We start from the raw sequence: 121,896 nt of genomic DNA, 5'->3' as shown, positions 1-121,896 counted from the left end.
ACTAAATACACAGCTGACAACACAAACTGCTTGTTAATTCTCTTGAATTCTTAGATTGCAGCTTGTTTTTCTTCTTTGATGCTCTCTGCACCCAATGTTTCATTGCTGATTGGTTAAAAATAGAAGATCCATTCAGTCATCTGTTTGTGAAAGCACCTGCCCTTTGTCAAATAGTTTCCAAAGACAATTTCTGACACGGTTCATGTAACAAGCAATCAAATATGACAGATTAATCGTTGCATGAACATCAGCCAAATGTAATGGCAATGATTTATGGGGAGTACAAAGCACAAATGTTAAGGTGCTGATACTTAAACCCATACTGTGAGGACATAGTATAAAACTCCAAATGAGCTCTGGTTACTTCTCTTGTGCTGTTGTATCCTAAATTGATGCAATCCAGGTGTTGAGTGGCAAACTGTTTGCAAAACCTTGTGAAACCCCACGCTCTGCTTGCAAGATGTATGTAACATCTTCCAAGGACTAATAACAAAACAGTGCTTCACCACTGAAGCAGATGTTGGAAGTGGACCAAAGTTATTTTGGAACAAGCCTGTAAAGATTTAAGGTAAATCTAGAAGGTTCTTTCTTCCTTGAGTAGCACAACAGAAAAAAGAAAGAGACAGACAGGCTGGCACACTGGTGTTTGCATTGGTGGGCGAGTGCATGACTTCACAGGCTCTCTCTTACTCAGAGTACTCTCTATCAGGCCAGTTAGCAGCACATCTTGGGGGTAAGTCCACTGCTTCAAGACGGAATCAGTGCAGGGTTGGAGCCCTCCCACACATGTCTGTGTGTGTGTGCATACTGCTAAACCAGACAAAGCCTTGTAGCTCCTTCGAGAATCAGTTTTACATTGCTTGCAGTCTCTCTCTGTCTCTCTCTTCACACTTTCAGTACAGTCTAGCTGAGTGGGTGAAAAGCAAGGAGTTCATGAGAGAGAGAAGGAGAGAGAGATAGAGGGAAGGTGAGAGAGAGAGAGAGAGAGAGAGAGAGAGAGCAAGCGCAGCCACTCATTCGTCCCTCACTCCAGGCTCTAAGTTTACAGGCAGCCAGGCAGATTTTCTTGGCTTGGATGCAGCGCACATGACAGGATTAGGAGCCTGGGATACAGGATCAACCGGAGATCTGCAGGTCCTAGTGGATGAGCCCAGGTCAGATTTTCACCCTGCACAGGTAGGAAAAAAAACCCAGTGCATCAGACCTTTCTGCCTGCATATATAAAAATTTGCAACCTTGGGATTGTTCAAAGTATATTTCTTTAACAAAATCTGATTCTCCAAGTGTTAACAAAAGGCCACAGTGAACCAGTTAAATCATAAAGTAAAGGGTGCAAAGTTGCAGAGTATGTAGCAATAAAATGTACCAAAGTGTTGACTTTTAATTTTAACAGACATATATTACTTCCCCTTTGTTTTAACCCCTTTGTTCTTTAGAAATTACAGGGAGTTTAGAGGCGTGCACTAACAATGAATGAAAAAACTCTGTCAGTTTTCATTACTTACTAAAGGATTGATAGTAAGAGAGTCAAAGACAAGTTTTGGCAAATGCAGAAGCAAAATTGAAATTCTGGATTGAGTGTCAGACACTAACTCAATAACAACTCATCACAAATGTGAAGCTTTGAAAGGGGAGAAATGAGCAACACACAAGTGTGTAGAACATGCAAAATGCAATTAAAACTCATAAACAGGGAGGAGATTAGAAAATCTTTTAAAAAATAATTTCAGCAAAGCTCTCTCGTTTCTTGCTCTGCATTCGTTGATTTGTTGAATTGCTGAAGTAAGCATTCTTTCCACTATGAAATTTTTAGCTGGAAGTGCTGAAGAGGTGCCAAGTTTATTTTAAAATGTGCGTGTGGGCGGATGGGGATCATTGTCGCCAGAGATTAATTTTGAAATCTCAGCAAAAGAGAAAAAAAAAAACCAGGAATGAAACATCCAAGTTCTTGTTTCAGATGCTTCCTTCTTATGTTATGTAACTGGCTGGTGGTCCCGCTCACACTGCTGCGACAGATTGAGCCGAGCACCACTTCTGCCAGGGAGAGAGGTGAATTTCTTTTCTTGGATCCTCTTTGCACTGTAAGGAAGAAATTATAGAAGCCACGCCCTTAGAACCCTCCTGTTGTGTGCTACTTCATGTTCATTGAATGCAGCCGGTTCTCTATCTCGTTGAAAATGAAGAAGGACTGCAAGAGAGTTCAAGGAAATGGCAAAAAACATTCACATTTTCAAAAAGCTTGATGTTAGAATATTCTAAAGGATCCACACACTGCTGCACAGATTGTGCTGTTTTCTCGCAGGTTGCTTATATTTGATTATATTTGCGCATGTCCTTGCAGCAATATGCACACACAGATTTACGTGCCCTCTTTCAACTGAAATTCCAAACGTACGCTTGGGAGGTGGGAGCAGCGTGTGGTTTCACCCTGAAATTCTTCAGGGAGAAAAGGAGAGAAGAGAAACTTGGTAAAGTTGCAGGTTTACTCTGATTACAAAGTGCATCAGTGCCTTTTAGTAAAACTTCCTTCTCCTCAGTCTTGTTGCAGTTACATTTAAATAGAGCACGCTGGGGTAAGAACACGAGTGGGAGAACTATGTTTGTCTTTACCGCTCAGATGTGTCTGGCACCAAACCAAAGCTGGGTGGTGGGGGAAGGCATTGTGCATGCAGCATTTGAACTCTGTTAAACATCTTGTGTCAGCTTTTGAACTCCCTTTTAAAAAAAGTAGACACTGAAGTTTGAGGACATACTATGTTACCAAACACCGCAAAATATTGCATAATAATAAGATAAAGCACCTCCCCTGCTCTTTGTTTTTTAGGATGGGTGGTGGTGGTAGGGTAATGACTCCATAATCTTTACTTAAAGCTGGCCATTTTTCCCGTACAGGAGTTGCACAGATGCAGCTGGACGCTGGCCACTCTCAAAGGGGACCAACTGCTGATTTTGGACATGCTTTTGCACGTGTTTGGATTTCAAAGTGTTCTAGAAAGCTGTTCCTCGTGGGTCTTGCAGGGGGAAGACACAAAGACAGGCAAAATAGCTCGTTTCTGTCAGAAAAGTCCTCCTTCTGCTGTTTGCTTTTGTGAGTGGGGGCACCTCTGACCCTCTCCGAAACACTCAAGCGTTCACTTTCTGTCTCCAAACATTTCTTTCACAGCACTCTCAGTTTTCCTCCACTGCAGAAATGAACTTGTATGGTTTCAATTAGGCTCTCAGGGACGTGTGAGGGTTCTCTCTTGAATGCTTTCTACATGCGCAGCATGTCTGTCTCTGTTACTGTCTCATCCTCTCCTTTAGCATTATGGGTTTATTATTAGACTTCCCTCCCACTTCTGTTTTCTATACATTCCCACTGTCTGCACTTTTATTCTTTCCCTGTCTTCATCTCTCTCTGTTTGGAGTAGCTTGTCGGTAGGTCTGTTAAACAGTTGCACTTGGTCACACATGCAGGAGAGTTAACCCAAAGGAAACAAAGCAAGGTCAAAGCAAGGGAGGCTTTCCAGTGTATTAAAGAAGAAAAGTCACCTATCACATATAAGCTCACTCCTTGTCCATGCTCTCCAATTTTCTGTCTTTTTTTCTTCTCTTATTAACTGCCTGACTTACCAATTGATGGCTTCCGTGTGCATGCGACTTGGATGGAATTTTTACATTTCGTATTAGTAGCTAAGCAGGAAAACCTCATTCTTGTTTTTACAGCCTCCCCTTCTTGTTCTCACTTCTCTCTCTAACACAGTGGCCCTTGTGTTTCTGAACTGTTTCCCCTGGCAGTCTGAACTCTTTCCATACCAAGTGGCCTGTCCACTGTTACTGGAGCACCAAGATCCTCTGTGGTCGACCAGTGCAGGTAGCCACTGTGCAGTCTCAAGGCTTTGCTGGCGATATACTGTTACACTAATCACTACAATTTTCAGGGTTTTTTTTTTTTTTTAGCTTTTTAGGTACGCCCTGCTTCATCATCAGTCTGGAAGTCATTGCCGTGGTTTTGACTTGTCTTTTCGTCATTTGTAAACCAGCAACAGTGCTCTATCCTGATTATGTAACATCCCTGCAGTCATCGAGAGGTCACCGGTGGTCTGTACTTTGACCCACAGATATAATCTGACTAGATCTATTACACGGGCACCTTTTGCTGTTGCAGTTTTCCCCCAGCTGGCCAGGGTTTAACCAAAAGGCTTTCTTCTTTGTTCTTGGCTTAACAAAAACAGTGACACTTAAAACCAAACAAAAAATATCTCCTCTTTGCCAGCAGGAATTTCCCTTTAGCTGATGTCAGTTTTTTTGGTAACTTAAATTTTGCCTTTGGGACTTGTACTTTCTTCCTGCGGTTTCTATTTAGTCTGAAACATCTTTTGCATCTGGTTTTCGAATAAACGAGCAGCCACCATCTGTATTTGTCCAAACTGCAGTCAGTGCTTCTTCCTGATGTAGGTGGTATGCGATGGTGTTAGAGGCCAACCTGTCTGCTCTGGTCTACTGAGCCCAAATGGCCCATTTGAGCCCACACAGACAATTCAGGAAACATACACAGACACTCAAAGACAGAGCATGCTCAGGCATATGTCTGCGGGTGCCTGTTGTATGCATACTTTGCTATCTGCTTTATTATCCAGTACTGACAGCCCTAAATTACGTGTATATTTTGTGCAGTATGGGTACTACTGTACATATAGTCAGTGAATCACTTGTATCTTTTCGTTTTTGCACAATATCCATTTTTATTGCAATGTAGTAAACTTTTATTACGTTACTATTACACTACTAGAGATTCCTTGAGAGTAATCATACAAATACTCGCATATGAACACAAATCCCTAATACCTTATTTTGTCTGGATACAGAAGATGTTGCATTTAAAGATATACTCACAAGACACTCAATTTGCTAGTATCCTTTAGTCATTGGACGCACTTCAACTCTTCATGGCATTAATTCAACAAGGTGCTGAAAACATTCTGCAGAGATTTTGGTCCATGTTGACATGTTAGTATCACATAGTTTTTGCAGATTTGTCAGCTGCACACCTGTTATTCAAATCTTCCGGCGCATCCCAATGGTACTCTATTGGATTGAGACCTTATAACTGTGTCAGACCATCTGAGTACAGTGAACCCAATGTCATGGTCAACAAACCAGTTTGAGATTAAATGTACACATAGTACATTTTTTGAGTTACTGTTAACTTCCTATAAGAGTGATAGTTCTCTGAAATCAACAAGGCACTTTTTCTGCCACTTATTGCATACTTTCCCTGTTTTTCAGGCCATTTTCTGTAAACTCTAGAGAAGATTGTGTGGGAATATCCACAAATCAGCAGTTTCTGACATGCTCAGACCAGCCTGTCTGGCGCTAACAAGCATGCCACGTTCAAAGCCACTTAAATCTCCTTTTTTCCCCCCATTCTCATCCTTGGTTTGAATGTCGGCAGGCCAGCAAGAGAGATTACTGTAGAAATGGATGACTTTTTCTGCCTTAATCCCTGTCTAAAAAATCAAGCTACTTTTAATTGGTGCTTAGTTGGGGTCAGTATACACTCAGCTTGGGTCTGGAGATCTTTCACTTATTGCTTTATTATAACACGTTACTTTGGTAGGTGCTTGAAGGCATTTGATGTTGTGTTCTCAACAGAGCAGAGGTGTCTCTGGGCAGGGTCCAGTTTGCGCTTCACTGTCACTTTGTTGTTGTTATGTGAAATATTTTATGATTCATATGTGCAAATCTCCACACCCTCTAACAACATCCTATCTCATGCGTGAACTAAAATTGGGCAATTGTTGCAATGCAAATTAAAATCCAATTTGATTTTGATCATATGCTTTTTGTATATAATCAGAGAATGCTTAAAAACTAAGACTACAACAAAAGTAATCTCACTGTTTGATTAGTAACTCTAATTCCAATACTGAAGGTAGGAATGGTTGTGCGTTCACAGCATTACAGATGTATGAATGTAATATGAATGTTATAATCTGTTAATTTTTTTATGTGTTACACCGAGCGCTGCTCATAAGATGACATAAGGTAAAAAATAATAGCACTTTGGATAAGGCACATTAAAGCTGGTTCAGCAGGGAGACAATATATTCAGTTAGATCAACACTCCCTGCAAACTGTCCCCAAAACAAATTCCTCAGACTTGGGTATTTATTCAGCGGTTTGTTTTCATTTGTGTCGACAACTTCAAGCTCTTTTGCTCATCTAAAGACTGCATGCATCAATTGTCTTGTTAAAAAGTTATTGGTTTCTTTGAAAAATAAATTCCTAACAACTGAGCCAGAAATGCAAAAAAGTAATTAGCAACAAGAAGAAAAAAACCCTCAAAGAACATGCTGTATCTTTATCGTTGTAAAGTAACCCGGAGACAATTAAATGTCACTCTTGCTAGCAGGCAGGACTTTTGCTGAACTTGTGGATAAACTGTGTTCCAGACTGGGCACAGACATGACACTATCCACACAAAAATTATGAACAAAAAAATGAACTATGATTAAGGTCTCTGAGGCAAAAGAAAGGACTCGAATTCTTTGCAGAGGTTTATTTTCACGTAGTCAAAACGCAGGGACATGTTGCTACCACATTTTACGTCTAGACCAAACTCTATTCTTGTTCAGGACAGATGTTATAGTGGCAGGAAAACAGTCTGTGTGGTATTTAGAGACGCCCCTGAGGATAAATGGGCCTTCTGTAGATGTTCTAAGATGGAGGGAGATAGTTTTTTTTTTCTTTTTCTTTGACCACTTTGGGTTGGCATACACTGACCAGTGGTAGCTGGAGTAGGAAATAATACCAGAGTGGAAGGACTAAACTAGTCTGCTGTGGCCATGGGGCTAACCAAAGGGACGTGTTTAGCCTGAGTGGGTTTATTATGGTCACAGCTGGAATGTGTGCTGGATAATGTAGAGTGACTATGCCAATAGTTGTCTAGAAGCTTGATAACCACCTAGCTAGCTAGCTAGCTAGATAAAAAGAGAGATAGACCAGCACCACAGTTACATATATAAATGGGTAGGTATACATCACTAGTGGGTTTGACCCCCTTTTCTTCATGGCATAGATTCAAAAGCTTCTGGAAATACTCTTTATAGATTTTGGTCCATATTGACATGATAGCATCTGCAGTTCCTGCAGATTTGTCAACTTCACATCTGTTATGCAAATCTTCCATTCCACCACAGCCCAAAGGTGCTCTATTGTGACATGGCTTGTTATCCTGGTCAAAGTATCCATCACAAGATCAGTACACTGTGGACATAAAGGGTCATGGTCAGCAAAAATACTCAGGCTGTGGTGTTTGAATCATTTGAATCATTCTCAGTATTTTATGGGGCTCAAATATTTTCACCAAGAAAATATCTTCCACACCATTACCCCACCAGCAGCCTGAACTATTGATTCAAGGCAGGGTGGATCCATGCTTTCATGTTTTTTATGCCAAATTTTAACTCAGCCAACAATGTCACAGCAGAAATTGATACTCATGAGACAAGCCAACATTTTTCCAATTATCTGTTGTCTAATTTTGAGCGAGTCAGTAGGAACTGTAGCCTCAGTTTTCTGTTCTTAGTGGACATGAACGGCACCCAGTGTGATCTTCTGCTGCTGTAGCATGTTTGCTTCTAGTTTCAGTGATGCTCTTCTGCATAGCTTGGTTGTAAGAGGAGGTCATTTATATAATATAATATAATTATTATTATTATGCCAGTTTAAATGGCTTAAACTGAAAGCACTTACATTGGCAAATACTTAAATAGTGATACACAGGGGATGTGTCTGGATCTCCTCAACAAGTCTCTCTGTGCTTTCAACCTGAGTCTAGTCTAGTCTGGACTTTATACGTGGCACAAGTCTCTCATTGTGTTAAAACATGCCACTCATCAGCTTCATAAACATTTAACACAGGATCTATAACATGTTCTCTTGCTTGCACACCGGCACATAAATACAGAGAAAGAAGAAAGACAGGCACAGTTAGGCAGATAATGATAGGTAGTGACTTAGAAGACCAATTCATTAAGTTCTTCTTGGGTTTGGAGAGACAGCTCGCTGGAAGGGAATTGCTGCATATAATGGCTTCAGTGAAAGAAACTGAAGGTTTATGTTTGCTTCATTGATTGATTGATTGATTGGTAATTTATTTCAACATGTGAACAATATACAAGTACATTTAAAAAAGAAAATAAGAGAGAAAAAAAATACTATACAAATTACATACAAAAAAACATTCTGATTAATTTACATGTTGAAAGGGAGTGGGAAGAAGTATACACTTATTTAATCCCACCCCTTTGCCATAAATTATCAGTTAATATTTAGTCAGCTTCCTTACTGATATAATTTGTAATAAAATAGTGAACAGATTTCTGATATACTATATACTATAATATCACATCATGAGTTTTTTGTTTGTTTGTTTGTTTTTAAATAGAGACATTCACTTAATTTAAATATTTTCCTTTTCTTTATAGTTCGAGAAGATCATATTTTTATAACTCTTTTTGAACAGTTTTATGTTTGGACATTGCTTTAATTCCATATTCAGACTGTTCCATAGTTTCACTCCATGAACAGAAACACAAAAGCCTTTTCTTGTAGTACGTACCTTCATTGTTTTGAAGTTACAAAAACCCCTTAAATTATAACTTCCTTCTTTCAAAAAAAACATACTCATTTGATTAGAGATCATTTGTAGATGGACAGAAGAGTTCTCAGTGAAGTGCAAAGTATTTCCCCAGATACATTCTCAGCTGTTTTTGCTTGTAGCTAGCTACATGCCCTGTCTGTTCTTCACAATGGAACGACACCATCTGCATTGACAGGCTTGTTCCACTGTATGAGTCTGAAAGACGGTAAGAGAGCTGCGGTTTGGTACAGTTGGCCTTAGTCAGCACACACGTGTGTCTGTATGTGTGCGCGGGGTGCACGTTGGCAGACCTGTCGGCCTCCCCCTCTTTTTTTCTTTTTGGCTCTGATAACACAAGGGATTCATGACTCATATATTTTGGCATGAAATGTGCACACCCATACACATGCGCATATTAACATAGCCAGCAGGCTGTGAGAACAACCGACTGTAGAGTAAAAAAAAGACAATTACCATCATTATTAGGCAATAAATAATAATATTTACAGTCTTGACATATTCATATTTGCACCTGATGACAATGTTGGAGTTTGACAGTGCAAATGGCAAGAACAGCAGACCAAGAAACAGACATACAGGCTCTATGTGGTTTTAAAAGAAATGGTTTATTTGGGAAATTTGGTAGGCTGCTGTAAATATGAAACTACAATCAGCCTTGTTTGCTTAGCAAAATGACTGGAAACCAGTAGAAACAGCTTGCCTGCATTTGCCCTGATATTTAAAAAAACAAAACTGCTTACATTACCTTTTAAGTTCACTAATTAACACGCCACATTTTGGTGGTTTGACCTATATAGTAAATGGTGTGTAAACAAACCACAAACTTGTGGCTTTACATGGCTTTTTATGTGCAGTACTACATCCAGGCCAGGTTTCTGTGGTTCTGAATGATCTTCACTGATTGTCTGGGAACCTGACAGATAATGAAACATATATTGCATTGTCAAACTGTCCAACTAACACGTACATGTGGCAGATATTTATACACATAACACACTTGTTACTGTATCGAGCACTCTTGGTGTTTTAGATAAAGGAAAATGGCTCTAAACACATGAAACTACATGATTTCAAATGCAATACACACACCCCATCACCCTCTACTTTACAACACAAACAATTCCTATATTATAAGGAGAAAAACTATGTTTAGAAGATCTTGAACATACAGCTTTGTTTGGCTGGAGGCAGAAAACAAAGAAAACTGAAAGAAAAAAGAAAAGAAAACTGTTATGAACACACATCAACCTCGAGAAATGTCTTTTCGTTTTTTCTCAAAACCCCTTTTCCACCCCCACACCCCATTTCTGCCCACTCCACAATCACTCAGCTTTCCCACTAATTCTTTCAACATGTTCAGCATTACTGCTTTAGTTGTTGCCAGATATTGACAGATTGCCAGATGTTGACAGATATGCTGTAATAAAGCAGATACTCTTTATCTGTGTCAACTTCTCCTTTATGTTGCACATAAATGCACACAGTAATGTGATGTCAAACACTGACATTTTCATGTTTTCTATTCTATAAAAGCATTCAATGCAAAGTGCTCATGAAGATTTAAAAAAAAAAAAAATAAGTGTGATACTCAGCAAATGGGTTCAGGTAATCCTCAAATCCCTGGTATAAAGAGTACTGAGGAAAACCTGCACATGGACCAGGAGAACATCCAAACTCTACACAGTAAGGCCCAAGATGCAGGGTCTTATTAAGGACTCTCTTGCAAATCTTTTAGGATTTTGTGAGAAGTTTCCACTGAAGACCTTTGAAAATTCATTTTCTTCTCTCCCTCTCTTCCTCTGTTTGTGCCACCAGCAGTGACTGACCTGTATCCCTTCCTCATCCAACTTCCGAAACTGACCTGATTGCCAGGCTCCATCCTCTCCTCTCCTGTCATGCGTCTCCTTGTTTCCCTCCTGCTCTTGCTACTCCTTGGATCAGCGGAACCCCGGAGAGGCCCTCGGTCAAAGGCTGTGGAGAGGGGCGCAAGGGGCCATGTACGGGGTAGAGGCAGGCCCGGCGTCATGAGGCGTCAAGCTGAGGTGTGCTTGGAATACATGGAGTCAGGAGAAAAATACCTTGACTGCCAGGATAGGCAGCTGACCACTGTGATGCAGGACTGGCCCAAAGATATCCACCACCTACTGCTGGCGAGAAATAGGATTCAGGTATTTACAGGCAGATTTCTGTTCACCTGGTGCAAAAATAACAACTGATGTTAATTACAGCGGACTGCAGATCTTTTTTTTTTTTTGCAAGAAATTGGGTTCTTTGCAGCAATTAAGCCTGAGTTAAGTATCCATAATCTCTTACTCTCTATGCTTCAGATGGCTTGTTGATGCCATGAGCATCTGTGCACCAGTTATTTGGGAGCAAGATCAAAGACAGACTTTTCTTCCTTATGTGTGCAGTTTTTTGCATGTCTGAGCAAGTACAGGATGTTTATGTCGCAGGTGCTGAGAGAACTGAAACAAAATGTTAGCCTGCAGGTTAATAAGTGGAAATGACTGAGCAATAGACACTGATGAAAGCAATGAAAACAGGTATAACTTATGCGGGAAGGAAACCGGATCTTGTTTTATTTTTATTTGTGTCTTCGGCACTTTGTTTTGGATTTAAACAGGATATATTTTATCATTTAAAACATCTTTAACATGTATTTTTTACACTAAAAATACGTAATTTGAAAAGTTAGATACTTGGAATTACAGATAGAGAAAACTGACCCATGCTGTGTCTTTCACCACTTGCAGCACTTTGGGTTTACTGTTGCTGTTCAGAAATGGTAATCTTAACATAGTGCACCACTGTATTTTCCAAATGTCTGACATCTGGCTCCAGCAATATGGGAATTTTAAACTTCAGGCTCTGAAACAGTTGCCTATACACCAGTGGGTAATGCCACAGTAGTTATGGCCATTTTTTTTATATAGAATCTGTGGTATAACATGGGGTCAAATGGCTGTAGGAGGCTAAATTCCTACAAGCTGCAAACTGCAGACAATTGAAGTTTTTTAGTACAGTAAAGATAAGAATAATGCACAAGTAAGCTGATGGTAAATGCTACCATATTGTCCAGAAATGCAAATAAAACAACTTGAGTACATCTCTCCTTTCAGGTTTTGAGGGACAACATGTTTGCTCAGTTCACCCAGCTGAAGAGCTTGGATCTCCAGCAGAACCGCATTTCCAGGGTGGAGGATGATGCGTTCAGTGGCCTCTCCCAGCTCAAAACCCTGCTCCTCCAGCACAACCAAATGACAACAGCCTCCGAGGAGGTCCTGCTCCCCCTACCCCGCCTTACTTATCTCCGTCTCTATGACAACCCGTGGAGCTGCCTGTGTCCCTTGGAAAGCTTGATCAGAAAACTGCAGCTGCCAGGCAACCGCAACCTGGGCAATTACGCCATATGTGCAGAGCCTCTTTCACTGAAGGGTCAGAAACTAAAAAAGTTGACTGTAGACCTGCTGTGTGAGGAAGACAAGAGGCCAGAACCTGGAGTTGTAGAACGGCCAAAGCCTCCGCCAAAAATAAGGAAGCCAGATGCCACCTCCATGTGCCGCACGTACATGTTTCCCAAACCGCTGCTGGACTGCAGCAACAAAGGTGAGAGATTGTCAAGTTCTGTATCTCTATATCTTTATCTATACATTGTGACCTATTCTTTAAATCTGTGTCTTCTTGCCTTGAAATCTGAGGCAAGAAGACACAACTTGGATGCCACTATAATGTAAGTTGACGTATGTAGGTCTTGGTTGGGGCAGCAGAGGTTACCTATTAGCAGCATTGCTATGAGGATGCTGGTTTGTCCAGATGTTTTAGAAGGACTGGTGTGAAGGTTTGTGCAGAAAAACTTGGACTAAAAGAACCTTATTAAAAAACTCATTTACAGAGTTTGTTATGTTCAAATGGTTTTTTATTAACTGTGAAATGGGGGAAAATACTTTTTTGGACGGTGAGCATTATGTACTGGATGCGGAAGTTGTGGTTAGTAAAACCACACAAAAATCATCTTATATCCAAACTTTATTCTTGGAAATGTGGTGAAAATAAGAAAATATTACCATGTACTAAACTGAGCTGGTGAAACATAGTAATCTTTATACTACATGTTTGTTTGCCTGTTAGAAAAGTTGCATTTCAAATTAACTACAAAGTACTCCGTTCACATTCACTCCTCTTTTATAACACTAACTAGATGCTGAGTAGCCCAACTTTGCATTTACGCCATAAACACAACACAAAGAAGAAGCCATGTGGGGAGTAGGATGTGATTATTTTCTTATCACTGACAAAGTATCTCGAGGACATCACTGAAAGAAAAGCCAGGGTGCAGTACATAGAAAATTATGGCATTTAACAATTGTTTTCACTAACCTGTCAATCCGATTTAATTAATTTTCTCTAATTGAAGGAATGTTGTTCTGGAATGTGACTTTGACCCCGTATATCATTCTAGCTTTAGTATATTGATATAACTTTTAGTCAAAGTTAAAAAGACATTATAGAAAAACACTGAGATGTTTATTATTAGTGCAATAGCAGAAAAATGATCAGCTTTAATCAAACTAAATGTAGGAATGAAATAAACGAAATAAATATAAAACTATTTATATAAACTAATAAACTAAATAAAAGAACAATTTCATTGTTTCTGAATCAGACAGTATTTGTCTGAATCCAACCAATTTCAGGTGCTTTGCTAAACTTGGCCGCTTCTTTGTTGCAAACAGATAAACTGCTGTGAGAGGAGTACTTCATATGAAAAGGCACATTTATTAGCTTTGCTCAGTGCTCTTCGGGACACAGTCATGCTTATTTGTTCATTGAAATTAGGCGCAAGAGTTTTTTTGTTGAATTATTTTTGGATTATAAGCAGGCAGCAAGCAGAGATGTGTTTGTTTTATTAGCAATTTCTACACTGGCTGTCTGAGCCTCGCTGGGTGGAAAGGCGTACAAACTCTTGCTCAGTAGTGGAAAAGTTAGGATTAAAAAGTAAGGTTTCATATATATCATAGGTTTTTGTGTGAAGGCAGATTTCTTTATCTGATCAGCCAGTATTTTAGGCTTGTTCTTGTTATTACCCATCATGTAATGTGACATTTGATGAGTTAAACTTTTGCAGTACTATGAAAAAGTATTTGCCCCTTCCTGACTTCTTCTTCGTTTCTTTTCTTTTTTCTTTTTCTGTGAATTTTGTAGGATTTTTCACATCATCAAATAAATATTAATATTAGACAGACCACCTGAATAAAAGAAAAAAAATTGCAATGAAGCCACTGAGTCTTTGACATCGCTGTAGAGGAATTTTGGCCCACTCGTTTTTGCAGAATTGTTTTAATTCAGCCACATTGGAGGGTTTTTGAGGCTTTGCAGCGTTTAACATGTGGCTCATGTTAAAGGCTTTCTTTGTTTTTCTGAGCCACCTTTTCTGACCCCAAAACAAAATGAACATTTTGGATTGGCTGAGTCAAAGTGCAAACTTAAATGCATTTGAGATGCTGTTGCGCAACCAGTTTTTAGGTTTAGGGGCAATTACTTTATCACAGCACTACACATGCGCTCTAAACTTTGCAAATATAGTCCAAGTTCTCACCCAGGTTTTCACATCTGGTTCTATCTTTGCATTAAGCTGTCACTATGAGACTGTTGTCATAGTGACCCCAATGTTGTCTTCAAAAAGACAGAGATGGCAATTTCTGAATTTGTGCAGATCCCTCGTGGTTACTTTCATGTGGCCTCTCCAGTTCCTCTTCTATCTTCTTTTTGTTGTCCTCTCACCATCCATTTAATTTAACACACTGTTTAACACACACTGAAACTCTGACACTTTCTGGGTCCATTATTCTGACCAAGTCCCACATGAGGATTTGAATACATCTATCAATGGCAAGCTTGTATCCTCCTGAGAAAGCAGTCTTTCATAGAGAATCGACAAGCCAAAACCACACAATGCAGCTTCTGTGTCGTAAGGGCCTGAAGAAGCTTTTGCATATTTTCCTAATTATTTTTTTTCTACAGTAAGACATTTGAATATGTTCTTTATCTGAAGCATCATAAGGTTTCTCTGTTTCACTCACAGGGTGAACATCCCATCCATCTCTCCACAACTTTCCTTTTTTATGCCCAGCAATGATTCTCCCCATCCTGCCTTTTTCTAAACCACACCGCAGCATAAAAGCTGTATGTGTTGTGTGAATATTGCTTAATATAGTGCAGCTGTTGTGCATGACAGTTAATTCATGGTTTTGTGCTTTTGATTTGAAAGGATGCCCATGCTGCATATTTACTTCTCATTTTGTTCTTTTCCAGCACTTGTGTTTTCATTTAATAGTTGCTGTGTGAAATCTAATCTGAGCATTACACTTACATGATTTCCCCCTAATCTTTTGTCTATTTGACAATCTAAGTGCTTAGAGTTTTCTTTGCTGTAATTCAGCCCAAATGAACTACTGTTGAAAGCCACAGAGACACAGTGTCTCTGTGGTTTAAAAACTAACAAATCTTAAATACTGATCTGTATGCGTTGGTTTATGTTACACATCAACTTTTGAATCTCACAGTCTAAGAAGGCTAACTTGACATTTCGGTTAACTTGATGTGTTGGTCCACTGAGTTAATGTGACCAGTGAACCGTGGTATATCGTCAGATTTGATTTTCACCCAGGTGTCATCCACATACCTGAACCAATGACTTGGTGGTGTTCCAGGGTAAGACAACAGAGCCCTCTTTTCCACTTCTTCCATGAACAAGTTGGCCACAGTGGGTGAAACTGGGGAACCCATGGCGCACCCATGTTTTTTGCCCATGTTTTTTTCTGTTTTTTGTACTGACCCGTTTTTGTAAAAAATGTGGAAAGAAGACAGTTCCAAAAGCAAACACACTTGGTCAGTGCTGAGAGTGGTCCTGTTGTTGAAGTTGAGGTCATTCTGTAATTTCTTATGAGCTGCGTCCACTGCTTCAGTGACTGGAACACAAGTAATGAAAGATGTAATAACATCCCTTTGTCAGCAAAATCGAATGTCTTCTGGATGTGGTGTTTAGAGCTGCCTACCAACGTGTTGAGGATTGAAGACAGAAACTTTGAGATGTTATAGGTGAGGATGATGGGGAAGGCATACTGTAATAAAAGGATAGAGTACAAATAGCACAATGTATCTCCAACTGCCACATCTGTAAGAAAAATAGACATACAACACCTGGAACACAAACTTTTGAAAATGCACAGGTACATAAATCAACAATATACCTGTGTGTGTGTGTGTGTGTGTGTGTGTGTGTGTGTGTGTGTGTGTGTGTGTGAGTGTGAGAGAGAGAGAAAGAGAGAGAGAGTGTCGAGTGTGAGTGTGTGTGTATGTGTCTTTGTCACAAATGTACTTGAAAATGATGGTTAGAAGCCACAAAAACAAAGCCCGGGAGCCAGAAGCAGACAGAGATGGATCGGGGAAAACCGGGCCACCCGCAGCCCCCAAGAGTACTGAAGACCTAAGGCCAAACATCTTCACCCAGCAGGAGAAGGAGGGATAAGTAGACCCCCCCCCCCCCCCTCAGATTATACAGAGCACTGTGATTATATTGGTTTTAGGGCCGTGGTGTGACGTTAATGCCCATTTATCTACAGTGTCTTAGTAAAGTCCTTGGCCACTGTTATAAGAACAGTCTGAGTTCTTTATAGTTTGCTTCCAAGGACCCAGACTATCTTTTAGTTGTTAAAGTGCTCTTGAGCAATAGCTCTTCTGTGTTTTTCACGGGCTTTCAAGGTTTTCCTTTGGACATTGGCTGCTTTTTCGCTCATTTTTAGTCCAGTCTTGGTACGTGACCGTTTTCAGAATGTCTGTCAGGCTACTCAACTCATAAAAAAAGCACCCAACTTGATGGATGAACCAGTGTTGTGTCTACGCATAACGGAAAACTTAACTACACCAGAGTATATAAAATATTCTAGTAAGCCCCATCACTTCTGATATTGTAAGATGTTATACATAAGCCAGACGTGTTAAATGAGAGCAAAAATCTTCCATCTTTTAACAGTCCCCACCCGCCCAACATTATAAATCTCATGATGCTGCTCAGAAACCCAGTTTTATGTTCCTAGACATTGTTTTCAAAGCTGCTGTTACAGCCGGTAAATCATAGATTTCAGTGGTAACAAGTGCTGTGTAAAAACTTGGGACATTTGACATCTGAGTAGGCAGCACAAAAATGAGTCATTTGTATATGGTGACTCAGCTGCACATACACCCACACTCATAGCACTGTTATAGCTCTCTATGGATCTCGTGGATCACAGACAGCGGGCAGATCGTTAGCAGAAAAAAAAAAAGACCATATTTTAGGTTGAGGAAAAGTTGCTGTGGTTTCAAGGGTCCTGACTGCAATGTTAACAGTTTACCTTTTGGGAAACTTTTTTACTTTTTCACACTGGGGTGAAACGGTCACAGAAGCAATCAATTTAGCATGGGAGGAGCACTGATTTGGTCACCGTCATAAATATAAAGTAAACAGAGTTACTAATAGGTTTTACACTTAATAATAATCTCAACTCTGTTGCTAAGGGTTCTGAATAGACTAACATTCATTGCACTGCATATCTGTGTTTCTTTCTCTGCCATGAAAGCATTTACATTTACAATTTAACAAGTAAGGTGCATTTGATCTCACATGACATGTGGAACTGAGAACGGCCCATCCTAATATATAAACTACTTTATTGCATCCTAGTGCTACTATGCAACACATAATACTGCCTAACGTAAACATGTGAAGTAACCTTTTCCCCCGTCAAAAGTGGGGCGTGCTTCCAAAAAAAGCCAAAAATGGCTGCTTACTATTCACTATGCACAGTGGACCCCCTGTAATCACGTCAGCACTGTAAAAAATTAATGGCTTCACTTTCTGCTGTCTAAACAGTAAAAAAAAGTTTTGCAACACATGCTCTGAGTGAGTTCAGTGTTTTTGCACAAATTGAATATTTGCTTTGCAGGAATGACTGTGGAAGCGCTTCATGATATTTTATGGAATCTGAAGCCAAGAAAGAAAAGAAAAAGACTCTGGCTACGGTCCTGTACTTCACTCCACATATCTATTTAAATCATCCTTAGTGCTAGCACATAAATAGTAGAGTGGGCTACACAGATAAATTTCTAGATTGATGCTCTGCACTCCTACTAAATAATGTAAATAGCTTCGTTCTTTGTATTGAGACTGTGTAAATACTGCATTTACTCCCTGTGTTCCTGTGTTTAACTACTATTAGTTGTACTAATACAGGAACCTCTATGCACTGCATTGGTGAGTGGCCACGTATATTACTGCTAAAAAGTTATTTAAAGTTGGCCTGTTGAAGTGAACCAGGTGGTTCAACTTTGACTACAAATAATAGATTATGACATCTGTGAGAATTTAAAAATATATATATATTTATAATGGATTTTTTAAATAGATTGGGTTTCCAAAAAGGAAACATTTTCTCATGCAGCTATAAAGCATGAAGTCCTTTTTAAAAAAAGAAAAGTCCAAGAGGTACAGCTGTTCACCGAACTAATGACTTCAGCAGATTCAGCGAGAGCCCAGTGCAGTGATAAATGATTTTCACACTTCCTGACCCAGGTCCTTCCTCAGTATCTTCCTTCATTCATCTGTCTCATCAGAAGAGACATGTTAACAGATGTTAAAGCAGGAAAGTGCTTAACACTTTATCTGCCATATCTGTGCCATGAAAAAAGTGACTCCTGATAAAAGCTTCCTGAAACTTCCTGAAAACACAATTATCTCCAAAAAAGAAGAACAAGCAAATCGGTCTCTGCTCACCCAACACCGTAGCTCAGCTTTTTGTTGAACTTTTATTACCCAGAGGGAAACAACAACAACTTTCCTAAAAAGCTGCTTTGACAACATTTCAGACACATTTATACCTATTGGCAGGTTGGTATTCCCTTTAGGTTTTCCAGAAGAAAATTTCTCGCCACATTGGACTGATAACATGTGCTGGAATGCTCTCTGAAGACAATTTTTGCTTCCCTGCATCACATCACAAAACAATAATCATTACACTTCCTGAGTCTGTTGGCTACATCTGTGTGTGTGCTGCATGTGTGTGTCTTTTCTTGGAGTCTGTAATGATTAATGGCACCATGCCTCCATAATAAAACCAGCTATAACAACTGTGGCAGTAAAGAGTACAACATCTGCGCTATAAATGTGTCCATAAGCATACTTCTGATGCAGCCTGTGTAAATAAATACATTCAGGAAACATCTTTGTATGCTTTGCCACACACATTTCATTCATGATCTTACTTACAAATCTACAAAAAGTTAGCATTCAATACCAAAACAAAGCATTGTTTAATTATGTCTTAGGCCGCGCTTGCTGCCTATGCACACTTATGTTTCCTCCAGTCTGCAACTATTTTGCTTCAGAAACAATCAGCTATGATCCTTTTGATGATACAGGTTGCATGGGCCACCTAGTCTGTTTTAAACAGCGCTACAATGTGATTGGCACGGCAGATGGGACTTCCAATTTAAAAGATATTCATGATATTGCCCACCATGACAGGTTCAACAAATCTAATGACTCAGGAAACCACAAAGCCACAAAGTCTAATCTGTGAAGGCTTTGATCCAAAACCTCCAAAAGGTAAACTGTGATCAGAGAAACCTGCATCTATTCATTGTTAGTGCCGAACATACAGGTTTCAGCCTTTTATTTTCAGTGGTTTTGTAGTGACAGCGTCAAATCTTTATTTCAAGGCAAGGCAAGGCAAGTTTATTTGTATAGCACAATTCAACAACAAGGTGATTCAAAGTGCTTTACAGAGACATTAGAAACAAAAACAAATAAAAAGCACGATTTAAAATTGATTAAAACAAGCAGACAAACAAACTAACTAATTAACAAACAAACAAACAAAACAGTATATAAAATCAAAACAGATAAAATCAGAACAATAGATAAAATCAGTAGTTAAAATGTTAGTTTTGAAATTTAAGCTTAAGTGTGGATTTGGTGCTTTATTCAAATGCAGCTGAGAACAGGTGAGTCTTCAACCTGGATTTAAATAAACTGAGTGTTTCAGCTGATCTGAGGCTTTCTGGGAGTTTGTTCCAGATATATGGAGCATAAAAGCTGAATGCAGCTTCTCCGTGTCTGGTTCTGACTCTGGGAACTGATAAAAGACCGGATCCAGATGACCTGAGGGATCTGGAAGGTTCATACTGGGTCAGGAGGTCACTGATGTATTTTGGTCCTAAACCATTCAGAGCTTTATAGACCAGCATCAGAACTTTAAAGTCTATCCTCTGACGGACAGGCAGCCAGTGTAAAGACCTCAGAGCTGGACTGATGTGGTCCACTTTTTTGGTCTTAGTGAGGACTCGAGCAGCAGAGTTCTGAATGAGCTGTAGTTGTCTGACTGATTTTTTAGGTAGACCTGTAAAGATGCTGTTACAGTAATCAAGCCTGCTAAAGATAAATGCATGGACTAGTTTTTCCAGGTCCTGTTGAGACATCAGATCTTTTATCCTTGATATATTCTTGAGGTGATAGTAAGCTGATTTTGTTATTGTCTTAATGTGTTTTTCTAAGTTTAGGTCTGCATCCATCACTACACCCAAATTTCTCGCCTGGTTTGTGGTTTTTAGATATATAGATTGAAGTTCTCTGGTGACCTGTAATCGTTTTTCTTTGGCGCCAAAGACTATTACTTCAGTTTTGTTTTTGTTTAGCTGGAGAAAATTGTGGCACAACCAGTCATTAATTTCCTCAATGCATTTACCAAGAGCCTGTACAGGGCCTCGGTCTCCTGGTGACATTGTGATATATATTTGTGTGTCATCTGCATAGCTATGATAGTTTATTTTGTTGTTCTTTATAATCTGTGCCAGTGGGAGCATGTAAATGTTAAACAGAGGGGGTCCCAAGATGGAACCTTGGGGAACTCCACATGTGATACTTGTCTGCTCAGATGTGAAGTTACCTATTGATACAAAGTATTTCCTGTTTTCTAAGTATGTTTTGAACCAGTTTAGTACAGTTCCTGAGGTTTCACCTCCCCCATCACGGCAGGAGGAACATTTATAAAATCTACCTCCGGTGTGGGACTTTAATTCAAAACTCCAGAGAGGCTCTGTTATAGAGATTGCGATACGTAGGACGCTTTGACTGTTTAGTGCATTACTGACTTCAAAGACAAGTATGAGTGTGTGTGAGTGATGCTTCCAGTGTAAGCAGAAAAGAGATCCCTCTGGCAAATAAGTGAAATGTTGTCATACATGATGTCCCCTTTGACTCCATCTTGAAAATGTAAAAAGTTGCACATAACCTGCAAACCATCTTGAAGCCATAAAGATGCAGACACATTTCTGTCTGAGTTGAAGAGCCAGAAATGTTCACACCCTCTGTTCACATATCTTTTTTTGTGTGCACTGATGATAGTAAAAACTTTTGTCTTTCAGGTATCATGAAAGTTGAAGGCCTAATGTTTCTGAACTTTTTCTGTCTGCAGATTTGATTAACATCCCACCTGACCTGCCATCTGACATAGTGAGGATGGATCTGTCCAACAATAAAATAAAACATCTCAAGCCAAAACATTTTGTGCTGTCCAAAGACCTCAAACTTCTCAACCTCAGCAGTAACAACCTGCACCATATAGACACAGGTAACAGAAGCACCGCTCACATATTCTCTCTCTCCCACACACACATGTGAATCTGAGCATTCGTATCTGGATATCCAAGTATTTTGTGTTGTCACAGCACAGAAAACAGACCCAACTGCACAACTCAGAGATAAGATAAATTCCATTTTTAAGGGTGGTTCAATTCAACTGTATTTATATAGCAGCCAATCACAACAATCTCCTTAAGGTGTTTTATGCCAGGGATTAATAATAAAAACAATTAAATACAGAGTGGTGTATAAACAAAGAGATTGAAAAGTGGTGAGTGAAGAAGAAATGCTCAGTACATCATGGGAAGCCTCAGCCGCTTAGGCTATTGCAGCTTTTCACAGGAGATTTTGCAGGATTCGGGGTCATCTGATGCCCTAACTACACTACCTAGCTTGGATTTAACTAAGCAAATAGGTACAAGCCTCCTATTGGACAATTACTGCATGGGGGATTATCTTTCAGCTGGCAACAACTTATTTAACCCCAACTGGTGGTTAAATAATCTCATGATCGTGGAAAAGATGTTAGTGTGTTTGAGAAGGGTTAAATCATTGGCACCCATCAAGCTGAGAAAACATCTAAGGAGATTGCAGAAACTACTAACACTGGGTTAAGAACTGTCTAGTGCATTATTAAAAAGTGGAAGGATACAGGGGACCCATCATCAGAAAAAAAAAAAAAAGTAGAACTCAGAGCTATGTTTAATAGTAAACATGCACAAAGCGAAGGGAACTCAAGGGATTGGGACTGAACAGCTGTGTAGCCATAAGAAAACCACTAATCAGTTTGGCAAACCAGGAAAAAAGTCTTCAATTTACTTGGGAGCATAACAATTGGACTCTGGAGCAATGGAAGAAGGTCATGTGGTCTGATGAGTCTAGATTTACCCTGTTCCAGAGTGATGGGCGCATCAGGATAAGAAGAGAGGCAGATGAAGTGATGTACCCATCGTGCCTAGTGCCTACTGTACAAGCCTGTGGGGAACGTGCTATGATCTGGGGTTGCTGCAGTTGGTCAGGTCTAGGTTCAGCAACAGTATGTGCTCCAAGAAGGAGGTCTGACTATAGTGAATGACAAGGTTATTCCATCAATGGGTTTTTTCTTCCCTGATGGCATGGACATGTTCCAAGATGACAATGCCAGGATTCATGAGGCTCAAACTGTGAAAGAGAGTTTTTGGGAGCATGAGACATCATTTTCACACATGGATTAGCCACCACAGAGTCCAGACCTTAACCCCATTGAGAGTCTTTGGGATGTGCTGGAGAAGGCTTTGCGCAGCGGTCAGTCTCTACCATCAGTGCAAGTTCTAGGTGAAAAATTAATGCACTGGATGGAAATAAATCTTGTGACATTGCAGAAGCTTACCGAAACAATGCCACAGCGAATGCGTGCCGTAATCAAAGCTAAAGGCGGTCCAATGAGTGCGTGACCTTTTTTATGGTGGCCAGACAGTGTATATGCTTTATCAAGAATGAAAGTTTTAAGCTTAATCTTAAAAGTAACCAAGAAAGTTGCCAGTGATACAGTGATAACAGGATGTATCGACGTTTCAACACATCCCCATTTTGCTGTACTAATGACTAAGAGTAAGACCCTGTGACGCAATTTGTTAGAAATCATAGTCGATTGAGAACCGGATGATCTGAAAGTTGTTAAAGACGGGGATAATTGTGAAACAGTTAACCAAAACAGAGGGTAATCCTAGATTAAAAAACATTTTACCATACCCATGATATCATATAGATGCTTCTAGCTCTTGAGAAAGTGTTTTTATAAATCAAAAGTTTGAACTTTTACTTCTGCTATTTGCCAGACAGACGTACTTGTGGAATGGTTGCATTCACTATCAATAACTTGATAGCATTCTTAGCAATATTTTGAGTCCTGCATCAAAAGATTTTTTTAAATAACTCAAACAATATTTGTAGGCTTTTCCTAAAATAAGATTCAAAAAGCTTTTTCCTCTAACTTGCATTTACTATGCATCATTAATGACTAAGACCATGCCATTTCATGTTTTAGTTACAATTAGCCAAGAAAAACAATAATTATACTTGACTACATTTTTGTAAAGATAACAAGCAGAAATTCTGGCTACTCCTTGAGGGCAGGGGCAGGACAACCTTCCTCTTTGCCTACAGATTCTCCCACAGTGCTCTATTCAGGAATGTCTTATAATGTCCCACTAGAGGATTCAACTCCTTGAACACATTGTGATATTTCACTTTTTTTTCCCTCAAGAAATACTGCACAATTTTTTTTTTTTAATTTAAAATTTATTGAGATGAACCTGAGAAAGAAGCACGTGTGCCACTCACAGGGAAAACAGATATTTGTGATTTATTAGAAAGATGTTGTTTATCACCTCATCTCTAAGCCTCACTGGCTTGTGCTCGAGGTTCATTTTGAGGACATCCAAGTCAATCAAGATGTGACATATTTAAAATTGTGAACAGGTTCATGCTACACACTGGGGAAAATGTGGCTAGAAACTGCAGTGCAAGCAAAATGATTGAATATGCAATGAACTTGCAATCTCATTACCTTTGAAATGGCTGTTTTGAAGACAGGGACCAGGTCTGTGACCACTCGCAGTTAGCTGTTATCTTCAAAGCAACTGAAGCAAGTCAAGGCAGCAATAAAATGGCAATAAGACGGAAAAAGTCTGCTGTCAGTTTCTGATTAAATTAAGTCAAGTTGCCATTTACATATAATAGTTGCTGCAGGACAGCAATTTAACTGCAAAATGACATAGCTGCTTGTCAACCTTGACCTATAATGGCTATCAATACATTGATAGTTGGGCAACCAACCACTACAACTACTCGCAACTGGCCTCAAGAGGCAAAAAATTGCAATGTAGTTTACTTAACTGCATTATGACTGATTTATTAGAAAGTTCCCAAATCCTTTCCTTACTTCAGAGGCATATAAGTGCTTCTTTCCTTGTTTATTTCAGCAGTTCCCAAAGTAATGTAAAATTACCCAATAGTTCATGAGAAAAAAAGCAATTTTTATGGAAATATGTAACATTGGACATGGACATGGACTAGATGAGAAGGTATTCGGAATACAAATTCGACCTCAGAAATAGAGGAGTACCATTAAAAAGTGCAAGTTCATTAATCTCACCGAGCTAATTATGTGCGAGTCCATCCCTTTCCTGGCCAAGAGGGAAATTCAAAAAGCTTCATTATCCTGCAACAGCACATGCAAACAATCTACTGTAGCTCACCCCACTGTGTCTAACATTCTCTGGAAACTCAAACAGAAATTCAGTATAATTGTGAGAGCTTGTGATTGCCAGTGGCATGTGGTTTAAATCCCCAAACCCTCTTTTTAATCATGTCCACATTCAGAGTATATTAAAAAGAAAATGTTGTTTATTTATGCTTTTCATGGGAAGGGTGGCCAGAGAGAAAAGAAACATGAATGAAAATGCAACATAAAAAAATCTGGCACATTGCATCAGTGTTCTCTTATTTGTGTTATTTTTTTCATGGAAGGCTTTGGCAGATTGTTTTGGTTTTCTAGGCCAGGAAAAAAAACCCCAGAATAGACAAAGCAGTAATTTGATGGTCACAGGATAATGCAGTGTACTTAAAGCCTAATTTTCCTAATTTTCCTCAGACTAATAACTTTATATCTTAGAAAAATGTAAAAGGAAAGGGTCCCACCCAAGGTAAAATAAATAAATAAATAAATAAATAAATAAAAGTTCGTAATAGTCTTTAACTAAGTCAGTTTATCCAGCTGGCATTATTTCTGTGTTATTGCAAGTGAAGTTTCAGTGACCGGATCGCGACTCTAAGTTTAGATGCTTAGATTAAGATCTCTTGAAGAGCATGGAAGAAAAGGTAAGTGTCCCTAATAAACAGTTTAGCCTTTAGGAAATGTGCTTCAGACTTTCTGGCAAAGTTGGATGAAAGGATTCATGTATTTCAGTTCCTGGGAAAGCATGAATGTGGTCATTGTGGCTCCAACAAGCACATGAATAGTATCCAATTTGGGAGAGCCTCAAGCCTCATGAGTCCAGAGATAAGACATGGGAGGAGGAGGTGAAACGAGCATCCCTGCCCCCTTTATTACACTTCCTTCCTCTGCTATAGTTTCCTCTGTCTGTGTTGTTCTTGGAGATGAATGTTCATAAAGCTAATATAGACACTAAAAGAATCTCAACACCCAACCAAACCAAAAAAAACCTTTTTCAGTCTTCCTTTTCAAGTTCCCAATGTCATCAATTCCCTCCTTCTTAGTTCTCTACCTCCATACGTTCCTCCTCCTGTTTTCTCTGCCCCCCCCCCCCCCCCCCCCCCCCCCCTTTCCGCTCTGTAAAGATCAAAGCCTGGCCAAAGGCTGGGGAGCGTGAAATGGTCTTTGCTGTCCCATTACTCCCACTCAGAATGCATCCATGGGCATGCACGTGCACACATTAGAAAATCAGAGAGCTAACAGTGACTGGAAACATTTGAGAATATCAGCAGTCACCTTTTAAATCAAAATGTTTGATTTTGCGTGTCATGAAGCCCAGCTGAAACCCAGTGTCTATACAGGGAAACTGGCCTCGGCAGCTTGCACATCTGGAAAAGCACCGTCAATACTGAAAGGTTTTAGAGCAACGAAAGCTCCTATTCAGATGGCATCTTTTTCAGGTCTTGCATATTTTAAGTAAGACAAGGCTAAACTTCATACGTCATGAATGGAATCAGCCTTTCACCAATTGAAAAAATTTGGCACAGCATGAAACCAAAAGTGTGACCTAGAAGACCCAGGTTTGTTGATAAGCTAGAAAAAAAGCTAGAAAAAAATTAGTTTATTAGGTTTGCAAAGCAAATCATTGCGTTGTTTTGCAACTTTTGTGGAACTGGGTTATAAAAAGACTTGATTACTTGATTATTCTTAAAGATAATCAATTAGTCAACAATGAACTAAAACGGTCCAAAAGCCAAAAAATATGTCAAAGACTGTGAGAAACTGTGGTAGAGTTTAAACTGTGGCAATTTCTTTGTGTGTATTTTTGTTCCTTTTTAGTCATTTTATTCTCTGTTGAGTCTTAAATGGCTCTTTAAACCTCATGAGTGCCAACAGAATGCTAACTAATTTAGTTTGCACTTTCCCTGCTCCCAGCTGCATTTGCAGGCCTGCTGTACCTCCGTGAGCTTGACCTCTCCAACAACAGTCTCCAATACTTCCAGTACAGTGTACTAGAGGACCTCTACTTCCTACGGAAGCTCTCACTGGACAACAACCCGTGGTTCTGCGACTACAACATCCACTACCTAAATTACTGGCTCAAGCACCATCCTGGCGTCCATCACACTGGCTTGATCTGCTCAGGGCCGCCTGAGTTCAAGGGCTGGCGTGTCGCGGATTACGTCAAGACCTACAACGGGGAATGTCCTGTAGATAAACAAACAGAAGGGACAGATACAGGACAGGGGGCACAAGAACAGTCAGAAAATGACGCACAGAAGCCAGGGATGGACAATAGTGATGGACAGGGTGCAAATCTTCCACAACACCTGAAAAAGGCGGCACCAAACAAATTTAAAATCATCAGGCTGAGCTAAAATGCAGACGGCTCAGAGGACTGGTAGAAATGTATAAGATTGAAATGGATGTCTGAGAACAAGCTGAACGATGGCTTAATAAAAGGAGGAACTCTGTTTTGTGGTAAAATCCATTACGTAGGCTTTTAGGGATAAAGCTTCCCTGTTCTGTATGGGTTGCAGAAACACCTAACTCTATCACTTTTCTCTCTTACAGTAATTTTAATTTTGACTTCAGGATATACTTTTTTTTTCTTCTAAAAAGTAGTTTTTGGTCTTTTGGTATTAAGGTATGCTTTTGTCTACTTGTTTTCAGGAAATAAAATTTGTTGTTTTTTGTATTGTTTTTTTCTGAAAATGTGTTTTACTATGTGATCGAAAATTTCCAGATACATTGCAGGTAATGTGTCAAGGATCACAAATGATTATTGCTAAAGTGTTCCATATTCCATATCATTAGCTGCTTATGGTGGGGGGGGCGCTGGAGCCCATTTCAGGCACAGGCACAGAGAGGGTATCTAAACACCACATAGAAACTCCCAACACGATAAGAAGGTTCTTGCTGTTTACTGATCATCACCGGAGACTCCCAAGCAATGAAAAGTTATCCATACAATGTAATACTGATCAATTTAAAAGGTACCCAAGAAGCTTAAATTTATAATGTATTTTTTTTTCTTAAATACATAACATAATGAGTCCCAAGACGAACCTAATACAATTTAATGTTTTGTTTTTTTTTTCAAGGACAAGGCACATTAATCACCATTAGTATAAATGTGCTATTTTTTGCCAAATGGCTCATTTTGAATTGCTGTTCCTGGGCCAGATGTTAAATTATCCATTAAAGGGCTGTAAAACATAAAAAAACACAATTAAAGGCCATTAGAAAATAGAGGAAGGAAAAAAATAAAATAACAAATAGGGTCAAAACTTGAGAGAATGGAGCAGGTAGCATGGAAACAATGCTGTGCAAAAGTCCAGGAAAATGGGAAATGTGTGTTTGCAGACGTCTAGCAAGCTTTAAAGTCAGTATTTGGTGTGACCACTGTTATTCTTCAACACACCCTGAACTCTTATAGGAAAAATTCTTAAACTCATAATTCCATCAATTTAGGCAAGATCTCCTATACCACTGAAATGCAGCCCCAAACCATCACAGAGCCTCCAGAGTGTTTTATAGATGGCTGTAGACACCTCTTTCCTGAATTTCTCTGTGTATAGTGATTATTTCAGGCAGAAATTTCAAATTTGGATTTATCCCTCCATAAGATCTGTTTCCAGTGATCTTCAGTTAAGTGCTTGTGTAATTTGGCATACCTCAGCTTTTTCTTCCTGTTTCCCTTTCCTAAGAAAGGATTCTTGACAGCCATCCTTCCACCTAGACTATGTCAAATGTGGCTTCAGTGAAAAGCAGATGGATCATCTGAAGGTCCAGATCCATCTCTCAGGTCCCTTGTTAGGTCTTTACTGGACTCTTTTTTTATTTCTTAAGGGCATGGCTGTCATATACTGTTCATCTGCTGTGGATAGTTGTATACACCTACCACTTCTTTTCTCCTCCAGTTGTCTAATTTCATGGTTTTTGGCTTATTATTGCAAAATTACAATTTTATGACTGTTGATCTGTGTTATTGTTGGATTTTTTTCCTGGATTCACCCAAAGAAATGGGAACAAATGTGTTTGTGATAAAGCCTGCTAGTAACAAAGTGAAGTAAAGATATATAATTTAAAAAGTTGTTCTTTGCTAAGTTGTCTGTTGCACATAGACACAACACTGGTTTGCCCTTAAACCTAGATGCATTTTTAAGCTTGAATGATTCATAGGTCTGTGTTAAATGGTTTGACATAAAAAACAAACAAACACTTTTCTGGTGAGAAACAAAGACTGGATTGAAAATGAGTGAAAAAGTACCACTTTAAAATATAGCTTTTAAAAGTCTGGTTCCTTTGAGACAAAATATAAGGAATTGATGAGTGGCTCAAGACTTTTGCTCAGTACTGTGTATAACATAAAAAGGAGTCTGGAACAAACAGCACAGTCAGTTAAACCATAATGACATAACAGTCCATTACATTACAGATGACAAAGATTAAGCTAACTAATCAGACAAAACTGACTAAAAGGAAAGGAAGTGAGTACCGATGATGGCAATCTAACTGCTTTTAAACCAGGCTGCGTGTAAAGAAATGATAATCCAAGCAATAATTAATTCTTAAGGAATAACTCACAGACTGGATCAAGGAGAAAAAAATACAAAACTCACATGTATTTATAATTTGTTGCTTGTCAGATGCAGCACAATGTTACTGATAAGGGACCAGGCTACACCTGGATGGTCTTTTTAAGCACTGGATAACCAAAACAACAAACACTGATGATCAGCACAGCATTTGTTACATTGCTTCAAGGCTGGTGTTTCAGTGAGGTCTGCCAACTTTGCATCCTGGTTTTGACCCTGTCAGCTATGTTTAGAGGAAGTAGTCTTGGCGTGGTTCTGCCTTTAGGCTAATGAGACTTTTTCCTGCCTCCCGGTTTTCATATAAACTTGGTTAATTGTTTTTTAGTGCCCTGACAGATGTTCCAAATAACCTTAGTCTTAAGTCAATAAACAATCAGCCTACCTCATGCACAATGTGTAACAGCACAGTGCCATCTTGTGTTAACTCATAAGGAAGGCACCCATTCAGTACTCATCAGCCCAGCCCTTCTCAGGAAAGTTCCCCTATAATCGGCTGGCAACTTAAAAGCAAGTATGAATTACTGTATGAACTGTGAACTATATTAATTTCTGGTGAATGTGGCCTTCATAGTCTCAGGATCCCCCTCATTAACACACTAAAAATAAGGACATATGTTGGGAAAAAAAACCCAACCTTCAGAAAATTTCACAAGCGCAGACCATGGTGCATTAAAGGCAGTTTCATTTTTTTCACAAGCATTAAAGCACAACAAAGTGCAACCTCTCACAGACATTTTTAAGCATGTAAGATATCATTATCCATGTATCTTAGAAAAAAAACAAGGGCTTAAAAATGACATTATTCACAGTGATTTGGCTCATAGCAGACCCCCCTCTGGACTTTTTCAAACACACTGCAGCAGCAGAGGATCACAGCTCATTACAGAGACAACACAAGAGGTCACTTGGGTGAAATACTCAGTCCTCTGAAAGCATTTAGTAACAACATCTAATTGTCTTTCACTGGCTTTTCAAAAACTCTTTAAAGGCACAAAGAAAAAACTTCAACAACAAAAAAAAGAAAGAAAGAAAGAAAATTGGGACTTTTTTGTGTTTAACTGATTGCACATTTGTTCCCAGTAGGTGTGATTGTAACTTGTAAAAAACAGCCATAATAGCTCTTCAGTTTATAAATGAATTGCTGGATTCATTTTAAGTAGCCTCATGACATCTTGTGGAAATAAAATGGCATTAAATGGGAGACAAAAGCAGTCCAAGTAATGGTTGACATGAATGAGAAAAGTTTACTGGAACTTTCCCACAACACTGATTACTCCCATCACCACTCTGTTATTCTCTAAATGAAAAGACTGGTCAACTATTTTTCAGGTCAGGTAAGTCACAAAAAAAGTACACTGGTTGTTTTCTTGCTTGTCTTTTTAAGGCAATTATTTTCTGATAATTGCCTGAATCCCCTCGATGCATATATTGTTGAATGTTCTTGAGCCTGTGCTCGCCCTTATTCCCACAGTGATGTATCTCCTTCAGTTCTTCAGCTCCATCTTTCTCTTGCTGCCAACATCCAATGTCGGTCCCTTTTCTTGTCCTGTCTGCATTTGTATCAGCAACACGATTTTTTTTCTGGTGTGTGTGTGTTGGCACTTATGGTGCCGTTGATTGGCCGAGAGTTGGCTTGCAGCAGAACTTGAGGCGTGTCCTTGCTCTCGAAGTCTTCGGGCTGCACGTTAAGGCCGTTACGAGACAGCAGCTCTCTGGCCATCAGCATGAAGGCTTCGTCCACATGCTGACTATCCTAGAAAAATATAAAAAAGCTCTATATAACAAGTATCATCAGCATTAAATGGTCACATCTATTTATTATATGCGTGTATTACCTTTGCAGATGTTTCTAGTGCAGCCAAAATGCCTTTTTGTTTTGCCAGATTGCAGGCTTCTTGAAACTGAACCTCCCGTTCCTGCTCCAGGTCACATTTATTACCTAAATGGAGAGAATAAAGAAGCTAAGTGATGTACACACAGTGACACGGGTTCTGTTAATATTACCTTGCACCTAATTTACATAATAAAGTCAAACTCTACTCGTGTCCATAAGGTACTGTGAGCAGTAACACATGTTAATTTTAAAATGTAGTAAGCAGCAGCAAGACTCCCACGACACAAATCAAGCTTAATTGACTAAAGATAGGGCATTGAGTTATAAAGAACAAAAACAGAGGTGGCTGGGTTGCAAAGTGGCTTGCAGATCGCAGGAATAGACTAAAGTTGTTGTTGAAAATGATACAATTGTATATTTTGCATAAGCAGGCCATGCTAACTACAATATTCTTTTATTTAGTTGAGCTTGGTATCATTTTCACTTAAAAACAAAAGTGCATTTCTTCAGTCAAAGCATACTACTCACCAAGCAGCATTCACTTATTTACACAACGACTGATGCATCCCACCAGTTTTTTGGGGGGAATTGGGAAAGACATTCATGATTCAGCCACTGAACATCTGTGTGAACAAGCCTTTCGAACTCCTTAGCCACATCACAGGAGAACGTTTTCACAGTAATCTGTGTAAAAACTGCCAGGAGAAGAGGCTTTTTCTCATTTAAAGGCTATTGTAATCAAATTCCCAGTATTCTTTAGGGCTAACGGCATACCAAGAAATCTTCATTTCCTAAATGCTTTCAGTCGTTATCAGTCCTGTCAGCACTCACCTATGAGGACGAGAACCACATTGGCTGGTCCATATAGCTCCACCTCTTCTATCCAGTGCTTCACTGAGTCAAAAGTTGAACGCCGTGTGATGTCATAGGCAATCACCGCGCCGTGAGCGCTGCGGTAGTAGCTCTGGGTGATCGTACGAAATCTTTCCTGACCTGCTGTGTCCCATACTTGCATCTGCAACAATAAATCATATTTAAGAAATTACAGGAGGATGGTATCATAGTAAAGAGTATTATTACTATATCGAGACAATCATTTCTGGATTAAGGTTTTTGTTCTCAGTGCTCTGTATCAGTGAAGTACTTACTCCAAATAACGGTATCAGGATTTTGGAACATGAAAATTTCCACCTAGTGCAAGGCAGCTCAGTGGATACAGATGTTAATCTTTCAAAATGTGATATGGAGTGCCCCACAACACGAGTGCTATCTGGACCACCCACCTACACACATAAATGCTCACACAGTTGAGCACTCATTAGTCTTCCCCTGAAGAACAGTCCCCGAGGACCAGACAGACCTTGTTAGTGTGGTAACAACTGTCATAGTAACAAACGAGACTCACCAACCCCACCCCATTTGTTTTAATGCTATGTGATGGTTACACCTAATGCAGATTATAGACATATGCTCAGATCTTTTTTGAGCATAAACTTTTACATGCATATGATGCTGATCAATATAAATCTGCAATGCCTTTAAAACAGGCTAATGACTCTTTTATTTAGATGTGAACGGCCTCGTTTTGTGACTAAGTAACTCTTTGTAGGGGCTTTCAAATACATGCTTTTCTGCCTTAATGAACATCATATGAAAAGTCTACCATTTCAATAACAGAAGAACCCAACAAAATAATTTATAAGAAAATAATTATAAGTTCCTATTGGTCCATACGACTGTGATATAACTTCTGATCACCAAGATATCCAGATATTTTTAATAATAACGGATTGGATTTATATAGCGCTTTTCAAGGCACCCAAAGTGCTTTACAATGCCACTATTCATTCACTCTCACATTCACACACTGGTGGAGGCAAGCTACGGTTGTAGCCACAGCTGCCCTGGGGCAGACTGACAGAAGCGAGGCTGCCATATCGCGTCATCGGCCCCTCTGGCCAACACCAGTAGGCGGTAGGGTAAAGTGTTTTGCCCAAGGACACAACGACCAGGACAGAGAGCCCGGGGATCGAACCGGCGACAGATACGCTTCCCAACCCTCAGAGCCACGGTCGCCCCAGTAAATACCAATAGTCTGAATTATGAGGTCTCAGGCTTGCAAAATTAGATGGTGCTGTAAGACAACTTATGAATTGATTGAATCTTTAAGATGATCCTACACTGTGATTTGCAGATGCTTAAAAACAAACAGGCTAAAGTGAAAAATAGAAAGTTTTCAGAAGATTCAATGCAGCTGAAATGATACCAGTTAACACAGAATCATTAAACATCCACAGTTAAAACTCACCATTTGAAGTTGAACTACTTCCCTTTGCGTGCTTTTTTTTTTTTTAGAAATAGTTCACATCATTGCTCTGGTAATACTTCAGTATTTGTAGCGCGGATAGTTGTAATATTTCCCCTCGCTTTAAAAAGATGATCTATTAGTTAAGGAGAGAATGCATGCCATGGCTTTATATCATGCAACCATCTGTTTGCCCACCAAACACTGCAGTTACTGTATTTGTGTGTTTGTCTTGAATGACATACTGTTTCTTCCTCTGTGATTGATGAAGTTAGCAATTAGGGGAACAAAAGGGAGGCATTAAAAAGCCACACTACCATGTCTGTGTTTACTGATCAGTGCAGATAGTGAATGAACATGTATTATACATAAGCCACAACTTAACTGTATGAATAAGGAGCTAGATGTATTTATCCAAGTAGGCATTCAGACCAGAAGTATATCACAGCAATCATGATCCACCCAAACAATTAGTTCCTTTTTTTGTGTGTAACGACAGCACAGAGAAGTTTCTTTTTACTCATACAAAAGGTCAAGCAGAGAAACCTGAACTACAGGTCCTTCGTGTGAGTGGCTGGCGTGACCCGTTTACAACTCAGCATACAGTAACTCGCACTGTAACCGAACGAAGTTCATCACATCTGCACATTTAAAAGAACTATTGTTCCATTCATCCAGGTTCCTCACTCCTCATGACATGAGCAGACCTGTCCTAAATGATATATTTAATCTAATCAACAGCATATGGACCGGGTAAAGTGACTTAAAATAGATGTATTAACTAGTACATTAACTAGTAAGCCAGAAACTTAACTTGGATTTTTTTTAGCCTAACTCAATCCTCAGAAAAGGAAAAACCCAAACTCTCTCCCACAAACGCTACCAACTGCCTTTCACACACACACACACACACACACACACACACACACACACACGCACAGACACGCACATTACGGGGAACTCACCTTCACCTTCTTCCCCTCAATGTTCAGTGTCCGTACAGTGAAATCTACTCCGATGGTGTTCTGCTGTTTCTCTGAGAAAATCCCAGACTTGAAATTCTGAATCACGCAGGTCTTCCCCACGTTTGAGTCTCCAATAAGGATTAACTTAAACAGGAAGTCAAAAGTATCATCATGTTCAGGTGCTGGCATCTCCATGATGAAGTCACAGCAGAGTGTGTGTCTTTTCCTGGGAATAAATGGAAGGAAATGATCCCTCCAGTACTGTAGATCGCTAGGAATGGGTTTTCTTTGAGGGTAAGAGACGCTGGGTTATCTTTGAATTTGAATCAAGACTCAGTCACAAGAAGGAATATGGATGTCAAACTTGTGGTGTGTTCAAAGTTTCAACAGGGAACAATTGAAAAAATGCCCTGGCTCCTTCTTCTTCTAACAAAATCTACAGTTGGTAAGCAGGCTAGATTTCCATCAGCAGAGTGGGTTTAGGTAAATATGGCCTGCAAAACCAGTTTAAGGCTGGTGGAAGGTTTGTCAAGATAGAGAGCAGTTCAAAGGTTAAAAAAGCTTCAGACAATCCATCCAGTTATTCAAAAAAAATTTCCTAATAAGTCTGCATGTCTTCTGTTTTTAGTTCAGTCTGCCCCTCTTGTGTTCTTTCAAACAAAACCGTCTGAGTTCTGCTTTTCTTTTCAGCTCCTTCTCAGGTGTTGACCCACTTTTTAGCCCCCAGCAAAAAACAGCACACGGCCTGTTGCCCCTTTGCACAGGTTCTGGCTGTCGCAGCAAAGGAGAGATTCCTCAAAATAAGAATTTTTAAAGATGTGTGTCCGTAATCCAGGTTGTCTAATCCACCTGCTGCTCTTTCACACACGTGTCACTGTGTTTCCTCCACCTGACTCTCTCCCTCCCTTTTATTTTCTTCCCTCACCAGTTCTTCCTGTTTTCTTTTTCGCTGTTTAGAGCACCTGTCGTAACAATAGAAACCTGCTCTACCTGCTTTTCGCAAGTAACCCAGCCCAGCATCATTGTTGGATCCTGGGAAATGGAGTCTGTTGACCACCTACACACACAATATGTCTGCTGAAAATCAGAGAATATTACATTATTGAAACTAAGCATATTTGTTTAAGTATTATACTTGAACTCAAAGCTATTTACATTTTAGGTGCATATGGTGATGGGAAAGAGAAAGTGCACTCTGTCACTTTTAAGATTTTGCATATTAGGACATAGTAAAAATTTCGGCCTTACTAGTTTCTAAAAAATTTTTAGGAAAAACTAAACAAAAATCAAAGAAATGTGTGAAAAACTGAGAATATTCAATTATTCAGTAGCTTGAAGCACCAACTTTAGTAGCTATTACTGTGACATCGTCAGCCTTTGTCCCAATTCTTTTTACTATATAAGTTTCAGTTCGCTAATTTATGCACAGTTCTCTTAAGGTCTTGCCTTAAAAGAGGTTGAGGTAGAAGTTTTGACTTCGACTGGGACATTGCAGCACCCTTTTCAGCCTTTCTGTTGTAGATTTGATGCTGTGCTTGGAATCATCAAATCAAATCAATTTATTTATATAGCACTTTTCACAGGATAAAAACCACAAAGTGCTTCGCAGTAATATAAAACAGAAATACATAAAATACATTAATAAACAAACATACAGCACAAATCTAATTAAAAGCCAATCTAAATAAATGAGTCTTGAGCTGCTTTTTAAAAGAATAAATACAATCAAGGCAACGTAATGATGGAGGGAGAGCATTCCACAACCTGGGGGCCACCGCTCTAAAAGATCTATCACCTCATGGTCATGATGCCTTTTCAGCCAAGCTTTAGCCATCAGATGGATGTCCTCACATCTGACTGTAGAACACTTAGATGCACAGAGGAGTTCACATTCAGCTCAGTGGCTGCAAAATAAGCCCACAGGTGTACTCAAAATGTGTACTTTCAAAAACTGCATCTGCAATTTACTTTCATTTTTGTTCAATAAATAATGACATGGTGTAATGCCATGTCTCACAGTTAATCTCAGACTGTATTTTCATAATTAAAGACCACAAAAAACGACCATTTAAGGACCACATAACTTTGAATTGTATCCTAACACATAAAACCTTAGAAGTGATAGAGGGTGTACTTTCGTTTTGTCATTTTTTAGGTGAAATACAGCATTTTTGTTTTACATTTTGCTGTTGCATGTGAATACACATAGTGGGAAACATTCTGTTCTCTTCAACAGCTCAATCTAAAAGCATGTAAGAAGCTTTTTATATGATTATCGCTGCGAAGTCTTGATTTAAAAAAGCTATAGCTAAAACTAAACTGTATTTTACATTTTTAATAAATACATCTTACAATGCATAATGTTCTCTGCGTGCATAATCCAAAACTACCTGTAAGCTATGTTAGCCCATTAGAATGGCTCATTGCAGGTTAACAAAGCAGCAAATAAAGCAAATACACAATTGCAAGCGCACATTATGAATCATGTGTATGCAAATATTAGTTATGATTAAGATAAGAAGGTGTTTAAACCCTAAACCATCCCTTTTAAAAAATATATATATATACACATTTGTATGCCTAAATGGAGTCAGCAAACCTGGCACATTGTAGTTAGACATGCACAGATTAGCATTTGACGGCTCGAATAAATTAGCCTGTCTTACTGAGTTTTGTTCAGAGGATATGAGCGCTTCCTTGATGCTAGCTGTGGCCATGTGGCAAGAGCCACTCTGCCTTTAACCGCGGTTAAGCTAAGCATTACTCCCGGATTCCAATATTTCCGAATGCACCTGAAAGCGACACAGACCCCTCATCCAGCACATCACAGTGACGTCCTGTGCGGATACAGCAGACAGATGCCCTGACTGCTACGGTCCCAGGTCTACATCCGTAACGTCTTCTCCATGTAAAAGGGCGTTTTAAAGCCCGGGGGAGCAGCGGCAGAATGCAGCGGAGCGCGGTGGTCGTGGTGGCGGATAAAACGAGCTTGAAAAGGCCGTTTATTTTTGCAAATTCAGTCCATATGGTAGGAATTTTAAATCAATGCATTTAAAGCCCAGGGGCCTGTTTGATATCTTTTTATAAGGTTAAGTAGTTCATTTGTTGTCGTGTTCCCACTCAGATCAATTAATCTAAACCAAACAATGCTGTTTTGTCTATGTACCACGCGTATCGCGTGTAGTGTACTGCAGTGTTTGCTGTATGGTTCTTCCAATGTGTTTTTAAGGTTATACACTAAGAAGTCATCAGAAATGGGGGTGAAATGGCCAATGTGATGAATTTCTGCCTTAATATAAGGACACCCATCCTTTTCCGTCCATCTTCACCCCAGCATCTTCCCTTCAAATCACATATGCAGTATTCTCACATTGGTAATGTTTACAGTGTTCTGTGTTTTCCCAGCTGAGTCACATGTAAAGGCCTTCTGTTTTGCTGTGCTGTTACCTTGCTGTTCAGTACTTCTGCCTTCCATCTGCACTCAAAGGAGCTGCTGCCCCTTTAAGAAGTGACACCCATGATTTAAGCCCTAAACTGAGAATCTTTGCAGTTCCACATTCCCCGAGCTGCAAAACAAGCAGACCTATTATTAACCTCAAATATTTATTTCATTGTGACATCCTCTTAACTCAAAGCTGTTTGCACACTTAACAAATGTTTGCGTTCTTCCTCTCCAAAGGCGCTGTGCTTCTTCTTGCTGACAATGACAGTGGCTTATCATCGAGATATCTTACAAACTGGAAAAGTAAGACCGACTTCTCATGGTTTTGGGGTTTGGAAAAAATAGTTTCAGATGTGTGCATTTATTGAAGGTGGCAATAATGCTTGTCAGGCTTCAGTGGAGACAACTGGGGATTTATACAAGGGGTCTCATCAGTGTCCTTGAGGAAGACAGTGAATAATCCTCGTGCTCAGTGCACATCTTCTGAATGCAAGCATGACTGTTAACCTCAAACAAACCTTAAAAGTGAATGTTAAGTGTAAGCGAAATTCAGGTCGGGTGAAATCTTTCACAAATGTTTGATTCAAGGCTTATTCATTACATAAAACTGACAAGTCCAGTCGGTGTATCATTTTAACACCATTGTGGTTTTTCCTCTTCAGATGGTGTCTACTGTTTCCGTAGTGATGTTGTACGTGATAGAGATTGGCTGCCTGCTGCTCTCAGTGCTCGGCGTGTTCGGAGCCTTCAAAGAAAAGAGATGGTGTTTTATTCTGGTAAAAGTGTGTTTGTGTTGCTGCTGCGCATGTGGGTCAAATCTATGTCAAATAACAAAGCTCGACTCATTCATTATTCTTGTTTTAGATTTCGTTCATTCGATTTCTTTGTCACTAAAACTTTCACTGATTTTGTTTGTGTGCAGTATGCAGCTGGGATGGCAGCAGCCAGTCAAACAATAATTGTTAAAGCAGCACTAAGTTACCAAGATATTTATGAGGTATGGCATTACGTGAAGGCCCTGCAGTAAAATGTCACCTAAAGCTGCTAAAAAAAGCTTTTGCTGTGGTCTTAATATGCTAAGAGAAGATTTTAATGTTGATTTCTTTCTCCTCAGAAACGTGTGGTCAATGAAGAGTCCAAGCTGCTGTCCATGATGCCACTCACTACAACAAGCCAAGCCAACAAGACATGGCTGTATCATATTCAGCAAGAAGTAAGCAGAAGTTACTTATACAGTGGGGGAAATGATTATTTGATCCCCTGCTGAATTTGTAAGTTTGTCCATACAAATGGACAGCCTTCTAATTAGTACCTTGAGGCAACTGTTGTTGTTGTTGTTGGCACTATATAAATAAAATCGAATTGGACTGATTTTGATGATAGTTTCATTTTAAATAAAAGTGATAACTTGATTTGCATGTCATTGACTTGGCGGTGAAACCCTTGTTGGCAAGCACAGTAATACGATGTTTCTTGTAGTTGGTCACCAGGTGTGCACACATCTAAGGAGGGGGTTTGACCCACTTCTCTTTACAGAAACTCTCTAAATCCTTCAAGTTCCTGCTTCAGCTCCTTTGACATTTTTTCTATAGGACTGAGATTTGGAGACTGGGTAGGCATTAATGAGCTTCTTCTTTATGCACTCCTTTGATTCGTCTTAGCATGTTTTGGGTCATTGTCATGCTGGAAGATCCATCCATGACGCATCTACTGTGTTCTGTCTGTCTAACGGAAGACGTACATTCAACGGTACACTGCCCCATCTGTTGACCCCTCAGTGCGGTGAAGCCATCCTGTACCCTTAGCAGAAAAACACCCACAAAGCATAATGTTCCCAACTCTGTGCCTAACTTTGGGAAGGTGTTCGTTGAGTCTGTGCAGGTCTACAATCTTGTCTCTGACATCCTTTGGAACCTCTTTGGTGTTTCCCATGGTAGTGGAGAGGTTGGAATGCAAGAAATGGATTCTGTGGACAGCTGGGATTTACACACATAACTTTAGGATCAGGAGCATCTGCAATTGATTGACCGATTGTGAAACAGCAAGTCTGTGCGAACCAGAATTCTGGCTTGGTTAGAGGCGATCAAATACTTACTTCACTCATTTACATGCAAATCATTTAAAAACTTTTATGCAATGTGTTTTTTTCTGGCTTTCTGGTCTGTCACCAATAAAATGAAACAGTATATTAAACAGTTTATTTCTTTGTAAGTGAGCAAACCTATCATTTCAGCAGGGAATCAAATAACTTTTTCCCCCATGTTAGGGCCAAGTTTTTAATACTATGTGTTTAAGTTCTCCAGTACAAACATCTCAAACACCTTGGCGATACAACCTTGGTTCTCTGTGGTAACTGTTACACAGACCATTATATACTTGCTTATTCCCTTTAGAAACAAACTGAAGTTCAGGCTCCCTGCTAGCTCCCAAACCAGGTATATTCCGCTGTAATATAAAATAAAATTTGATTGGCCATTTATCCATTTTCTTACACTTATCCTTATATCAGCGGGCGGTGTGCAGCCTATTCCAGCTACCATAGAGCAAGAGGCGTGGTTCACCCTGGTAGACTTTTTGTTGTATTTCATTCCAATTTGGCTGATAAGTGTTGCTAGTTATGGAACTGTAAATAGAAACTATAATGTAACATTATGATAACGGTCATGACTTATTTTTGCCCTGTTTGTTTCAGCCAGCTTTTAGCAACTTTTAAATCTACAGTATGTTAGGATACTCTGACATAAAAGTATGTTTTATGTTAAAAACACTAACCTCTTTTTGAGTATTAAAAAGATCCAAAGTGTGCCTGCCTCTGCTAACTGCTGACTTTTGCCTTTTTTGTATACAGCTAGCATAGTGCAGCTGTGCTAGCTACACTTTGCTAGTGTGAAAGTGCTTTGTTGTCAATCATGCACGCCAGAAACATCTGCTTTTACTTGTTTTCTGGTCACCACTGACCACTCGTGAGTGTTGTTTGGTTTTGTTTTTTTTTAATTTGGCTACCTCAGGAAGGAAATGTTGGGTTGCATGCATTATGCTTAAACAAAAGAATAGGCCCATTACAGTAGCGATGTTCAGGCCCGTTGCTTTAATGACAATACTCTCCCTCTGACGCCAAGAGCCTTCCTGAAACTCGTATCTTTGAAATAAACACAAGTCTGTAGTGAAGGTTTCCAAATCCAAACCGAACTAAAGGTCAGAAATCAGTGCTACACCTTGTGTTGATGAAACTTTAAAGAACTGTTGCAACTTTTTACTAAATGATACAAAAAATAATTACTGCTGGACCTGTTTTAAACCTTTGTGTTTCACCTCCAGCTGGAATGCTGCGGTCTCGTTGAAGGTTACAAAGACTGGGGCTCTTCCATCCCTTCATCCTGTAACTGCCAATATCCAGGAAAATGCGTGAGTGTCTTTCTTTTATAAGAACAGTGGTCATTATGTTCATCTCTGGTCCTGTAACCACACATTGTCCTCTAGAAACTGAGGAACTAATGACATATTTAAATTAGCAGTTTCACTGGTGAAACTTGAAGACACAATTGGTTTTCCCCATAGCAAGTGCCAGTGTAATTTGAGTCCAAGTAAAGCAGTTTTTTCATTTAAATATCCTCCCGTAACTAGCAATACGATGAATGTAGTTATTTATTCCTCTTTGACTCTGTGTATAGCTTAAGTTGTCTTGGATTGAGGTTAACTAGTTGTTGTTTATCCACAGACCAAAGTAGAACTCATACAGTTTTAATGGAATACTGCATTTGAGATATTTCTGAAAAAGATTCAGGCATACCTAAATAAAAAATCTAAATGGAAACTAAAGTTGAATGTAATCTACACTGTAAACCCAAATGTAAAAGGAATATAGTTAATAGTAAAAAAATAAGTGCTATTTAGTCCTCTCAGCACATCATGCAAGTACGTACACATTTGGGTTATTTATTTCAACCATTTTTTGTCAAAGTCAGACATTTATGTTTATGATTTCGTTAACCTTTCTGTAATTTGTAGCATGAATTTGACTCTGAAACGCTGCAAATCTGTTGGCTCACTTTAAAAAATATCCCGATTGCCCGCATGCGTGTTGTGGCTCCCCTGCGGCACTCTGAAAGGAAATCTAAATACATATTTAATGAGATCAGCTGCAAAAATAACTGTGTCCATGGGCCAGATTCACTAACACAGCACCACAGTGAAACCCTCTTTAGGCTTTAAAAAGCTGTTGTCAGGATTTAACAAAGGGGTGCAGTGTCAGTTTTCTGACTGAAACGCAGAAAAAGATGTTTTGGTGGTTGGCCTTACTGTATATGTGTTAGTAGGAATTTCCCTATCACTGCACAAAGTTATGGAAGGAGAATATGAATCTTGCAAATTGTATTTATTAACTTTTGTAGCATGCAGTGCAATGTTAAATTTAATGCTGAAAAAAGCGTTTGTTATTTTGGGCGTGTGAGTTGTGATAGTTGGGAATGAGAAGGGGAAATGTTATCAGAAAGAGCGTGTAACGGTGATGTGTGGACGACTTAAAGCCATGAGAGCAGTACTATATGTTCTGTCACTTTTCACAGAGAATGTTTATAGCCATTTCTTTTTGCCGCTCACTATTAATGCTAGTATTTTATATTTAAAAAGTCTCTGGATGTCTTTTCTCAGCAGTGCGCACACAGAGTGGCTTTTGGGTATTTTCTCTCTTTTAAAAAAAGTCTCTACATTGGAGCCATATTGAAATGTCTGCCAACATACAGCGATTAACTTAACTGTGCTAGTGTGTCAGACTTACACTATTAGTGCGTGCAGCCTCACACAGACTCCAGAAAAAAACAAGAAGAATGTGCATATTTGTGCATGTGGAACAAATTTTAATTAATGCAGGGACGACTCATGATCTGATGGTTAAATAATGTTTGGTGTTCTGTGCATCACACAGGGCAGCTGTCATAGATTTCAGGTAACTGCGTCTTTGTGGACAAATGAGTGCATTAATAGATCACCCATCAGACTTTCAATTCTCATAGGGGCATTGTTTTTGCAAATGCATCATCATGTTAATGTGCCCTGTGGCTTTATTTCACAAAAGTGTTTTTTTGGTAAACCTCACAGTAGCTTTTTGATGCCAAAAAAGAGTTTTTCACTGGCGCAGTTACTTAATCTGGCCCTAAATGACAACACAATTTCTAACAATTAAGCTGTGCATATTTTATTTTTTTACTTGGTAAAAAAAAAATGGCAAGGGCTATAGCTCTGAATCTAACTGTGGCATTTCCATCTTTTTTAATAAATATAATTAATCATTTTGTATTAATGTGACATTTTTATCTATACATTCATACGCCACGTCATCCTATACAGTTAAAGCACTTTATCTAACTCGCATATATGCACAATAAACCTACATGTCGTATGCATGTCTTTGGACCGTGGGAGGAAGTACCATTAGTGTTTGGAGGACGTGGCTCAAAGCAGAAGCCTGATTGCTGTGAAGCAATAACGCTACCCACTGCACCACCATGCCACCCTGTTTTTAAATAAGGAGTTACAGTACTTGTTAGTTACTAAAGAAAAATCAGGCTTTGGGTACTTGGTAGGGGTTCGCATACACTTTAACCTCATTCTGGGTTCTTCTAGTTAGATAATCTTTTAGCGAACCTAGTTTTTGGGGAAATTCTAAACTTAAATCATCTTATGTTTTTTTTTTTTTTTTTTCTAGTTCTGGGTTTCAGTGTAGCTTCATCAGCATGAGAGTGTGTTGTGCTGATCAGCAAGCAATAGCAAGAAAATCTAAAAGGAACAATCAACGCCGGGCACAGCTTAAACCAAAACTGGTGAAATTGTCCTCAATTTGTTGCATTGTACAGTGAGATTTTGTACTCTTTGACAGATTCGACTACGAGGCAGCGCCACACTCGGGGCTCCAAAGAACCACTATGTTTATCAAGAGGTAAAAAAGAAAATTCTTAAAAACAAAAAAAATATTGATTTCTTGTAGACTTTCTTTCTGATTTTTAAATTCAGGCAAAGTTTTTTAACCCCTGCACAGTGAATCATCACCACTTTGCTGGAGGTGTCCTTCCTGCACAGTATACTTAAAGTATAATGATATAATCTTGTTATCTGACACAGATGAAGTCAAAACTAACTATGCTCCCCTACCCGCCTGTACTTTCACTTTTTCATTCACAGCCTTGCCTTCCAATTTACGTTTCCGAGCTGAAGCTTGCATTCTCGTTGTCGATGGGTATACAGTTTGGAAGCGGAGTGTTTTGGGTATGTGTATGTGGTTTTTATATATATATTGTTATATGTTGGTGAAAAGCATCTTGAAATATTTTCCTTGTGCTAACTTTTCTTTTCTATTCCAGGTTATTTTACTTGTTATGAGCATCAAGTTGATGGACCAGATCAGAAGGAAACAGGACTTTATGGCTCTTCTCGAATCAAACAGATACGTTCCCGGTGCTTTCTAGCCCCCTGCTGTTTTAATACACGCATCCTAATTTCCATAACCTGGCTGTCTTATCATTTTTCTGTGTTGATGTTTAAATGCATGTCTAAAAGTAATCTACTTGCGCACAGTAGATAAGATTTAAATGACTCGTCTGCCTTACTGCTGTAAAAAAATAAAAAAAGAGAGAGAGAGAGAAAAAAGTGCAATTTAATGACATTAATCAATCTGAACTATTTATCACATTTTCTTATGCTTTTTTTTTTCTGGCTTTTTGTTCTGTACATTAAGACTTTGGATATATATCAGTGAGGCTTTCAAAAGGCAGATATTAATCTAATAATAATTAATCTGCTTCGATGTTTTATTGAAAGCTTGCCTCACTGAAGCCAACTGTCAAGTTCTGAGTTTTGACGTATGTACCTCAAGTCAAGATGGCGTAATGAAATACGAATACTTGTCTTAAGCACACATTGACTTTTAAGCATTAGAGCAACTAATAATCTTTGCAAAATAATATTAATAAGCTTTATGTAGCAGCTTTTTTAAACACTGTTTACAAAGTGCTTTGATTCAGTTATTCGTTTAGCCATGCATATTACTGCATAATCAGGTGAGACAAGGGAATGATTCACATGTCTCTGGGACGGCAGAATGTTTTGATGCCTTGTTATGCACACTGAATATCTGAAACCTTGTCACTGATTTCAGTTTTTCTTAAAGCACATCTAAAAATTCGACCTTGTGTGATCATACCCAGCAGAGAGGAGCTGGTGAGGAGGAGGAGGAGAGGGGATTCTATTTTGTTGCACATACAGTAGACACACAGTAAAATCCTCTTTGATTTGAAGGTTTTGCACAGATGTTGGCAAGGCCGCTGCAAAGAGGTTGTGAGAGGCTCTCGTAGGAAAATGTGCCACCCAATTTCTTGCAGAGACTGTAACGCCCCAACTGATGCAACTCTCACCAAAGAAGCCTTTATGCCACGCCGCGTCTACTTTAACTTGCTGCATGAGCTGCCTGCTGTTGAAACATCTACTCGACTCATATATTGTCAAATTAATTTAATCTGAAGCAGCAGATCCAGTGTCTACCTGTGCACTTTAACCATTGTTGCCTAATATACACGTTCTGGCAACGTATGGTGTCTTTGTTTCTGTCACACACTGTTTTTGTTTTTGTTTTTTATTTGCATGACATGATGTAATATTTTGTAAATAGAATGAATAAAACAAGTTTTGTCTTTTTTTTTTTTACGTCTTCATTTTATTTTGTTTTCTTACCAAACTGAAACTGCCCGTCCTCTTAATGACGCTAACAGCTCGGTTAACCCAGCAGCAGATGTTGAGGAATGTAAATGATAGTTGTATGCATTTTAAATGTCATAGATTTTGGCAGCTGGCCTAAATGATACAGCACAGTGGAAAAAAAGGCACCTCATACTAAACACCAGTATATAACAAACACATCGTATTAAAAAATGAACACAAAGTAGAAATGTAAAACTTGAAATACAAAAAAACAAAACAAAAAACATCGCCAAACCAAATTTTACACAGTATAAAAAAATTAAAAGCTACCGAATCATCAAATATTAAAACAATTCACACATGATATTCAGTTTGTTTTCGATATATGTTTAGTTATATTAGCTTTAAACAGTGCATTTTCACTCCGTGTTGATATCCCAGATCAATAATCTCAATCAACTGAGTTGAAATTCAGAAAGTCATAATAAAGCAGTCCACAATGCAGTTGTAGGATATGATATATTCAATATAACCAATTATCATAAATATATTTATTATTTAGCATGCTTAAATAATGGCCATCACTGCTGGAAGCATCAGAACTAGCAAAGACATCGGAAGTGGTCTGGAGGCTCTGAGGGTGGTGTAGTTGCCTGCTTTTGCCTCTGCACCTTAGTTCACTACCGAGGTGTCTCTGTTTCGATTCAGCTGGCACAAGATGGCTCTACACAACACGAGGGACTACATCTACAGGAAAGTGAAAGAAAGATTGTTTATTTTACTTCCTGTTCATCTTCTGTTGTTTCTTGAGTTGCTTTGAGTCCTCTTGCAATTTTAGAAAGAGACTGAGGAGGGCAGAAAAGCCAAAGAAAACAGACACTTGCTCGCCTCTGGTTTCTTTAAACTCCATTTTTCTGGTCTTTTATGCTAAATTAGTAGATTGCGACTGTACTTACCCACAATAATAAAAATCCCAGTAACGTGCCCAAAAAAATCTTAAATCCATGCATGAGGATTTCAACAAGGTACGTAAGGCATCCCTGAAACAGGAAAGGATTAATACGATACATATTTTCTAAAGAGGAAACAAACAATTTGCATCTCAGTTGCATCAGATGACACCATAACAGCTTATAGAGTTTACAAAGGTTCCTGGAAAAACTGATGAGAATGTCTTTAATACCTGTTCATAAATCATAACAGTCTGATTTTCCTCCCAGCTGCCTACAAGAGTTTCCACCTAGAAAACATAATCATTTTAAGAAAAAAAAGAATGACAACCAGGGATAACAGAGACCAGAGTAATGTTTAAAAAATTATTTGTAATTTAAAAAAAATCTGAATAATTTTGGTGTATGTGGAGAGCAAATTTGCAAATTTATCCCAGTTAACTGCCATATTATCAAAAACAGATTGCATGTAATTGCCAACTTGATGCCATTCAATCACAAAGTGATGCCAGGCCGACTCTGCCTTGTTTCGACTCATTAAAATTGTTTTGAAGTTGGCAGCTGATACAGGAGGTCACTGAACTAGTCCCCATCTTCGAAGCAACATTTCAACATTCAAGTGTTTTTAAATCAATTGGTCCTCCATAATGAATAAACACTACTAATAATGACAGCCTTATATCAACAGGTTCTATTACAGAAGAACACAGTGTAGGCATGTTAGCTTTCACACTTACACACGGATTAGTGGACTCTTTGGCGCAAAGGCAGGATTTTGGGATGTTGGACTTCCAGTCCTGGTAGCCCTGAAGTCCACAACACTCCAACTGAGGTGGAAGTCAAAGGAGAACATAAGAATAGTTAGAGAAAACTGCAAAACAACCACTTCCTAATTACCTCAAATTGGCTACAGGTATTAACAGAGGTATGTTTCAGTGTAATTGCAAAAACATGGACATCCTGACTCGCAACCTCAAACTACGAGGTTTCTTACATCTGTCTGTAAATCGTCGAGCAACTCTTTGCTGCTTTCCGTCAGCGGCAAAAGCCTCAGGTATTCCTTCTTCAGCTCTTCAACTAGCTGCACAACAAAAACAAAGTAATATTAAAAATATTATTACAAACAATACTGTATCTTCTAAAACACATTTTGGATTAAACTAAACAAACACACACACACACAAAAAAAAACACAGAAACTCCACATTTTAAAGTCAACTCGGTGATACCTCAGGGTGGGAAGCCAGTCCTACGAATAATAGAATGATAACCATCAACAAGACGATGCTCTCTAAAATCACTCCAACTGCATACTGTCACACACACACACACGCACACACACACACACACACACAGAAATACAGAAAGAAAGATCTATTTGTTTTTAAAATCACTCCAACTACATACTGTCACACACGCGCACACACACACACACACACACACACACACACAGAAATACAGAAAGAAAGATCTATTTGTTTTTGTCATAAATTGTATCTTAAACAAAATATGAAGTGTCTTGAGTTTTTTTTCTTTGCCGACCACTTTTAGAGCCCACTTCTTCTCTTTCCAGACACCAATGGCACCAAAGATGGTCAAGACAAAAATTAAAAGAATTATAAAATAAAAAGACAACATGACTGCTGTCCTGAGTCCTTCCTGTGGAGAAAAAACACAAAACCAGAAAAGATAAGTTCATGTATACTGCTGATTAACATGGCCTACAAAATTGCCATTGTTGGCTATGTGTGATGTAGTAAAGTAGTAGTAACACCATAATGCAATATAATAATGATCAACATCTATTGCTGTTGTAGACTACTCCAGTATCCCTGTTACCTCTTTCAGTTTGTGGTCAGAAAACATAAACAAAGTGAATACCAGAACCACCAAACTGATCACCTGTAAAAACCGTAGCACACAGTTCATTAATTTCAAGGCTTTAACACATTTCCTAAAGGTTTATGAGTCACAAATAATTTCTTCAAACACCTTAACCTAATTATAATATTTTTTTAAAAATGCATATATTCAGTTACAATTGCAATGATTAATTCTGCTTAATAGAATTAACTGAAAGGGTCTAAAAACAAAAACTTACTGCAATCAGACTTATCACAACAATGTAACTCCGTTTCAAGTAGACGTTCACTTTTCCCATTTTTGCTTCTCCTGAACTCACGGCACAAACGAATGCTTCTTCCGTTTGCTGTAAAGAACAGAAAGTTCACTGGTCACAGAGTGAGAAGAAGCCCCCAATATTCTTAGCTCCCCATCTGAAAACTATAGTAAGAATATGGTTTGGTGGAATTGAAGAGATGATGTGATGACGAGAGATTTGTTCATTTATTTATTCTTTTAATGAATGGCTCTGGCCTGGTGTCTGGTGTTCTTCTACCTCAGGCATACAAAGTCTCTTCTCAACAGTAACTGCTCTCTAAGATGCATAAATAAAACACACAGGGGGTATGGCCCTGTTAACACTAGGGCTGGGTTTATACTGCTGACAATTTAGATCTAGTCAGCTGTGAGATTATTAATGATGTTAGAAAAAAAAGAAAAAAGAAAAACAAATAAAGCATATACAGATCTGTATTCTGTTTTTGAAACATTTAACAGTGGATATTTTTACATTTTTGGTACATAAACATTCTGAATAAAAGGTGTTGGAGCTATTTATTTTTAATTTCTATTATTTTGAAATTTGTTAAAAAATTTTCTTGGTTCACCTATTTTGGGATATTTACACGTTTTATTTGTAGGTTAATAATTGCTTAATTCTTTGTTTTGTTATTTATCTTTGTAAGTCAGCCAGGAAGAACTGCAGGGCCATTAACTATAAGTAAAGGGACTGGTATAGGACAGCACTGGGGTGGGCTTATGGTTTTTGCTTTTGTTTTTTTACCAGATTTGCAAGAATCCCTTTTAAGTTTGCAACTGCCAGAAGAACAACTGAAAATGCAAACTGCATATTTTCAGTCCAAGGTGACAGCATTCTGTTTTTATAGACAATCCCACGTAACAGACAGGTCTGGCCCAGCTCTAGTGTGAAGCCAGACACTGTTGGCTGACTGGCAAGTGGTAAGTGGTAAGTGGTATGTCAACCAGATGTGGGCCAGATCTGGCAATGATGGCACTGTTTATGTGATGGCATGCCACATCTGGCCCGATTGTGGTTTCGCTTATGTGTCCCAGATCTGTCGCCTAACCGGCATGAATGTGTTTCCTAGCAGTATCAAGTTACTAAAGTTACTATTTGTACTGGATGTCACAAATCCTCACATCCCGTGAGGTCGGATACAGATTCAATACGATTTTTTATTTTATTCTCAGTTTTCAGGAATTTCAATTTGTTGTTAAAAAAAAGTTTGTTGGTTTTGTCTCCATATGACTCATTTATTTCACATGAAATATGTTAAAATGGTATTAAACCACTGTCATCATGTCAGTTTGCTGATAAATGCAAAGATTAATAAGCCATCAGAAACTCAGGGCATGCATTTGAGTATTGATATGTCACATATTTAGACTGCTGGGGTTGAAACATCTGTGTAGATGTGATTTTAGCGACATGACTCGGAGGTGTTTTACTCTATAATCTGCTATTAAAGAAGTAACTAATATTAACCGTGTTTTGTAGAATGATTTCTAACATTTAATGTTGTTAAGGCATTTTGCTAGAGTTGTAATTTTTCAGTCATGAGTTAAACGCTTAAGTTATCTTCAAACAATGTATTTAGCCTTTTATCTTGAAAATGTATTTCCACCTCCATAGAACAGCATATTACATTTGAACGTTCCCTAAAGTAACATGCTGGGACTGTAAGGGGGGATTTAGCTTTCATAGCAGGCTTCATGATCATGCAATTGCACCCAAAAAATTATTTCATTCCAGGATCAATACAGTTAGAAGAGACCTGATCAGAAAATTTTAATTAAGAAAAGGTAATGCCACTTCCATAAAGAATATATTTTCATGGATTAACTCTAATCAATACTACCTGCTTATTCTGTGTTTACTTCATGTTCTGCTAGGTCTGGGCTTCCCGGTGATCGTCATCCCCTGGGTGGGGCTTCAGGAGATGGACCCCCTTAAAAGAAGGAGAAGCCTGTCGGGTTCTGTGGCCCACCTGGCAACTCCAGCCATCTCCTACATCTACAACTGCTTGAGGAGCCAGGAACCTCGCCTGTGGGGCCAGTCCATGCAGCAGGACGCAGAGAGCATCAGTGAGTGGAAACTTATGACGGCAGAAACAAATTAAAGACAGTTAATGTCTCCATTATGCTCCTGTTTCTCTGGTTCGCTCTTGTTTTTATCACTTGAGAAATATTGCTAAACTGAGTCCCATTGTATTATGCTCTGAATTGGAAATTGTTACACATGCATTTGTTTCATCTCATTTGCACTATTGTAATTGTTTGTTCACTTGTTTATGTAAGGCCCCCTTGGAACATCTGTGGGGTTGTTCAGAATGCTGCTGCAAGGTCTCTGACCAAGTCTTCTAAGTACTCGCATGTCACGCACCTGCTGATCCAGCTGTACTAGCTCCCCATTAAATTCAGAGTCCACTTTACGATTATGACTTTGACATTCGGGGCTCTGCATGGACAAGCACCAAAATCACCATCAGAGATCGTTTACATCCGTACATCCCCAGCAGGTCCCTGGGGTCATGTGATCAGTTCTTGCTGGTTGTCCATAAAACTAAGCTGAAAACGAAAGGTGACAGAGCTTTTGTAACTGTGGCCCCAGACCCTGACACTCTCCCTCTTTGAGTTTGAGATCTGTGGACTCAGTGGTCTCTTTTATAAAACAGCTAAAAACTCATTTTTTTAAAACTTGCTTTTGGTTCAGTTTTGTTTTATCTTTTATCTTTTCTAAAGCACTTTGTGATTTTTATCTTGAAAGGTTCTATACAAATATAATTTCACTTACTTACTTAAATCTCCATTAGCTGATATAAGAGCTGACTGACAGGCTGTTGGGCAAATTGTTGACTTGATAAATAAATGTCACCCTTATAAACAACAGCAACAGGTAAACCTTTCTATCCATTACAACAGAATTGTCTTCTTTTCAGTTTGTCAATTAAAGGAAGTATTTTGTCATTACTTGACTTCATTGCACAGACACTAGGTGGCACTAACACCTAACACTTTCTCAAGAAATTAAAGTCACCATAATATACATTGTAAACATGTCAAGGGCACGTTGTATCCGTGCATTCACTGCTGTGTCAATATTATGTTATAATGTAAGCAGTAGGCGTAGGACCTTTGTCACTTTGTGCTCATATTCTATTTTCAAATTCACACCAGTTCTTTTTCCTGTTTATATGTATGTTTATGGACAGTTTCAAGTTTATAAGGCACGCCTGACTGTAACAGTAATACAGCAGCCCTGCAACAGAGCTCACTTTCATAATAGTTCAGTTTTTGTTAGGTGATGTAAAACAGGGAGAATTTAGCTTCATTTAATTTAGCACATTTTTGTTAGGTGAGGATTAACATTTATGTGCAATCAGCTGATGGGCGTGTGTGTGTGTGTGTGTGTGTGTGTGTGTGTGTGTGTGTGTGTGTGTGTGTGTGTGTGTGTGTGTGTGTGTGTTTTCTCAGGTAAAACAGTGGACCGTGGAGCTGTCTCAGTGGCCGTTGAAGAAGTCTTAGAGCTTCTGGAGGCTTTTAATATAAGATCAACACAGGTTCCAAAAGCCATCTCTGCACTGAACGCCATTTTGATGAGCCTGCAATGTCAAGTGAGCACATTTGAAGACCTAATTCAATTGATTTATGTTTACGTTATGACTGTTTGCAGCCACATGAATAGTTAATGATGTACTATGGTTGTTGTGTCTCTTTGTGTCATGTATATTGTGCCTGTACTCAGGAAGGTATGTATTTTTATGGTGTCTTAAAAAGTCTGATAATGAGCTAAACATTACCCAGAGACAAGTATGTATTTTCTAATTAGATAGCAATTTTTTTTTTTAAATGTATTTTTCAAATTGTTTAACAGGCAAATCTTCCTACGGAGGGAGAATCCACCTGTGATGTCGTCATGAGTGATGACGACAAGAACGAAGACTCTCACCAGGAAACATGGACTGTGTCTGAGAGGATGTTTTCTCATTTGTATCATCTAAGGTGGTTGTTTTTGTTATTGGAGTGTTGTGATTCCACTGGTGATTATACTACAGATACCAAATTAGGATTACTTACCAGCACATATGCTGTGATTTAGTTAAATAACTATGTCGCCATCAATTCAAAAGTTGTTGTAATTTGCTGTAACACTGTAGTACTGGGAAAAAAACTTAAAGTGAGTAAAGTCTCTAACATAATTTCCCTGGGGATTAATAAATTACGTTGATTCTAATAATGATGATGGCTGTAAAAAAAAAAAAAGAAAAAGAAAAAACAAACAACAACAAAAAACAAAAATGCAAATAACAGCCAAATCTTTCTAATTGTGGAGGAAGAAATTGACAAATTACAAAATAATCCAGCCCAGTTATTAAAAAGTCCATGCTTGGTGACATGAACTAATTTGCCAGGACAAAAACCACACTTTGGTGAAGTGTAGCTTGTTTTTTGTTCATTCTGCTGACCCCCTGAAATCTTTTGGTTTCTGTTATGTTGTAGCTCGGAAGTGTTCAAAGCTCTGGGCTTTGACCCTCACACCAGTCACTGCGTTCAGCCAGAGGGAGGTCCTCCATCACCACAGGAAGTCTTGGCCTGTTTGCAAAATCTGTCCATCATGCCAGTTAAAAAAATACCACAGGACATTTCACTCATCTTTCATTTCAGGTTTGCATAAGGCCCCTTCCTGATCATTCTTTGGATTATAGCTGTGCCTCTTATAGAGAAATGTATGCATCACAGTCACCATTTCACAAATCTTATTTGTACATCTGGATCTGTGTCCTTCAGTAAACTCCACAGAGGAGTTTGATCTTGCTTACCTTTGCCTCAACAAGTAGCTTGTTGAAGGAGTCCTTTAAACCACCACCCGTCTCCTTCTTGTGTGCAGGTGTTTTATGTTCTCATTGCTCTCAGGCTCCAGAGGTGAACCTCTGCCTGCATTTGTCAGAACTATGTTCCAAAGTACTATGGTGCCTGAGAGCAATGAAAGCATAAAGGACTAGTTTAAAGGACTCCTACAAATTGCCTAATAGCAATCACCTGCTGAGGCGTGGGTGTGTCCTGAGGTGGCCTATCAGCTGGTCACAGGACCTATTTAAAGGGAAGCTGCAGAGCAATGGAGGAGGCCCCAGACATGATGAGAAGGAATGTGTAGAAGCTAGGCATCTGAAAGGTTGTGTAATGTGGCGACAGTAGGAGACAATGCATGTGATCATAAGGACAGAGGTGCACCTCTGCCTAATTTTGGAGTAGTGTATCTCCACTGTTGTTTACTGGGTGCAGCCGTGTTGGGGGAGGGCTATTAGCCAGGACAGCTCCCCGGATGATGGTCTTGGCCCATATCGGTCTGCTTACAGGGTGATGGGAGGCTTCTCCTTGTCCACCCGGGACAAGGCTGCTGTGGTCCCGCTCTGAAGAGAAAGTGCTTCCCGGTTGTCAAACATTATCTAGTCTTGTAGATGGTCTGACAGCTGAGAATAATGATGATAAAGTGCTGCTGCAGTACCAGAGTCAATACCAACAGTGTGCTCTCATCTTATGCATGTGAGTTTGTCATTATAGTTTTATTTGTAAGAAAATGATGAACTTCACATTGTGTACCTAATCAAAGAACATTTCATAAGTCCGTTTAATTTCATTGCCCTATGAGAGCTGGAATAAACATATCCTGATAGTTACAGTTGAGCACACTTTAGTTAAATCTTGAAACAGTAGAGACAGATAGAAATAGATTCATCTTTGCATAGACAAAAGCATATACCGCCTGTGTTCAGTCCATCATATTAAAAAGGAAACTATAACATGCTCCATGTCCTCTTGCATCCACGTCTAAATTGTTGTCAAGCAGCCCGGTAACAGAAATGTCTCTAATGTAGACATGTACAGTGTAGTGTACGCATTAAATGACCATAAAGGAAACACTAACATCTATGTAAAACTTATTTGAATAAAAAATGAACAGGCACTTGATAGATTGTAAAAGAAAGTGGGGAGCAATTCCACAGGTGCGAAGCCTTTTGTTCTGTTTGTTCTGACTGTATTTAAAACAGGGTTGTGCTGTCCATCTTCAAAAGCTGGTATCTCTTGGTGGCGGTATTGGCTATATTAATTATTGTTAATTATAATTATTATATTCTTAGAGTTTTCTCTTTCTCTTATATTTAAAATAACCACACTACGGATGGTCAGAAGGAACATTTATGTGGATGACTGTTTAAAATCTGTTGCTTCACAATAAGAGGCAGTGCGCATGCTGCAGAGGCTGATATCTGCACTAAAGGAGGATTCAAGCTTTCAAAATGGATCAGCAACAGTCACACAGTGCACATCTCAATCCCAAAGGAAATCAAGGGTCTGGATTTGGATCAATTTCCAATTGAGAGAGCACTGTGTTAGTTCAAGTTCAGAAACTCTCCACAGGATCGTCCACCAAGTAGAAGGGGCATTTTGTCTGTGATCGGCTCACTGCATGATCCTTTGGGAATCTTGTCTCCTTTCAGTATGCCAGCTAAACTGTTGCTACAAGAACTTTTGTTGACAAAATTTGAAGTGGGACGAAGTTATTCCTCACTCTCCCTCTAAGCGGGGGCGTGATTGGGTGGAGGAGCTCCAGCTGATTCAGTGGAATGCCTTCTTAAACCAAGTTCCACTGGAAGACCAGATAAAGCACAACTTCATCATTTTTCTGATGCAAGTCCAGATGGTTATGGGATAGTGTCATATTTAAAACTGGAAAAGAATAACATCTCAAATGTTGCCTTTAAACTGGGAAAAGCTAGAGTTGCTTCTTTTAAGAAAACTACAAATCCCAGGCTGGAATTGACAGCTTCAGTTCTTGCAGTTTGAGTGAACTAACTTCTGCAAAAAGAGTTGCAGGAAAAGTTTGAAAAATCTGTTTTTTGAACTGATAGTACAAGAGTACTGAAATACATCTCCAAGGAAGCCAGAAGATTTAATACCTTAGCTGCAAATAGAATTTCTGTTGTTCAAGAAGCAACAGATGTGAATAAGTGGAGATATGTTTCCTCTAAGGAGAACCATGCAGACGACGCATCCAGAGGCATGAAAGCTGAGGATTTCCTCAAATGTAGGAGATGAATAAATAGGCCAGAAGTCAGAGGAATGGCCTAAAATGGATGTGGATCACAGTGCAATTCCTGCAGATGACCCAGAGGTCACAAAGGACCTGACAGTGAGCATTTTTTGTGAAGGAATCACAAGATGCTACAAACTGTCTGATTCATCACTTCATCATCTTGGACAAAACTTCAAATCTCAGTAGCCTGGTTTTAAAGCTGAAAGAGACCTTGGTGTTGCTGGGACAAAAGAGGAAAGAGTTTGTTGCTGCAGATCTGAATGAAAATGATCTGGAAAGTCAAAAGAAAGAAATGGAAACAAGAATGGGAAAAACTTAAGACCACCCTGAAGAAAGAAAATCTGACTCAAGAAGATTTGGCCAAAGCAGAACAAGCTGTTATTCAGCATGCACAACAACAGAAATGTAAAACTGAAATGGCTTTAATAAGCAATGGCCTCAAAGCAGTCTCCAAGGGAAGTTCTCCCTACAAGCTCGACCCAGCATTGGATGCAGGGGAATAAATGTGTTAACATTGATTTTACGGCATATCCGTCAAAAGTTGGCACATGCAGGAAGAGCGTACATCCTGTCAAAACTAAGACAAAAAGACTGGATAGTAAATGCAAATTCGGCTGCCAAGAAAATAATCTCTCGTTGTATCATGTGTAGGTGCAACAAAGGAAAGTTTGTTGAACAAAAGATGGCGCAGAGAGAGTCCTGCCAGACACGGCTCCGTTCACAAATGTTGGAGTGGTCTACTTTGGGCCTTTAAGGACAAAGTCTCTTTAAAAGGTATGGGGTTCTTATTCTTTGTTTGACCAGTCGTGCAGTACATCTGGAAATTGCATAAACACTCAGTAAAGACTGCTGTCTGGAGGTTCATCTGTAGACAAGGCCCAGTTTCGTCCATCAGATCTGATAATGCTAAAAATTTTGTTGGTGCAAATTGAGAGCTGAAAGAGAGCTTGGCTGAGCTGAACTATGCTAAAATTCAAAACGCTTTTATTCAGGATGGCATCAAAGGGAACTTTAATGTCCCGGCAGCATCTCACCAAAGTGATGTGTGGGAGCGTCTCATTCATTCCATAAGGAGTATTTTAGTCTCAGTTCTCAAAAAACAAGCTTTGGAAGATGAAGGCCTCCAAACAGTCCTCTGTGAAGCTGAAGCTATATTGAACGACAGACCCTTTACCAGAGTTTGCAATGACTCAATGATCTTGAAGCACTCGCACCCAATTATTTGTTGCTGCTGAAAAACAAACCAATTTTGCCACCAGGAGTGTTTGATCAATGTGATCTTCATCCTAGGAAAAGGTGGAAATGGGTACAGTACATGGCAAAGCTGTTCTGGAAAAGATGGCTTTCTAAAGACATACCTCTGATGCAAGAAAGACAAAAATAGCAAGGGACTAAAAGATGTCTTATACCTGGAGATATTGTCTTGATTGCAGATGCTACAGAGACCTGTGTTTTGGAAAGGCCAGTGGCAAAACTTCTTTTGCTACTGGAAGCATCGTCTTGAAGAAGTAACATCATCAATGAAGATTAAGGACATACCGGAGGGAATAGCTCCTTTTTTTTAAGAATTTTGAAGTAACTGTGATTGTATGCACAATTAGGGGCCAGAGTGTTGGAGCCATTTATTCTTTATTTTTTATATTTTGAAATTTGTTTATCTTTGTAAGTCAGCCAGGATGAACTGTAGGGCCATTTTCTGTAAGTACTAGGACTAGTATAGGACCAGCATGCACTGGGGTGGGACTATTTTTTATTTTTTTTTTCATTTTATTTTTTTACGGGAGCAGAAGCAACAGGAAACAGTAAAAACTGATTTTTGTTTATTGCTTGCCAAACTCAATAAATTAACCATAAAACGCAACGTTCAAGTTTTGGACATTGGACTTTTTTTTGCCTGTGTGTAAAATATCACCACAGTGCAGCAGTGGCTTGTGGATTTTAAATTGTTGAATGTTTGTTTGGACAAACAATGGAATCGTCAATACAAAAGGTTTTCTTAAGATATATAAAACAGATGTGTTGCAACAAATACACAAAGACATATGAAACATCAGAGGGGCTTTTTAAAAAATAGTGTAGAGACGTTTTTAGTTTAATCAGTGCCATCATATCAATAATTTTTAGATGAATTCTAATTGTAAAATGTCTTTTAAAAAATCCTGTGGAACAGGTCAAAATTGAGTGATCATTTTACTTAATTAGTTATTTAGTAATTAGTATTGTTAGTTTATGAAAGCTGTAGCCATTAAGAAGTGGGCTTGTAACCTAAGGGTTGCATAACTTGATAAATCATTACTGGTTTCATCATTTCACTTGATTTTATGTCAAATTTAAGTTTACAAAACAAAACAAAACAAAACCAAGTTATATGAAGGGAATATAAAATGTTTTATTACACAATGAAAAACAGTCTTTCAAATTTTTCTAAAATGTTCCCACAAACCTGGGGAACAAGAATCAATACATTAACTGTGGTTTACACAGTTAGAGGTGTAAGCTGTATATTTTCCTTTTGTCCTTTCATTTATTAGCGCTTTGGGGTAAAGCGCTATACAAATACAGGCCATTTACCATTTATGCAGTGGATGAAGGATGTGGGATGTGCCACAGAAAGGCTAAGGAAGAAACTGGATTGAAGGATTTTTTTTTTCTTTAGCAGCTGATCTAAACGATACGGAGCAATGAAAAAAAAGGCACCTTATACTGAACCCCAGTCTTATCAAATATGAGAGTATTAAAAAGCTTTGAATGGAAAAAAAAAAGTCAGAGTTGAAGAAAAATGAAAAGCTACCAAACTACATAATATCAGTTAAGCTTTAATTCAACCATACTACTCATAAGTGCTTTTTTACTGAGCACATTAGCTTTAAACTCTGAATTTTTACTTAGTTTCTTGCTTGCTGGTGCTAAAAATCACAGATCAGAGGTATTAGATTACACTCCATGTTGGTGCAGAATTACCACCAGTCTCTAAACACAGAGCTCAAAGGCGCAAAGCAGTTAACACACTCTGTCACTTATCATATCCCTCTTGGTTATACTGGATAGAAATATTTATCAAAAAAGGAACATAGTCTTTCACAGTTCTGTTTTTTGTGGCACAGCCCAAATTTACAGCTCATTAGGGATTACATAGTGAATAGAAAATACCCTTAACAAAGAAGTTCAAAATACACTTGCATGGTATGATATAGTCAATATATCCAATCATCATAACGTCTTCTATTAATCCTATTGCTTCCGAGGTTTGCCTTAGCTTTGCTTAACATGCTGAATCAGAAACAAAGAAATCAGGGGTGGTCTGAAACCTCTGTGAGGGTGGTGTAGTTGCCTGCTTTTGCCTCTGCACTGTAGACCACTGCAGGGGTGTCTTTCTTCCGATCGAGCTGGCACAAGATGGCTATACACAATACTGCTGACAATATCTAAAACAGAATCAAACAGAGGTGGTTTATTTTACTTCCTGTTCATCTTTTTATTATTTCTTGAGTTGCTTTGAGTCCACCTGCAATTTTAGAAAGAGGCTGAGGAGAGCAGAATAGTCAAAGAAAATAAAAAGGCAAGTTTGCCAGCGCAGCGAAAACAGATACTTGCTCGCTTTCATTCAGTTTTCAAATCTGTAGTTAGCAACTGCATAGGAAGATTTCAGGATGGAAAAGAGTTTTTGAAACCCTATGACTGAAAATATTAGTGAAAGGCGAATTTTAAGGGAAAAATTAAGACTTTGTACAAATGGGATCACCTAAGCAAAACTCTCGTAACATTTCTGTCAACAGCCATGCACGCTTTGTAAAGATCACATCAAAGGAGCTATAACCATGAGAGCCACAGACTGATTGTACTCACCCACAATAACATGACTCCCAGTGTTACGCCCAACACAATCCTAATCAGACTCATTATGATCTCGATGAAGTATGGAAGGCATCCCTAAAACAAGTAAAGGATTAATGAGATAAACCGATATAAATGGAAACAAAGTTCATAACAGCTTATAGAGTTTACACATGTACCTGTACTTGAAAAAAAAGATCATTTCTAATGAGAATGCCTTTAATACCTTTTCATAAATCATAATAGGCTCGTCACCCATCTGGCTGTTAAAGAGGCTGCTGTTTCTAGGAGCCGCCACCTGGAAAACACAGGAATTGTAATTGTGCATGAAGTGTATGCACACCCAGACAACGTGTAGTTTTTAAAATGTGATGATATTTGTGTGTCAAAGCTTTTAAAACATGCTTTTTTAACTGACTGCAGTCATTTTCAAGCAGATTTGCAAATAACTGGCGTCTTATTTTTAATGCAGACAGACTGCCAACATGCTGCAAACAATCGAAATAAGACTGCATGATGGGCACGACTCCTCTGCAATCCGTTTATTTTAGTGCTGTCAGCGTTAATCTCGATAAAATGATGTTAACGCCATTACCGCACTAACGCGGCAAATCTCCGTTAACGAGTTACCACGGATCGCCCCGTGCGTGGGGCTGCATGGCGTCAACGTGTTAACGAGCTAACCGCGCTAACACGTTGATTTCGTGCAGCCCCTCGCACGGGGCGATCCGTGGTAACTCGTTAACGGAGATTTGCCGCGTTAGTGCGGTAATGGCGTTAACATCATTGCAATTTTCACCAGTTAATAATAGTTAATTGACATATTATCACAAATGCCAGCTTGACCCCACTGAGTCAAAATCTTAATGACGTTTTATCGCTGACTTGATGCACTAAAGTTGCTTTACCGTCTGCAAATGGTTTGGTTGTACCACAGTCTCCAACCACTGTTTTCCCAAGTGTTACTGTAGCACAAAGGAGCCTGGTGGTGCTACTTTGGGAGGAAGTTGGGCTTTGTAAATGAAAATTTATTGAAAAATGTTTTTAACCGTGTAGGCATGTTAGCTTTCACACTTACACATGGATTAGTGGACTTGTCGGTGCATAGGCAGGAATTTGGGATGTTGAACTTCCAGTCCCGGTAGCTCTCCAGTCCACAACACTCCAACTGAGATGGAATCAGAGAAGAAAATAAAGAGACAACTGCAAAACAACCATCTCCTAATCCCTTCTACAAACAGTTACGTCTGACCAAACAGCATCTGATCTGTGCTGCTGAAAACTGTATCAGTCATGCCAGGACAGTCTGGTTGTATTTTTGGAAAAATATGTCCGTCACAAACAAGAAATTTATGAGTGTTATCTTTCTTTTGTTAACATCAAGAATACTGCATTTCTTCTCTGTTCTCACTAGAGTTCTCTATAAAACATTAAAACAGCTATTTTAAGTTGCTAATATTATAAGAAGAGCATGTGCCTAGCATCCAGTTAAGTTGTGTATCAGCATTGTTTAGTTATGCCATTAGCCTTACATATTATATGTGAGCTCTGTTTTTAGTTAGTTTTGTTTGATCACCCCTGAAACTACTTGGAACTGCAATTCTACAAGATTATACTTACAAAAACTGGCACGGGCTATCCATTATCGTTGCTCACAAACATCTCTATGACCTCATCGGCTATTATTTCCTTGTGCCGTGTTTACACTACTGGCTGCAAGTAATTTTCAGTATAAGCTGGCAATATGAAGCCTCAAATTGACACTGCAAAATTTTGTTATCTGAAAAACCTTAAATTCATTTACTCATTAATGGGTTGTGAAGCTAGATGAATAGCACACACACACACACACACACACTACAAACACATGTACATCTTCACTCACAACTTCACAACACAAGGTTACCTACTTCTGTCTGTATATCATCAAGGAATTCAGTAGCATTAACCAGGGGTAAAAGGTTCAGGTACTGCTTCTTCACATCTTGACGTACCTGCGCAACAAAAGCAAAGTAATATACAAACAGTTAAAAAACATTTCTCTATCTTCTAATGTGGAAAGGCACTTTGGTAATACCTGAGATTGTGAAGCCAGTCCTTGAATATTAAGCACCAACATGAGTAGACTACTCAGAATCATTCCAACTGCATACTGACAAACAGAAACACATACACACAGAAATACAGGAATAAGGATCTATTTGTTTTTGTTATAAATTGCATTTTATTACAGCTACCAAGATTCTTGTCTTCTTTTTTTCTTTACCCACCACTATTAGAGCCCACCGTATCTCTTTCCAGACACCGATTGCGCCAAAGATGGTCAAGAGAATAATTACCGCAGCAATAACATACATAACATGTATGACTGCAATCTCGCGTTCTGCCTGTGGAGAAAAAACAAAGACGCAGGTTGAGAGTGAGCAAGGGTGTAACCTGACTTCAGTGCCCCATGCAGATGTTGTTTGTCATTAAGAATACTACAGGAAAAGAAAACACTTACACGCTGGCATTTGTCTGACAACGGCTGCATAATATTTGCTTACCTATTTTGCCACTAATATAGAAATTGCTGCTGAGAAACATGAGCTATATATGTGTTGTCGTACATACAATATGACATTGTTAAATCGCACACACATTCATATGTCATAATGCAAGGTTCTATAAATATACATTTTATACCTCTTCCTGTTGGTGTAAGTGTCCATGGCTAAAAAGACTGAATCCCAGCAGCAACAAACTGATTATCTGTAAAAACAGTAAGAGACAATTCAACACTTTCAGGGCTGTAACAGGCAGAGTGAGAAATGCCAAGGTTACCGAAAGTCATCAATGATTTCTCCTCATCCAAAAAAAAATTGTGTACAAATGAAAGTATTAATTCTGCTTATTAGAATTAAATGATATGCATTTACATATTTAAACATTTACTATGCTTTACATTAATGATCTTGAATAGGTTATGTTACACCTGATCAAAATAATAATGAAAATATGAAAATATAAGCTACCAAAAAACATATTTTTTTGTAGTAAAAAGAAGTAATGATTACTAAACCCCCTATACAAAACCCTTTTTTCAAACACTCAATATGTTGGTTAGCAAACTGTAACATGGTACATAAGCTTTTGTGAACTTAACAACACTGACATAAGCATTGTTGTATCAGATGAACTGCAAAACATGACATATTACACACAAATGAAGAAAAAAAATGCAGAAGCACTCTGTGGGAAACTAAGTCCACTCTTACTGCTTACACAGGAATCAATATGTCAAAGTGGAAAGACATCAGCTATGTGATTGCTGTTGCTCATTAGTCTGGTAATGCTTATACGATCACTTCCAAACTATTTTAGTCCATTTGTTCTACAGAGAGAAGGAGTGGACGTCTAAGGAATTCAATCCAGGGTCTGGCCATGCAACAAACAAATACAGGAGCTAAATATCAGATGCTACACAGTTCAGTTTTATGTTCAGGTTCATGACAGCACATTTAGAAAATGGAAGGGATGTCAGGAGAAAAGCCTCTTCTCTGTAACAAGAACATGCCAGCACAGCTTAGGTTTGTACGTTTGCATCTGACCAAACCATAAGACTTCTGGAACAATGTCTTTTTGGACCGACAAGACCAAAGTGGAGCTATATGGCCATAATACACAATGCCACACTACAGCAAACTCAGCACAAACATACCCACTGTCAAGCTCGGTAATGGAGGGGTGATGATTTGGGCTTATTTTGTAGAGACAGGACCTGGGCACTGTACAGTTTGTCAGTCAGTCACGAACTCTTCTTTATCTCAAAATGTTCTGCAGTCAAATTTGAGGACACCTCTGAATGTTAACACTTGGCCAAAACAGGGTCATGAAACAGGACATTCATTCAACAGAACAACTTCAAAAACAAAGAACGAAGGTGTTGTAAATGCCCCATCAAAGTCGATATCTGAACTCATTTGAAATGCTGTGGCAGACTAAGAGAGTAATCTCCTAAAGGAGAGTGAGAACCTGATAAAGTCATACAAGAAACAATTACTTCAAATTAGCTGCTCCTTTCTTTGCACACAACTAATAGAGGGTACACCTGGTTTTTACCATGACTGTGCTTGTGCTTGCATGTCTTCAAGTAAGGTTTTAGCATTTCTTCAAATAAGGTCATAGAACTGTTCCTAACTATTGTGACGTCTGTATTTTCCCCCAAAATATGCAAGAAAAAAAATAGCCTGGGAACTAGAACTGGTTTGAACAAATCCATTTATAAGATCTCTCACTTAACAGGGGTAATGCCTAAATACCAGGAAGATACTTAATCCACCCCTTGAGTATTGATCCATAATTTACTTATGTTGTTACAAGAACTGGAAGCCTAAGAGTTTGGCATCTACATGATGAGCTCGGGGCATGAAATGAAACTTGATAATTATGCTACTTTCCAGCAAAACCATTGACCCAAAGCGCAGATCTGAGACAATCAAAGTATACTTGGTGGGATGTACTTCTGAACCATCTTGGTTCTTGGACTATGGTTTGGTTTAAAGAAAGTGCTGACATCTGTTAAACCCAACAATATTTGTTAAATAGAATCATTTGAATTTCAAGAATGTGTTGACTAATGACTACAATGAAGAGTATAACTACTGAAGAAGTTAATCCAGCTTTACACTGTTATGTTAATCTGATAAGTAGTTCACCCTTTACATTTGCTTACCCTTTTGACGTTTGGCATCAGCTCTTATGGACTCGTGCTAATCTTAGTGAAGTATTGCACAAAGTCTTTCTTTTGTAACAGCTCTGGGCTAAATCATGCGTTGGTAAACCACTGTAAATCAGTAAATACAAAGCAAGTGAAGAGACACATAGTGACAGCTAAACCATGAGGGACAAGCTGTATTAGCGGGAAAAACATGTTGCATAATCCACTTCCCCTCAACTGTGGGAATGATGAGAAGAATAAGGTGGGAGAAGGAGAAGAGGGAGTTAATAGGTTGGGGAAACCTGAGCATCACGTGGTATAACTGCCACTCAATCAGGTTTGGTGGGTCCCAGATGTTGTGTCAAGATGGCGATGCTGGCACATAGTCTGTTTTCTACAGTCATTAATGTCATGTTGCTGACTATGTGCCAAGAGTGGGCCACATTTGCACCGTACGTTTGTCACTCCTGTTTTTTGTTCTGTTTTTTCCCTCTTCATTTAACAAACAAACAACCAAACAAGCAATTTATGACATCACATTTTGGATTTTTGGAAACATTATGCGCATTTTAACTGTTTGTTTTCATACTTTAAAAAAAAAGGAAAACCAATGATGACATCACATAAGACTACAAGCATTATAGTACACATTATTGTTTAATACAGCCCCTAATTTAATTGTTATTTAACAATCTTACCGTTTCCTGGACACTGTTGTTTTCCCGTTTCGCTAATTATTCCAATGTGTTTCGAATAAATAAAACAAAAATTTAAAAAAGGGCCTCCTACAACCTTCATTGGCAACTCGATTGAGTAAAACTGAAAAGGGTTTAACTGCAGCACCTGGATAATGTAGATTTTTACGCATAGCACGAGGAGGGTCTCAACATCTGCACCTAAACAATCTTTTAGCGCCTCGTAACCATACTCACCGCGACCAGACTTATCACGACAATGAAAGTCCGTTTCAGCCACACATTCGCTCTTCCCATGTTTGGGTCTTCTGATGTCGCTCCACGAGTGAATGTGTCCCTCAAAAGTGATAGTTTGTGTGCCCGTAAAGAAATAAATCTACTTTTAAAGAAGCGAGACCCGTTAAAGTCCCTCCCCGCTAGACTGCGCTCCCCACCTGGAAATAATGGTGAGAATGTGGGTGGGTGGAGTCTTATTCTCCAGCTCATGAAGTTGCTTAACCCTGTTAATTTAAAGCCTGAAACATGAAATCATTGAAGAAAATTCTTATTTATTTTTTGCAAAATAGAATGTTTTGTTAACCTTATTACGAAATAAAAAATACTATTAATTTGTAAATCTGTGTTTAAATTTGCAACATAATTTATTTCGGTCCCCTAATAACGTAGAAGCCTCAAAATTTAAATATGATGCAATTAACTTTAATCCCTAAACGCAGGTGACTGCTAAGTAACATATTTATTACCAATATGATCAATATTTATGAGCACGAAAAACACACGATCATACGTGGATGGGGTGTCATATTAACAGGAGTGTCAAGTTTTGGAAAATGTGAAAGAGGATATACATTTTGAAATGTATTTTAATTAGTTTTACAGCTTTTCCAACAGATAAAGACTCCCTCTATGGGCATTCAACAACACCAAATTAAGTTATAGTTATATTTTAAAACCATTGAAGTTGTGCTTCTTTTTGTTATATTAAGATCTCTCATTGATTAAATCTGTAGTTGAATTTCTCTACACTGGCAGAAAAGGGAGATGCACCCGTCTGGCCCACATGACATCAAAATTAGCTATATGTGATGTACTTGGGAAATATGACCGCAAATGGAGTGGGAGTGTGTGGGTTGTTTTTTTTTTTTCACTTTGTCTGACATGTTTCCTGCAACAAGTTCTTAATATAGGAAATGCATTTTCCAAAGTAGCTCACACATACAGCAAAACACAGAAGACACAATGACAGTGGCTTCAGCTCAATTCTCTAATGACATTTACAAAGCAGAGAGCATTAGGTGCATTAATGATCATATACAGAATTGTCTATCTGTGATGAAAAGACAGTTAATGTAGTATTTTTAATCTGTTAAATGCCTTCATTCTGCCTCAATATGTTTTGTTTTGTTTTGTTTTTCCCTATTTCAGCACTTCATTTTCTTTATTTTCCTCTATTTTGCTGTATAGCATTTTGTGACTGATTCTCTGTACACAGTGCTTTTTAAATAAACTTTATTTACTTACCTTAACTTTCAATAACATATCTGCAACATTTCATTGCACAAGTCATCACAGAATATGCAAAATAGTTCATCTAACTGTCAAAATGTGCTGAGGCCACAGCTGTAAGTGACTGATAAGTCAAGCTACATTAAGCTGCAGAGTTACAGCATTGGGTGAACACAGAAAATGCGCTGATAAACACTGTACAGCCTGTTCACTGCACAGAAGAGTATATATATATATATATATATATATATATATATATATATATATATATATATGTATGTATGTATATTGTAACGTTCTCAAGAACCAGACGTTTTGATCTCAGTTTGTCCATTTATTCCGTAACACAGGCAAATGGGCCGTTAACTCTGGGGAGAGTGCTCTCGTACAACACCTCACTTCAGCCCCGTACAGTTACACAACAACAAGGACCCCCCTCCTCTTCCTGCACGCATTAACTCCCTTTTTCCTGCAGCACAACCAAACACGTATCTTAAAGAAATAACAACAGTGTGCAGAGATAGCCAATCTGTCACTGTAAGATAACATTTAACCATCGTTACACTGCCCCCCCAGCAATAAGTTCCTCGTCCCCGAGGGAACAACACAGTCTCTGAGGCGGGGGGGTAGCCTACGTTCCCTCCTTGAACTCCTGAGCCCCTGGGGGGTAGACAGAGCTTTGGGGCTTTGAGGTGAAGAGCCTGAAGGAGGGGAACACAACTCTGGCAGGGGGTCCCTCTGTGCAGGGTCATGGGGGCTCTGTACACATCCCTCAGGGAAGGAGGGAAGGGATTGTCCTCTATAGGGGCCCATCCGGTCTCTGTGCAGCGCCACTTTCCTCCCTCTTGGAGGCAACTGCACCCTGTAAACAACTTCCCCCACTTGTTCCAGGACACTGCAGGGCCCCACCCAGCTGCTATCCAGTTTAGGGCACCGTCCTTTCTTTCTCTTTGGACTGTAGACCCACACCAGCTCCCCAGCACGGAAGTGCCTCCTCTTAGTGGTGATGTCATAATTCCTCTTTTGGCACAGGCCTGCCTTCGCCAGCTGCTCCCGGGCATAGGAATGTGCAGAATCCAGCCGGTCCTGCAGCTTCCTTGCGTAGTCCCGGCCTGGTGGCGCCCCAAAAGCCAGCTCGGCAGGGGTTCTCAGCTCTCTCCCTAACATGAGCAGGGCAGGCGTACATTGGGTGGAGTCTTGCACTGCCGACCTGTAGGCCATGATGGTAAGGGGAAGATGGTAGTCCCAGTCCTGTTGGTGTTCTGAGGTAAGGATGGCTAGCTGCTGGGCCAGCGTCCTGTTAAACCTTTCCACCAGTCCATCGCTTTAGGGGTGAAGTGGGGTGGTGCGGGTCTTCTTAATCCCAAGGCGTTCGCACATGGCAGCAAATACCTTGGACTCAAAGTTTCGCTCCTGGTCACTGTGGAGGTTCTCTGCTGTTCCAAAGCGGTGAACATCCCCTCCACTAATGCATCAGCGACAGTCTCAGCCTCCTGATCTGGGATGGCATATGCTTCCGGCCACTTGGTAAAATAGTCCATGGCCACAAGGACATAGCAATTTCCTCTGTCTGTACGAGGAAATGGGCCTATGACGTCCACAGCTACTCGCTCCATTGGAGCTACTGCTGGTTACTGCTGAAGCTGGGCCCGGGACTGGTCCTGTGGCCCTTTGTGCAAGGAACATGCATCACAGCTGCGGCAAAAGTCTTCCACATCCCTCCGCTGCTGACCCCAGTAGTAGCCCTGGCGGAGGCGGCGGAAGGTCTTGGAGACCCCAAAGTGGCCGGGACCAGTGCTCCCATGGCAGGCTTCCAGCACAGCTGACCTCAGCGACCTTGGCACTACAACCTGCCACCTCTCCTCCCCGGTGGCAGGATCCTTCCAGGCACGCTCCAACACCCCCTCCTTCAGCCTGAGAGCATTAAACTTGGCCCACAGCCCCCTGGTAGATGGAAAACCCAGTGATCTCATCCCAAAGGGGTCGCTCCTCCCTCTCCAGCCACTGCAGGACTGGCAGCAAGTCAGTGTCTTGTTCCTGCCGTGCCCTCCACTCTGCTGCATCCACCACCAGAAGAGCCCTGCAGGCGAGCTGTGTTGCTCCGTCCATTGCTGTGAGTTCCCGCTCTGTCTCCTCTCGCTTCTCACAGTAACGGCAACCTGCTGCAGCACATGGGCGGCGAGAGAGGGCATCTGCGTTAGAATGGTGCGTCCCTGCTCTGTGGTCCACGGTGAAAATTGAAGGCCTGGAGCTTCTCCAGCCAGCGAGCCACCTGTCCCACTAGCTCCCTGAAATCAGCCACTGGAGGGCGGCATGATCAGTTCTGATAATGAATGATGTGCCACACAGGTAGTATTTAAAGTGTCTTACCCCTGCCACCATGGCCAGCAGCTCTCGTCGTGTGACACAGCAGCACCGCTCACTCCTGTTCAGGACCCGGCTGAAGTATGCCACCACCTTCTCACCGTCCGGCCCGACCTGCGACAACACAGCTTCCAGCCCCACATTACTTGCGTCAGTGTCCAGGACAAAAGGCAGGGTAGGGTCAGGGGGGGCGAGGACTGGGGACTCTGTCAGCGATCTGCAGAGGGTGTTGAATGCCTGCTGACAATCCTGGCTCCAGATGAAGTCACGGTCCTTCTGCAGCAGGCGAAAGAGTGGTGCAGCTATAGAAGAAAAGCCCTTCACAAACCTCCTGTAATAAGACGCCAGTCCTAGGAAGCTTTTGAGCTGTTTCTGGTCTGCTGGGGTGGGCCACTCAGTAATGGCGTGAATTTTTTCCTCCAAAGTGCTGATACCCTCATGACCCAGCTTGTGGCCCAGAAACTCCACCTCCCTCCTCATGAAGTGGCACTTGTCGGGGTGCAGCTTCAGGCCTGCCACCCTCCCCAACACTTGTCTCAGGGCATCCAGGGCAGCATCAAAGGAGCTCCCGTGTACTAGAAGGTCATCCAAGTAGACCAGACACCGTTGCCGTGGGACACCAGCCAGCACACTGTCCATAAGCCTCTCGAAGGTAGAAGGAGCGTTGCAAAGACCAAAGCTCAGGCCTGCAGCTGCCACCCTCCCCAACACTTGTCTCAGGGCATCCAGGGCAGCATCAAAGGAGCTCCCGTGTACTAGAAGGTCATCCAAGTAGACCAGACACCGTTGCCGTGGGACACCAGCCAGCACACTGTCCATAAGCCTCTCGAAGGTAGAAGGAGTGTTGCAAAGACCAAAGCTCAGGACTTTGAGCTGCCATAGTCCCCTGTTGGTGCAGAAGGCTGTCTTCGGGCTGGACTCAGGGGACAGTGGCACCTGCCAGTAGCCACTCCGCAGGTCCAGGGTGGAGAACCAGGAGGATCCGGCTACTAAATCGAGAGACTCGTCAATCCTAGGAAGGGGGTAAGAGTCCTTTTTTGTCTGTAGTCCACGGAGAAACGCATCCTTGGGCTGTTTTTCTTAGGCACCATCACCACAGTGGGGGCCCATGGGCTATCAGATGGCTCTATGATGCCCGCCTTCATCATTTCACACAACTCTCTGTCAGCAGCCTCCTGATGGGCCAGGGGCAGGCAGCGGGGGCGCACTTTAATAGGCTGGGCATCCCCGGTCTCAATGACGTGCTCTACCAAGTGTGTCAAGCCAACATCACTTTCTTTCAGGGCAAAAATGTCTCTAAACTCTTTTAGTACCTGCCATAGACTCTCTTGCTGCTGTGGAGGCAGCCCCTCACAGTTCTTTGACCAGATGCTCCTCACTGCTGAGAGCCTCTCCTCCTCACCCGCTTGCTGCTCTGCTGGCGGGTATGTGGGGGTCTCTGAGGTGGAGGTGGATGCTGCGGCAGATGCCAGGCAGAACGGGGTACTCCCACCTACACGGGCCCGTGGGCGTTTCCCGGAACTGCTGCAAGCTTGGGGCACTGCCTGATGAGGTGTCCGACTTGTCCACATCCCCAGCAGCTCTGGGGTCGGTGGCATGGGCCAGCCCAAGGGGAAGGCGACTGCAGAGCAGCCGTTTGAACCAAACTGCACAGGCCCGCTGGCATCTCCATCTGCTCCACAGGTGCTGACGTAGCTCTCACCACATGTGTGTCATAAGCGCCCCCAGAGGATCCAGCAAGCATCTCCCTCTCCAATGCTAGCTCCAGGGCTGCACTGAGTGTGGCTGGTCGAGCAAGCTGAGTTTGCATACGGAGCTCTTTAGGGCTCAGGGCCTGCAGGAACTGTTCCAGAACTAACTCTGCCTGCACTGATGGTGGCATGCTGTCATATGCCCTCCGGCAAAGACACTCGACTTCATGGGCCAAAATGCTAAGGGGCTCCCCTGGCAATCTGCGTCTGTTGTGAAACTCCGACCTCAGCAGCACCGGCTGGTTATACTACCCGAAACGTCTCTGAAGTACGGAGCCCCGCAGGGGACATGGGAAAATCTTGCAAAAGTTTTGCGAGATCCCGAGTTTGTTTTGCGAGATCTCGCAAAACTTTTGTGAGATCCCGAGTTAGACAGACTTTTGCGAGATCTCGCAAAAGTCTGTCTTAATTTTTTTTCTCCCATGTCTCCTGCGGGGCTCCGTACTGAAGTGCCCCAACCAGAGCATTATAATCTCCCCTTTGCTCCTCGGTCAGCAGCAGCAGGCATGCAGCTGCATCGTCACACAGGCACAAAGCCAGTTGGAGAGCTTTATGTTCCTCAGACCAGCCAGCTGCAATAGCTAATAGCTCAAACTGTGCAATAAACACTTCTCATGGCGTCTTGCCGTTGAACTTAGGCGTTTTTATGTTCGCCGCAGCTTGTTGGGCGTCGCCATGTTTGTTTTACATCACGTGACAGCGCACCAAGTAAGGTCAACTCCGTCCCACCGGAATCGCGGCCACGGTGCGAAGAGTTCCCGAGCCTAGTCAAACCTTGGGAAAATCCAGCCTCAGCAGACAGCTGCAGCGCCGTTTCCCTCACTCTATGGGCAGGCGAGCGCGGACGAACCTCCCTCTCCTCCCTCTCCTCCCTCTCCTCCCTCTCCTCCGTCTCCTCCGTCTCCTTCTTAATCTTGTCCGGCAACATCCTCGGGACTCGTGACGGTCAGCGTCGCCAGCAACAGGGTGTCATTTTAGGTGTTTTTTCTTCACTTCTGACACCAGTGTAACGTTCTCAAGAACCAGACGTTTTGATCTCAGTTTGTCCATTTATTCCGTAACACAGGCAAACGGGCCGTTAACTCTGGGGAGAGTGCTCTCGTACAACACCTCACTTCAGCCCCGTACAGTTACACAACAACAAGGACCCCCCTCCCCTTCCTGCACACATTAACTCCCTTTTTCCTGCAGCACAACCAAACATGTATCTTAAAGAAATGACAACAATGTGATATATATATATATATATATATATATATATATATATATATATATATATATATATATATATATATATATATATATATATATATACATATAGATAGATAGATAGATAGATAGATAGATCAACCTCACATGCTAGCTGGCTAACAAAAGATTTATCTAGCTAGCTCTTTCATTAGCTAGCTAGCTGGCTTATAGCTCTTTTGTGAGATGCATCTTCACTGCTGAGGTTTTCCTTCAGTGGTTAAGCAATGTAGTTATCTATTTTTTCATTTAACAGACCAAATCCTAAAAAACATACCTTGAAAACAAAATATATGACATATTAGACACTGCATCCTGATCTGTCCAAAATGTATAACTGAGCACCTCCTTCATAGTCAAAAATTGTAACTGGGCCACAAAATGTGTTCTACTATACTGATGCTCACATCTGTGGGCTTGGCAGATTTTGACAATTAGTTGGATAATTCTGTATGTTATGACTTCAGAGGCATATCCAACCAAAAACTTTACAAAATGAAGACTTTTGAACATAGACATTTAAAAATACTAAAAAAGAATGTAAACAAACTTTTAACAAACTGAGTCAAAGGGTTTCACAATATTGTTTTGATATCTACAACTGTTATTGACAAATTGAGTCAAAACCATTTCCTGTTTATTTTGCAGATGTATTTGCATGTTTAGTGGGGGGACTTTAAAAAAAAGAGACAGAGAGAGAGAAAAGGATTGGTAGCGTATCCTAATATTTTCCATTGAAAAGAAGAGGAAAAGCTTGAAAAACTTGACAATAAAAAAGATGGGAGGGGACTGACAGGAAGAGAGATCACACAGAAGAATGTAAAATTAACATTGGGGAGTTGTATCAGATCCTTGTTTTCCTCTTTGTGCGCCTCTGTGACAGCTCGGCACAGTCCTCCTCAATAAAAGCCTTTTTGTCTGCTGGTGTCTTGGAAGAACAGATTGTTAGAAACTCTGTCACATGACCCCCTCACTGGAGTCCTGCGTGCATGTACAAACACACAGTCACACCATATGTCTATGCAACTCACACAATTTCACCCACACACATTATGTGCACTGCTGCAATGTTATTAGTCACTACATTCTTTCTCACAAAGGCTCATTCCAGAGGAAAATATTTCCTGATGGACTACAGAAACATCTGGAGAGTATAATCAACGTACTCATCACACTCTGCTGGCAAGAGTATGGACCCTTATCGTAAGATTTTTCTGTCCAGTGTTTCCAGTACACATTCAAAACATCTTTGGCACACATTCAAACTGTGTGACGGAAAGGCACAGAGCCATTCTACTGAACAGAGGATATTGGTGGGTGGAAAAGTACAAAGGGTCAAAACCCCCAAATAGTGCACCCTTTTATTCTCTTGGTGTAAATATTGAAAGAAAAAGAAATTCCTTCGCCTTTTTAAAATTAGGGTTACACTGAATGTCTAGTTATTATTATTTTTTCTATTGCATACATGCTGTGGTTCACTCATTCACTTTGCTAGTGAAAAGTTGTTAGTTTGAGTCAAGCCAGAGACACAAATTCCAGCTGGGAGTACACAAGCTAGTATAATGACTGTTACAAGTCTGGATAGAGGGAGGACTGCATGAAGAAGGGCATCTGGGGTAAAAACGCTGCCAAGTCAAACATGTGGGGCTACCCGCTGTGATGTCCCCTTCTAACAAGGGAGCAGCTGAAAGTAGCTTTAAAAAAGTTTAAATATGCATATGTTGCATATGTTATTAATAAGATCTGTATATACTTATGAATGAACACAATACCTTGTCAGTCTTACAACATGTTGAAATAAGATTCTGATCTTCTGAAATCCATCACTGAAGTAGTTCTGTATTTTGAATTTTGCATTTATGAGAAGACAGAGTGTTTCTCCCAATGTCACCATTGTTTTTGGAATCTTTCATCTTTATAAGGAACATTTGCACTCTGGCTACTCAGCAGCTCACCCTGAAACATAATGAAGGATTCCTATACAGCCATGTGAATCTTTACAGAAAAGCACACCTAAATCACTGACTGACTTTTCAGACAGATAACACTTTATGAGGGCATCCTTACTAGTTGTAAGTAATACCCCTCTTTCAGAAATATGCATTCAGGACCGAAGGGGGGTTCTCTCTCTCTCTCTCTCTCTCTAAAACATGTGCAGATAGACTGATGTGTGATAATATCTGTCTTGTACTGATGTTATTGTACTGAGCTACCAAGTGTTTCTTGGTAAGAGTGAATATTTGATTTTGGATCCTTACTGGATGCATGACCTGGCAGGAATTTAAACACCCAACTAGTTGTTCCAAAGGCTCTAATGTTGCCACACAATTGCCTCACATTTCTTAATAGTTCCTTCACGAAGCAAGAGTTTCATTTAATTTTTTAAACTGGTGTGGACCAACAGCTCTCTAGGTTTTCTCATGGTATTTCAAAGTTGTTTTTTTTCGGTGGCTGATGAACTGACTATTTCATTTTTAGTGAAGCCACAGTGACAGGACTCATTCAAACACTAAAAAAAAGGATGTTACTCGAGTGATGAACCATTACTTACGTCATTAAACCACATGTAAAAATCCCCTAAAAAATGATGTTTACTGAATAAAGAACCAAAAAACTTCCCCCTAAGCAAGAATGTTAATAAGAATAAGAATAAGAATAAGAATAAGAATAAATGTATGTTGCACTTATAAATAAACATTTTTGTGTATGTTGTTCATTCATGTCTCTAAGGTTTCAAATATGGCCCAGAGGTCAGAACCATCTGCCCATAACCCTCCTACTAGGGCATAGGTGTCAAACTCTGGCCCACGGGCCAAATTTGGCCCGCAGCCTAATTACATTTGGCCCGCAAAGCCATACCAAATTACTATTAGAGCTGGCCTACTGGTATTATACAGCTAATATATATATTGTTTAGTATTAAGCTTTGCTTGTTCCATATTCAGTTTTTCAGCAAAACATGTTTGAGTCCATAAGAAAAGATTCATTCTTATATCTGGAGGAATAAATATATTTCAATAAATATTAACGTTAGCCCGCGACTTTGTTCCAGTTTTGAATTTTGGCCCACTGTGTATTTGAGTTTGACACCCCTGTACTAGGGGGTCCACATCTGGGTTCTGCGTTGCCCTTACCTGCCTGTCTCTTTAAGAAAAGTCATATGATGGTCACATGACCCGGAAGAATACCGAAGTCATTCAGCGTGGTTGTGTTTACAGGCGTGTTGTTTACTTGGCGCCTGCAGGTTTGTGCTGTAAATAAACCGTTAATTTACGATAATTAATCCTTTAGACATTTATATTATCATTCAAAGAATAGTAACGTAACCCGCTTTCTTTTGTATAGCAGCCACAGCTCTCTGCTATCAATGTCGAGGTAGGTTTATGTGAAGGATTTAGGTTTACTCGAAATAGACGGATTGCTTTGCTCTCAGTAAAAGAACTTACACGGAAATAAATCGCCGATAGAATTCTGCCATTATTTTAATGGTATGCGGCGACACTAGCAGGCTTAAAATCCGACTCAAATCTCGTTTGTCATGTATTAGCATCTCTTCGTATTTCGCACAGGTGTGTTACAGATGTTTTAAAAATCTCAAGTAAGCAAAAAAACATTACTGCCGTACGTTTTTAACGTTTCCCGATTGGCATGTATCCTCTCATTTTGAAATTGCCCTCATTTTCATTGAATTTTGCTTTATAACAATGACACGGTATGACATGTGTCTTCAGTTACATTGAAGCAGGTTTTGATAACGTTTTATTTCTGCCTCTTTTACCCTCAGGAGTAAGTAAAAAAATCTCTTTTTAGATATATTGATCATGAAGCAGGTTAGTGAGGCTGTGAATGTCCCTGCATGCTTCATATCAAACCATGAAGGCTTTCTTGGAAGCATCAAAAACTTCATTGAGGATTTTGTGGTGACTGAAATAGATATCTATGGACAGCATGTTAACACTGCAGCAGCCACACAGACACCGGGCTGTGCCTCTTCAGTTGGAAATGACAGAACCAATGCAGAATATAAAGAGGACAGTCATTCTTCAGCCTCACAGGATGCTGATGTCCCTCTGGATTGGGGGGTACACGACCCACTCCCTAGTCTAGGGAGTTTAGATTTAGGTGTGATTTTAGGTCAGTCGGTCAGTGAGGAGCTCGAGCAGTTTGTGTTAACTCTCAGAGATAAAAATCCACCTGAGCTGGAGCTTTCCCTTGGTTCCTTTGCTGACAAACACCAGAGAGCCAGCGTCCACCGAGCTGTCAGACACCGCTTCCCTTTTCTCATGACTGTCACCATTCAGCCTGAGATCAGGGTGAGGGAGGACCCAGACTACAGAGAGCTCTCCCAGCTTGTTAAGGAGGATGAGGCTGAGGACTTTTTCAGGTTTATAGATGCCAAAGTGAGAGGTTCGTCCTATACGTTTGGACCTGATGACAATAAGGAGCACAGGACGGCAGTCCATCACTTCCTGAATCGAAGGTTCGGGAAACTGGTGGAGACTAAAAGCTTCAATGACCAGGGGAGGACATCGATCTCAGTTAGGCTGAGGGAGCGAGGGAGGCCAAAGAAGAGAACAGCAGAGGAACGTAAAGACGATGAAGTTTACACTGGTAAGGCATAGCATGGCAAGTTATTGATCATTTATCATCTGAAATATAAAATGTAAAAAATAGGAGAAAACCCCAAGGTTAAGGCTTTAGATCAAATTACCTACTTTAAGTAAACAAAATAAATAATATAAAAAAAGCTGGAGAAGAATTAAGAATTTTAACTATAAAGAAAATAATTATGGCAGCTTTATTATCACAGTAATTGTGACTTGAATCGGTCAAAGCTGGAGAAAAAGACCAGAAAACTCTTAGTGAGAAGGGCAGGATGACACAGGTTAAGAAAATGAAAATCAAAGATGGTTTAAAAAAAATCAGATTTCCTGTAGGGAGCATTTCCAAATATGATAAAAATATAGATGTTTTTTTTGCGTGTTTTTCCAGCGTTCACTCTGTGTAAGGAAAACCTTGAGACTCTGGAGGCCATCAGCTACATGGCAGCAACTCTCGGGGTTCTGCCATCTGATTTCACCTATGCTGGGATCAAGGATAAGAGAGCAATCACCTACCAGTCCATGGTGGTAAAGAAGGTCTCACCTCAACGGTACTGCTGTGTTTCTTTCATGCATTTGGAGTGTGTGTGTGTGTGTGTGTGTGTGTGTGTATATATATATATATATATATATATATATATATATATATATATATATATATATATTTTTTTTTTTTTCTTATTTACAAATCATGGGATAAAAGCACCAAAAGTTGTGTTATTCTCTTTATGTTAGAGTTCTTCTTGTAAAACCACTTATATATTTTGCATTTTGTGTGACTAGGTTGAAAGAGAAGAATGCAGAGTTTCAGAACAGAGGGATCCGCGTGTTTCAGGTGCGTTCTGTCAGCGAGCCTCTCCGGCTTGGACGACTGCAGGGGAATCACTTCGACCTGGTTGTCCGGGACCTGAGACCACATGGTGCCGGTGACACGCACTCCTCTGGCGGAGACGTGCACACACGGCTGGCAGCACTGGTGAAAGAAGCAGTGGAGAATGTCAAGGTAGATTTTGAGTTTTAGGTTTTCTGCAATCCTGTGGTAAAAGCTTATGCCAGGAACCAGGCTTTCTTTAATGTTTTATTAAAAAAACTTTTTTTTATTGGACATTGACAAGCTTAAAAAGGCACCTAACTTAAATAGTGAACCAGTGTTGTGTCTGCACTTGCACAGCTTGGCATAGAATACATTTTGAATTGTATACAAAAACTCTTCATTTGTTAAAGTTTATTTAGTTGATTCTAATAATGAGATATCACAGTTTGACCAACAAGGTGATTCTCAAAGAGCTATTAGCTAAAAACCTGGTATACCTCAGTGTAGTCCTCCAAAATCTGAGGAAAGTGAACAAATAGAGGAAAAAAGAAGAAGTGGTAATCCTAAAAAAAAAAAAACCTCACTGCAGCAGAAAAACAGAATCTGAACGTCATGTCCTTTAAAAATAGGAGGGGAAAAAATCTGGCAAAGGCCTGACACAGTAGCTGAGAGATTCATCTGGCACTTCATCTGCTATTCACTGAAGCCTCATCAGAAGAGGTCTCAGTGGAAGGGTGGCTGTCAAGAAGCCACAGCTGAAATTAGTCCTCGACTAATCATATCTTTCCTGATAGAGTTTTAAAAATATGTCTGCTCAGTAGCAAGTGGTTTTGTTGGTCCAGAATGTCTGCTTCATACAAGCTACATAGCCACCACCACACATTGACCTCTGATGTTTTTCACTGTAGGCCAGAGGGTTTGTCAACTACTACGGACCACAGAGGTTTGGGAGCGGACAGAGCGTTCAGTCTGATCGAGTAGGACTAGCTCTACTGAAAGAGGATATGGTGAGCGTTTGAGACATTCGCTATGTATTCAAGATGATAATACTGTTGGTTACGGTCATATAGAGCTAATCCACGATCGGCATTGCTCAGTGAAAACAGCACATTGTTGAGTTACTGTATGTAATGTGTGTGTCAGGTCAGTGCTGTACGTCTCTTCTTCACTCCAGAGGAAGGCGATGATCCTCAGAGTCATGCAAAGAGACACTTCCTCCAAACAGGTTTGTTTTAGTTTTATGGGAGTTTTTTCTTCCTTCAGAAACTTCTAAAATGAGAACTATTCTTTGCTGAATCTGAGTTTTTTTTTGATGAACAGTGTGATGATCTGTTCCTCTATTTATTTTTGAAAGTTGGCTGAAATTCATCATCCATGTTTGGCTAAAACCTTATGATTCTGTAATGTCAGCGTCTGCTGTTGTAGTGAATTCATGACACATTTCATAAACCAAGTTTTGTGTTTTTTAAAACTGAATTAACGTCATGCAAATGCTTTTTTTAGAATTTGCAATTTCAGTATGTTTTGTCGTTTTATTATTCTCTGTCTTTCACCCCTCTCCACTCCAGATAACGCTAAGGAGTCCTTAGCTTTGATGCCGTTGTCCAAGCCCAGGGAGCGGTTGATGCTGCGGGCCCTGAACCGCTATGGTACAGGTCCTGATGGATGTGACCAAGCCTGGCTCAGCCTGCCACACAGCATGAGGATTTTCTACCCTCACGCTTACTGTAGCAGGTCAGCTGCAAGGAGAATCTACCCATCCATCCATTATCTTAACTGCTTCTCCTGTTCAGGGTTGCGGGGTAGCTGAAGCCTGTCTCATCTGTCATAGGGCACAAGGCGGGGCACGTCTTTGACTATTTTTTATGATAATAAATTTTTTTTTGAAAAGTAACACAAACAGGTTTGACAGATAGCGATATTTAAAAAAATTGTTGTGTATTCATTTATTTATTAAAGCTGGTTTCCATTATAGGTGAGGGAGATAAATTGGCCTTAGGTGTAGCCCAAATAAGTGGTTTCTTTTATTTATTAGGAAACTAAATTAAATGTTATATAAAAACCAAATAGTATTATTAATAACATGCCATCCCAGTGCTTTAGATCTTTAATTTGAAAAATTATGTCGATGTTCTTGTGGTTGTCAGAGTTTGGAATGAGGCGGCGGCACACAGGCTAACTACAATGGGTCATAGTGTCCGAAGAGGTGACCTGGTGTGGTTACGACAAGGTCAAAACAAAATGGAAGATGCTAGAGAAACCAGCATGGCTCAGGTAAGAAGGCAGATAAAACAGAAAAAGGAGATCTTTTAAAAGGGATAACTGATTAAAAAGATAGCTCAGCAGTAATTAGGATAGCTTTGTGTTATAATCAGAGCAAACACTTTTCCAGGCTTTGTGACTTTGTTGCATCTGTGACAGACATTATCACAGAAGTACAGGAACCAGCTTGGTGACTTCATCGTGGACCTAAATGCTAGAATTGTAGTTCCCGCATTCGTTTTCACACATTTACCAGATCCTTGAATTTTTCTATCTTAAACTTGGTACAGTCATGTGTGCTGCGTCCTGCATGCTACCCAGGCAGTGCCCACCGCTTAAACCACACAGTATTTCCAGTACATGCACATCTAAAGCTGAGTGTTTCCTCCTGTGTGTTCACATGTTCATGCACGCGTGAGCTTAAGTTTTGTCTTATTTTTCAAAGTAAAGTTTGCACAGGGCAAACACCAAAGGAGGAGTGGCATTTAAGAATCCAAGCTGGAGAAATTGAAGCATAATCTTGGCCTGAAACTGCAAAGCTGGGGTTAGAATGGGGGGGTGAGAACAACACAAAGTATATCAGCAAACAGCGCGTTAAAAATCTTTTATCAATTAATTATTTATTGTTTCTATTTGTTTCCTTTTAGTGAGGTAAACTACCCTTTTTAGTGTTCGTGAAAGGACAGAATAGAGGTGAAAACTGTTTCACTTACTGTACTTTTGCTGCTGCTGCAGTCCAGAAATACCTCCTGGTAATTTCAACAGTAAATAGGATTATTTAGTGACACATTTTTTTGTGCTCTTTTGGTCACAGGACACATTTTCGATGTGAGGACACGTTGTTACTTTTTTCAAACACCTTGTCAGTGCCACTAACTTTGTGTTTGTGCCTTCTTCTAGATCCATGTGGTGACAGATAAAGAGGAGCAAGACGGTATCTATAAACTAGAACAAGTAGGGAGTGTTTGGAGCTATTTGTGTCTCTGCCAAATGCTGTTTTTTGTACACTACAGTAACACTACAGTTGCTACTTGTTACATTATTGTTCTGCCAGGTTGTGTTACCGATGCCAGGAAACACTGTGAAGTATCCAGAAAATGCCATGGGAACTTGGTACCGAGAGAGGCTGGTCAGAGATGGACTGGAAGATTGCCGCTTCAGAGTCAGCAGCCTCAAACTGAACCTGCCTGGCTGCTACCGCCCCCTGCTGGCAGTGCCGCACAACCTCAGGTATCAGCTGCAGAGAGCATCCAGCAGAGAGGGTGGAAGAACGATGGCAGGTTCGGAGTCGCTCACTCTCACGTTAAACTTCGACTTGGACTCCTCGTGCTATGCTACCATCTGCCTCAGAGAGATCATGAAGTGTGACCCCTGAAGGTTAAAGGAGGACATAGCTGTTGTATTTGTTTGAAGGAGAAGAAAACAGCTTTTCTACAATACTTTGTACTTTCATTGACCGTTATTATGTTACTAGTAGTCTTTTAGTTTGTTGTTGAAGACCGTAAGTATAAAGAAAAATCATGTTATGCAGTTCAAAAAGCATAATGAAAGGAGGCCACTGCCAAATGTGAACAAATGTATATGTAAAAGAATTCATGCAGTATGTTTCTCGTGCCATAAATAAATCCTCTAAAACAACAAAGTTTCTGATTTTTAAAAAAAAAAAATCTGTATTTTCATTCAGAATGTTTAAGTTTGAAATCTTAAAAACACAATTTGAGTGGGTTCAACTCCACACTCTCCATCTTAAAGATAATAAAGCATTGACCTAAAATTTCAGAAATTAACTGCAATCTTAACTGAGTCCACTTAAAATGTGCATGTGATTTTTTTAAAAAAAAAAGAGAGACCAATAACCTTTGACCCTCACAAAGGCTTCGTTCACACTGCAGGCGAAGGTGCATGAAATCCAACTTTTTTGACCCTATACGACCCATATCCGATCATGCTATGACAGTGTGAACAGCACAAATCCGATATTTTCAAATCCGATCTGGGTAACTTTCGTATGTGGTACTGAATCCCATACGTATCTGATGTTGTAGAAAGCGACTGCGGTTTGAATGGTCATGTCGCATTAAATCCATCTTTTATGTCACTGACACAAGACAGACGGCAATTAGCGCCGGAGAAGGGCACAAGAAGACATCGTGAACGCTTCCTGGCCATCCAGTGAAACTGTTGAGAAGACGGCGTTGGAGAAACGTGAACATTTTATTTGTACTGTATAATCTGCAGATTCTGACAGAAATCTGCAACTATCCTTTGAAGCACCGCTCCTCTCTAAAACAGCAATAAGGATAATTATTAGGCCATATGTAAATAACAAAATAACATTATAACTTAAAGCAAAATTGGGAAACATAAAGTCCGAAACAAGTCTGTATATTAAGGGCCATCAGTCAAACAATGCTGTGTGGTCTGGGTCTAAACAGAGCGCGTTGTGTGTGACATCTTCTTTTGCGCATTCGGGCCGCTTTGAGGGTTCACACTAGAGCAGATTTGATCAAAAAATTGGAATTGAGCATTAAGACTTGCAGTTTGAACGTAGCCAAAAAGGTTCCAGAGCCTCTGTTGTGCTGTTGGGAGCATTTTGCTGGCATGATTGGAGTCTGCTTTTTCCCTTCTCCCCAGTTGTCGTTTTAAAGTTGTTTTGCAGGTGGACTCCATCTCCCTGTTCTCTTCTTATCCCGGCTTATGTAGCATTTAGATTACACAACTGCCATTCTGATTGCTCAGCAAGGCATATCAATATGTGTTATCACAAGAATATTTAAAGTGTCTCCCAGCATAGTCTCCAACATTGAGTGAGGAGAGCAGGACAGGGTCATTGAAAAGCATTAACCCACTGCCAGAGCCCTGAAAATGACCTCCAGTGTACCTGTCAGAAACGGACTCCAATAGTATGAGGTGAGGTGGCAACATCTGGCAGAGTTACCTGTGCTCACAGCTCAGCACCATACAGATCAACTGACTTTCACCAAAGAACACCGGGACTGGCAGGTCTGCCACTGATGCCCTATTCTCTTCACAGATAAGAGCAAGTTCACACTGAGCACATGTAACAGTCCTGAAAGAGTCTGGAGACACTGTGGTAAATGTTTTGCTGCCTGCAAGATCATCCAGCACGACCAGTTAGGCAATGGGTCACTGATGGTCTGGTGAAGAATATTCTTAGAGCAACACGCAGATCTCCACATCCATGTTAGACCTTATGCTAGTGACATGGGGTTGGCAATACTCTGCACCAGAAAGAGAAGCTCATGGATAACTGATGTATTGATGCCAATGAACCACCGTCACATTTGGTAAACCTGAATCCAGCTGAGGCAAATTGGGCCACAGACGCTTACGGATGCACTCATCCAGGTCTGAAAGGAGATTCCCCAGGACATCCACTGTCTCATCAGAAGCATGTCTAAACATGATCTCACGCTGCCAATAGTGACAAGCACACTAGCAATAAGCAAGAGTAGAGGAAGGATAAGGAACGAGCACTGATCTGTGGCCACCACCTGTGAAACCATTTCCTTTCTGGGGCTTATCTTGTTGTTGCTTCTCCACCTGTTATCACTTTGATGAAATTGATTTGCAAAGGTTTGTGCTTCCTAACTAGAAAGATTTAAATTTAACAGACTTTATGTTATGTCACTGTGATTATCAAGCGTTACCTTATTTCGTATTTATTTTTTAAAGAAGTGCAAATAAATAAATCTTTCATGGGGGTTTGAAATGTATTCTTCCAAATTATCTAGATGCTTTAAAAAATTGATTAAATCACAGTAAGTGATATCCTCTCCTAGACTAGCCTTGATGGGCAGCAGGGGCTCAGGAGGCTCAGGGGGTTTTATACCAGTCAAAAGATTTATGGTTCAATCTCCAGCTCCTACCCAAGCATGCCCATGCCCAAGCATCCTTGGTGATGAATGCTGATAGATTCATCATAATGTGAGTGTGTGAATGTTATATAATGTGGTTAGGCATAGAATAAAAAGCACTGAGTGCGTAGTTGGGTGAATCAGACTTGCACTAAAAAGCACTCAGTTAAAAAGTGCTCTATTAATACCAGTCCTTTTAGATTGTTCTCTTATTTATAGACTGACAAGGCAACGTGTTGGAATAATGCAGCTATCCATTTTTTCACCATTGGATTTAATCTGCAAATGGCTTATTTCCTATTAACCCTGGAGAACCAATGGGGTCAGAGCCGACCCCATTGGTTTTCTAGGGAAACCATGGGGTCAAATTTGGGGTCAATAACCCTGGAGAACCAATGGGGTCAGAGCCGACCCCATTGGTTTTCTAGTCAAATTTGACCCCATGGGTTCTCCAGGGTTAAGATACTCATATTTCCATTTGGAACACTGGCATGAATTTATTACACTGTCAAACAGATACCACCAGATGGCGAAAACACACCATATTAGTCAAGCAAACGTCACAGGTACTCCTAGTGGTGTAGTGTCACACAGTAAAGTGGTTTAAACTACTTTGTAGAGTATGAACATTTATGCTCCTTAAGTGTTCACCAGTTTACTATTTTCCAAACTGGTATTATGCTCATCATCTTATCTGAGAGAACAGCAGCTGCCCCACATAACTGAAAGGTTAATGATAATGTTTAGGATTTCAGTGCACTCCTTTTCTGTGACTGAATCCAGCCCTCCAGTTCACATGATCCCCTCTCGTTTAAACATAGAGCGGTGGACCAGTGAGAGAGCCATTTTAAGAACCAATAAAAAGCATAATGAAGGATAAAACTCGGGTATAATTACGTTGCTAGGGGGCAGCTTTCGATCTGGATTAAAACGGAGCCAGCATTGCCTCGTGTGACTAATTTATGGAATTTTGATGAGAATGTTTACAGACACTAGCATATGAAACCAATCTCATGAATAACTCATGCTGGCCATACCTCTGAGCTATTCTTAATAGCTATCACTGTAAGTAATATGAAAAGCGACTGCCTGTATGGGTGTTGTTGTTAAAGGTGGGTTCTGACACGCAGGCTGTCATCAAACCATTGCACTGCTTGATAAAATATCTGCCTGTAAGCTAAACTGTCTGGTAAAGAAATACATCAGCACTAATGAGTTTCTTCACTTGTTGAAGATTTTTGTGGCAAACTTGCATGCTTGCACAGCGCACAGACTACATCCTACAGTACTGAACATTCTGTTAAATGCCACAGGTGTACTCTGGGTATCAAATGTTTTTAGGTCACTGTTATATATTGATATTTTGTCATTTTCAGTCTTAAACCAAGACTCTTAAACAAAGAGTCTTATCAGTGGCTAAACCTTAAGACCTACCCATCCAATCCATCTTCCACCAATCAAAATCCAAAGAGCAAAATAACTAAAATAACCATCTCAAAACTACTAAACTAATGATATAAGCTTAAACATTTAATTTTCCATTGATCCAACAAGGTGCCGGAAACATTCCTCAGAGATTTTGCTCCACATTGACACAAACAGTTGTGGAAGATTTGTGGGCTACGCATCCATTATGGGAATCTCCCATTCCACCACATCCCATAGGTGTTCTCTTGGATTGCGATCTGGGAGACTGTAGAGGTCATTTGACTCCCATGAACTCACTGTCATGTTTAAAGAACCAATCTGAGATGAGCTTTGCTATCCTGCTAGAAGCAACCATTAGAAGATACACTGTGGTCATAAAGAGGTGGGCATGGTTAGCAACAACACTCAAGTTGGCTGTGGTGTTTAAACAATGCACAGTTGGCATTACAGCGCCCGAAGTGTGCCAAGAAAACGTCTGCACAGCATCACACCACCACGTCTAGCCTGAACCTGGGTCCATGCTTGCATGTTCTTTTCTGACCCTACCATCCTAATGTGGCAGCAGAAATTAAGATTCATCTGATTGTTTTTCCAGTTTTCTACTGTTCAATTCAACTGTAGCCTTAGTTTCTTGGAGGAGTGGCACCTGGTGTTGTCTGCTGCTGTAGTCTATCTGCTCCAAGGTGTGACATTACACTCTTCTGCATACCTTGGTTGTAATCGGTATGGAAGGTGTGGCCATTCTCCTCTGACCTCTGATATCAACCATTTTCACCCAGAGAACTGCAGCTCATTGGAAATTTTGCCTTTTTGAGACCATTTGCTGTAATCCTAGACACGGTTGTGTGGGAAAATCCCAGTAGATGACCAGTTTCTGAAATGCTTAGTCTGCCTGGCACCGACAAGCACACCGCAAAGTCTTGACCATGTCTACATGCCTAAATCCACTGCTGTGTTGCTTTGATGTGATTGGCTAATTGCATATTTGCAATTAGCCAATTTAAAATGAATATAATATTTTATTATACCAGAGATTTGGTTGCTTTTAATATTTTGAGCGTGAGAACTATCATTGCTCACAGTAATAAACTGTTTTTACATAGAGTACTTTGAAATGTTTTGCTTTACACTAACATTTAGCTCACTTGCAGTTTAAAACCAGTGCCGAGTAGTATCACTCTACATTATAGGCAAAGAGTGACTGACACACGGGATGAGTGACTTCTCCTCACTCTCGGGCTAATTCGCAATCCAGCCGGCTGTGGAGAAATGTTGACCCACTTCAGCAGCAAAGATGACAAATTTACTACACATCTCACTAGCTGAAAGGCCTGAGAATGACAAGGAAGTCAGGGGTTATAAGAGACATTTAGCACTGATATAGTCTGACGTTTTTCCCCTCACAAAGAGAGATGGAGGAAAGGCTGTGAAAGACACCATCAAATGAGGAAGCACTGTATATCACTCTTAATTTTCCTAGTTTTTCATTACCTGGTGAAATTTGGTTGTTTCTTACTCAGTCGTCAATAATATATGTTTATGCCATTTCTGGTAGTGGTTTGGAAGCTCCTGTAGTTACTGAGGAGGAGGAAACCTTATATGACAAAAGGAAGGAATGCTGGATGAACAATGAAAGAAGTAAGGAAAGCAAGCGGGCAAAATCACTTAGCAATCTAATGCAAAACAATGAAACGCTATATATGACTAATGGTGAAATTAAGGGCAATTTTTGAAGTGCACACTGCTGTTTCTGGTTTGACAAATACAAAACATGCCCACACACACTGATTGAACATATAAACACATTTGACCTCTCTAAACTGCCTGTCCCTCACTCAGTTGACTGACAGGTGGTGCACAGTGTAGTTAGACAGACACTGATATGCAGGTGGACCTGTGTTTGTTTTGATCTGGTCTGTCTCTGTGTCAGTCTCTGTTTCTGTCTCTGTGTGTGTTGTTGTTGTTTCTAAGTCCTGTCTACCGTGTTAATGCAGTAACCACTGCGGAGTATTCTCCAGACTGGAGGCTGATCATTGTCATGGGAGGTGGGATAAGGACGAGCAACGCTGCTATTGTTACCGTGTCAAAATATGTTTTGACTCTTCCTAATAAAAGAAAACATTCCCATCATTGCTGTGAACCTGCTCATACACTTACATTTAAGGTATTTGTTTATTCAAATGATGCACTGAGTTCAGTGGCGCTTCTTGGATTGGATTCTAGTCATTTTGCGGGAAATGAAACTAACACGAAGGAAGCTGTTGTCAAAACAAAAGACCTTTAAAAAGTGGTTTAAAAATTTGATATGTGGGCCAATATTTCTTTTCTTTTTGACCCTGTTATTTAAGATGTAGTTTTAAAAAGCATCTTCTGTTATTGGCAAAAAAGTTGTGCATTACTGATTTAAGCCATGCCTGACTCTGCTTGCAGCTGCTTGCCCTATAGCAGCAAAACTATTCAACATAGTTGACCAAGGTTTTTTTCCTCTTTAGTTTTTGAATTTTCATTTATCGTCTGTTATAAATGTTCATACTGATATATTGGCAAATAGCTAATATTGGCCAATATACCAGCCCTGCCATAGTATCAGTAACTTAAGAGCTGACATAGAAGTATCAAAAAGCGAACGCTTGTTATCCTTCTGGTACGTTTTTGGACACTTCCTGCATAAAAAACCCAAAATTCAGAGTGTGATTGACACAATGTCATTAAAAGAGAATGTTTTCAGATTATTTGGTTTAGGGTTTTTCCACCAAATATATTTCTTGGACTGGTACACGAGCTAACAGGGCATGTTTCCTTTCTTTTAATTTTAAAAAACGCACATGGCCGTGCCCTTTTATTATGCTACCATGCCATTCAACAGTAACACCACACAACCTCTATGCTGCCCAGAGGCTGCCATGTCACCCATTTTAGTGTACTCCAGTGTCCCACATGTGAGATGCCTCCATGTGGAAAATGAACTGACCCAGTAACTGCAGCTGTGGTATTGACAAGTGGAACGGAGGGGAATGAATGAGTGAAACAAGATTGATTATGGGATAAGTTAATGCTGCCGTGCTGCAGGAACGGTACTGGTAGCACATGTTAGATGTGCTACCACTGCATAGGACAAAACAATGATGATGAAAGGTGTAATGTCAGTCCACAATGCGTGGTGTGTTGTGTCTAAATGAGAATGGCGGTCTCAAGGTAGTGTATAAATTTCATATCATTCCTTTTTTATTAAAATGATGTGATGCAGATGTGTAGAGCAGCACTGATGCCAGGTTTGAGTGCGGCTCAGGCAGCAGTGAAAAACAGCAAACCTGCTGTGCCAGTTAGAGTTTAAGGAAATCCCTTTTTTGTGTGGAAAAATTAATCTTATAACCATTAGCCAAATTCCATTTCTAGCTGAAAAAAGCACAGCTCCAACATATCTCTTTTTTTTTTTAAAGATAAAATAAATAAAAAGCTATAAAACATCTGGCTGCTAAAATATAAGAAGTGCCTGTTGCTAACTTTTGGATATGATCAGGTACCACGTCCAGCCAATGGAAAAAGTTAATTTCCTGCCCTGTTTGTGACCCAACTTTTTACACACTTCGGCACACCAGCGGGATTGTGGTAAACTGCCTCCACATGAGCCCTTAATGGGTTACTTGCTACAACCGGGAATTTTTCTCACATTGTAAAAGTTAAGATAAAAAAAAAAACCTGTTAAACCTCTGCCCTACACTGTGGACTCTGTGCCAGAGCAGAAGACTCTCACTGACTGCAAGGCACAGAGAAACAGAGGAAAGCTCATTATTTTTAATGGTGTCTCTCCACTGGTTAAGCGAGAAAAAGAAAGAGGGCTCAATAGCTTGTTCTAGACTGCAGCACTGCAACCAGTGTTTAGCAGAAACATTAGGTCTACCTGAATATATATATATATAATTTCTCGTGCCTGAACGTTACATATGAAGCTAAGAGATGACCAGATAAGTTGTTTATGCAAGCTTTTATTATGTTCTATAGTAATGTTTTTAAGTTTAGGGACCTTTTCCTTTGTTATGGATTTACCAAAAATGTGGGTAAAAACTAAATCAATACAAGCTTTTTTAGGACACTTTTTTTTTTTAGGAAGTCAGAGTTAGGCGATAGTTAGCTTAGCTTAGCATATAGCTTGTTGGAAACGGTAGGAAGCCGCTAGCATCAATAGACATAGCTATAGGGAACTCACCCACTGATTTTGGAAGTCTCATTTTGAATAAGATCCCATGTTGTTTTTTAAGAAATCCAGATGTGAAGGGGGGAGCGCCTGGATGTGAAACAACTTGCTCACTGGATAACAACTTGTTTTCTATAAGTTGTTAGCGAATGACCATACCAGGTATTAGCCTCCTTGTTGAAACATAGTATGACAAAGATTTACAAAATCAATTTGATTTTGTATTCAATATGACCTAAACTGTCGGGATATTAAACCCGCTGACTTATATAGGACTGGAAGTCTTTTTGGAACCACAGCTATTGCTATTTAATGCAGGTTTAAGATACTTCCACATTTGCTTCATTTCTCTGATGTGGAAGCCACATTAGGGTGACCAACCGTCCTCTTTTCCCCGGACATGTCCACTTTTCACATTCTGTCCAGGGCGTCCGGGGGGATTTTCGAGATGGATGAAAATGTCCGGGTTTTCTTATAGGCCTACAGAGGAGCCATATGGGCAACGTCATCCCCGAACTGGTTGTTCCGCGCTCACAGATGGGACAGAGCGTGGAGTGGTGCGCTGAAAAGATGAATGATTGTAAAAGAAAACAACTATTTTATACAGCAAAAAAGAGCAAAAAAAATCTAAAGGGAACATTTATTTATTTTTATTTTATTTTATTAGTATTTTCCTTAAATGTGTCAAATATATTGTGGCGAGCTCAGACAAGGAGGAGACGGAGGTATCGTTTGGTCTTGCTTCCCGTGAGCTAGCCAGGGAGCACAGCCGTTTATTAACATTTGCAGAAGAGCACACTGCCGCTAGCTAACTGCTCAGCGCGGCAACAACACAGCAACAACACACAGGGCGCCCTGTCGCAGCGAGAGGGCGTCACCCGTCACCATGGCAACATACACAAAACATAACTGTACAAACAGAACCCCGAACAGCCCTGACCCGCTACATAGCCCCCACCTAAGGGGTCAGTCGTCCCCGACGACCCCATTACCCCACACAAAGTCCTGCAAATGTCCAGGTGCCTTCTTTTGGCGCACCGACCGGTCACGGCCAGCGGGGGAAAAGTCACTCGGGTCAGAACATGGGGTGCCCCCATCATCCCCTGCCCCGGCGTCTGCCGGAGCAAGCGGTCGGTACGGTGAGAGCCTGTCCCGGTGCAACACCACCATGCGCCCCGGGCCCGGCATGCGGATACGGTACACCACGTCTGTTAGCCGCTCCACGACCTCCGCCGGCCCTTGCCAGTGACTGCAGAGTTTGGGGGACACTCCTCTCTTGCGAACCAGGCAGTACACCCAAACCTTGTCGCCAGGCATGAAAACCCCCCCTCGGCACTTGGTGTCGTAGGCTCTTTTCTGTCGTACTCCAGCGCTGGCCTGGGCCTGGCGGGTGTAGCCATGAACCACCTGCAGCCGCTCCCTGAGCCTCCTGTAGTAGTCCATCTCTGGCCCACCATCAATCTCCGGCTCGGGGGGGGACCCGAACACCAGATCCACAGGCGTCCGGAGCTCCCGTCCAAACATCAGAGCGGCAGGTGTGCACTGGCTGGACTCCTGCACCGCCGTCCGATACGACCAAAGGACCAGGGGCAGATGTCGGTCCCAATCCCGCTGGTGGCGGCTGGTGAGAATGCCGAGCTGGGTGGCCAGCGTGCGGTTGAAACGCTCAACCAAGCCATCGCTTTGTGGGTGGAGCGGTGTGGTTCTCGTCTTCTCCACCCCCAGTCGCCGGCAGATCTCTCCGAAGACCTTCGATTCAAAGTTACGCCCCTGGTCACTGTGGAGCTCAGCCGGGACCCCAAAACGGGTGAACATCTCCTCCACCAGCTTCTCGGCCGTCGTCGTTGCGCTCTGGTCCGGCACCGCGTAGGCCTCTGGCCACTTCGTGAAATAGTCCATAGCCACCAACACATACCGGTTCCCTGACTCTGTGACGGGGAAAGGCCCTAGAACGTCCACTCCCACTCTTTCCATTGGGGCCCCCACCAGGTACTGCTGAAGGGGGGCAGTGGAGCGTTGAGTTGGGCCCTTCTGTGCCGTGCAGGTGTCACAGCAGTGCACATGAAGTTCCACATCCCGTCGACAGCCAGGCCAGTAGAACCGTCCCCTGAGGCGGCGGAGAGTTTTGGCGTTCCCATAGTGTCCTGCCCCCACCGAGCCGTGGACCAGCTCAAGCACCTGCGACCGCAGCGACCGAGGCACCAACAGCTGCAGGAGATCTCTGCCCTGACCGGGGGCCCGCCATCTCCGGTACAGGAGGCCGTCGTGGGTCTCCAGATTGTTGTGCTGGGAGTAGTAGGCCTTCACCTCGGGCTCCTGTCCCGACACCCCCGTCCAGGCGGGGCGTTGCGCCGCCTCCAGCCAGGCCCCCACCTGAACCAACGTTGCGTCGGCCTCCTGCTCCCGCTTCAGCTGCTGCGTGGTCAATGGGAGCCACCCACCTCCGCCAGCTGTGGCCTGAGCAGTAGCCACCCCCAGCACCTCCTGGGCCCGCTCCTCCTGTCGCAGGCAGTAGCGGCACTCGACGGCTACGCAGGGCCGTCTGGAGAGGGCATCAGCGTTGCCATGCTGTCGACCTGCCCGATGCTGGATCTCGGTCGAAGGAGGTTTGTCAGGCTGAGAGGCTGAGGCTGAGGCGAGTGGAGATGACCCGGAGCCACCGGCATCCGAAATCTGCTGAGCGGCAGCTGCCCGACGCCTGTCTCGTCTGGTCCCCGCTCCCTGCTTTTGGCCGCGCTGGAGAGCAAAAGTCTCTGCGCCAAGAGTGATAGCCAGCTTCGCGGTGTCGACGCAGGCCCCCCAGCGGCTCAGCAGATCCAGGCCAATGATGCACTGGTCTTGAATGTCGGCGAGCCAGAAGTCGTGCATCAGCTCTAGATCCTTCACTCGGATCCGCAACGGTTTCTTCCCCCGCATAACAGTTTTCTCCCCCGTCACTGTCATCAGCTGGGTGTCTGTGGGCAACCAACCCTTCACCAGTGGCCCGGATGTTTCAGGGAGCACGCCAGGTCGTATCAGGGAAATGGTAGACCCCGTGTCCACCAGGGCCTGGCACGGCTGGCCCTCAACACAGCAGCTCAGGTAGAGTCCCTTGAGGTGCCCAACTCGGCCCACCACTGTGCATCGTCCTTGGAGGGGGGCAGGAAGCTGGAGCGGTGGTCCCCTCGCTACACCGCTCCCTCCTCGTTTCCCTGAGGCTGTGTAGTTGGTCTTCGGGGCTGGTGCTGGGCAGTCACGCGCCACGTGGCCAGGCTCATCGCACCGGTAGCAGCGGTTGGTCGGTCGACGAGGAAGCCTCCAGGGCACCGAGGGTTGCAGCTGGGACACCTCGGCGACCTCCCCCTCCCCGTCGCAGTCTGTGGCTCTGATTTGGGGGTAGTTTGGGGGGGGCACCTGCTGGTTAGGTCGCGAGGTGAGCACCGGCTCGGCCCGTTCAGCCTCAAGGAGCGCCTCACGGAGGGTCTGAGGCATGGCCAGGCGGACGTGTTGGCGTAGTCGCTCTGGGAAAAGTCCTCGTAGAAAAGCATGCAGGCTAAGCTCCTCACGGGCTGCTGCTGGAAACTCCGGGTAGCCACGATGAGCATACAGCAACACGTCTGCTGCAAAGGTGCCCAGGCTCTCCCCCGGTCGACGGCTCCGGTTGGTTAGCTGCTCTCTGCTCTGATCAGTGGAGTGCCGCTGCCCGAATCGCCTCTCGAGTGCCGCGGTGAGGGCCTGGAGCTCATGCTGCTCTGCCGGGGCTAGGTCAAGGAGTATCTGCAGTGCATCTCCCTCTAGTGCTAGCGCTAGGTGTGTAGCAGTCTCCTCTTCGCTCCAGCCACTATGTCTGGCGGCCAGCCGCACTTGCGAGAGGTAGGGCTCTAGCGGGGTTAGCCCGTTGTATTTCGGTACCTTAACTGGCGTGGTAGGCACAACTGCTCGCGGTTGGGGGCTCGGCGTGTGGGTCGACAGAGGTAGCCCATGAAGCATTGCCCTAGCATCTGTCGCGACGGGCCGCCGCCGCGGTGCGCTCGCGCCATCGGGACCCGTCGGGGGACTTACATGGCCGCTCACATCCTCTCTCTTCAATCGCCAGTTTCCCAAGCGGGGAATGTTCTCCTCGACAGCTTGCTCCAGCCTCCGAATGTCTCTCTCCATTACGGCGAGGGTGAGCTATCCCACTTCTGACACCAATGTGGCGAGCTCAGACAAGGAGGAGACGGAGGTATCGTTTGGTCTTGCTTCCCGTGAGCTAGCCAGGGAGCACAGCCGTTTATTAACATTTGCAGAAGAGCACACTGCCGCTAGCTAACTGCTCAGCGCGGCAACAACACAGCAACAACACACAGGGCGCCCTCTGACCCCGGAAGGACACACCGTCGCAGCGAGAGAGCGTCACCCGTCACCATGGCAACATACACAAAACATAACTGTACAAACAGAACCCCGAACAGCCCTGACCCGCTACAATATATTTTCTCATCTAAATGTCCACTGAGCTGTGAGCCAGGAGGCGGTAATGCGCCTTAACATTGGTTGCCAACCAAGAAGAAGAAGAAGCTGTGAGCCAGGAGGGAGGGGGTGAGTGAGTCCTGAGTGATTCGCTTACGCTACGATTCAGCACAGGAGGGAGGGGGTGAGTGAGTCCTGAGTGATTCGCTTACGCTACGATTCAGCACAGCAAGGGAGGGGATGAGTAACTCAAATGTGCTGTTAGCATGTTAGCTGAGCGATGCTACTGTGAACCGAGGAGCTATTGTCTTGATGTGACCTTCTACTCAGGGTTTTTTCTTCCAGTTCAGAGCAGAAATGTTTTTGTTAAGAAACTGGCTGTTGTTTTTCCCCCCACAATTTTAATTATAAGCTAGATAAATTTCTACTAATGGAATTAGATTGTTAACAGCAACAGGGATGAGTCAGTGAGTCAGTTGCGCTTGTGAATCATGATTCTCGAGTCAGTAAAGTGATTCTCGAGTATTGAACGATTCGTTCACGAATCGAACATCACTACACCAAGACTGAAGCTATTGTCAATGGTATGATAGTGCTACATTCAGTGGAAGTCACTCTTGAAGCTCTTAATGAAATTCAGAACTGTGGCATTTCTCAGACTTAACAGGGAAAATATTCCCAATCATACTTTGACTGGAAAAATGGTGGCGTGCAAACAAAATTAATTGAGGTTAAAAACGCCAAATGAGACAGCAGAAACTATTGCACAATACCTCACTGGTACCTCACTATAATTTTTCTTATACAGATGAGGCATTATTTCTGTAACATTATTTAATTCCAGTGGTTTTTAAGTTATTTTTTTGCACTTGTTGACTTGTAAAAGCCTATATGACATTTTCTATTTCACCATTCATTAACCGCACAAAGAAGGCATCTTTTAAATATGTTAAAATTTTCTTTAAACAAACAGTATTATTAAAATTCTTCATGACTGGGCCAAATGTCCTCTTTTTTTGGAAATCAAAATATGGTCACCCGAAGCTACATCAATGTTTTATACTCTCTGTTGTCTATATGCAGTATTATTTTTTCAGTTAACACATTACACTTTACTATTTATTTAAATATTTAACAAATAATCTAATGTCAACAACAATTTTGATCTTACCTGCATTTACATGCTCACATTTCTTAGAATTTGTACATTATTTTTAACTACAGTTCTGGCAGCCTAACTATGGTAAGAAGACTTTAAGCATTAATGCATTCAGGGTACGAAATACTTGCGATAGGGTCAGGTAGACGCAGAAATTCGCCTTATGTCCATTTGATCCAGTTGACTGGTTGTGTTCTGCACATGGATTTGCCACAGAACAACACTGGAATAAAGTTGGAGGTATTTATTAAACAGTTTGCACCACCGCATTTCTCAGGCTCTGTATTTCAGTCTTAATGCCAGGCTAGCAATGAGCGTATTTTAAAAAAATCAACTCTCTTTACAATGTTGAATATAGTTTTTACTTTTCTGTAAAATGTGTTGTATGTTGGAAATGTTTAAGGTGGTTTTCACTCTCTCTCTCTCACTCTCTCTCTCACACACACACACACAGATCTTAAGAGTTACAGTGCTGAGGTTTCGCATCCTGTGTCCTTTCATTGCCATCAGCCTCACTCTTTTACATCAATCAGTTTCTCGGCGGTGTAACTGGTTTGGAGTCTGCCCGTAGTCCTGTAATTACCGACTAAATCCCAGCTGTATGTGTGTATTTGCAAAATGTGTGTGCTCACGGAGAGATAGGAATGAAAATAGCAGGCAGGCCACTTTGGAGCAGCTGCGCTGCTGCGTCTGTTGGGTTTAGTGCCCGAGGAAGAAAGTAAGAGAAAGTTGTCTTCACAGTGATTGATGGAGTAGCTTCCTGTCCTGATAGAGGTTATTGAAGACCTTGGAGGGACCGTCGTTGTTTTCCAATCCTCTTAAATATTCTGCTTCTTTCTGCCCTAAACCCCCTTCATCTTTTTCACTTCCTTACTGCTTCCCCCTCCTCTCTTTAAAGCTCCATGCTCCATTCCCTTAACTCTCCCCTTTGTTTTACAAAGGAATGACATACTGTTTACATATGACTTGCTGATATCGCCATATGCCAAATTATCTCCACAGTATCTCACATGTGGCCATGCTTGGACAATTAGATAATGTGTTGAGGAAAGTAAAAGCACTATTTATCACAGACGTAAGCTTACAAGCACATTATACCCTGCTAAAATTGGATATGGCACATATTTTATGCTGTTATTCTCTGTCTACACAATCAGTCGAGCCTGTAGAAAATATATCTTGCTAGTGTTTAGCTAGTCCCACTCTATTCATTCCAGCTTTACTCTCACTTGTTATCTTTGTTTATCATCATACTTACTTTCCTTCAGCTTCACTACAATGTAACAACTCATGAAGGAATGTTTTGAAAATCGAAACTCTGGTCAGCAAGGTAAACCAGAAGCTAGGGCAAGGCTAGAATTAGCTTAGCTTAGCATAAGCACAGAGTGACTAAGCTTCATTCATGTATCTCATTTGTTTAATTTGACTGCAAATAAATGTTCAAGAAGAGCATTAAGGTTTACGAAGACATGCATTTTATTGACATAAAAAGTCATGTCCTGACATGAGTTAAAGTGTGTGCAATAAGATATCATTTATATTTGCTGAGATTTGCACAATCATTTACAAAAGTAGCTGAATTACTTTGTTATTCTGACTTTGTGTTGTCCGCATAACACCACAACCATCCACTCATATTGTTTTTGAGAGTGCACTGCAGAGTTTTAGAGGACTTATGAGCTTCTGTGAGCCATTTAACCACAAAGCATGTACACTTGCTCTGACTGCCAAAATATACTGTTGGTTTTAGCTTGATTTCATACCTAAATGGCAACAGTTGGTTCATGTTACTTTTTTGAAAGGTATGAAAAACAAATTGACTTTGACATCACCTAAGCCCATAAAGCCATCTCAATAACATTAAATTGTGTTTATGTAAAGAACAGCTGTGACCTGAACATGCTAGTGTTGCCTAAATATTCATTTTTAAGCCACTCACAACATATTTCTCTCTTACTGATCTTAGTCAATTCTTAGTGAACAATTAACAGGCATTTTTTTATTACCAAAGTGGGTCAAATGGCCTAGTCTTGGTCTGATCTTTCGCCTGGTCAAACAGTTGCTGCAGATTTGTTTACACATCCATTATGGGAACTTGCTGTTCCACCAGATCCCAAAGACTGGAGACCTTTTTCCTTCAGGAATACCTTAATTCATCATGGCATAAATTCAACAAGGTACTGGAAGCATTCCTCAGAGATTTTGGTCTATATTGACATCAACAGTTGCTGCAGATTTGTTGGCTGCACATCCATTATGGGAATCTACTATTCCACATATCAAAGGTTTTCTATTGGAGTGAGATCCGGTGACTGTGGAGGCCATTTGAGAAAATCAAACTCAGTATCATGCTCAAGAAACCACTTTGAGATTATCTGAGCTTTGTGACACGGTGCATTATTCTGCTGGAAGTAGCCATCAGAAGATGGGTACAATGTGGTCAAGGGCTGGACAAGAAAATATCCCACACATCATTACACCACCAGCGTGAAATGTTGATACAAGTCAGGATGAATCCATGCTTCTTCTACTTTTTTTTCCTTCTTTTTTTTGCAAAATTGAGACTCATTTGATCAGGGAATTTTTTTTCCAGTCTTCCAAAAGCCCATGCACATCCGATGAAGCTTCAGTTTAAAGATGAGCCATGCCTATTTAATGTTAATAGCTTGGAAGATCACATGTTGATAGGATTGCCACAGAGTGGAGTCATTTTACTGTAAACTGGTCACTGGTTTTAACTAGAAGTTAAATCATTTCTATGCTGATGACATTCAGCTGCATATGTATTTTAAGCCTCATCAGCTGGATAGGTTTTCCACCCTAATCCACCGCTTAATTCAGGTTACTGATTGGCTCTGTGACAATGACCTTGTTTTAAACACCAAGACTGAGACCATGATTATAGCTCCTCCTGAACTACATTCTAAAATCAGTCAGGTTCCTGCTTCTTTCTGTCCAACTGCTAAGTCAAACATTCAAAATCTTGGGAGTGATATATGATTCTTCTCTGGGCCTTGACTTGCTTGTAAAACCTTTGTCTCGTTCCTGTTTCTTTCATTTAAGGAACATTTCTAACTTGCGACACATGGTCTCCTAAGCTGAACTGGAAAAGAAATTGTTCATGCACTTCTGTCATCGTGTTTAGATTATTGTAATGTCCTGTTTACCAGCTTGGACAAATCATCTCTTTCTCGCCTCCAAGCTATACAAAATGCTGCGGCCAGACTACTAACACGTTCTAGCAAGCGAGCTCACATTACTCCAATTTTATATTCTTCCTATTGGCTCCCAATAGATTTTAGCATTTTTTAAAAATTCTTCTTTTAACATACAGAGCATTAAATGGCCAGGCTCTAGATTATCTATCTTGGCTATTCTCACAAAATACACTGCTGCTCGTTGTCTCCGTTCACACACTCAGAGTTTGTTAGTTGTTAGTTGTTGTCTTTCAGTCTGTGGCACCAAGGCTGTGGAACAGTGAACCACCACAACTATGTTTGGTTGACTCTGTGGATACTTTTAAAATAAAATAAATCAATTTGAAAAATTCTCAACAGAAAGCCTGTTTAGACAGAAAAGTTTTTAACTGCTTTTTAAAACTACCTATTAATTTTACTGTTTTATTTCATCTTTTGTATTGTCTATACCTAATGTTCTTGTTTATTTTAACACTTTGTCCCACCTGTCTGTGAAAAGCTCTTAATAAATAAATTTGACTTACTTACTACAAGTCTTCCTAGAGCTAATTAGATGGATCCTTCCCTATAATCCAGACATATACAGAGATATCCCACCAGACTCCAACCACAGTTTAAAAGTCTATTCTCTATGCATTCTTTGTCATCATGTGAAATTTACAGTCTCTTACCGTTAAACTTAATTCAGAAAAGCTGACCATCACTCGGCTAGGCTATAAACCCAAATTACTTTAACTGCCGGTGAAGAGGGTAGAGATGACAAAAAACAAAAGGGCTGAGAAGCAGGAACAGTTCAGTATCTAATTGAATTAAGTATGAGGGGAGATTTTCCAAGAATGGTGCCTTTGTGCTGGAGCATCTGGAAAAACCTGACATCCATTTGTGTGCGTGGTCCTTTAAAAAGAACTGTTCTGCAGAGGAAGTGGACTCGGTCCAGTTAGGGGAAGGGAAAAAAGAGAGAATGAGAAAAATAATCATTCATCATCATAAACGAAACACGAAAACACTGAATTGGTGGCATTCTATTGAGCAGAAGGAACTGAGCGGAACAACAGATGGGATCATGTGCAGTTGGTTTGGGGAAGGCCACACAGGGAGAAACAAATGTGAATATTGTAGATGTTTGGAATGATAAAATATAACCACTCTGTAGCAACACAATACAAAACAATACCATGACTGATCCCTAACACCCCCTGCAAACTCTTATCAGTACCTCGCTATGGTTTGAGCAAATGCGCAGGATAAGTCGACCGCAATGCCCTCCCTTTTCTCACTGAAATAGTTCTTTGGAGGAGCATAAAGCTTGCATGGCTCCCTGATCTCTTATAAGAGTTCAACACATTCAGATAGAGAAAAGAGAACATCCGCTGCAGTCAGTTTATTCCAAATGGATTAATCCGCAACATCAACACAGTCAACCTGTCAAGATATATCCAATCAAAGGGCAAGTCCAGGTTGTCCTCTGACTTCTGAGTGTTTGTGTTGGAGTAGTTATACGTTAATCTGTATCTGGGAGAAATACAGTTGTAAAGACAATTCTTAACTGCTTGTATATTACTAAAAATAAAACAGAAGAATGATTCATAGCCTGGATGAGACTGTGAACTGGAGGATTTTGCTCATGGTTGTTCAGAGAGCACTAAAGCACAGTTCAGTGTTTCCAATTTTAATGACTGAAGAGGTTTCATACCAGCTTTATTGCCTTGTTGCAAAACATGGAAGGATTAAATGAATCATTTTTCCTTCAAAGAAATTAATGTTTCTAACCAAGCTCATTCATTGATCCAAGATAAAATATTTTAACACTTAAATGAATTAATGTATATATTACCATTAGATTTACTTTTAAGAAAATCTTGCTAGGCCTTCCAGATTTGTTCCCAATTCTTTAGTGATTATACACATGTAGTGTATCGTATTTTTACCCCAAACATGTTAGAGTCTGTTCAAACAGATGACTTTTCTAGAACTTTTTTTGTTGTAAATAAATGAAGTATGTTCCTGGACAGAATTTCTAGGCACAGCCAAGTGGTGGAGGGTTTCCGGTTTTCTGAGCTCATGATCACCCCTCTGCTTTTTGTGGAAGGTGTGGTTCTGTTGGCTTCATCAGTAGGTGATCTCCAGCTTACACGGGTGGTTTGCAGCCACGTGTGAAGCAACTGACTTGGAGGTGCTAAATCTAATTTCTGAGGTGACAGTACTTTTCCAGAAAAGGATGAAGTATCCCCTCTGGGTATGGAAGTTATTGTTCCAGGTGTCCCCAAGTATCTCCAGGTCCTGTTCAAGAGTGGCTAGGGAGTGGAGTCAGAGATTGACGGGAAAGAGATCGTAAAAGTGAAGCTGTCGACTGTAGCCTAGGAGGTAGAGCTACTTATCATCTACTAATTGGAAAGTTGGTGGCTCAATCCTTGGCTGCTTCAGTCTGCATTGAAGACTGTACAAGATACCGAACCCCAAGTTGTGAATGTGTGTGAATGATGGGTAAAAAGCACTTCAGCATTGAAAAAAGTGCTAGAGTAGAAAGGTTCTATATTAGAGCCAGTCCATTTACTGGTCTGTCTACGTTCCTGCCTTCACCTCTGGCCACAAGCTCAGGGTAGTGACCGGCTGCAGACATAAGGAAACTGGATGGCTGGATAGATGGATGAATGCTACAAAAAGCATTGTATCCATAGATGCAGCTTGTGTTTTCTGAAACTGTTATGTTAGTTTCTAAGTATTGCATTCATGATAAGTTTTAACTCACTCTAAAAGTTTTTATGTGGCGTAAGCTGATTTCATTTACCATTATCCACAAACCGCAGACATTATGTTACACAGTTAAGATACTGTGAGCATTGCAAAGCCAAAACCAACTACGGACGGGGTTTTTTTTGGTACATATGGTTGGCATATGTGGTCAGTGCCCTGAAATGCACTGAACAGGATCATGCAGTCAAATTGGAGGGTACCCAGATGTCTATATCAAACCTTGTGTTCAACATCTGATGGCAAGACTTGTTTCACTCGGAGTGAAATGGACCCTCGCATACTTGCAGATACAGAAGGAATAACACAGGCGTAGACCTGACATTGTACTTTTGCGTGAAATGTCTCAACAGCACTTGGATGGATTGCCAAGAATCTATAATCTCAACCTTTCATCTATCTGCATTATGAGGTCAAAATGGATTGAACAATAGTTGTACACACACAGTGAAAAAATCTCAATCTCAACAGTCCCAGCTCTGCTTTGCATTTAGAGCTAATTAGTTAAAGTTAGTTCTGACATCCTATCAGCTGCCACTGCTGAATTACTGTGACCTATAATGATAGCTTCCACTGCAAATGGCCACTGGAAAGAAATGACTGTGCTTACTACAGCATATCCATGCGTGCAATATGCGGCCATGTCTGCAGGGCTTTGGCACACTGGCAAGAGACCAGGGTGTGAAATTCATCAGCTTATTTCAACAACACTGTTCATTTCTGACAGTTTGAACAGTTGTGTGTATAACATTGGAAAAAGTTGCTCATAATGTGTTGACCTTAGCCAGAACTTCAGGAATGATCGTGGGCTCATACTCTTGACTCTGATTCCTAGTTTTGTAAAGGCTGCGTGATTTATCAAGATAAGGGCTGGGTGGCTGCACACTTAGTTTACATGATTTCCTACTGGAGTCACCTTCTACGTCTGTGAGGTTTTTTTTTTAATATTCATGTGCAATCTGTCAGAGAACATCAAGAAAACATTCTCATGCAGGATTATTCAGCATTCAAGGAACAAATCAAGGCAGAGCAAGATTACATCTGAACATCTGCTGAGTTACGTGCAGCACTGTATGATGCAGATATAATATATTTTTCGTCAACCTTTTCATGTGTTTTCTCTTAACTCCACAGGGAAAGAAAGCATAGGAGAGAAAGAGAAATTGCCCCATTTAGGGCTGTTTAGAATAAAGTGGTTAAAGAAAGCTTATCTAAACGATGTGGCTGATTAGAGTTAGAAAAAGAAAACAGTGTGCTTATGAAGAATAACGTAACCCGTCTCTTTAATTCCCTTTAATTCCAGTGCTCGCCTGTGAAAAGCTCATTGGGATTTGTGGTCCTGACAACCTCACTGGGAGCAAAGGAGACGAAATTTGTAAATACTAATTATTCTTACCATACTCCTTTTTTTTTACATCATAAGTACAAAAACACCCATTTTAAGAAAAAGCTTGAAGAGAAAAATTCATACAATTGTATATTTCTGTCTGTCTCTTGCTTGATCACCCTATCTTACTCATAATCATGTCTCACTATTTTTGGCTCACATTAGGTTTATCTTCTCTCTCTGGTGTATTGCTGCATCATTCCTAGTTCCCTCCCGCTCCCTTTCATCTTCCCCTCGTCTACTAACAAAGTGACTTAATTGACTTTGAATGGCTTTTTAAGCCAGACTGCTTTGATTCTGGGAGCATGTGATGGTCAGGCAAGCTGACTTTAAGGTGTTGTCACCAGGTAATCCGATTACTTTTTTCAAGTAACAAGTAACGTAAGGGATTACTATTGCAAAAAAGTAATTAGATTACTGTTACTTTCCCATAAGCACGCTGCATTACTGCGTTACTAAACCGTCGTGGTTTTGTTTGTGAGTGTTTCATGACAATGATGTAAGCACGTGCGACGCCCGTGGCAGCAACAGACGTGTGTAGATCAACAATGGATAACATATAGTGCAGGAGAGAGTACGACCATGTAACGTTTAAAGCGTGGAAGTACTTGCATTACTTTAACTTTTAGTTACTTAGTAAAAAGTGACAAAAACATTAACGTCCGCTGCACACGCTGCGTGGAAGAAAACTTTTTTCTACAGCGAAAAATTTAACTTTAAATCTGAGCAAGCACCTAGCAAGCCACCACGGGAATGTGAAATTCACAGAGAAACCCCCCGGATGCCCCCACTGAAATGACCGCTGCAGCACCGGGCGAACCTCCACCCGCCCCACTCCTGCTAAACAGGTGAAAATATATTTAAGAGCGACAGGATTTAGTGCCACTGAATTTTTATTTTTTGCTGTGTTTTACTTGCATCTATTTGAAAGAGTGAGTGTAAACACAAAAAAATATTAAATTTTATTTTATATGCTGGAATATGCAGATAATAGGTTTAAATGTTAAAGAATTTCTTCAAGTCAAAGACAGTTGCATATAATTACATTTTTTGCTTAATGCAATGTGCATAAAATTAAAAGATTAAAACTCATAAAACTATTTTTAAAAAGAGGCTTTCCATTTTTTTACATTTTATATGATGGATTATGCATAAAAATAGAATTGGGGTGAAAGGTCTATTGCTTTATTACGTATTCAGGTTGTGTATCTTTCTTTTTTTTTTAAAGTAACTAAGTAACTAATTAGTTTTGAAAATAAGTAATCAGTAAAGTAACAGGATTACTTTTTTGAGAAGTAATGAGTAATTAGTTACTAATTACATTTTTCAAGTAACTTGACCAACACTGGTTGTCACATTATACAATATATATACACAAATCTTTTGGCTTCTTTTTGAATCTAAAATCACTTTGATAATAAATTGGATTAAAAAAAATATTTTTTCATTGCTGAGGCATTGTACATCGAAACTATTTGCACTGTTTGGATGTACAATGTAGATACTAGAGATGGACCGATCCGATATTACGTATCGGTATCGGTCCGATACTGACCTAAATTAGTGGATCGGATATCGGCGAGAAATAAAAAATGTAATCCGATCCATTAAATATCAAAAAAGTACCTCACAAAACTTGCAACATGGCGTAACTCGGCTCATAACCATAGCATGTAGGAGCAGTAGCCTCGCTACCAAACCGGCATTTCATCTCCGAGGAAGTTATCCCAGAGAGAAGTAAAGCAAGTGTGTAAGTTCATCTCTGAATGTTTGTAAAGCATTCCCATGTTAAGCTTAACAACCGATATATGGAGCGACTGCCTCTTCCCTCTCCCTCCCTCTCCTGCTGCTACTTCAATGTGAAACTGCTTAATGATCAGCTGATCGGCTTTTCTGTCGCGAGTCCGTCTCTCTTCTTTGTTTTTGGCCCACTTTGCACCAGAAAGAGGAAACCAGCGGCTGAACAACAGCAGCACGTTTAAGCTTGATAATCTGTTGTTAGAATTTATTTAATATTACTTTCTACACCAGGATCCTTTTCTACGTAGCTGACAGCTGGTAACTGTGCAGGGGCGGTACTTGTGAGGTACTTTCTAGCAAAGTTTAGCCGGGGGGGTGGGCGATAGGGCATGAACAGGAAAAAGGGGGCACAAAGACATACTTTTCTTTCTTATTCTCATTTAAAATATCTAGCTTTTAATTATTTAATAATTATCTGAATCTTACACCCAAAGTTTTAATCTGATGTAAAATGTATAGAAGTCCATTACTGTATATAGTAACTGTTAAGTCTAATATACCCTAGTAAGCTAGTACTTTTTCCTTTGGGAAAGTACCATCTGTGAATTCTGCAATTCTGTTGAAGAAAGATGGGGGTGGTTCCCTATTTTCTTTTGCTGGGAGTTTGCAACCCTATTAGTTAGGTTGCTTAATATTTCTGCTAAGTACTCTTTAAAATACCAGAATAGGGAGGATGGATTAGGTTTAAGTTTATTAGATTGATCAGTGTTGCTGAACTATGAAATATTTTGGATGCAGTGTGTTTTTTTACATACAGGTATAACAGAATAGCTTTAGTGTTGTTGTTTATTTAAACTTGAGTATGAACTTATACAAAATGCAGCAAGATATTAAAAAAACAGTTTTATTGATTAAAAAATACACTATATTGGATTCATATCGGTATCGGCAGATATCCAAATTATTGATATCGGTATCGGACATAAAAAAGTGGTATCGTGCCATCTCTAGTAGATACAGTACTGGATTTTTTTCATTAATTAAAATGTGTAGGTAAACTTCTTAAAGCTGAGAGGGGAATTTCATTAGATGTGGCCCACAGTGTAAAATTAGTTTCACGTGCCTGCTGCAAAGTGAAAAAGCATTCTTTGTTTTTAGGTAATGTAAGCTTCTCGTGAAGAGCAGCACATCTGTGGTGGAAAAGGTTTCCTAGTGGCACTTTGACCAGGACGGTTTTCTAAATAAGGGTGTGTAAAACACACTTATACACTGGAAAAACCAAAATGATGACGTGCTGATTTGGACTTTAGGAATTCCATATATTAAAGAAAACACCTGCATCCGTTTCTTAATGGAGTGCTGGCCCATTATAAACTGCCAAAACAGCTTCAGTATAGCTTGGACTTCAGTGCAAAGTGTGTGACACTGATTTTCATTTTCTCCATGGCGTCCACTTGGGACAGCCAGGAGGTTATTTCCACTGCAGCTCCAGGGGCAGCCCCTGAGCAGCTGTTACCGGTTCTGAAAGAATTTAAATTGATGCATAGTCCAAGTTCTTACATCTGCTGGGCATTGTTTGTTTCAGCTTGCTAAAACAAGAACCAACTCCACTCTAAGGTTATGAACTGCATAGCAATGTAAAGTAGAGTGTAGTTGCACGCTATAAAACCAAATCTGCATAGCTGGGCTGATCAGATCAAGACTCGCCCCGCTCCTGCTGCATTGCCCTGTCCTCACAGATCCTGCTGGAGGTGATATCAAATGACACATTCCCACACTCCCAGTCAGGCGTGGGAGAATAGGGTGGGTGGGTAAGACGGCATGATCTGGCCTCACATGTGCCTCGCTGCCTTTGTCAGAACTAGCCCACGTAGATGCAGACACCTACGCAGATAATCCACAGTGATGTCTATGTGCATGTACAAACTGTAAGAGTATGCAGCGTGCAAAATACGCAAGAACTGAGAAAGCGTGCATGCATACGCACAAGTACACTAAGATAACACCGAAGACAAGCTTAGACTGTTGATCAGATTAGGATGATGATCAGATCCTTTTGAGTAAAGGTATCTAAGCACAGAGAGGGAGGAGGAGAAATGAAAAATAAAGGAAAAGGTGGAGATATGAAAGGACAGACAGTTATGAGAAGGAATGAGAAATACTCCAACTTGCTTTCTTGCTGAGAGTTAGAAATAAAAGCCAATTCTACTGCCAGCAGTAACTTAGATTAGCATAAAAACTAGATTCAAAAGGAAATCAAGCACATTAAAATCTCAATAAGAGACCACTGAGATGCAGCAGCTAGCTTAGCATTTTTTCCACATACTTTTGGGAAAATCCTGCCCTGATATGCCCTTTCTCACAACAGGCAGCTGTGTGCTACTCTGCTTTATTTAGGTGAAGGGTAGTGCCTGGTCATACCATGCAGGAGGTAGGACACATGACACCCACTTCCACTCTGAATTCTCCAGACAGTTACTTGCTTTATTGTCACTGGGGCTCAATCAAACATTACACAGGCTTTGTACTAAGGAGATGGCAGGTAAAAGCCCATGTAGAGTCGGATCTGATTTATGTGGACACTTCCATTCTTGAACACAGTTTCATCAGGTAAAGTCTAATAAGCTTCAGGACTGCAATGTATGAAAACAGCTCAAGAGACTGTGAAGGATCAGAAATTTGATCAAACTACTGTGAGGTCATTGAGGTTTGTGAAGAGTCTGTGATGTTCATGGTCCCACTGCAACATTTTCTTGTAAGAACAGTCCTCCCATGTGCCTTTTACAACACTCCCATGGGACTCGCATTTCACAGGTCGACGGACTAAAGGGTGAGAATCAAACGTCAGAGTTCAGAACTGTCATGTGAGTGGACTGACACTGGCCAAAGAAAGGTTTCACACATGCCCTCAATAGTAGTTTTAGTGACCATTGGCCAGTGAGTGTGCAATATTGAAAAAGGAGGGAAGAGAAGGAAATCTGTAACTAATCCATTCCTGACAGGCATCGGGCTTTCTACATCTCAGTATCACCAATTCACCACACTGCAACCACATGTTTAGGTCCTGACTGGCAAGCAAACAAACATATGTTTGTGATGTTTATCATTTCTGGCTTGAGGTTTTACCATCGAGCATACAATTTCATCATGAGAAGTACCATTGAACCACCCCATGGAGCACATTGCTGATTAAGGACAGATTTTGTCTCGTAACAATAGACAATATCCAAGAAAAAAAGATAGTTGAGCTGTTGTTAAAAAGCACACTGGCAGCAATTTATTTTTTTGGTTAGAAACAGAGTAAAGGAGCAGACTATGCTGCATGTTACTGATATGTCACTGACTGTGCTGTATAGTCCTTAGGCGTGGAGTCCTTGCTGCAAACCCAACCTAGAAGAAAACATTCCCCACATTAAGTAAGACTTAAGGGATATGCATGATGGAAATTATAATTTTCATATTTCTGGCCATCAGTTCCTTGTCACCCCAAAGGGATCATTACCCTGATTGCACATCTCCACCCATGGGTCCATCTCAGGGCAGTTAGATAGAGGTCTTTTGTTTGCTAATAGGCTTTCATCCACTGACAAGAATGGCTGTTTAAAACTTAATTTGTCCTGGAAATCAAATTAAATGATCTCATTCATGACTTACACATTACTGGCATATGAGAACAACATGCAGTGCGAATTTCAGAACAAGCGTTAGTACTTTTTTTTCTGGAGTGGTAGTCGGTGTCACTAGGTGGCTGGTTATTAGTGTCACAGGCCATCACCTTCAGCCTGGATTAAATGTCCTTATAAGAGGCTGAGCAATGTCCTAGACTGAACTGCATAAAGCAGGATTTAGTGAAATGAGTCCAAATTAGCGTGTGATAATACCTTAATGCCTCTGACTTATATTATACCCCCTTCTTTTGTCATTTTACTTTCTCTTGGCCATGTGAGAGGTTCAGCTAGCCAATATAAACTGCATCAGGGTAATAATTTCATCACTAATGAATGTTATTGTTGAGTAATATAAGAATTTCCTGCCAGGTTCTGTCATGTCTTTGAAGTGGGATGGGTAACAGTTTTTACCAGAACTGAATTCACAGCAGTTCTGTTTCTGTTTGGACAGCGCTGTGAAAAAGTGCTAGTCATCTTCCTGATTGCATAATTGTTACGCTTAAATATTTCACATCAAACTGATTTTAACATTTGACAAAGATAACCTAAGGAAATAAAAGAAAAAGGAAGGGGTTAAATGATTACTTATTTTAGTAAGGGGGAAAAGTTATCAAAACCTACCTGGACCCATGTAAAAAAGTAATTACCCCTCTTGTTAAATTATAAATTAATTGTGATTAGCCACATTTTTGGAAAGCTGAGTTCAATTTCACTAGCCACAACCAGGCCCGATTACTGGCAGACCTATTGAATCAAGTAATCACTTCAATAGAACCTTTCTGAGAAAGGGAAGTAGAGTAAAAAATCTCAAAAAGAAACACACAAGAAAATCAAGAACACATTTGAAACAAAGTCACTGACCTCTGTCAGTCTAGAAAGGGTTACAGAGCCATTTCTAAGTCTTTGGGACTCCAGTAAACCACAGTGAGAGCCATTATCCACAGATGGAGAAAGCTTGGAACAGCAATGAACCTTCCCAGGAATGGCTAACCTACCAAAATTACTCCAAGAGTGCTTCAGCGGCTCATCCAGGAGATCATAAATGAACCTAAAACAACATTTAAAGAAGAACTGCAGGCCTCACTTGCCCCAGTTAAACCCCAGTTACCTGTTGAAGTTAATGGTCTTGCTGCTGGGCTTTAGAACTAAGCTTTAACATCACTCTGGGTTCTTGGGTAGCTTAGTGTTAGCATGCTATTTGTGCAGATGCTTTGGTCAATAATAATGTCATTGTAATAACTCCATGGCAGACCAATCCACGTGTCAATGCTTTTCAGCATGCTTTGTTTTCTCCCATGGTTGCTGTACAAAGCCTCGGCTGCAGCTTTAAAGGTGACAGCGGAACACATTACCAACAACAACATTCTAATGACATCACAGATTTTTAAGCCGGCGAGGCATGATTGCAGATGCAGCGCAGGTGAGTCCATCTCCCCTGCAGTGGCACCGCAGACCACTACCTCAGGTCCTGTGTTCCTCTAGATGAAGCCATATTTGACAAAATGGCGAGACAAGATGGCACCAGTATGTTCGGCTCGCCGTCACTCCACCTGTTTTCTGGTTTTCTGTTTGCTGTTCATTGCCTTAACTGTGGAAATTAACTCGCTCCGGACTTATGACCGAAAAACTCTTTTTATCATCTCAGCAGTGACTCAGCAGTGACAGCACCTTTGTCCTTTGTTTTTGATGGGCAAACAAGCAGTGCGCCTCCACCGCTCGATGCCATTCCGCCTTACCTACGTCGCACCTGGTTCCTCCCTCCCAAGCTACACCGGAGAAAACGCTGGAGAAGACGAGGGAAGCGAAGTGGTCTCCTGGCTTGTACAAAGGCATTCCTGTCACTTTCCTGCCTGGCTGATCCTCTCCTTGTACAAATGGGTTTCTGCTACTCTGCCACTGTGAGAGGCTCACTCCAACCCAGAGGACCCTGGGTGCGCACTGTCTCTCCAACTCCGCCTGGTGCTGCTCCTGTTTCACCGGTGGGCCCGCTTCTTGGCCCGCGCTTCCTTCAGTCGTCTGGTTCGCTCCTCGCCATGCCGGCGGTGGCGTTCTCCTCAGGCGAGCGACTCTCTTCCACCTCCGGCCCGCGCCTGATGCCTGCTCCTTTCCTGCGTGACTCTCCAAGTACGTCGCTGGTTGCTCCTGTTCCGGGTGCTGGGTCATCAGCTCCTCTACAGCTGCGGATCCACAGATTTGGTACCGTTATTTCAAACCTCCGCCCACTCAGCCGCACATCAACCCCGATGACAGCTACTGATCTCACCTTATCTATGGCTTTGATCAACACTCGATCCCTCTCCAATAAGACGTTTCTGCTCAAGGATTTCTTCTCTTCTCATGAACTGGATTTTATGTTCCTGACTGAGACCTGGCTACATGCTGGTGAGACTGTGGCTTTCTCTGAGCTTCTTCCTCCAGGCTGTTGTTTTTTCAACTCTCCCAGGTCTTCTGGCAAAGGTGGAGGCCTTGCCTGTGTTTTTAAATCAGTTTATGACTGTCATCAGATTTCATCTTCCTCCTTTTCCAGCTTTGAACTGCAGCTTTTTAAACTGAACTCATCTACTCCATTACTGTGTGCAGTAGTGTACCGTCCTCCCAAATTCAACAAGGACTTTATCAGTGAGTTTGGGGAATTCTTATCAGGACTTTCAGTAGATTTTGATCATTTTCTTATTGTTGGCGATCTGAATATCCATGTGTGTTGTCCATCTAAACCTCTGGTTAGAGACTTTGTATCACTGCTGGACTCTTTTAACCTGACTCAGTGTGTGTCTGGCTCTACACATGAGAAAGGTCACACACTGGACCTCGTCATGTCTCACGGCCTGAGTATCCACATCTCTGAAATTTGTGAGAGTGCGTGGATCTCTGATCACCTTCCTGTTCTGTTTTCTGCCACTGCACAATGTTCTGTTGCTGCAGTTAAAGCTCCTTCACGCCGCCACCGGATCATCAATACCCATGTACCATCCCAGTTCTCTGCTGCTTTCAACAACTCTGAGCTTTCCACGGTGGACTGGATTGACTCCCTGTGTGCAGAAGATTTAACTGCTCTTTTTAACTCAACATGCACTTCTATTCTGGACTCCATCGCTCCCCTAAAATCACTCCGTCCCAAAGCTCACGCTGAACCCTGGATTACAGACTCTGTTCGTGCTCTCAGGCGCTCCTGCAGGTGTGCTGAGAGAAAGTGGAAAAAGGACAAGCTGCAAATCTCCTTCAATATCCTGCGAGACTCTCTTTTAACTTATCAGAAAGCTGCTAAAGAAGCTAAGTCCTCCTACATATCTAACCTGGTCAGCAGTAATGTCCATAAACCTCAGACTCTGTTTCGTGTTTTAAACTCCATTGTTGATCCTCATACGTCCACCTGCCTCACACCTTCTGCCACCCTCTGCAATGACTTTTTATATTTCTTTGTTAACAAGATTTCCTCCCTGCAGTCTGTCATTCCACCTCCACCTTTCAATCCCTGTGTTTCTCCCTCGTGCCAATCTGCCTTTAACCAGTTTGAGCTAATCTCTCTTTCTCAGCTGCATGAAACAGTCTGCAAGGTCAAGTCTACCAACTGTTCCACTGACGCTATCCCCTCTCGTCTTCTGAAGCAGGTCCTGGACTCAGTTGGACCTGTCCTTCTGGTCCTGATCAATGCCTGTCTCAGCTCTGGTTGTTTCCCAACACTTTTCAAGCATGCTGTTGTTCAACCTCTCCTTAAAAAGCCTAACCTGGATCCATCTATACTCTCTAATTATAGGCTCATCTCCAATCTGCCCTTTCTGTCCAAAGTACTGGAACAAGTTGTCCTCAGGCAGCTCCAGTCATTTTTAGACAACAACAGTCTCTATGAGAAGTTTCAGTCTGGTTTTAGAGCTCGTCACAGCACTGAAACCGCCTTACTGAGAGTTTTTAATGATTTGCTTTTAACTGTAGACTCTGGTTGTGCTGCTGTCCTAGTAACCTTAGACCTGACAGCAGCCTTCGACACTGTTGATCACAACATACTGTTATCCCGCCTAGAACACTGTGTCGGTTTGAAAGGTACTGTTTTAAAGTTTTTCCAGTCCTACCTGGATAACAGGAGTTTTTCTGTTCACCTCGGTGAACTGTCATCTCCCAGAGCTCCTTTAACTTGTGGTGTACCTCAGGGGTCCATTCTAGGCCCCCTGCTGTTCATTCTGTATTTGCTCCCTCTGGGCGATGTGCTGCGCAAACATAACGTGTCCTTCCACTCCTTTGCTGATGACATTCAGATCTACCTCCCTCTGAGGTTAGACTGTAAGGACTCTCTGCAGCCGTTATTCTCCTGTCTGTCTGACATTAAGACTTGGATGGCTCTTAACTTTCTACATCTAAATGAAAGTAAAACTGAAGTCATTGTGTTTGGGCTTCCTAAAGACCCCAACCTTTCCTTTGATTTTATGGGACCCCTAACTTCCGAATGTACTTCCTCCATTAAGAGCCTCGTGTTACTTTTGACAGTGCTTTTAAATTTGATAAACAAATCAGGTCCGTAGTCAAGGGATCTTTTTATCATCTACGGATTTTAGCTAAAGTCAAGACCTACCTGTGCAGGAACGATCTAGAAAGGGTGGTCCATGCTTTTATTACTTCACGGCTGGACTACTGTAACTCCCTTTATGCTGGTTTAGATCGTTCCTGTCTGCATCGCCTCCAACTGGTGCAGAACGCTGCTGCTCGCATGCTGACCGGTTCCAAAAAGAGAGACCACATCACTCCGGTCCTCTGCTCTCTCCACTGGCTCCCAGTTGCTTTTAGGATTGATTTTAAAATTTTACTGCTGGTTTTTAAGGTTCTTAACGGTACTGCACCTCCTTACCTGGCAGAGCTTCTTAGCATTTACCGCCCCAGGAGATCTTTGAGGTCAGCAGACCTGATGCTTTTAGATGTTCCCAGGTACAGATTAAAGACTAGGGGAGAGAGGGCTTTTGCTGTGGCTGCACCCAGACTGTGGAACAGTTTACCTCCTCACATCAGACTCTCCACAAGCCTAGGAACTTTTAAAACTGCTCTTAAAACTCACCTCTTCTCACTGGCTTTTAGCAAGGTTTAACTTATTGTTTTAACTTATTGTTTTATCAGTGAGGTGTTTTATGTACTTGTGTTTTATTGTATTTTATATTTGTATTTTATTGTACAGCACTTTGGTCAGCCTTGGTTGTTTTTAAATGTGCTTTATAAATAAACTTGACTTGACTTGACTTGACAAAATGTATGCAATGATATCTTCAAGATTATTGGAAACTACTGATTGAGAACATAAGCTCGTAATAGGAGTGTTAACTGAGGTAACTCAAGAGAGAAGTAGAATCGTTTTCTCATATATAATCTGACTTCTTTTTGCAACCAGAGGAGTCGCCATGTGCTGAATGCACATTTGAGACTCTTCTACATTAGATTCACTTCTCAGACACAGAAGCTACAGCCATAATTTATATACAGGATATACATTTTGTTATTTACATATGGCCTAATAATTATCCTTATTGCTGTTTTAGAGAGGAGCGGTGCTTCAAAGGATAGTTGCAGATTTCTGTCAGAATCTGCAGATTTTACAGTACAAATAAAATGTTCACATTTCTCCAACGTTGTATTCCCAACAGTTTCACTGGATGGCCAGCAAGCGTTCGCGGTGCTGATAATTGGCGTCTGTCTTGTGTCAGTGACGTAAAAGATGGATTTAAATCGACATGACCATTCAAACAGCACTCGCTTTCTAAAACATCATATACGTATTGGATTCAGTACCACATACGAAAGTGACCCAGATCGGATTTGAAAATATCGGATTTGTGCTGTTCACACTGTTATACCATGATTGGATATGGGTCACATAGGGTCAAAAAAGTCGGATTTGATGCGCTTTTGCCTGCAGTGTGAACGTAACCTTTGTGTATCCTAACTGCAGGCTTTTCTGGCCCAAACAATGCTTTATCTTGAGATCTGAGTCCAGACTCAAAGCTTACCAGCCCGTTTAAACAAAACAAAGGTTTATGCCAACATATGATATCCTTAGCCGACAAAGAGTGACACCCACACTTGAAAATACTTTGTGCCATTTAAGCACTCACTTTAATACACTTAGTAGGCAGTGTATTTGAAGACACTTGACACACAAGATAAGCAAGAAAACATGCGACATAACTTCCTCAAGTTCAAGGTAACGTCCTACTTTTTCTCAAAAATTGAAAACATGTGTACATTAGCATTCCTGTTAAGGAAATGCTTGTCAAATGGTTTATCTTCAGGCCTTAAAAACTCAGTTTATCAACCCAAGTAACCTCAGTATGTTTTCATTTTGTGATTTAGTATGAATCATTTTGCATTTTGATGAATACTTTTTTTTTGTTCCTTTTTGGAGCAAAATCGACAGTAAATGCATTCCATCCCCTCATCTTGAACACCTGGCAGAAGGAGTAAAAGCTGATGCAACCAAATACAGGAGTCTAAAATGTATGTGCAATTTTAATGATTTCATATATTAATCATTTTACGAGTTATTATATATTTTACTCATCGTTATATCCAACACTCTGCAAAGATCTTACATTCAGTCCAGTGCTTGTATCTAGCCACTTTTTGTTAAATCACATAACACTGAACTATAAATCATTCAATTTTTTTTAAAGTACCAAACTCAAGGAATGAACCAGTGTTGTGCAATTTCTAAAAGTTAGCACATTTAGAAATGTTACAAAGAATCTGTTTTAAATTGTATCTTTTTGACACTTTGTGACTAGCAGCCTGTTACAAAAAAACTTGTTCCTATTTCTTTAGTGGAATTTACATAAATACCTAAGATTACAGTTTGACAAGCAGACATCAGTATTTTTTGGACCAACAAAATCCTGAATTTGTACTTGATAATTTGTTGAACAAAACCTTGAGCTTATAGTTTTCAGTCTAGCTGAAATCCATATGTAACAAATCTCATCAACAACAGTTTTTGGCTTGCCAAGTCAAACCGACAGAGACCTGTCTTTGCACCAACGCTGTCACAGATCCACCAGGGAAAGGAAGAGCATGTCATGACACATCAGCCATTTGTTAAAGGCAGACTTACACGCTAATAGCAACAGTGTGTTGTCTTCTCTTTTTTTTTTCGGGGCTTTAGCTGCCAACAGCCATGACTAGTCCCAGTTATCTCCATTCATACCCTGCAATTTCCCAAGGACAACTGAGGTTGTTATTTCCACACAGGGGTCGAACACACATACAGGGGCATCATTTGGAGATGGTGAACAGGTTCAGAGGGAGTTCAAGGAAAGTGGGGCATCATTTTTACAATTAGCCTCGCTCTAAGTACTGAGGCCTTTTGCCATGGTTGAGGCTTTTGGTTTTGACTTCAGTGTTTATTAGTTCCATTACTGCTAGATCACATCTGGTTTGACTCGTTGTCTCTATCTGATTTCTTCTATAACCAAGCTGTGCTTTTGGTGGTAGTTGTATCTGCAGGTCCACACGTGTTTATTGGTTTTAGAATATATAGTTTCCAATTATTACAATGCCAATATCATTAAATGAAGGAATGTTTAAGTCATTTTACATTGCTGTTTTGCTAGCATTGTCCACATCCACAAGAGATGTAGGCTAGCAGTGTGACACAAGAAAGTGTGAAGTTTAATGGACTGATTGGCATTTTGTGACAGTCAGTTTTCCTGGAGAATAACATTTCTGTTTTTTTAAATGATTAATAATAAAATATAGTTGGATTTTCATTCAAATATGTAACTTATAACACACAAACACTAGCCATTTACTCTAAGCTGAAATGAAAAAGATGATGCAAGCCAAAAACAGAGAACAGTTGTGCTTTACTACTAAAATCTATACAACCTTTGTTAGCAAACAAACAGGAATACACATTTTTCCCTAGCCTAGGGAGTCACTGACCAGTATCAAGTCCTGTGTGACTAGAACTTTAGTAGTCAGTTTTAGACAACCAGCAACCACTCATTACCAGCTGGCAAATATTTATTTTCCCAAGCAATTCATGGTTGCCAGGCAGTCGCTAAAAGTTTTTAAAAGAAACAGTGACGTATGAATCTGAAAAGGCTAGAAAGGGATTTCAATTGGTCTGGGTATTTATTGCATTACATCTAAATAAATAAATATTAAAGTATAGCTACTTTGCATCATGTCTTTAAACTTGTAAAACACCATCGGGTTGTTCCACAAAACCAATGGGACAATCTTCTGTGGACAGATGAAGTAGAAGTTTCACTCCTTGAACAAAGTTTCATATTTAAATCAAAAAGGGCACCACCATTGTCGAAACCACATTCCAACAATGGAGCATGGAGGAGGAAGGATCATGATTATGGGCCTGAAAGTCTTGCAGTCACTGAGCAAACAATTAATTCAAATTTGTGTCAGGATATTTGACAAAAGAAGGTTAGATAATCTAACCAGACAATACCTCAAAACAAGTAAATAAAAAAATAAAAATGATGGTTTTGGAACAGCAAAGTTAAAGCAAAGAGTGCACTATTTAGTCAAGACATTGCAGCAATATTGACGAACTAAAACAGTTTTGTACAGAGCAGTGCTTCTCACACCTGAGGCAAGCAGCATTCAGCAAACATAGACACTAAAATGATCTGTTGACAGGAATATTGAAAGAGTGCCAGCATCATTATATAACTGAAACGATTCACTATAGTTGCAATGCTATATCTGAATATGCCTCAGACACTAAAAAAACGAATAAAATCCTTTAACTAAGAAATGAAGCTGCATGCACATAGTTGTAGCAGAACAACTAGGACACAATTATGTTATGTTATGTTATGCTATGTTATAACTGAACATTAAGTGAAGGGTGGTATGTATTTCTTGTACAAGCCACTGCAGAGCTAGTCGTCAGGCACAGGCAGAGGTAGGCAGGACTGCTTACCTGAGATTTACTTGCTACCTTGGCTTAATATATCACCCAGAGATGCTTGTCCTCTTAGTTTGTTAATTGGTGGAAGGTTGAAAAGGACAAACAGGAAACAAAAAAAAAGAGCAAAGGTGCCTCTCTGTCTGTCAGATGTTTTTATCATTTTCTACCTTAAAACCAGATGGAAGAGGTTTCTAACACAGCCGAGTCATAAATTCTTCAAGACATAAGCACGGAGAGAACAAAATCAAGCTTTTCTGGGTACACTGGCTGTGGAAAGTGTGGATGTTTTGTCTTTTTTTGAGACAGCAGGACACGGAGAGAGGTTGATACATCTCCTCTGGACATGGGAGCTGTGCTGTCACATATTTAGCTTCATTTGAGTGGAATGTAAGCTCAGGGCTGTACTCTGTCCTGTTCTTCTGTAAAATGTTTGTGCGTTCAGATAAAGATAAAGATAACAAATCACTAGGAAGGTAGGAAAAGTACTTAAAGGGGTTACAGGGTGCTCACAGACAGGATGGAGAGGTTACAGCAGCTGGGAGAGCAAAGGGGAGTGAAGGTAGAGAAGGGTGAGAAGGGGAGAGGAGTATGATGGGATTGGGTGAGGGGTGTTTTAAAGTGTCTGGGACAGATTATCCTTGGAAGGCAATCAATCTTCCCTGGGATTTGGATGGCAGCAGGGGGGTAAATGCACGCACGCAGACATCCACATCCAAACAAATACACTGGCGGGCTCACCCCTCTTAACCTCGTCTGTCTCTTTTTTTTTTTAATCTCGCCATCTCTCCATCCACCCTCTGCCACCATCTCTCCCTGAATGATTGCTCCCTCTCCTTATACACTCAAACTTTAAAGTAAATTGGCGATAATAGTGCTGCTCCTCAAGGTGTAGGCTTGAACCTGGGGTCCCCTCAGACATGTGGTTGCAATTTCTGAAGTATAAGGGGAAGGAATGACACATTCGGAGAGAAAGACAGTGCGGTGAGCTCTGTTTTGGGGTGGAGTGGTGGGGGGACATGAGGTTGCATTTATCTGAGTGGAGAATAGCGGGATCCGCGTGAGGGCTGGAAAATAAAAACAATCTCATATGCAGATGGTCGAATCACGGCGCTGTATTGTGTCAACATCTCAGACCTCAATAAACTGTGGCGTCCTGCTTGGAATTCACCACATTTGTAACTCGGCACAAGTCTTTTTTTCTTCAGCTTTTTCAGTAAGAAAAAAAAAATCTGTTTCCTTTAAGTTGGATTCTTTTCTGAGGATGGCAGCTTTAATTCCTCCATGACAACTACCTGTCTCCATAATAAACAGACGTCATCTATGAATACATTAAGCACATCTACTTAGTATGGATGTGATAATGACAGGCTAGATGATGAAAAAAATGTCATCAATCAAGCAGCAGCAGCAGGAGGTGAGACATGGTCAGACTTGCACTCAAAATATGCTGTGAGGGAGAAAAGATTTAATAAGCCCAACATGTCGAATGCTGGAACAAATCATCTCAAGATGATTGGTGTTAGAAAAATCAGATATGTTTCTGATGATGGGGCAACAGTGCTGCCCTCAATAAAAGCACACAGTTACCCAAGAAGGGGTTAAAACTATGAATTTATTCTCCAAGTTTTACTCTAACAAAGTAGGTTGTCTTATCAAATTACTGCATCAACTTTATAGTTAAGAAATGTATTGCTTACCCATAAAATACCCTACAACCACAAACAGTGCGACAACATAAAATTTTAACATTTTCCCTAGAGGTTTTAAATGTGTACATTTTTTAACTCTTTAATCCGTAGCCCAGTTGCTTATTTGAATGATGGTATGCATTTCATTTTCTGAGAATCACTCTTAAAGCATTCTGCTCCAAGGAAAACGGACTCCTTGTCAAAAGGCCCGGCCAAGTTTAGTTCCACATTGCAATAAATTGCAGCCAAGGACTTGGAGTTAAAACCCAAATCCCTGGATTAAGTATCTCTCTTTCTGCTGCATCAGAGTGGCTGATTCCCAAATCAGCATAGAGCCTTTGGCAATATCTGGTGGATGACTAATTTTTTTTTCTGTGTGCTCACCTCTAAGTAATGTGTGCTAGTTGATTTCAGCATGAAGAAGCAGGCAACATATTTAGTGCAAGAAGTTGCAGAAACTTTTGCAGGATGTGACGGGAGGCAGCGAACAAAGAAAGCAGGCCTGTCCTTGGCGTCTTGCATGTTTCCAGCTGTGAGATCGTGGTGAGCATCTATCTGTCCCTCCCCTCCCAACTTGTCTGCCTGTTCTGAAAAGTGTCTTCAGCAGGAATGCTCACACACACAGATGTGGAAACACACACAAGCACAGAGATGCAATCATGCTGTCTGTTCAGCTGCCAAGGCTAAGTGCCCCAAATCTGTAAGATCGCTATCAAATTTGAAGACCAACACAGGGCAATTTCTCAGTGGGATTGTACTTGTGTGTGTGTGTGCGCGTGTGTGAATGTGCGTCTGGTGTGTGTGTTTTTCTGTGTCCGTGTTGAGCCACAGTCTGTGTACACTCAACTTGGACCACAGCATTTGTTAGCATGTCTTTGTAGTCAGCCTTAAGACAAACATCTCTTGGCAGATCACGTCGCATGCTCTCCCTCGCCCTTTTTGATACACATTACACACACACGCGCGTGCACGTGCTATGGCTCCTATCGCTGATTGATAAGCTGTCTGCTGAGAAGTCTATCTGATCATTTCAGCATGGTTGTGTTGACTGTGGCTTTGCCTGGCTTAACTCTATATTCTCTTTTTCCTCTTCTCTTCTTTTGTTCTCTGTCACTTTCACTCTTAGTTCAAGTTTTATTTTTAGTATCTATTTTTAGTGGAGATTCAAGTTGCAGAACAGATTGAGACTGTTTCTTTAGCTTCATTATTTCTGCTGTAATATTTTCAGCCGCTCTTCTTGGTTATTATAGGGAAACATGAAATATTTATTCAGGCAGCGCTGCCTAAAAAGATTGTGATTTGAGAGAGGAAGGACCTTCTATTGTTCCTTTCTGTGGACTCAATTTGGGGAAAAAGCATCAAAATGACCCGTTTTTGGTGTGAAGGATGAAGCTGGAGCAGGAAATGTTGATGACCCAGAAACTAAACAGCAGTATTCAGTGCTGTAGTTGGTATTCAGGTGAGGAGCATGACTGGGCACATGCTTGTAATTTTTCTGGACAATTACAGGGTTGTGCACCATAAATTCCCCCTCCATCTCATCAAAGTGTCAACACAGTTCTCCTGTGACGTCTTGAAGTGTCTGAGGGAGATAGTTTGGTGTAAATTACCCTGGCAACACATTTAAAAAAATATATAATTAAATTAAAAAAAGATTTTTAGCCTCACCACATAATCTTTGCTTAATATCTTCTACCAGATTTAGCTGCCAGGAACTTTGTCTTCTTCCCCTAAAGCTGGGCATACACTGTGCAACTTTTGGCCCATTTTGAGCTGATTTTTCAGCCATGCGACCGTTTTGGGGAACGGCCTGAGTTTCGCCTTAATCGTGAGTCATGCATCGTGTAGTATACATGGCATAACGAGAAGCGATTAACACCTCACGACCAGCTCCTGATCATCAATCGTATGGTTGCAAGAAAATCAAACCTGTTTGAAATCCTGTCACCCCATGCAGCCTCTCACACTGCGCACACGCAAACAGAAATTGAAGTAGAAAAACGGAGTAGCACGGCAGTGCAGCGTGTGATCTGGACACAAGCGATGGAGGCACAACTTGTAGAACTTTGGCAAGCTCATTCGAGTCTTTTCGATGTGGCCTCGCAAAATTATCATGACCCCACCAACCGTGAAAAGAGTTGGATGGACATTGCTGCTCAATTGCAGACGCCTGGTCAATGTAGTTTAGCAAAGTTGATGGTGGCAGTGTGTGTGTCTGTGTGAGTGAAAGACAGAGAGGAAGAGAAAAAGAGAGCGTGAGTTACACGCTTGTGTTACAAGCTTCATGTTATGGACGCACAGTGTGAGCACTATGGTCGCATCAGAGCATCGGGCAGTATAGTGTGAGACCATGCATCATGACCTACGGACTTCTCACCCCTGCGATTCAGGCTACGTCCACACTAATGCGTTTTCGTTTGAATACGCATCGTTTTCTCTCCGTTTTGGCCTCCCGTCCAGACTGAGACGGCGTTTTCGCTCAAGGAAAACAGCGTTTTGAAAACGCTCTCGAAAACGAATACATTTGAAAACGGTGCTTTCACGTCGCAGTGTGGACAGCAAAAACTGAGACTTTTTGAAAACAATGACACATTTTAGTCATGTGATGCAGTCGACATTTTGCCGCGACATTTCAATGAGCCGGAAAGTAAATAAACGGCAGACAGAAACGAGGCAGGTCAAATCGTCTTGAGTTTCACGCATGCGCAGTACTGGAACGTAAGCGTTTTCGGCTGTTTCAATGTGGACGAACAACTCTGTGAAAACGACTGAAAACGATAGTGTGGACGCGGAGCGTTTTCATACGAAAACGCCATTTTCAAATCTATCCGGGTTAGTGTGGACGTAGCCTCAATTGTACAGTTTGAGCAGGAGCTGAATAACGCGACTGACAAAAATCGCACAGTGTATGCCCAGCTTAACCGGGATTGCCATTTTGACACACTGGAGGAATGCCGCAAACACACAATAGGACTTACGTGGTGCAATCAAAAAGTTGCAGCACTGGTTAAAGTGTCGCCAAGAAGGCTACACTTAAGGAGAAATCATCTGAATTCAAATCACGTATTTGGTTTTTAAATTTTCTGGGTTTGTGGAACTTCCTGATCTCACCACATAGTTTTGTTGTGATGTTCGTCACCTTTTGCACTGCCGTCATTTTAGGTGTAAACCACTGCAGGATGCGCCGTTTGTTTGCACCGTATCTTGTCGGTACAGTTGTTATCTGCTGCCACTCGTTATTTTTTTTGCTCTGACCCATTTCTGTCTGTGACCTTGCGTTTAGTTCTCTCTCTCTCTCTCTCACACACACACAGACACACACACGAGATGTAGTGAGGCTGGTTTTGGCTCGCCTTGCTGTCAGTGTCTTTCCTGGGCAGCTGTTAGGGGCTTTGTTTTAAGTGGGAGAAATTCTTGGCAATACTATGAATCATATGTTGCCGTCCTGATAGATGTTTAAGCAATGCCGAGAGGCTGTTTCAGTCTCAGCTTATTTAGGCCTTCTACTGTTTCTTCTCTCTTTGTCTTCTGCGGCTCCTGTAAGGATATAATGACATATGCTCTTAATGTGACTTTCTCTTCCTCTCTCATTAATCTAAACTCATTCCTCTCTGACAGACAGACTGGAGAGGGGGGGGCGATCTCTCTAAAGGAGGCCCAAATGTGTATATTTGTCTGAGAGAATATGACCTGCAGATAAACGACAGCACAGCTTTTTCACTCCCACTTACAGGTTAACCAGAAAACAATTTCTCTTCACCGTCATAAATCTGCCATGACAATGAGGTGCTGAACGTTGTTTCAAAGGCAGACAAATTAACTTAATATTTTAATGATAGTTCAAACATTGATGGTTATAATTCTTTAGGATATGAAAAAGTACATTTTCTTTTTTCCCACCTCAGCTGTCGGCATATAAAAAATGATGGTGAAAAATTAAGAAGTGACTTTAACCTTTTCTTGGTGTGTCTGTGTAATATTATAATTACAGACCATATATATCCAACGAAGTCATGATGCACTTAATAGAGGACATCCTGGGTGGCTTCTTTTAGCAAAAATGCAGGAAATTATTAACAACAACAACAACAACAAAAAACAAACAAAAAAAAGTACAACAACTGGAAGACTGAGCTCATCCTTAAATACCAGCTG

At 40.8% G+C, this 121,896-nt stretch overlaps 6 protein-coding genes and 2 pseudogenes across 10 annotated transcripts; 5 read left to right on the top strand and 3 right to left on the bottom strand.

Moving 5' to 3' along the window:
* The first annotated feature begins 744 nt into the window (after positions 1 to 744).
* lrrc17 (leucine rich repeat containing 17) lies at positions 745 to 28,616 on the top strand. Of its 2 annotated transcripts, none has more exons than XM_084909129.1 (5): positions 745 to 1,176; positions 10,466 to 10,815; positions 11,767 to 12,253; positions 21,157 to 21,312; positions 26,455 to 28,616. In XM_084909129.1, the coding sequence occupies exons 2-5, from the start codon at positions 10,543 to 10,545 to the stop codon at positions 26,895 to 26,897; spliced, it is 1,359 nt and encodes a 452-aa protein (XP_084765255.1). In that variant the 5' UTR covers positions 745 to 1,176; positions 10,466 to 10,542; the 3' UTR covers positions 26,898 to 28,616. The 2 variants fall into 2 exon arrangements, with proteins under 2 accessions (XP_084765255.1, XP_084765254.1); XM_084909128.1 differs by having other exon boundaries at positions 746 to 1,176; positions 10,463 to 10,815.
* A 102-nt stretch (positions 28,617 to 28,718) lies between these two features.
* LOC146369170 (ras-related protein Rab-19-like) lies at positions 28,719 to 36,873 on the bottom strand. Its single transcript, XM_084909135.1, has 4 exons — positions 34,225 to 36,873; positions 31,786 to 31,969; positions 30,956 to 31,059; positions 28,719 to 30,873 (listed from the first exon to the last, which is right to left on the bottom strand). Exons 1-4 carry the CDS (start codon positions 34,417 to 34,419, stop codon positions 30,682 to 30,684), a joined length of 675 nt encoding a protein of 224 aa, XP_084765261.1. The 5' UTR covers positions 34,420 to 36,873; the 3' UTR covers positions 28,719 to 30,681.
* A 195-nt stretch (positions 36,874 to 37,068) lies between these two features.
* Positions 37,069 to 45,356, top strand: LOC146369169 (tetraspanin-8-like). The gene is made up of 9 exons (XM_084909132.1): positions 37,069 to 37,252; positions 37,904 to 37,969; positions 38,329 to 38,442; positions 38,589 to 38,663; positions 38,781 to 38,879; positions 40,985 to 41,071; positions 43,542 to 43,601; positions 43,844 to 43,927; positions 44,023 to 45,356. Exons 1-9 carry the CDS (start codon positions 37,172 to 37,174, stop codon positions 44,125 to 44,127), a joined length of 771 nt encoding a protein of 256 aa, XP_084765258.1. The 5' UTR covers positions 37,069 to 37,171; the 3' UTR covers positions 44,128 to 45,356.
* A 292-nt stretch (positions 45,357 to 45,648) lies between these two features.
* Positions 45,649 to 48,510, bottom strand: LOC146369168 (uncharacterized; annotated as a pseudogene).
* Positions 47,901 to 56,297, top strand: LOC146369167 (uncharacterized). Of its 2 annotated transcripts, XM_084909133.1 has the most exons (5): positions 47,901 to 50,532; positions 51,922 to 52,061; positions 52,322 to 52,449; positions 52,948 to 53,112; positions 56,195 to 56,297. In XM_084909133.1, the coding sequence occupies exons 1-5, from the start codon at positions 50,388 to 50,390 to the stop codon at positions 56,295 to 56,297; spliced, it is 681 nt and encodes a 226-aa protein (XP_084765259.1). In that variant the 5' UTR covers positions 47,901 to 50,387. The 2 variants fall into 2 exon arrangements, with proteins under 2 accessions (XP_084765259.1, XP_084765260.1); XM_084909134.1 differs by lacking the exon at positions 56,195 to 56,297 and having other exon boundaries at positions 52,948 to 54,261.
* Positions 53,984 to 65,222, bottom strand: LOC146369166 (tetraspanin-8-like). Of its 2 annotated transcripts, XM_084909131.1 has the most exons (10): positions 65,009 to 65,222; positions 64,092 to 64,202; positions 62,063 to 62,128; positions 61,648 to 61,764; positions 61,455 to 61,529; positions 61,288 to 61,371; positions 60,456 to 60,545; positions 59,604 to 59,675; positions 59,390 to 59,473; positions 53,984 to 58,968 (listed from the first exon to the last, which is right to left on the bottom strand). In XM_084909131.1, exons 2-10 carry the CDS (start codon positions 64,107 to 64,109, stop codon positions 58,834 to 58,836), a joined length of 741 nt encoding a protein of 246 aa, XP_084765257.1. In that variant the 5' UTR covers positions 64,110 to 64,202; positions 65,009 to 65,222; the 3' UTR covers positions 53,984 to 58,833. The 2 variants fall into 2 exon arrangements, with proteins under 2 accessions (XP_084765257.1, XP_084765256.1); XM_084909130.1 differs by lacking the exon at positions 64,092 to 64,202 and having other exon boundaries at positions 65,009 to 65,221.
* A 9,576-nt stretch (positions 65,223 to 74,798) lies between these two features.
* Positions 74,799 to 80,959, top strand: pus7l (pseudouridine synthase 7 like). 2 transcript variants are annotated; one of them, XM_084910857.1, is made up of 10 exons: positions 74,799 to 74,884; positions 75,425 to 76,251; positions 76,633 to 76,792; positions 77,025 to 77,244; positions 77,964 to 78,062; positions 78,199 to 78,280; positions 78,624 to 78,789; positions 79,203 to 79,329; positions 80,218 to 80,271; positions 80,372 to 80,959. In XM_084910857.1, exons 2-10 carry the CDS (start codon positions 75,462 to 75,464, stop codon positions 80,690 to 80,692), a joined length of 2,019 nt encoding a protein of 672 aa, XP_084766983.1. In that variant the 5' UTR covers positions 74,799 to 74,884; positions 75,425 to 75,461; the 3' UTR covers positions 80,693 to 80,959. The 2 variants fall into 2 exon arrangements, with proteins under 2 accessions (XP_084766983.1, XP_084766982.1); XM_084910856.1 differs by having other exon boundaries at positions 74,803 to 75,015.
* A 28,066-nt stretch (positions 80,960 to 109,025) lies between these two features.
* On the top strand, positions 109,026 to 112,222 carry LOC146369164 (uncharacterized; annotated as a pseudogene).
* Positions 112,223 to 121,896: the final 9,674 nt, after the last annotated feature.

This window comes from Perissodus microlepis, chromosome 17 (assembly GCF_051167445.1).
Source record: "Perissodus microlepis isolate ML-2025 ecotype Zambia chromosome 17, ASM5116744v1, whole genome shotgun sequence".
NCBI lineage: Eukaryota > Metazoa > Chordata > Actinopteri > Cichliformes > Cichlidae > Perissodus > Perissodus microlepis.
This window is presented reverse-complemented; position numbering and strand designations above follow the sequence as displayed.

Coding starts and splice junctions, on each gene's coding strand:
- LOC146369167 (XM_084909133.1), top strand. CDS start 50,388: ATGGACCCCCTTAAAAGAAGGAGAAGCCTGTCGGGTTCTGTGGCCCAC. Junction 52,450..52,947: donor TCTCATTTGTATCATCTAAG/GTGGTTGTTTTT, acceptor GTTATGTTGTAG/CTCGGAAGTGTTCAAAGCTC. Junction 53,113..56,194: donor TCACTCATCTTTCATTTCAG/GTTTGCATAAGG, acceptor TATCATGTGTAG/GTGCAACAAAGGAAAGTTTG.
- lrrc17 (XM_084909129.1), top strand. CDS start 10,543: ATGCGTCTCCTTGTTTCCCTCCTGCTCTTGCTACTCCTTGGATCAGCG. Junction 10,816..11,766: donor TGGCGAGAAATAGGATTCAG/GTATTTACAGGC, acceptor CTCTCCTTTCAG/GTTTTGAGGGACAACATGTT. Junction 12,254..21,156: donor GCTGGACTGCAGCAACAAAG/GTGAGAGATTGT, acceptor TTCTGTCTGCAG/ATTTGATTAACATCCCACCT.
- LOC146369170 (XM_084909135.1), bottom strand. CDS start 34,419: ATGGAGATGCCAGCACCTGAACATGATGATACTTTTGACTTCCTGTTT. Junction 31,970..34,224: donor TTGAGGGGAAGAAGGTGAAG/GTGAGTTCCCCG, acceptor TTATTGTTGCAG/ATGCAAGTATGGGACACAGC. Junction 31,060..31,785: donor TGTGGTTCTCGTCCTCATAG/GTGAGTGCTGAC, acceptor CTCTCCATTTAG/GTAATAAATGTGACCTGGAG.
- LOC146369169 (XM_084909132.1), top strand. CDS start 37,172: ATGCAGCGGAGCGCGGTGGTCGTGGTGGCGGATAAAACGAGCTTGAAA. Junction 41,072..43,541: donor GCCAATATCCAGGAAAATGC/GTGAGTGTCTTT, acceptor ACTCTTTGACAG/ATTCGACTACGAGGCAGCGC. Junction 43,928..44,022: donor TTGGAAGCGGAGTGTTTTGG/GTATGTGTATGT, acceptor TTTCTATTCCAG/GTTATTTTACTTGTTATGAG.
- LOC146369166 (XM_084909130.1), bottom strand. CDS start 65,068: ATGGGAAGAGCGAATGTGTGGCTGAAACGGACTTTCATTGTCGTGATA. Junction 62,129..65,008: donor TCGTGATAAGTCTGGTCGCG/GTGAGTATGGTT, acceptor CTGTTTTTACAG/ATAATCAGTTTGTTGCTGCT. Junction 58,969..59,389: donor TGGGAGTCATGTTATTGTGG/GTGAGTACAATC, acceptor ATTCTGTTTTAG/ATATTGTCAGCAGTATTGTG.
- pus7l (XM_084910857.1), top strand. CDS start 75,462: ATGAAGCAGGTTAGTGAGGCTGTGAATGTCCCTGCATGCTTCATATCA. Junction 77,245..77,963: donor AAGCAGTGGAGAATGTCAAG/GTAGATTTTGAG, acceptor TTTTCACTGTAG/GCCAGAGGGTTTGTCAACTA. Junction 78,790..79,202: donor CCTCACGCTTACTGTAGCAG/GTCAGCTGCAAG, acceptor TGTGGTTGTCAG/AGTTTGGAATGAGGCGGCGG.